General features: G+C 30.6%; 3 protein-coding genes across 4 annotated transcripts; 1 reads left to right on the top strand and 2 right to left on the bottom strand.

Annotated features, from left to right (window-relative positions):
• Positions 1-5,124: 5,124 nt before the first annotated feature.
• Positions 5,125-5,738, bottom strand: LOC135957197 (HIG1 domain family member 2A, mitochondrial). Its single transcript, XM_065507891.1, has 2 exons — positions 5,551-5,738; positions 5,125-5,460 (listed from the first exon to the last, which is right to left on the bottom strand). The coding sequence occupies exons 1-2, from the start codon at positions 5,687-5,689 to the stop codon at positions 5,297-5,299; spliced, it is 303 nt and encodes a 100-aa protein (XP_065363963.1). The 5' UTR covers positions 5,690-5,738; the 3' UTR covers positions 5,125-5,296.
• A 245-nt stretch (positions 5,739-5,983) lies between these two features.
• LOC135956208 (serine-rich adhesin for platelets-like) lies at positions 5,984-33,338 on the top strand. Its single transcript, XM_065506612.1, has 5 exons — positions 5,984-6,682; positions 21,766-23,809; positions 23,916-25,308; positions 25,380-25,870; positions 31,570-33,338. Exons 2-5 carry the CDS (start codon positions 21,803-21,805, stop codon positions 31,735-31,737), a joined length of 4,059 nt encoding a protein of 1,352 aa, XP_065362684.1. The 5' UTR covers positions 5,984-6,682; positions 21,766-21,802; the 3' UTR covers positions 31,738-33,338.
• A 26,370-nt stretch (positions 33,339-59,708) lies between these two features.
• Positions 59,709-120,811, bottom strand: LOC135956788 (potassium channel subfamily K member 1-like). 2 transcript variants are annotated; one of them, XM_065507363.1, is made up of 6 exons: positions 120,671-120,811; positions 92,217-92,446; positions 72,300-72,440; positions 71,979-72,188; positions 71,609-71,812; positions 59,709-60,278 (listed from the first exon to the last, which is right to left on the bottom strand). In XM_065507363.1, exons 2-6 carry the CDS (start codon positions 92,443-92,445, stop codon positions 59,998-60,000), a joined length of 1,065 nt encoding a protein of 354 aa, XP_065363435.1. In that variant the 5' UTR covers position 92,446; positions 120,671-120,811; the 3' UTR covers positions 59,709-59,997. The 2 variants fall into 2 exon arrangements, with proteins under 2 accessions (XP_065363435.1, XP_065363434.1); XM_065507362.1 differs by lacking the exons at positions 92,217-92,446; positions 120,671-120,811 and adding an exon at positions 80,317-80,806.
• Between the last annotated feature and the right edge of the window lie 4,803 nt (positions 120,812-125,614).

The following is a 125,614-nucleotide window of genomic DNA, read 5'->3' as shown; positions in this document are numbered from 1 at the left end:
ATTTCTATAAGTTCTTAATTCCCATTTTTTTTAATTTTTTTTTACAATTTCTTGTCTATTTCCTTTAAGTGTAAATTATATTTAAACAGAAAACCAAAACTTGAAAAACAATTGTTCACACATTTAAATTTAAACATAAAAGTAGTTTAATAGTTCTATGATTTAATTTAAAATGTAAACACACAACAACATGTAAACAAATATTTCTACAAAATCATTTCTTATATAAAATTAAATCATAAAAAAACAATTTTCATTTAACATTTTTTTTTTTCAAATCAAAATCAAAACTTTTTTGTTTCAATTATGATGATTATTTTTGAAAACATATTATGTATTATAATTTTGTTTAGAACTAATAAATAATGATCAAGGATATGAAAATTTGTTTAAAAAATATCCTTGACATAAAAAAAAGAAACATATGTATGAGATAAATAAATAATTATAAAGCACTTAAAACAAAACAAAAAACTTTATATAAAACTAAATAAATGTAAAAAGGCTCTTAAAATAAACTAAATTCTTTACCCAAAGAAAATAGCAACAAACTGAAAAACCTAAAAAAATATATTTAAACTTGTTTAAATATAAAAAAACATTAAGAAGGAGTCTTTAATAATATAAAACTTATTATTTAAATAGAAAAAAAAACACAAAAAATAAAACAAAAAACTTAAAAAATTATAAAAATGTCAAAAAAAAAAATCCATAGTAAATAAGTAAAGCAAAAACATCAACTGGTCGACACAACTAAATAAAAACTCTAAAAAAAATTGAAAAAAAAAACAAATTCTAAAAATAAACTAAATTTTTCCAAAAATTAAAAACCAGTTTTTTGAAACCAACAAATTGTAATTAAAGCTTTTGCTAAACAAAAAAACAAAGTAGAGGTATTTGTGCCTTTTTCGGAAGAAGAGAACAAAATATTTAATTTGATTTGTTAAAATTTAAAAACTCTCTGGTAATGAATGGAAAAATTTAAAACAAAAAAAAATAAATGCAATAAAAGCAAAGTTAACTAGGGTTTATTGTGTAACCACATTTAATACTAGTTAACCTGCTAAATAATAAAAAAAAACTTAATAACTTGCTAAAAACAAAAACAACAACCATCTTCATTAAAAGCAAGTTTTAATGTTTTCTAAACTAATTTCCTTTCTTATATTCTTTGTTTGTTTATAAAATATCCAATCCACACAAAATAATCCCCTTAAATGAACTCTGTATGTAATTATTTATTATAATTTCTTGATAATTCTTTATTTAAGTACATTATTTTTAATATAATTTGTATTATTTTTGGTTAAATATGTACTATTTCATAAAAAAAACGAAACAAAAAATTGTAAATTGACGTAATGTCAATCTATTAATAACTTTAAATCAATTGTAATACAAATACAAAACAATCCCCTACATTAAACAAACTACAACAAAAAAAAGAAACCTTGATAAAAAACCACCAAATATCAAACATTGAAAGAATTGGAAATAAAGTTTAAAAATCACATTCTTAAATGCAAAAGTTTAAAAAAAATAAAATAATAATAAAAAATTCAACTGCATTTTAAGAATGTTGAGAAAAAAGCAAAACAAAACAAATAAATGTCTTTTATTTCTAAAATAAAGTTTTATTGCAGCATATTCACAGATCTAGCTCCTTTTCTTGATTAAACGCTTATTGGCCAAGTTATTAGCGAATTTAGATATTGTGAGTTTTTATATAAAAAACTCGATTTTTGGTCAGAAATATGAGTGATCACAGATCGAGCTCCTTTTCTTGATTAAACGCTTATTGGCCAAGTTATTAGCGAATTTAGATATTTTGAGTTTTTATATAAAAAAAATTGATTTTTGCTCAGAAATATGATGATCACAGATCGAGCTCCTTTTCTTGATTAAACGCTTATTGGCTAAGTTATTAGCGAATTTAGAGTTTGAGCTTTTACATAAAAAAAATCGATTGTTGCTCAGAAATATGAGTGATCACAGATTGAGCTCGTTTTCTTGGTTAAACGCATATTGGCCAAGTTATTAGCGAATTTAGATATTTTGAGTTTTTATATAAAAAAATCGTTTTTTGGTCAGAAATTTAAGTGATCACAGATCGAGCTGCTTTTCTTGGTTATACGCATATTGGCCAAGTTATTAGCGAATTTAGATATTTTGAGTTTTTATATAAAAAAATCGAATTTTGTTCAGAAATATGGGTGATCACAGGCCGAGCTCCTTTTCTTGATTAAACGCTTATTGGCCAAGTTATTAGCGAATTTAGATATTTTGACTTTTTATATAAAAATTGATTTTTTTCAGAAATATGAGTGATCACTGATCGATCTGCTTTTCTTGATTAAACGCTTATTAGCCAAGTTCTTAGCGAATTTAGATATTTTGGTTTTTATATAAAAAAATCGATTTTTGTTAAGAAATATGAGTGATCACAGATCGAGCTCCTTTTCTTGATTAAACGCTTAGTGGCCAAGTTATTAGCGAATTTAGATATTTTGAGTTTTTATATTTAAAAAATGTTTTTTTTTCAGAAATATGAGTGATCACAGATTGAACTCGTTTTCTTGGTTAAACGCTTATTGGCCAAGTTATTAGCGAATTTAGATATTGTGAGTTTTTATATAAAAAATCGATTTTTGGTCAGAAATTTAAGTGATCATAGATCGTGCTGCTTTTCTTGATTAAACGCTTAGTGGCCAAGTTATTAGCGAATTTAGATATTTTGAGTTTTTATATAAAAAAAATTTTTTTTTTTCAGAAATATGAGTGATCACTGATCGATCTGCTTTTCTTGATTAAACGCTTATTGGCCAAGTTATTAGCGAATTTAGATATTTTGAGTTTTTATATAAATAATCGAATTTTTGTCTGAAATATGACTGATCACACATCGATGTGGACGTGGACAATTTTTATTTCTGTAAAAGCTTAAATTGGATTACTATGAACATTTAAACAAAAAATTTTCCAAATCGGTGTAGTCGTTTTCCGGTTTTGGATAAATCGAAAAAAGTGGGCGTGGTAAAAAAATTAGTTGGACTATTACCAACATTTTAAAAAAAATTTGTCTAAATCGGTCCGGCCATTTTCAACTGATGCAATTACCAACGAACGACATATGATTTTCATTTATATAGATTTTCACAGAAATTGTACATAAAATCGTATACAAACATGAGTACAAGTCCTTGTTATTGGAATAAAGTTTTATCAAACCAATAGGATATCAATATTAAAAAACCATTCAGAAATATTATTCCCACAAAAAGCCAGTCTTATAAAAATACTTCGAAACTTAATGTACTACCATTTTTTTTTAAATAATTTGGACTGCACGTTTCCCTTACTCTATGTAGATTTACTATCTTCTGAACTAATACAAACAATATTTAAAATGCATTTTTATCTACATAAAATAATATCAGACTGGTATATTTGGTACTTTTAAATAAAAAAAGTACCCACAAGAGGTAAAAACGGGAAAACACATTTTATTCGAAATTATCAAGCAAATTTTTAGATAAATCGTAAATAAAAATATGAAAACAGATTTGAATCGTTTGAGACAATCAGGTCTGCCACATTTTGTTCGGAATGGTTTCAATTACGTAGTTTTTATTCCGATCGATTTCGTTTTAGGTTCTTCAGATTCCGTGTAACTTATTAATTCAAAAAAATATTTAATAATTCTGTATTTCTGATTTTAATTTGACAACGTTTTTAAATACAAAGCAATATCAATTCTACTTTGAAAACTGAAAGTGGTTTCATTCCGAAAGAACTTTTCGTTTTACTTTTTCTGAAGAAGCAAAATGAGTAATTAATTCTATTTTCGATCTTTGGACATGCCTTGGAAACAACGGACGTATTATAAATATTTAGCTGTTTACTTCTTGGATATTACAATGGGATTAGTTTTGAATTTGGACCCAAGGAACCTAACCTATGACATGCACGCGTTAAAATAACTAATAACGTAACTAGTTGTTACCATAAATGATAAGTAAAATCACTAATTCGGGACAGTCTCTTAGAACAGCTGGGTACATAAAAAATTATCTATGCATGTATGTACTAATGGAATTTTTTAACAATTAAATAGTATCATCGATTATCTAGTTAGTACATTTTGATATTTCACAACTGGTTTTATGTGCCAAACCCCAAACTAATACGAACAGCATATCGTCATCTAAAATGCAAAATAACGTAACATCACTTTTCATAATTTTGTAGGTGAAACAAAATATGGTATAAAATGAAAACTACTTGAGATAATGAAACAAATTTTTCAAATCTAAATTATATTGAAACTAGAATTATAATTTATACAAAAAAAATAGTTTTATTCAAAGTACACTTTATGCCATAGAGAATTATACATAGAGGCGAGACATCCGTTTTGTCAAACTAAAATAACACAAATCATATGTCTGACACAACAACAAAATACATTGACTACCACGTATTTTGTTGGATATTTTTTTGACAATTGCGTCTCGTCTCTATGTTACCCTATGCATTATGCTATGTGGCAAACGTTTTTTTTTAATTGTTGTTTTCTGAAACAAAAAAACGTACCTATCAAATAAATTTTTATGAAAAAATAAAAACTTAAATAAAAATATTTTTTTTTTATTTAAAATAAAAGCTGTTTATATATACATATGAACATTAAATTTTTTATAATTAACCGATCATTACCATAGATTTCGGCCTTATTCCAAAATGATGTCCTGCAGTTTAATCACCCTGCTGTATTTTTGTAAATCTAATACAATTTTTGCTAATATTGGCGTCGGTAAATACCTTTAATTACTTGACGTCAAATATTAGATGATATTAAAAAACGGGATTTATGATTGTGACCGTCCCGCGACGGATCCGGAATTCAATGATAAACGCTAGTTTAACTGCAGAAGAGATTCTTGTACTTCACCTATGGTTAACATATTTAGAAAAGTTATTATTTCAAACATGCTTGTTACCCTTTAGTTTTAGAATGTATGTATTCAAATAGCGTACATGACATAATTGTTGAATATGATCTCATCATTAAAAACATTGGCAAATCTTAAAATTTTTTGGAATATATACTATAATTCAGCGTAATTGTATCACAAAACATTTATTTCGTTTATTATAGCAATACCTTTTTTGCAAATCTTAAATATACTAAAAATAAAACAATAAATTGCGTTCAAAAATCGTATTAACCTTTGTAAAGCTAGTAAAAGTTAATAATTTGAGAGGATCCAGCCTTTGGGAATGTCTCAACTCAACATTATTCTTTCTTGCCGTACGTCATCATAACACCGGCAACTAAAGCGGCCACTGTGAAACCTTGCGCTAATATACGCGCTCTCATCATCATCTGTGACATTTGGCGATTGCCCGAACGGAAGTTGTAGAGACCAAAACCCAGTGCACTGGCGGTGGCAAGACAACCTGTACATTAAAGAAATATAAACACGCAATAGCAATTAATTGTTGCAATTACTTTGTATTTATCTTATATAATTGTGAAATACGACTTACCAATGGGTACTAAGGGATTTTCCTTAATTTTGCGCATCATCTTTTCTTTGGTCGTCTCGGGAAACACTGGGCCCGATTCCTGGCGCATTTGAATCCAATCAAGATCTTCATCTGGTAATTTTACCTGTTGTGGTGCCATTATGAACTTTTATATACTATTGGGGTGGTGTTATTATTGTTGCAACAAACTAGTTTGCTTTATTAAAACAATACGACCGCTTTTTCTATTTATTTACGATATATTTTCTATTTACGTTATTACAATCAGCTGGTTATACAAATTACCAAATCACAGGGTGGTTCATAAAAATATATATTTTAATGTTAAACCATGTGGTAGCTTTAACAAACAATCGCGTTACCAATTTTTAGCATCACACCTATAACGACTCTGTGTTTGTGGGGTAGCCAAAATACAACCGTGTGTTACCTAATGCACACAATTGGCAATTCGAAACAATAGTGTTCGTGTGCTTTCGGATTTTTCTGAAAAAATTTCGTTTTCACGTCTCGCTTAAGAAAAACTACAATTTATTACATTTAACTTAATGTAAAATTACTAAGATCTATTGTAAAATGTAAATGCGACCAGAAACTATCAAAATACCTAAAAATCTAATGAAGTGAAAGTGTTTTAATGCCGAAAATTTCAAGTGAACAATTCAAGGAAAACATTTTTTCCCAAACGATGCCGCAGTAGTTATGTAGAGATTTGTTAGTGTGTGTGAGAGCTTGTGTATATGTGTGTTAAGAAACAGGAGAAATGAGAAACAACCAAATAATGAAGAACGTAATAATCAAGCATTATTAACCAGAAGAAGAACAACAAACACAAGCAAATAATAAAAAAAATTAAAAAAATACGAAGAAAAAAGTGTAAAGTGTGCTTGGAATACAATACAACAAAAGGAATATTTTTTATTTCTATTTGACAATATAGAATTAAATAAAATAATATTTAATAAATAACTTAACTGTTTAAAAAAAAAACTACTGGAAAAACATTTACTTAAAAACAAACAACAAATTTTGTATGTAAAACCGGTCATTTACGAAAACAACAAGATAACCATTAATTGAAAACAACAAAATTAAGAAGAAATTTGAGTGGTGGTCAACCGTATTAAAAAATGTAAGTTTTTCTAATTTAAAACATGATTTTCATAAAAAAAACAGAAAAAACACGTAGTCGTAAGAAAAAATGCGCGCGACCACTTTAGCCACATTGACGCAGGCTAAAATGGAGCGCGTTGCTTTGGTTTTCATGTTCAACCTCCTCTTGTTTTTTTATACAAGTTTTTTTTTTGTTTTTTATTATTTTCTCTGTTTTTAAGTGATCCACATTGACGCTTACTTTTTTTTTCTTAGTTTCTGATGTTATTTTATATATTTTTGGGGTTTTTCAGCCGCTGCTGCTTCCGCGTATAAGTGTGTTTATTTTTGTGTGTGCTTCTCGTGATATTTTCTAAATGTGTTTTTTGTGTTCTGTATATGGAGGCATGTGTCAGTGTATGTTTGTTTTTTTGCGAATATGTGTTTAGCTGCTCCATCTCCTGCAAATGCCGCGCGCGCCACATCATAGACATTCATTCGTTTGTTCGTTGTTTTGTGGTGCTCATTTCTACCTAAAACTCACTTTGGAACCAAATGATTTATTATTGGCAGTTTGTGTTTGCTCGCTTTTTGTGTGTTTTATTGTTAAACTCTTCCCGTTTTATTTGTTTGGATTTAGATAGTCTTCTTCGTGAAAAAAATATATTCCGGATTAATAAATAACATTTTTTTTTTTTGCAATTTCCCCCTTTTTTTACTTTACTTTTACAAGTAATTCATAATTGCCTTTTTTAGCTCATCCAGCACTTACGCTTGTGGTGTTGACTTGTGCCAATTTAAACCACATATTGGTCTTGTGGTGATTTCCATTTATTTGTGTCTGTAACTAGTGGTGTTGACCTTTTTTTTGGAGGTGTTTGAATGTTGCCAGATAGGAAAGTGATTGTATAGTATCTAGATTGCCGCATTTTTTATTGAGAGTTTTGGATATTTATGGAATATTTGCTGAAAGTTTGTTGTTTTATTTTTGTATTCGAGGTTTCGTATTTGAGGAATTGAAATAATTGATTTTTGTGAATAAATTCTGTGTAAAAACGTGGTAATCATTGTATTTATTTAGGATTCAAATGGTTTCGTACTTGAGAAATTGAAATAATTGATGTTTGAAAATTTTGTTCATATCTATGGACAGATTATTATTTTTATACAATTTTTTGATATTGTGATGCGAACTTTTTACGAACAAATCAAACCTGCTATTAAGAAAAATATTTTATGCGAAGCCTGTCTTTGTATGCCGATATCTCAACTACAACTTTTTGTATATTAATACTTACCATTGTTACGGTAATTTATGAAATAAAATACATTAAAAAAATCGTCAAAAATTTAAAATCCGGTATTGGGTCTAACCAAATGTTTTGATAATTTGGGATCCCATTCAAAGCTATTCCAAAAGCTTTCAAGCTAACAAATACATATCAAAGATATGATAAAATTCTTATTTCAGCTTCAGAGGCCCATAACTCCATAAAATATGGACCGGCGAAATTTTTTTATCAAAAACATCTTCCTACCTCCCATTTAAAGTTTTTTTTGGCACCCAAAATTGTTGATAAAATGTAGACGTTACTTTCCATCGCAGGACAATAACATAAATGAAGAGACAGTAATTTCATTCTACTTTTCATTCCTATAAGCACTGCGTATTGGGATGGTATTGCTATCAGTATATTGCATGGAGCTATCTTCTCATTTTGAAATCGTAGAAAATATCAATCTCACCGTCTTGCAGAAGATCTTACCCTGTTGAAAGTACCTCTGCAGAACTGCCGACAGTATCCTCATGTACACACAAATATTAACGACTCACCATCTTATTCTAAGTAGCCCGGCATTCATAAGCAAGTGGTACAAAAACGAAAATATCAAGGCAAGATTCATTGTTTTTTATAGTAGAAATCTCGTCAGCGTTATTGAAAACATTTTCATTTTAAAATTCCTTAATACTATCCCAATAATCCTTTTTGCTACAATTCAATTCGACTGGATGACTCCATACATCCGCAAGACCTAGTGAAGTAGGATTGCCTGAACAGTTGAATATGTGGAGCTAGTCATGAGGACCCTGAACGCATGTTGGGCATAAGTTGAGGACGGCACGGTCTATTTGGGACCAAAATGCATTAAGCCTGTTGCTCCGTCCTGATCTTAGATGTGTCAGAACGACTCTTGTTTTACGCGGCAAAATCTTCTAGGCTTCTGCTATTACTACTGGGAGACCTCCGCGGAATTGATGGCGTCTCTAGATGGTATAATTTAATTATTTTTTTTTTTTCAAAATATAATTGAAAATTTTTTGTATAAAAAAAAATATTTTCATTTTAAAAACTGAAAAAATACCTTTTTGTTGTTTTCCTTGTAACTACATTTTTTATTACAACATAATTAATTTAAGCTTTGAGTTTTGATTTTGAAAAAGCACATATTTGTGTTCATATTTTGAAGTTTTTTTTGAGATTTTTTGCTAGAAAAATTACAAACTGTTGTTTAAAAAAACAAATCTATGTTGAAATTACGACACCTTAATCCCTGTGGTATTTTCCATAATATGTGTGTATTGTTGTGATTGTTCAAAAGTTTCCAAAGTTCGCAAGGTTTAACAATGGTTGTGTGATTACCTTTCTTTATTAATCCTTAATTATTAAATTCGTTGTTTCAGATCGTGATCGATTGTATGATAATAATACTAAAAAATGTAATATAAATTTGCTAATATAATGTTATAAATACATTCCTCAAACAACTTAAAACTCTGACTAACAATAAGTTACCTAGTGATGTTAGAGCAGATAAGAAAAACAAATAAGATCAAGAACAATACCAATACCAATAGTTAGTAATCAAAAGCTTTATAAAACTATTTAAAAAAATAAACAAAAACAATGGCAACAAACGACATGGTATCAGGCACAGCAAGCAGTGTTTAACAATAATTTATGGCGCGAAAAAAAATGATAAAGTTTGTACATAAATACGCATACAATACATATGTATGGTATTTTTTAATGCTATTATTAAATAATTTTCTAAAGAAGGTGTAAAACTATTAGAATTGATGATTTTTTTAATTTTAAAAATTTGTTTTAAACCGGATGTTTTTGAACCATTTTGACTTTGATGAAGAAACGAATTCTTTTAACAAAAAATGTTAGTGTAATAAAAATAAAAGAAAGAAAGCTTTAACTAATTTAAACACGTATTGCTGCTTAAAATGTAAAATAAAATGAAATCTTATTCAAATAAATGAAAAATCTTATTTATACCCTTCACCTTTATAAAACAGTTCATTGTATTAATTTAATATAAGCAAATAATGGGTCACATCCTTACACATTTTTTTTTGCAGTTTTGAAGGATTTTATCTATAGGTTTTAAAAAAAGTGTGAACTTTTTTGAAATTTTAATTTAGAATAAGGAGTGAGATCGAAAAAATCTTAACATACATAAATGTTAATAAAAAAAAGAAACCACTAAACTTACAGTTTTGATTTTTTTATTTGATTGAAATTATTATTACAACTTATTAAAAAATATTATTTTTATAGTTCTAATCAATACTGATGAATTTATGAACCTTTTCCCGAAACCCTTCCATTAAGGTTTTTATAGTACTACGACACTTTTGGACACCTTTTTGTGCTCTTCAATTCTCTTTTAACGAGAGCCCAATATCTCTCCACTGGCCATAGCTAAAGGCAGTTTAGAGGATTTGCCTCTCTTGATACAAATACCACATTATTGTTCTTGTACCACTCAAGACCTTGCTTACCATAGTGACAGGATGCCAAATCAAGACAAAAATAAGTGGCCACATTAAGAAGTCTTATGAATTCCTTTTGTAACAAATGTTATGAGCCCTTTGTAACAAATGTTTGGCTTCTTTTGCCGCAACTGCATATTGCTTGCTAGAACTTTTTGGTAACATTTTCTGCTTTTGCGTCCTAAACTTTTCTACAACATCAGCTGATTTTGGGTTTTGTTGAAAATATTTAATAATTTTAGTACGCACTTTTTTCTCATCACTGGTTTCATTCAGATTAACAACAAATGAACATAATTGACATTAAACATAATAACTGAAATACTTTTCAAAGGTAACTTGATCAAAAAAAATCAAATAATACTTGGGTTAAAAGTTTTAAGGAAAAACATCTTTTAAGGCTTTTTCGATCTCTCTCCTTATATCAGGATTACTAAGTCATTAGCATATGGGCAATTCCATTTTTGACATTGACATTTGTACGCCTATAGAGTGGAAAAGATTTTGCAAAAATAAGAGTATCTGAAAAATAATTTGGTCTTTATGTTCCATTCAGAGGGTACTATATTTGAAAATAATAAAAAGTTCTTTCGAAATATTGTTGTCCAAAATATTGAATAAATAAGTGAATAGAAAATATACATTCGGTTTCAATAAACAATTTGACAATATCAAAAAAACAATCAGAGTCAAATTCATTTCATACTAAAAGCCTAGTTTTCGCCGCAATTTTAGCCTAAAACATTAAAAAATTAAATATTATCAGTTTAAACTATTATTTTTGTCTTTAAAATGTTGTAATATGATCTAAATACTTTCACATAGTAACATCATCTTGAAAAAAAGTTTCTAGGGTTTTTGTGTTTTCAGTCGTGATAGCGATTCTCGTGGAATTGCCCATATACAATATGGATATCTAATGATATATTTCGAAGACCTCTGCAAAGATGTATATAAACAGGGCAACCAAAAATATGCTCTAAAAAAAGTGTTTTATGCGCATAAAATATGCACTTATAAACGAAAAATATGCTCTTAAAATATAAAAAAATATGCACTTAAAAATAGTTGGTTACTGTTTGACTACAACGTTTTATTAAAAAAATATATAAGAAGTAAATAAAATATTGAGCTGATTAATTAAAATTGTTTATTATAGGATTAAATTTCGATTGTACTGTCTTTTGCACTACATGAAACTAGTTTGCTTCAATTATTTTTATTATATTTAGCAATAAATTACTGTCTGTTTTCTTAAGTTTTAAATGTTCAAACTAAATCTTTGTTTTAGATTTCCGTAGAGTTGATTTGTCTTATCTTTTAAACTGCATTATACTTCAAACTTTGTTTTTGTAAGTAGTGGCATAATATTTTACTTGCTCAATCCATGTGCCCCATGTTCCGGATAAATTTCTCGAAATATTTCTATTCTACATAAAGCTTTAAAAATCACTTTTATATCATTTGAATATGCTTCAAAAACTCTATGAAGAACGTGTGTAAGTTGATGGTAAAAATTGCAATCGATTTTTTTTTTTTAATTCGGCTTCCAAAATTTTAATTAATTATAAAAAAGCCTTACAATAGTGGAATGATTTTAATAATTGTGTGAGACTAAGCTCATTTACATAAGTCAACGAAAATTTATTTAAGATAAGTCGATTATGGATACTCTCATTTTTTCTTTAAGTAGCTCTCATTTTTTGTTATCATTGTACATTAACAAAATAGTAAAATAAAGAAATAAAAAATTAAAATACAAACAATAAAATTGTATTAAGAAAACAAACAAATGAAAAAAAAGAAAATATGCAACAAAAATATGCAGTTATGAGGCTAATATGCAAAAATATGCTATAAAACGCAAAATATGCTAAAATATGCAGTAAAGAGCAAAATATGCAAAAATATGCACTAACAAATCGATGCCAAAATTCTTAAAATTGTCTGAAACGGATAAATAACTAACTCATATGTTTATACGACGCACAGCACAAAAAATATGATATTGAATATTTTTGGTTGCCCTGTATATAAATAACAACGTACTATTTTTCAATCCGAATTTTTTTTTCACCAATAATTAGGTTGAATAATTGTAGTTGAAGGCGATTTCGCCAATTTTTTTCACCATCAATTTTTTTCAATCTTTATCTTTGGTGAAGGGTATATAAGATTACTCACTGCCAAATATAGCTCCCATACTTGCTGTTATTAACATATTGTTTCCTCGTCAGAGAAATACTTAAATTAGTTATAACAGAGTTGGTAATCTCTATTAATACTCTGATTGTTCTGGAGGAGTTTGATCTAATTATGATGGCTTAAATAAACCTATTTTTAATATTTTTAGGGTACTACCAATTTAAGAGTACTTTCGCTAGGAAGTCATATGATAAAAAGATTCAATAAATTTACAGAATTGAACTATTCTGTGATTTGATTCCAAAGTAGTCAAATTATAAATGAGTGATTCATTTGTTATTCAAATAAGTTTAAAATTTAACATGATATCTGCCATAGCTAACAATATTGACTAATTTATAATTTTAGTCACACAATTTAATTCCTCACTAAATAATTTATCATTCCTACTAGAAATTGAATCCTGTCTGCACTTTAACTTTTTTTAAATACGTGGGAAATTAAAAATTGTTAAATTGTGATTAAATGTATTTTCATTAAATTTTTTTTAAGATGCTATAAACAATTTCTTTAAAATTCTTGACATATTTCATACATATGTATGTATATAAGTACATAAAAAAATATATGTATGTACATTTGTATATATTGGCGAAATGTGTATGTACTTAAAACCACATTAAAAGAAACCCAAATAGTCGTCCATATTATAGCATGTGTGTAACAGAAGAGAACTTAAAACAAATAAACAAAAATACAGTTTAAAACAACATTGATTTTTTGTAGTTGTAGTTTTCTGTGTCACTAAGGATGCCGGCATTTTTTGCATTCTGTTTCTTTCCTTTTTTTTTTTTGTTGTCCTGCACATTCCTTTTTTACAATGTTGTTCTTGTAGAGGCTTTATTTTAATTGTGTGAATGCTTATACATACATACATAAAATAAAATGTGTTGGGAATGGACGTCGTTCTATATACAAACAACAACGACAAAATAAAATTGAAAAAAAAACCACCACCACGAACCACACGAATCATAGTAACACCATTACCATCATCACCAACCAATACCCGCCACAAGACACAATACACCATCAACAATAACTGAGAGTTACACATATCAGTTTATGGATTTCATAGCTTCCAAGCAAATAAGAGTATTGTGTATGTGTTTGTCTGTGGTGCATGAGAGGAGCATTGTACAGACATCCATCCATATATCCATCCATCCATTCATTCGTTCACATGATGATGAGGAGCAAAGAGATGTCTGAGAAAAGGGTTAAACGTTTTATTATTTTATCTCATTGTAATCTTGTGTGTTATACAATTTAATTTAAACTTGATTGGCAAAGTTTTAAAGAGAAATTCATTAGGTTAAACAAATGATGGATGGATGGAGGCTTGGATTGGATGTGTGTCTGGATTTCAAAGAGTGCGTGTATGTTTGAAATATTTATATAGAATCATAATTTCTTTAAATTCTGTCTATTTTAACAGGAATTTGATTTAAAGAAAATTTAGTTTAAAACTTTAGTATAATTTCCTTTAAAAAAGTCTTTTTAAAATAATATTGTTTTTTTTTCTTCTGTAATTGTCAGAATTTCTTAATCGTTTCCCACTTTGACAAAAACTATTATTGTAATTATTTTAATATAGAGAGCTTTGAATATATGCTCGTCACAAATTATACAGATATGAATCAGCTGGTTTCAATAGAAAAATAACAAAAGAAAATGTCAAAATGGCTGTGTTTTGAAAATAGGGACAAATATATTTCTCACTAGTTGCCTATTGAAAATTGTATTTTTTCTCTCGCTCTGCAAATCACAATCATTGGAAACTTTTTTGTCAACTGTCATTTGTTTCATATCTGTAATAATCTATGCTTTTCGCTATACATGGAACTTCAATTGGGTTATAAAATTGTAAACATCTGAATACCATCTCGCAAAGATTGGGATTTTAGCAATAAAAAAATATTTGTTTTTTATTTAAAATTAAAGATTTATCAAAAGTTAGTCTTAAAATATTGGGTTTGCAGTAAAAATCATTTAAATATAAATTTTCTCCATTATTTGGAGATGGGTTACCAGTGCACCACTCACTTCTGGAGAGGTAATATAGTTAAAAGATTAATACAAGATCGTATGCAATAGGCCTATATTTCCCGCACGGCCATATGTTCTCGATATTAAGCATCCAGATGCATTAAAATTTATTATTTGTAGTAATTCTAATGATGAATTATAAGTCACTTCCCAGTCTTATAGAATCGAAATTTCGTTTAAAATTTTGGTTATTGTTCTCATGAAATATTTATTATAAGTTTCATTAAAAATCTGTTCAAAAATACAAAATATTTTGAAGTTAATGAAAATTTAAAAAGATTCACTAAATTTCCTTGTTATATTGCTGGCAAATGATATCTGATTTTACACAGGTTTTTAGCTTCTTTACAAAGCCTCTACAAGCGAATGGTCGTAATAAAAATATACCAAATTCTCCCGCAAATCTTTCGTATTAAGCAAAATGCTGTCAAACTACAAATAAAATACAGAAAAACCTTGATAATCCGGACGAACATCAGCTTTCATTACATTGTGTACTCTATAATCCGAATTGATTGCATCTTTATAACTTTATAATCCGGATTACATATGTACAAAATTATTTATCCGTCCTGATCATCTTCCAAAATTTAAATAATACATAAATATAATATATCATCAGAATTGAGATCTTTTGCATGAAAAAACCATAATTTTTCGTAAATAAGAACAGAGTGCTAGGCTTTATAGAACAAATTGGCTCAAATACAAGAACTACATCGGTACAAATCCAAATATACAGAGTGGAGGAGAGATAAACAAATGTGTAATGACTTCAAGTCATTAATTACTTCGGTACTGGATCATTCAAAGCTCCGAATCTCTTTAGAACCAAAAGCGCATAGCTTTATTTATATACTGACAGCCGTATTTATAACCAAAATTTAGCATGGATTTAACATACAAGTTATTTATAATGTATTTCTTATCCACTCGCTAAACGCATGTTAACGAACGATCAAAGACTTGCTAAGTCTTTAATCAACAGCTGTTTTGTGTCAAAGTAAATTTGTAAATAATCATATTATAAAAGTTTTGTGTGGGAAAAAATTAAATTAAATTATTTAAAAATGATGCAAACTCTTGACCAATTAGACAATTTAGAGTTCTTAAGAGGTGAAACCCAACGTCCTGGCCCCAATTTGCGGATCTTTTTACAATTTTTGTTTCTTATTTTTCCATATTTTGTACTTCTTGAAACATTTCAAAATTTGAGGGAAACAAGTTAAATATAAATGTCAAGAAATACATCAGAGTTGATTTTTTTCATTTTTTTTAAATAGTTGGCAATACATCACACTTTTCAGAGTTGATTTTCATATAAATTATTGACAGACAAAAGTGCATTATAAATAAAGTCTTTGCTAACTTTCTGCTAAGCTTAATCGGTCTGCTAGTTAACAGATCGTTGTGAGCGATGTATACACAGTGGCTAATTTTTCGTTATAGATACGGCCGTCACGGCCTCAAAAATATAAACTTCGAAATAGAGGCTCTAGAAAACAAAAAAGAGTCCATTGTTTGGAGGACGATAAGATATCATTTCTGAGACAATATTGTGAAATTTGTTATATTTATTTGATAAAAATTTCAATCTGATAATTTCTTTCTCTAAAAAAATGTGTAAAAACCTAATTACCGACCTATTTCAGTATAATTACGATTCCGAATACAAATATTTAATACAACTAAAAACTGAATTTCACAACAAATGAGTTACACAGTTAATTTTACAGTAAATAGAATGAGTTAAGGCTTGTTGCTTCCAAAGGTCCGAAAGAATTAATTCTTAATTAAATTATCAAAATCAATATATTAATCATTAAAGCATAAAGCACGAATTAATTCGTTATCTTAATTCATTTGTAAACCAAACGTATTGACTTTATATCCTTAAGTATTCATTCTTTTTAAAATTAATTCGTTAGTAAGTCATTCAAGTTCTCTTTTATTCAAAAGAATTATAAAATAGCATAATTCAAAACTAATTACAAATAGGCTTAAGTTAATATTTTTTAATTCTTTTTGTAAATGATTAAGAACAAAATAAAAACAGATTGATTAAAGAAAAAATATTTTAATTCAATTTGTATTAGATTTGTTTAATGAATTCTGGTATGAATTAATACAACAATGAATGAATAATATTTAAATAAAAACCTTTTACTGCAGCTAAAGAACTAGATGTTGGGAATGGATTTATGAAATAAATGGCTGGCATTTTTTATTTCCGTATTAAGATTTTTGTGATTTAAAAGCTCAAATTGAATATAAAAAAATCGAAGCTCTGGTTGCTTAAAAGTTTACTAGATTAGCACATTGGGAAACTCTGTTATTCAAAATAGACTTTTGTTATATTTGGCAGTGTTTTTTCTTACATTTTTTTTTAAGAAAACATTATGACGTTGGAGGAAGTGTCTAATATAATAGTGCGCCTCTTATTACAATAGAAATAAAACAAATCACAGAATATAAGAAAAGTAAAGAGAAAAAAGTTTAAATAAAAACAACAGCAAAATCATAAACAAAAGTTCGTTGAACGTGCACTACACTACTCAAAAAATGTATAAAGCAGAGGAGGCATGGCATGACAAGGCGGCAGCAGTACGTACACATTAGAGTATCCAAAACCGAAAACCGTTCAAACGGTTATTTCATTAAATTCCACCGGTTTCGGGTTTCTTTAACTTTTTGGTTTTTTAACAAACCGTTTTTTAAAGATGGTTTTTACTTACGTTTATTTGAACATAAATTTTAAAAACTTTGAACTCTTTTTTTTTTAAATATAGACTTATTTTATAGAAAATTGTAGCATTTTACAATATTTGTTAAAATATATAAAATAATTGCCGATGTTAGACTCTTAAATATCCAAAAATATTAAATTTACGTTGATATAGTGTACAATTCTTGAAATAGGATGGCGAAACGATTAAATTTTAAAATTAGTATTTAAAGGTAAATTGCCTTTTAAGCAAAAATGTCCTAAAATAATACTACTCTGTATGGTATGTTTATTGTGTTATCGTAACCAAGAGTCGGTTAAGCCGAGCCGCTGAGTCGTGAAATATTATGACAATATGATATTATGAATTGACCAATTATGAAGATTGGATTTGATTACAAGGGGTGTGTACTGTTAAATACACTTCCACTCGGAGATCCATTGTGATACCTTTCAGGAAAAGATCTAGTTAGATGAAAAGAAAGAAGATGAAAATTAAATGAAATCCAAGACTGAAGGATAGAAAATAAATATAGTCGGTTTTCTTTAAATACACTTTTTCGTTTAAACCGGAAACCGGTTTTTTTAATTTGCCGGGTTTTTTTGAACACTCTAGTACACAGCAAACAAACTGACAAGCAGGCAGGCAGGCATTTAGTACAGAAGATACATTGTATCCAAAAAGTATTTTTGCCAGTGCGAGTGTAAGTAAGTGAGTGAAGAGTAGTGAAGTGTTGGAAATATATTTTTGAACACAATACACAATTCTATATGAAGTTTGGCAATAAAGCTAAACAGGCAGGCAGTTTTCAAAAGTCCAACACAAACACATGTACCGTATCTAACACACTCTAACAATTTATTTATTTCAAAGAGTTCTTGCTAATAATAATGCTGTTGTTGTTATTGTTGTCATCATTAACAACACTGGCGTTGATTTAGTTATTGTAGTTGTTATTGTTGATTTTATTGGCACTAATCGTTGTTAAAATAAATCGTTTTTAATTTACATGTTTTTATGTACGTCATCATTTGAGGAATTACTTCACACCCAGTGAATGAACTAACACAAATTTGTGTGTTTTCCTAGTAGCAGATAGAGATACTAAATGAGAGTTTATAATATAAGAGAGAGATTAGAGAGTAAAATTGCAAATAGAAACATAAAACAAATAATTTATAACACTATTTAGCAATGGAGGTATGTTTATGGCTGTCTGTCTGGTATATACCCATCTAAATACAGGTAAATATTTTGTTGTTGTTGTGGTTATTTGAACTATTTTTCACATTTCTTCGTGATTTTTTTTCTTCAACTTTTTCTCTCTAATGGCCATGTGTGTGTACAGTAAATAGATAGATAGATGCCTACTTTTGACAAATATTACCAGATGGTTTTGGAAAGTGTATTTTTACTGTGAAATACCTGTGATTTATTTCTACCTAATTCTTAAAATTTACCTGTTTTAGAAGAAGCTAATTTCATTTTAATAATTGACTAACTTTAAGGCGAACACAAATTACAAATTACTTAGATTTACAATTAAATATTTCCTGGAACAATAAAATATTTCTGAATTCTAGAAATTTGTTTTAAAATGGAAAGTCAACATTTGCCAACAATTGGCAACCTTTTAACTCAAAGCCTAATTCATATATTTGCCAAATGAAAGTAAATTAAACATTTTATGCCAATGGTTTATAATCTACGGCTGGAGCGATTTGGCTGATTTTTTTTTTTATTTTTTTTTCAGGAGATGTTTTGTAAAGAAAAAAAATTAAAAAATTCCGGTTAAAACTCGGAATTTTTTTTTGAGTCCAGTCAACTTTAATAAAAATCTCCCTAAAGTATGCAGTACAAATTTAGATATTTTATTTGCAAATAAATAATAACAGGCAGGTGTATGTGGGTTGGAGAAACTTGAAGAACTAACATTAGTAAATGGGTCAACTAGTTTTATATAATTTTCAGTATAAATTTTAAATTATCTGGAAAATTTCTCCAAATATTCAATTAATAAGTCACAATCCAAAAAAGTCGTTGTTTTATTTACTTATATTAACAGGAAAATAAGAACATCATTAAATTCTAAAAATAAAAGAAAATTTTTTTTATCCAAACATTTTTTGGAACCGAAAAAATAGTTTTTCACTCATACTTTTTTTACAAACAATTTATTTCACCAAAAAAATGTTAAGTTCGATACTTTTTGAATGAAGATTGTTGATGACGCCCTTGGCAGGGTAGAAAATGCATTCCAATTTGCCAATTGTCTAAAATTTTTAGTATTCAGTGATATTCTTTGAATTATTACAAATAAATTATAATAAATATGAACTTAAGCCTAATTAAAATTTATTTTCAAATTATACACAGCTTTTTAGATAAAAAATCATTTTATTTTTCAACATAGCCACCTTTGTGCTCTATACACTTTGTCCATTGTTTCTCCAATTGATTTATACCTTCCAAAAAATATGATTTGTGTGGGTCATGTAAATAGGTATTTGTTTGTGAGATAATTTCATTGTTAGAGTCAAATCTAATTCCGCCAAGCCATTTCTTCTGGTTTGGAAACAAGAAATAATCACTCGGGCTTAAATCCGGAGAATAGGGCGGATGAGAGAGCAATTCGTAGCCTAATTCATGGATTTTTGCAATGGAAATGTACCCTTGCATTGTCCTGGTGAAAAAGAACTTTTTTCTTTGCCAGATGCGGTCGTTTTTTTCAAATCCTTATTAAATCCACCCAATAAGTTGTTTTATGGTTTTGAAGGCTGACAAACCCGCCTTTGCCTTCTTTGGCGCCGATTCACCCCGAGAAACCTAATGTTTTGTCTCTAGTGTGTTGTGGTGAATCCACGTTTTGTTCACGAAACGGCGCAAAAACTCGTCCATATTGCGGTTGAACAGCGACAAACACTCATGCGAAGTTGTCACACAAAAACTTTTGTAGTCGATTGTGAGCAAATGCGGCTTTCTCATACCCAAGTGATCATTTAAAATTGAAACCACTGAGCCATGTGCTTCCACAATCTCTCGCACTTTCAATCTCCGATCGGCATCGTGAATTTTTCAGTTGTTTCGGGTGTAAAGATCTCAACTGGGCGTGCAGAACTTTTGGCAACTTCCGTGCTTTTACGGCCACATGTTAATGCCTTTCAGACTGGATAGTTAATCAACATTTTTATACATTTTAAATTCTGATTTTTGAAGATGATTTCCAAATTAAACATGAATTACCACAAATTGTAAAAACGAGCAAACTATTAGTCAATTCACGAGGTCTTTTATCATGTCATATTGTCATAATGTCCTAATATTTCACAATGGTTTTTATTGCTTTTCAAAAAAATGTCCTAAAATAATACTACTCTGTATGCTATGATTATTATGTTATCGTAACCAACCAGCAGAGACCTCCGTCAAATGCCTAATATTCGTTTAATACGAGCCGCCGAGTCGTGATATATTAGGACATTATAACAATATGACTGATAAGAGACCTTGTGAATTGACCATATGCATGTATGTACTTCATTTGCTACAAATCATGTACATGCATAAATAATTGTCTATGCAACACTGTTTTGAGTGTTCTCTTATTGTGTTTTAGCTAATGACTTATAAAATAAAATGACGTTTGTAGGGATCTATCACTAGCTCAGCTGATTTGTTGTATACCAAAAATAACAGGTAGAATTTGTTAGATAAACATCTCTTTCCGAACCAATGTTGCTTTCGGCAATTACCATATTCATTTCAAAAATTAGAATAACAAAACATTTAGAACTTAGCACAACAACGGCAGAATTTGTTGATATTTTGGTAAATAATTTTTATAAAAATATAAACAATTGTGAAAAATAATCTCCTGATACCTCTTAAAACTTTGTGGAAATACTTGGGTATGTTTTGCTAGTATATTTTAAACGTAGTACTAAACTGTTTGCAAGTATTTCAATTTACTAACAATTTGAAAATATGGCAACTACATGTTGCCAACCAACATTATCATTTATTTAATATCAGGCACAGAAAGAAAACATATCAAATTGAACTAGTTTTTCACCAACAAAAAAATAAATAAAAATTCTATGTATGAGAGTGATTTTCATTGTGTTGTTGGGCTTATACATACGTACGTATACGTAAACATTGTTTTTATTATTATTTTGTTTTTGTTTACTGTAAACCTTGGCCTATAACTTGCAACCTGGTTTATGCCATCACATACAAACACTAACAGAATGAATCACACTTAAAGTACGTAACAAAATATGATGTTAACTTAACGATGGGTTTAATAGCACAAAAAAACAAATCTTAATACCTTGTTTTTCTTGATTTTTTTTCCAGTTTTTCATAACGAGCACAAATTAAATTGAATGACAAAATGAGTTACAATCAAAAACCACCTGGTTCGAGTGGCAGTGGCATGGGCGCAGGAGGCCCACCCAATGGTCCCAACAATATTCCACAGGTAGCAAAAACATTTGCTGGCATACAGCAGCAAATGCAGAATTTAGTACATGGTCAAAATGCCATACCACAGACAGCACAGGCCGATATAAATGCGTTTCTACAGCAACAAAGGATACAGAACATGTTGAAGCAACAACAGCAATTCTTGCAGTTTCAACATCAAATGCAACAACAGCAGCAGCAACAGCAGCACCAACAGCAACAACATCAACATCATAATATTGCGGGCGGCGGAGGTGTAGGCCCTGCTCCAGTGGCTGGTGTACCCGGTGTGACAGGTGTTGCTGGTCCGGGCGGTAGTGGTGCTGGTGGTAGTGGAGAACCATTGGCCTTAACTCGTACAGCGGGAGCAGCAGATCTATTGAATAAAACGTACCAACAGCAGGCCAATGGTAATCCGGCAGCAAATCCCACATTCAATCAACTGCAACAAACTTTGCAGGCGTTACCCACAAACTTTGTACAGCAATTGCAAGTATTCCAATACCAGATGCAGGCCAAACAAATGCAGCAGCAACAGCATGCTGGCGGTCAGGGTCAACATGGGCAACAGCAGCCGGTACAGGGTGTACCGCCTCCGCCCCCTACCACAACTGCAATGACCCACCAGCAGCAGCAACAACAACAGCAACAGCAAAAGCAACAGAATCAACATCAACAACAGCAACAGCAGAATGCCCTATCACGTTACCTTACAGCAGCTGTGGCTCAAGCGGCAGTGGTGAGTGGCAACAAAATGAGTTCTGCTACTCCCCCACCACCGCCGCCTTTGACAAATCAAATGAAGCCCCCAAATCTGCCACCGAATACCCAAATAACTCCCGTGACAGCGGCAAATGTTGGCGGCGGTGGCAATTTATCAGCCGGTCCACATCCCAAAATGTCTACCGGCAATGCAAATACAGGCTCGGGCTCTAAGCATCCCGGCCCCCCACCATCCATATCATTAACGCCCTCGAAACCGGCGACATCAGGGCCAAGTGTTGCACACCAGCAAAACAAATTCACACCACCCACAAACAGTGGTGGCGCCAAAGGGGCTCACATGGCTCATTCGACTGGTCATTCGCAAAATTTACCAAAATCAACACACGGTGCTACACATACAGCTACTAGCAATACCACGACTAGTCCCGCTAAGGCTGGTGGTACGAATACTGATGCAACGGTGGCAGCATTGAAATCACCTCAATCTACACCAGTACAATTGACAAAACAAATGCCTCCAACGGCCACTACAGCTGCAATGGGCAATAAAACTTTGGCTAGTGCAACAACTGCAACAACAGGAGCTACTTCAACAATGGTTTCACCACTTAAATCCACAACAACAGCAACCACAATACCAACAACTGCTCTAACACCTAGTGCTTTAAATACATTTACCACAATTCCGGCAGTTGGGCCCATCACCACCTCCACCATCACCACACAAGCAGCCAATGCTGCTGTCACAAAACCAACTGGTGCTGTTAAACCAGCTATAGATGAAATGAGCGCCACAAAATTACCCCCAAAAAGTTTCAATGCTGAAAAAGAGCCTGTCAAAACACCTTTAAATGACATCAATAAGCCATCTATAGATTCTAGAGCAGCTTCTGCAACTGACAGCACTAAACATGAAGCAGAAAAACCGAATGAAAAGAAGTTAGATGCTGCGGCCACAACTGCAGCAGTAATTAACAAACCGGCTGTACCAGCATTGGAGATAAAAGATGCCGTAGAGAAGGCCAGTAATGATTTAAAATCAAATTCAGCCAACACTACTACTTCTACCACTGTAGCGGCGGTTGCACCCAAACCCGTAGAATTAAAAGTAACAGAAGAAAAACTAGAAACTTCTACCAAATCAAATAAAACGGATGTCAATGAAAACGAAAAGAAATTAGCAGCAGATATTAAGAAAGCTGCAGAAAAGGTAACACATTATTTCTTATTAAGATACATGTCTTTTATTAAATATAATTTATAAAAAGACAATTTTATTCATCACAATTTTTTCTAACTAAAAACCTATTTTTCAGGCTAAATCCCTTACTGTCGAAGAAAAGGCCAGTACGCCTGCTATACCAACTGGAGTCCAAGAAAATCCTAAAACAACGGAAGCACCTAAAACCGATGACAAAAAGGTAACAGATGATTTAAAACAAATAAAAAATTCGCAGGATGTCAAGAAAGTCGAGAATAAAGAAAAACTACCAGAAAAGGAGAAAGATAAGACAATTAAAATAACCAAATCATCAACTAAGCTTGAAGAAGTGGAAAGTGTTCCCTCAAAAGATGTACAAAAAGCTGATACAGAAACGGACAAGTCAAACACTGCCGTAGAAACAAAAATACCCAAAACAGCCACAACACAAATTATTGCTGTCAAACCAACGGAAAAGGACGATGCTAATGTAAAGAATTCCCTGGAAGTAAACAGTAAAAATGAAATAGCGGAAAATGTGCCACCCAAAATTCAAGAGAAGCAACCAATTGCAGCTGTTTCAGTGGAAAAACAATCTACAAAAGCGCTTACAGATAGCAAACCAGCAGAAAATATTAAAGATACAGCTCCCAAGGAGAAAGAAGAACCCATAAAATCGATTAAATCGATAGAAAAGGCTGAAAACACAACTACTGTAAAATCCACAGCCACACCACCACCACCAGCAGCAGAACCAAACAAAACAACTGCAAAGGAATGTTTTACGGATTCATTAGAAAGTATACAGGAAGAAACTACAACAGCAGCGGCGACACCTGCCAAAAAAGTGGGTCGCCTAGCCAAAGCAGTTAAAAGTAAAACCGCTGTTACGGCCCCAACTGTGGAGAGTAAAATCCCAGAATCACAGGAAGATAAACCAGCAGCGACAAGTGCACGTGTCAAACGGAAACTCAAGAGTGAGAATTCTGTTGCTTCTGATTCAGCTCCATCAACACCCAAGGATGATGATTTGGACCGGAAATCAAAACGCCACCGTCTTAAGACAATACTCTACCAAAGTCCTCTGCCCGAATTGGCATACATAACCAAACTGTCGGCCAGTGAGGCTTCCAACTCTCCCAAGCCCATGTCGAATGAGGATCGTTTGATTGTGTTTTATAAAAACGAATATATGGCGGTACGCAATGCTGAGGGTACTTTCTATCTGTGCCAAACAATGCAAAATGTTTATCGCACCTCACCGCGCATAAGCATTCGTTGGCTGTCGGAAGATGCTAAAGACAGCAGCGTGTTTATACCCGATTTCTATGATCACACAGATATCGAGTGTGTGCTTACAACCGTTGAGCTAAAACGTATCGATAAGGGTCACTTGCGATTGCCAAAAGCCGAGAGAAGTCGCATTGAAAGCATACTCAAGAAGGCTATTGATGTGGAAAAGGGTTTGGTACCAAGACCAGAGCTAACCGAGGAAAATCCCGATGGTCGTAAGTTTCATTAGAATTTTCACTATCATTACTCTGTATTAATCATTATTTCGTTCTTCCTTCTATCACAGTTGATATATCCCTGTTCAAAGATGAATCTCAAATTGAAAAGAAATCCTCCTTAGGGGAGGGCAGCGAAAGTCAAACACCTTCAACGGCAGCTGGTAGAAAATCTAGAAGAGGTAACACCGCTGCTGCCTCAGCCCGAAAATCAAATGCAGCTGCTGCTACGCCTTCGACGTCAGCTGGCAACAAACGTAAACGTGCGGCCAGTTCAGCTGCCTCACCATCGTCAAGTTCTCGCAAATCCCTGGCCAAAAAACGAAAAACATTGATTAAGCGCAAAAAGAAGGCGGACGACAGCGACGATGATGACGATGAGGAAACTTCAGATGATTCGGAATCAGATGCTGAATACAAACCCACACAAAAACGAGCATCGCTTAATACGAGTAGCGCATCAAAATCAGCGCCTCGTGCCCAAAGATCACCTTTAGCTAAAGCTAGGGCTGCATCGCCGATAACACCAACCACATCTAGATCTAAAAATGTACCTCAAAAAGTAAGTGTGCATAAGTAATGTTGTTGTTTGTTGTTGATTTCGTAATTGTTTGCTATTATTGATTGCAACTTGAAAGAGTTGGATTTGAGTTAATTGCAATTGTTTGTGGAGTTTTCCTGATTGCAATAAATAATGTATTTGAAGAAAAGTTTCCATGGAAACTATTCCAAATATTTAATTAATAGGCCAAAATCCCAACAAATTCTTATGCAATTTTTATTTTTTAGTATTTCTTTACTTTTATTTACTTATATTTACTTATGTTAAGAAACAAAAAAAGAACATAATTAATTAAATTCTGAAAATAGAAAACAAACTAAAATATATATTATTATGGCATTGTTTCATTTTTACAAACATTTGCTGGCCCTTTTAGTGACTCCCTTGTTATAACCTCAATGAGTGTTAAGGGTATGAAGTCAAGGTTTAACAAGTGAACCTTTCCGCTTGAACTTAACCATACGGTGCACTTCGTCTGACTTGAAAGAGTTGCAAGGATCAAACAACTCTTCATACATTGAAGATATATTCACGAGCATCTTGCTTAAGAGCTCTAAACCCCGCTAGTCAATCAGCAAAGCTTAGGACAAATATCAAAAGAACAACGTCAGATATCAAATGATCTCTGACTTCAAAAACCTCCAGCCGATATAGTTTTTGTTGTTGTAGCAGCAGTGGTTGCTGAGTTGACAGCCCATGGCCGAGTGAACTCGGGTTAGTCCGGTGCGTAGAACCGGCTGTCGCGGGAATGTAGCCGATATAGTCAAGTTTGTGGTTTTACGCCCTCGACCAAGAGACAAGTCCAACAAGCAATATGTCTCGAACACCACCACTCCAATATATTTCTTAAGCATTTCGTTGTCCGATGTTTGCCACTAGCCCGAACATTAGCGATTTAACCAACGATCTTCTACCCACAGCCACTGCGTGCTCCCCTAAGGGACCTCACCAACTGTATTTAATTTGTTTAAATAAATTATTGAGATACATATGGTCAATTCATGTCATATTGTCATAATGTCCTAATATTTCACAATGGTTTGAAATGCCTTTCAAGCTGAAAATGTCGTAACCAACCAGCAGAGACCTGCGCCGAACGCCTAAGAGTCGGTTAACTCTTTGTGGTTGGGTGGTCAGTTTACTAACCACATTTTTATCATAGTTATTTTCAATGCCAACCGCGGTGGTTAGTAATCTAACCACTTCACTCCACAAAAAACCTTGGAATGGGGTGGTTTTTTCATAAACTAACATTGATTGAAGTAAAAATGCAATTGTATTGATTTTAAACTTATACACAAAAAAACGTGTCTGAAAGAGTTAAGCCGAGCCGCCGATTCGTGAAATATTAGGGCATTATGACAATATGATTGATAGGAGACCTTGCGAATTGACCAATAGTAAAATAACTCTATTAACAGGTAGTATTTCAGAGGATTCAGTATTTGAAGAAACAAATTGTTCACTAACGGATTAAGAAAATCATTATGACTTACAGGCTTTTCACACATTTTGTTCGGAATAGTTTCAAATCAGTAGTTTTTATTCTAATCGATTAAGTTTTAGGTTCTTTAGATTCCGTGAAATTTGTTAATTCCAAAAACATTTAATAAATTTATATATTATTTTAATTTAACAATTTTTTGGACAAAATTAGTAATACAGATATATTTCTTAAATTATCCGGGTCATTGGAATAATGTTTTTGTCTAATAGGAACCACTCGTGCTAATGATTTTCCAATTAATAATAAACAATATACGAGGGCGGGACAATAAGTCTGAGACTTTTTGAATGTAACACGGGTTTTACGATAAAAAAACATTGTAGTTTTTGAACTTAGTCTCCTTTGAGCTCTATACACTTTGTCCAACGTTTCTTAAATTTCTTGTATCCCTCTAAAAAAAATAGGTTTTGTCGAGGTCATCAAAATAGGTATTTTTTTGTGAGATAATTTCATTGATGTAGTAAAATCTCATTCCGCCGAGCCATTTCTTCAGGTTTGGAAACGAGAAATAGTCACTCGGAGCTAAATTCGGAGAATAGGGCGGATGAGGGAGCAATTCGTAGCCTAATTCATGGATTTTTGCCATGGAAACTGCACAAGTGTGCGCTCTTGCATTTGTGGTCGATTGTGAAAGCTTTCTCATACCCAAGTGATCATTCAAAATTGAAACCACTGGGCCATGTCAGATGCCTATGGCGACCACAAATGTACATATGGTTATTTTTTCAATTGTTTCGGGTGTAGAGATCTCAACTGGGCGTCCAGAGCGTTCGACATCTTCCGTACTTGTACGGCCACAACGAAATTGATGGTGCAGTATTTATCAAGCTCATAGTTAGGGGTAGTGCACTAAATGTTGATTGAAATCAGCATTGCACTATCACTCACTAAAATTGCAAACAATTTAGTTTGCACTATTTTTTATCAGCTTTAGTGATAGTGCTTATTTCTTAACTAGCACTAAAAAAAATAGTGATAGTGATAATTTTTTAAGTATCACTAAACGAAGATTTAGTGCAAAAATCTGCACTACAATTAATTAGTGCAAAATTTTAACCTGCAATCAAAAAAAGGCTGCATTAAACATACTATCACTAAATTTTCAAAAATGAGTATTCATGAAAATTTTAAATATTTTTTGTTATTTTTAATGAAATATTAGTCTTAAGTTTTAAATTAGTGTACAGGAATAAACTTAAAACCATTTTGAACTTAAAAATTTAGTGCACAATTTGAAGTTGCACTCAAATTAGTGCATTCAAAAAAGTTACAATAAACTGATGATTGCATTTTTTTAAATCAACTAATTTAATTTTGAGTGCAAAATTGTTTAACTCACTATCACTAATGTATAGTGAGGCAGGCTGCTAATTTTCAACTCTGCACTAAATATGAACAAAATGATTGCACTAATTTTGCACTATCACTAAGTATTAGTGCAAACTGCAAAATTAGTGCACTACCCCCATCTATGATCAAGCTTAACCTTGGTTTAAGTGATGTCATTTTTTTCCATTTTCTGCTAAGGTCACGTGGTAGTCTGCTATCAATGGCAGTCAAACACAAACTAAATGACGCAGTTTGCTCAAATTTTAACAGCAGTCAACTGACAGGAGCAGTTTTGGCCTTTCAGTTAAGAGGCGGAAAATTCAAAAAGCTACGGACTTATTGTCCCGCCCTAGTAGATTTAATTTATAATATATTTTACTCAAACAACTTTAGTTGTCCGACTTTTTTTTATACCCTTCACCTTCGTGAGAAATTCCGTTTGTAATTTCCACAATATAATTTTGCGATCCTATAAAGTATATATATTCTGGATACTTATAGATAGCGGAGTCGAAGCACCCAAATAACTTACAGACACTATTCATACATCAATATCTTCGGAATTCTTCCAGCTCGGTTGCTATTTTAAATCGAGAAAATCGGTATACAAATGGCAGAGATATGAGGAAAAAACAAGGACAACCTCGATTTTTGACCTATTTTTGACCTATATCTGGATTACTAAGTCATTAATATAGACAATATGGATATCTAATGATAGATATTTCAAAGACCTTTGCAACGACGCACGGTGGCTCATATCTCAATTTCATCGGATAAAAGTCCAACTTTTTGTTAACTCCGATTTCAAAAATTTTAATGCCTTTCAATAGTATATATAATAGTGCGTGGCATGCTGTTAAAGTCAAATATTTTATGTCATTTTATAAAAATGTGATTTTTGTAAATTTGATCAGAAGTAAATTATCATTACTCGCAAACTATTATAGATAATTGGATGATTTTTCTTTTGTTATGTTGGTAGGATAATAGTCTTTAAGAGCTGATATGATTTGTCATTGTACCGTTTATACCTGATGTGTTATTAATTTTTTTTCTCAGGTACTATATTTTAGCCAAATTTGAATCTCAGTGGAGTAAAAGTGCTTACGGTCAAAAGGGGTTAAACAAATTTTACAACCAGGAGAAAGTCCAAAGTGTCCTCTTTAAGCCTATATATACTTGTTGACCTGTCTTGACCTGTTTGTTGAACACTTTTTTCATTTGAATGAAATTACTCCCAAAATTTTTTTTCTATTTTTAATTTATTTGTTCATATGACTGGCGCAAAGTACAAGTCGCAATTTTGAAGATATTGCGATAAAATTTGGTACGTAAATTTTTTTCGGCCCGAGGACGAAGTCTATTGAAAATTACTGAAATCGGTCCACTATTTCACCTAGCACCCATACAAATGTTCTCCCGAAGTTATACTTTATCGGTCGTAAATGGTTAATTTATATATGTATCTACACAAATTTTGCTCCAAATAAGTTTTATATACATATACTGAATTAATGTCACCTAATTTTATGATGATCGGTCCATTATTAGTCATAGCTCCCATATAAGATCCGCTTCCGAAAATCACTTTAACGAGCATAAATCTCTTAAAAATGTTGGTATAAACACAAAATTCAATAGAAATAACTTCCATATAGACATAAATCACACGACCTAATTTCATGGCGATAGGTCCATAATTAGTCATAGCTCCCATATAAGACCCGCTTCCGAAAATCATTCACGAAAATAAATTATAGTGTAGGATATTATATAGTTGAGCTTGGCCGAACATACTTCCTTACTTGTTTTTATCTGCTGATAACTTTTTTAATAAGTATAGCTGATTCAAAAAACAAAAAATTTGCATTTTCATACTAAATGCTATAAAAAATTAAAAGTTCAACTTTAAACTTAAATTGCGCAACAACTGCTGAACCGATTTTAATGAAATTAAAACTGGAGAAAGAAGTTATCTGTCCAACAAAAAAAATCTAAAATATCTATATCGGTTCAAAAGTTACAGAGTTTTGGCCGATGAAAAACGAAAATGAGCCACTGTGCGACGTATGTATATAAGTTGAACCTACAATGAGTCAAACTCGAAAAAATATTTTTTAACCCGAATTTTTTTTTCACCAAAGTTTTTTCGCTAAATATAAGATTCGGCACAGCCGAATATAGCTCTCTTACTTGTTTTTATTAATTTATCATTCAATTTAAATTCTTACATATTGATTTCATTATTAATTGTTAATTTTCCCTAAAGAAGCTACGCAAAGCAGTAGCGAAATATTAGTAACAAAAAACCAATATTATTTTATATTTTTATTTTATAAAATTTATTATATACAAATTTGTGGATCGTGAGAATGTACATAAAGCACAAGTGGTCTTCCAAATTTGATTATATTATCAAATAAAATCATATTTCGATACATTTATATATTATTAATTTTGTATTTTTTATTCATTCCGTGACTACCTCGATTTAACCAATATTTCACTAAATTTTTCATTCGCCAAAATTTTGTTTCACTAAAAATTGTTTTTTTCCAAATTATTTTTTTCACCAATAAATATTTTTTCACGTTTTTTTAAATATTTTCCACCATTAATTTTTTACAAGAACAATTTGTTCAATTCTTTTTCAATATTTTTCTTAAAGTATACTTTGGTGAGGGTATATAATAGATTCGGCACAGCCGAACATAGCACTATTACTCGTTTTTAAACAGATTTTCTATATTAAAGATTTTACTAAAACGTTTTTTTTAATTTTTTTAAAAAAGCTAATAATACAAAAATCTCTGTATTTTTACATACTTTATTAATATGTTTCATTTATCCCCATTTCCAGACCACACCTACACCGTCTACATCAAAAGCTTCACGGGGCGAAAGAGCTGCCAAAAGGAAATCACTAACAGATGCAGGCTCATCCGAAGAAGCTTCAACACCGGTCAAAAAGCCAACGAAAACCTCAAATAACAAAAGTAAAGGTACTTTAAAAAAGCCCAAACATTAACAAAACGCGTTTAATTAAAACGTTTGTAGCATCTGGTAAAAAATACGAACGAGGCTACTCCTGTAAAAAAAGTCGTCCCTCATTGATAATAGTAGTAGTTGTAGTGTAGATGTAGTGGTGGTAGTTAAACTTCAGACATCACAACATCAACGTTAAAATAAAAAAAAAACGCCCACATCATTCTTAAAAATAAAACCCCGAAATAATTCTGTCTCTGCTACAAAAATTGTCTTTTCCAAACCGTCGGAATGGCGGTAAACTTGTAGTTTTGATGATGATGGTGCTCTACCGAAAAACGCTCATAACCGAAGTCGCAAATAAAATTATACGAAATGAGGTATTCATCATCAAAGTACATACGTGTAATGCTGACATTTAAAACAAAAAAGGTAAACTTTTTATTTTCTAGATATTAAGTTTCAGCATTATTTTGAATAATTTCGTTTCAATAGGTTTTCTTTTCTATATATTCTTTATACATATATAAAGCGAAATTTATATAATTTTCTATCTTTTTTTTTTTTTGTAAAACAACCCAAACAAACCATTTCAATTAAAGTGTTAAGTAATTATTTTTCAATAATATACAACAAACACTTACTCTTAAGAACTAACAATGCATAATAAGTAATATAAATTTGTCTTTATTTTCTATTATTTTTTGTTTAAATACTTTTATATATTTTTTTTTATAATAATAACTGAATTAAAAAATACTGTGTAATATTTCTCATAATATTTAAGTTAAGTTGAACAAAAGTTGTCGTCGCTCTTCTCCCCTAAAATTATTGATACGTTTCGGAGCGTATGTTTATTATATAAATATGTTTTTTTATTATTATGATTATTAATTGGCATAATTTTTTACCAATTTATTATACAAAATCAATACATATACATAAATACATATTAATGTATTATTAATAATTTTCTAGTTTTAAGTTGAACATTTTATTTTCTTTTTCATTTGTTGTGCATTTAATGTGCGATGATTTATTCGTTTTGTAAAACATCATTAATGTCTAATTGAGAATATAGATTTTTTTTATTTAGAATTTTTGTATTGTTTCATTGTCTGATAAATTTTTTTAGTAATGTATTAATACAAATGACCTTTACTGTTAATAATAAAAAAGAAGAAATTTGCAAATAATTTTGTTTTGAAGTTGTTTAGAGATAGATATAGATTTTATCCAGTTGCTTTAAGAAATGTTTGTAATATTTATAGAAATAGAGAGAGAGTGAGAGAAAAGGGGATTTTTGTTATCTTTATGAGTTAGTTATTTTTTGTTTGCTTTACAAAATTTTGTATTTAAAAAATATTTGTTTAAAAAAATTCATTCCATAACTTGTGTTGAAGTCTATTCTCAAGTAAATGTTTTTTGTTTTAGTATTTTGGTATCAGAAAAGTTTTATAAATTCTCTAACATTTGTAAAATAATACATAGTAGTGTCATATTTAGGGTATGTTTTTGGTTTTCTTTCACTTGTGCGGTCTCATCCCTGATCGAAGGAAAATAGATTTTTATTGAAGTTTTTTTTTTACAAAATAGTGTGAAAGCTTTTGGGGGAAACATATTTTTGAAAAAAAAAGTTCCTTAAAAAAGTTTTTTTTTCCAACAATCTTTTTAAATTCAATTTCGAATGATAAATAAAATTAAAAAAACTTTTTTTCACAAAAAGCTTTAAAAATTTTCTTTTAGTTTTATTTCCTTCAAAAAATACGTTTTTTACTTAACAGCTTTTTAAAAAAGTTTTTTTTTCCCAAAAAATCAGTTTAAAATGCTTTTCGTTTTAATTTAAGATAATTTTCCTAAAAAGCTTTATACAAGTTTTTTTAAAGAAAGTTTTCATACGAAAAAAAAACTAAAAGCTTTACAAAAAAAAAAAATCCCATAAAATCTGTTTAAAACGCTTTTTTTGTATGAAATAAATAAAATGAAAAAAATTTAAAAATAAATAAAATTAAAAAGCTTTAAATTTCACAAAAGCTTTAAAAATTTTTTTAACAAAAATATTTTTAAAGAAATTTAAAATTCGATTGCTATTTAAAAACGATAAAATCGGACCACAAATGGCTGATATAAGCGATTTTTTCACCAGAATTTGTTTTTCACAAACATTTTTTTTTCCCAAAAAATGGTTTCACCAAAAATGTTTTTCAATATTTATCATGAAGTGTACATTGGTGAAAGGTAAGCCGAATTTAGCATTCTTACTTGTTAAGAAATGCTTTGTTTGGGAAAAAAACTTTTCATTAAGCTTTATGTTGATTTTTATAAATTTCTTACTGATTTTGTGAAAAAAGCTTTTATTGGAATTTTTAGCTTAAAAGCTTAGGCGACATTTGTACCAAGAGCAATAATGAGCATTATTAACATCAAAAGCAATAATGAGCATTAAAACTGAAATTAGTCTGAGATTTTTATATAGTTTATCGTCTGTTTAAATTTCAGCTCAGTGGTCTTAGGAGATGTTGCTTGTATCTTGCAATATTAAAGCTGATATTTATCAAGATTCCTGGTAAAATGCTGTTAGCTTTAAAGCAGAACTTTGAGGCATCTTTAATGCTTTAAAATTTAGGACGTTGCTTGCTTCTTTTGTTCAAATCTCGAACAAATAGCTCCAAATAGTCAAATAAATATTTGGGATGTAATCCATCCCCTGAGTGTAAAAAACATAATCTGATGCAATCTGGGCAACATTTTGAAAATGTTACCCTGCAAAAGGGCAATATCTAAAGAGTCTTTACTTACAATTCCTTATTTTACTTACTTTACAAAACAATGAATCATTTAATTTGATAAAACTTTTCTTAATAAACAATATTTTGAGCTTTAGAGTTAATCATTTATTTATGTCTAAAAATATATTCCCTGATTTCCGCAACAATTGACACATTTCTTCTACAAGCAATTAAACAGATATTATTTCGTTACTTAAAAATATACTGGATAAAATTGTACAAAAATAAATAAAAGATTAACAAATTATAAAACAACAAAAAAAATATGTTCATATCATTTAAAAGTTCCCAGAAGTGCAGGTTTAATAATAAAAGTGTATTAAAACCAACAAAATATAAAAATAATAAAAATAAACAATTACCTTTAAATGTTTCATAATCAAGTAAAAAAACTTTAATTTGTTTAAGTGTTTTATGTTTATAATACTTTTTAAGTTTTAATAAGGTAATTTACAAAAATCAATTGAATGATTTAAACACAATTTTGTTGCAAACTGTTTAAAATACATAATAATAAATATAAAAAAGAAAACTAAACTAAAAATACCCCTGCTATAACACCTGCTCCTCTCAAACCCCCATAAAATCATGACAAACAATTTACAAAACCCATTAACAAAATAAAACCGTAAAATCTATATTAAGAACAGTTTAAAAAAAACACAAACCATATTATAAAAACAAAAAAACGATTTTACTTAAAAAATTATTGAATTAAATTATAGTTTATAAATTAATTATAAAAAAAGAAAACAAAATTATATATATATATACATATATATTTGAATATATATATAATATCTATGGCAATTATATAAAATAACTTAAATAATACAAAAAGATAAAAATCCAATTCTTTATGTAGATTTTAGTTTTTAATTGAGAGAAAAATAAAATATAATAATCTATACATAAAACAAAAAACAAAAGATGAAACATAAACTACTTTAATATTTTAAAAAATCAGCCGTGAAGTTAAAGAGGAGTCACAAGTAATAATTGTCGTCATCACTTTAACAATTGTAGAAAATAATAATTTAATACCCAACAAACAACTAACCATAACAATAGTTTCAATATGCATAAATTTAAAATAAAACAATATAATAATAATAAACACAAACAAAAATAAATAAACACAATAAATGAGCTAATTAATTTTTAATATTTAAAAAAACTATGCTTTTTGGAATACGTTTGAATTATTTTTTTATTTATTAAATCAAAAACAAAAAAAAAATAATAAAGTATATATTTTAACATTTTCAATTTGTTTTGTTATTTTATTTTTCAATATTTTTAGTTTTTTAATTGGTTTCGTTGTAAACTGAATTCAATTGAATTTTGGGGGATTTATTGTTGTGCTAGCTTTCATATTTTTTCAAACTAAAAATAACTCGTCCACAATATCCAAGTGTTAGAAATTACAACTTATCTTTAGTTATACAAAATAAATCATTTAACACAACTATACAGGCCTGCCACACATTATGTTCGGGATGCTTTCAATTTCAATCGATTTGGTTTTAGCTTCTTCAGTTTACGTTTGATTTTATTAAAGTGGTTTCATTCCGAATAATTTTAAAGTTTTCTGGAACTGTGTAACTAACCTCTGGTTGATACCGCGTTTGAAGCTGATCACTCACTCAGGTCCTATTTAACCCTCTAACCCTCTATGTTAAATGTATGTAATGCTGCTTTATTTGGTTATTTTTCCCGTTTTTAACGGTAAATATGTGTAAAGAGACAAACAATTTACTTATTGTGATAAACAAGAACGTGCACTTGTCTTTTGTTTGTTTTTATTCCAACGCATTTCTTTTTTTTTGAAACAATAACCTGGTATATTATTTTACCTCGAAATAAAATTGGCCGGTTAGAGGGTTAAGTAAAAGATAAAGTGCGTTATTTTATTTTGTTTTAATAATATTTATTACTTTATTTTTCGTTTCCTTGCAACTCGTTTTTTTTATTCCGTGGTCACAAGTTTATCTAAAACACATCCCCACCGCTAGCTCCTATCCACCAAAACGAATGTAATTCGCCTTTGACAAAATTGTGTTCAGATAGATGTTAATCCAAACCTACTAGTTTCCTGGAAATTCCTATCAATTTCCTTAGAAATCATCCTAAACCAGTTCAGTTGGATGTAATCCCACAGCTAGCTCCTACTCATAAAATCGAATGTAATTTTGTATTTTAGATCCCTCTCTCTCACTTGTTCGCTCTTGTCAATCTAGCGGCACATTTCCTGTAATGGATCAAATTCGCTCTGAAGAAGAATGTTATAAACTTGTAGAACCTTATTGGTGGATGTAATTCGCCACGTTTAATGGATTTTATCCATCGGGCTTGGCGAATGCAATTCGCCCCCATTCTTGAATGTTATCCACATAATCCCAATAAATTTTCTAAATACTTTTGTTTTCCTTTTATTTTTATATACAATCAGCAATAAAATGTGAAATTTTGTTCCCATGAAATATCCATTTCCCTTGAAGTGAAAATTGTTATCGTGATATTCCCATGAACTTTTTATTCACAATAGTTAATTTTGTTCGTAAAAGCTGTTTATTGTTTACAAAATTCCATCTAAAAATTTCGCAAGAAGGGGAATTTTTTCACGTGAACAAAGTTGATGAAACGAAAAAAGGAAAAGGGAAAATATTTCATGTGGAATATTGATTCGCGATAGGGGTGAATATATATATGTGGAATCAAATTTCCACATATATGTATGTATATTTCGTCGACTATTTATAGCATTCATAATTACAGTTGAACAGTTCATTCATTTGTTACAGTTCATTCCCACGAAAGCCGGTTCTACGCACCGGAATGACCCGATTTCACTCGGCCAAGAGCTGTCAACTCAGCAAACACAGCTGTTACAACAACAGCAGTTGAACAAAGATTATGATCATGGACTTATTCGACAAGAGCTCAATTTTATGTCTGGAATTTGAAGATCCCAATGGTCAAATGGGAATATCGCAAGTCTTTTATAACCTGTCGCGAAAATACACAGAAAACCAAAATATGTGAATTTAATTAAAAACGAAATCATTACTCGGATTCAATTTACAGATCAGGGGGGAAATTTCAATGTTCAGTAAATTGAATCCGAGTAACGATGTCGTTTTTAAACGAATTCACATATTTTGTTGTTCTGTAAATTGAATCCACTTGATTTACTCGTTTTACTTTCGATTAAATAAACCTGTTTCAATGCAGAACATGAATTGTTGGAATATTTATCTGACATTTAATTCGCATATTTCCCATGTAAGATTGCATTCCTTGTTATTGGAGTATCGTGCGTCTTCATGTACGATGTTGCCATTAGAACCAGACTGTTGTTATTTTTGTATCAGTTTCGTTAAACGGTTGTTGTTCGTGCTAAGTAGGTGATTGGTCTGCTGTAGCTGGTCTAGGATAATGGTGCTGCCATCTGTCGTTGCCTAGAAACAACGCCTTGCTAATTTAATTATTTGATTCCTACCTTTCTCCCAGGGGGAGAAAGAAAAAATCCAGAGATATAATATCACACGATCTAGGCGGCCATCTGACAAGTCCGGAACGGGAAAATAGTTGCTCGCCTAGATGATTTCTCAATAAAGCCATTGCTTTGCAGTATGTGTAGTGAAACCTTGTTTACATAAATAGTGGATAAAAATTCAAAGTGTAATATGTCCTGTTCAGCCATCTTCAAACGAAAATTGAATTCTTCACATGTAATTCTTTCTGGGATGAATGGAACGAGGCATGTTAAAAAATAACTTCACATGTACGGAAACTTCATTCATTGTTGTACTCATATACAAGTCACTTTTGATCACACATCGTACGCTTGATCACATATCGTACTCCGAGTTCGCTAACTGCTTATTGCTAACAAGTCGAACCAACACTGACATGAAAACAAAATTGATACCGACACAACTGAGACCTAAATGGGGCAGCAGACTTACTGCATACTCAATTCGAATAGTCTGTGTCGTCCACAACATGTGACCAACCTACATAAATTCGATATCGAAATTGTGTTTCGATTCAAGTTATTTTTTAATTTCTATCCGAAATTTTATTGTCCTCTTATAATCTTCTTCTGGAAGATCTCAACAAAAAGTACCACAATCCTTGAATATTAAAACGTTTCACTGATATAATTTTTCCACATTTTCCCCCACAGTTATGCGGAGACAAGCCCAAATAATAAAATAAGATTTTAAGACAGGGAGTTGTTAAAACCCAGGGTCCGAATTACCGCATTCGATATCGAGTAAATTCGATCGTAATTTTCTGATTTGAGATTACGGCATTCGATATCGAGCATGAAATTTAGTACATTTTGTTATAATTACGATATCGAAATCATTTTTCGATACGATAGTTCATTCGATCACGAGTGCGGTAATTCGGCCCCAGTTCTTGGTGTGATCATAACATATTTTCGATAAGTTCGGTAAAGTTGTCGCTCCCCTTATTTCCCAAGATGTTTTTTTGCAATTCAAAGTCCCTTACAAGCTCATTTAGTTCAGCGTTAACTTGTGGGACTGTGATGATGTACTAACTACTTAATATCAGATATTTGGTATGATGTTAACGTCTTTTCAGTAAGTAATAACTATACCATGTCACTCTTCTTATTTTCCAAGATATTTTTTTCCACAATACTTTGTTCTTGGGCAATTCTAAGTCCCTTACAATATCATTTAATTCAGCTTGTTTGACTGTGATTATGTATTAGAATCTAATAATTACATATTTCGTATTCTAACATTAAGAAAGTAGTTGTTGAATTATATGCGATTTGAACAAACATATTTTAGTTATCACGACTGTTGCGATATGTTAATTTTTTGTTATAATTTCTTATCAGTTCTTTTTTAAAATTTATATAAAAATTAATTGCTATATTGGACGTTATTTGACCATAATTAAATCGTTTATTTCAAAAACCAGTCAAGCAACAAAATGTCAAAAATTTTGTTATTGGGCGTTTACTGTTTTGTAAAGGTAAATTCATCATTTAATGGAAACAAAAATAAATATTTTCCCCTATTATAGTGAAGCAAAGCCGAGAAATCGTGTTTTGTGCAGAAAGAAGTCATGTGACAGTGCTTGACTAGCCCTACTAAGAACTAATCTTTTAAGTTTACTTTGATTTACTCACACACAATAATTTGTTGCTTGACTGGTTTTTGAAATAAACGATTGAAAACTCAACAAAATGATTTATAAAAATTTCCAAATTTAAGTGCATTAATTTTTTCAAAATTCAAGTGGCATTTTCAATTCAAAACGTATTACAAAAAGACAAGATTTTTTAATGTGTACCCCTGCAAGATACTAGATGCCCTGGGGTTTATTTGAATTTACAGGAATTTTTTTTTTTTAAAAACAGCATTTAAAAAAGTATTTTGCTTTCGGTAAGGATTTACGGAACAATCTGATTAAAATTTGCCTAGTGTGTGAAAACATACTAATCTGATTTGCTGATTATACAAAGAATGTTTTCTTTATTAGAAGAAATTCTAAGGCCGAATTGCCGCATTCGATATCCATTAAAATTAATCGTAATTTTCTTATTTGTGATTATTTTATTATAATTTCGATACGATAGCTCATTCGGCCCCTGATTCTCTGCAAATCTTACTAACACAGGATCATAGCAATAACTTTAAAGTGTTTGCAAATTTTATGCAAAATAAAATTATAACAATTTAATCAATCATGGATCCAATATGAATGCATTTCTTTTAAAGGGTAATATTTAATGTATAGATAGATGGCAGCTCTTATAAAAAAAATCAAACCAATAAACCAGCAAAATCACATTATATAATCATATATCATTTAACAAAAAAAAAGGAAAAAAATAAATATATAAACATTAAATAATAATAATACTACATACTCGTATAAAAAGAAAACATTAAAATTATATTCCACAAAACGAGTTCATTGGCCCCCTCTCACTTGTTATCTTCAATAATATTGAGTTTCCCTTTTGGCTTTAAACAAAATTTTGTCTATATTTCATTTAAAAACAAAGTAAATTAAATATAAAAAAATCAAAAACCCCAAAAAAAAAATCACAAAAGTTGTTTTATTAAAAAAAAAATAAATGAAATAAAAACATTCACCTATAACGCCACTTTTTAATAGAATTTATATAAATATTAATATAAAGAACATAAACAAATTTATATAAATATTAATATTAATTATATACATAAAAACAAACAAAAAATTAATTCCCCTTGCCCCCTTTAACTTAGGTAACCTTATCAAACACATTAACCCCACGTAAACTTAAATTAATACAAAAGAAAAATAAACCAACAAACAAAAATTATTTAAAAAAAAATAAAACAAATCCAATTACAACCAACATTATTAATTATAAAACGAAACAAATAACAAAAAAAAAAGGATATTATTATAAAAAGAAAAAAATATGTATGTAAGAAATTAAGTTAACTTGATAAGTAAATAAAACAAAAAGAAAATATTAAAACAAAATGAATAAAAAAAAAGAAACAAAAGAATAAAATTCACATTTTGAAATTCAAAATAACTATAATTTGAAGTTTTATTGCAATAGCTAACAACTGATTTGGTTGGCTAGGTTTAATTTCCTGAAGATCACCAGGAAGATCCAAACCATAAAATGATTTGTTGGTTCACCGATTGTAGCTATGAGATCATCAGGATATGAAAGTAGACAAATAATATGCTAAAACCCCAAAAATATTAGAATTTAATTTTTATTCCAATCACCAAAAAAATCTGGGTTTGAAATATTGATCGTATACATTGCGAGGCTTTATAAAATTCTAACACGATCAAGCTATGTCCGTACGTCTGTCTATCTGTCTTTTGAAGACACAATAGAGCCTAGAGGGAAGATTGAAATTTTCCACCAATATTCTCTGTTGATATATTGAACAAAATGTTCATCAGTCTGACGAACAGTGAGGTAGCGGTTTTCATTAAAACTTATTACAGGCAAATCCCGGTATAACGAATCTCACTTTAACGAAAATCCGATTTAACGCACGGTCAAATTCGTAACATTGACTACCTTATATAACGAACGTTTCAAAAATAGTATGCTCGATATAACGAATGGTGAGAAAAAACAAACAAAATCAAACAAACAACCAAATTTTTAACATTGATAATAGCGAACATTTCGAAAGTATAAAGAATGTAAAAATAAGAAAATAAGTCGTTACAGTACCGTTTTCAATGGTTACTCTCTTTAAAAATAAGTGCTGTAATTGTTTCTATAGTGGTTTTAATTTTAAAAGATTTCGTTCGCATTCTAAGCGAAAGAAACCTGATTTGTTCACATAAACATGAAGGCAGGGAATCCAAAATCAGCTTTCTTTAGCTTAGAATGCGAACGAAATCTTTCATTTAATATTGTGAAACAGGCAATAATTGTGCAGGTATTCAATATGGGGAACCTTAGAAGAATTTCATTGAAAGAAAAAGTAAAAAATTTAAATGAATGAATGAAATATGAAAAAACAAAGTTATCAACATTTGAAGAAAATAAAACAAACATTTTATCGTGACTAAATGTTTCCTGTAAATTATCTTCACACAAATTAAGTCGAATCTTCAAAAATATTTTTTTTTAAATGAGGGATAAACAGTTTAATTTTCTAGAAGTTGAATCATTTTCAGAATCGAAATCCCTTACAATGGATAATGCACCAAGCCATTATCCACGATTAATAGGATATTCATTCCTTGATTTGGACGATATTCATTCCTCCTAATGTCACACAGCTCATCCAACCTAGGGATCAAAATGCCATACGTTTAGTTAAATTCCAATACAGAAAAAGTTGTCCAAAATTAAAAAAAAAACATCTCGATATTACGAATTTTTCGATTTAACGAATGGGCCTGACAACATATCGTTCGTTATACCGGGATTTGCCTGTATTTGATTTTTTTTTTGATCAAGTTACCTTTGTAAATCATGTCAGTTATAATGTTTAATTTTTTGGAAAATTTATTTTTTCTAGAAGATTTCAACTCAAATATTATAAAAATACTAAAAAATCAATTTGTAAAAAAAATTCGAAAAAGTACCTTTTGTTCTGCGGCTCCTCAATTATATTCATTTGTTGTTAATCTGATTAAAATGAGTGACTAGAAAAAAGTGCGTACTAAAATGATTAAATATTTTCTTGGTCCTATAAAAAGTTGGCCAAACAATCAAACTGTTTCCAATGGTATTAAACAGTATCGGAAGAACTTGTCCGTTGATAGAAAACCTGGTTGGTAATTACAGCAGTCGAACGCGATCGAATACTTATTCGAATGTGCGAGGTTTTTTTTATTTTTGGGATTCTCTTATTCGATTTCGAATAAAATGTGTAGAAAACTATAATGATTGTGCTCGATAACGAACGAGTTTTTACTCGAACGCTAATAAGCTTTCGAAATTTATTTCGATTACGAGTGCGAGAATTTGCCCCCTGGGTGCGAATTACCGCACTCGTGATCGAATGAACTATCGTATCGAAAAATAATTTCGATATCGTAATTATAACATAAATTTCCTGCTCGATATCGAATGCCGTAATCTCAAATAAGAAAATTACGATCGAATGCGGTAATTCGGCCCCAGGTTCAGGTAAAAGGAATGGTCCACATGATGTTTCTAAAGAAAATAAATAGAAAGCATTTTCAAAAGAGCTCCCAACACATCCGGAAGGAAAGCAGTCCGGTTAGCTGAGTATTCGGACTATTTGGTACGAAAAGTTAAAGCCAATGCTGTTTTAAAAACATACAAGGCTCAAAAAGTTCTGACAGGAACTCTGCTGAACTCTTAATTCAGAGCACGGGAATTAAAATTTTATACAAAAAATATACCTGCTGCATAATGGATGACGATGGAATGCTCGAGGGAATGTTGTAGAAAAGTTTAGGGTCCAAAAGCAGAAAATTTTCCCAAAAAGTTCTTGGTATGCAAGCAAAGATTTGTTACAACGCGGGCTCTATAAATACTGAAATTTACATCAAGGAATGTTCCATTCATAAGACTTCTTAATGTGTCCACTTATTTTTGGCCTGATTTGGCATACTGCCGCTATGGTAAGCAAGGTCTTGAGTGGTACAAGAATAATAATGTGGTATTTGTACCAAGAGAGGCAAATCCTCCAAAGTAACTGCCTGGAGCTAAGGCCAGTGGGGAGATATTGGGCTCTTGTTAAAAGAGAATTGGAGAATTTCAATCAAATACACAAGTAAGAGAGCTTTATTTATTTTTTTCCAGTTGTTTTTTTTATTGTTTTTTTAATTTAAAATTTTTTTTTTGTTTTTTATTTTTTTTTAAACATTTAGCAAAAAAAAACTTTTGGTGAAAAAAAAAATTCGGAAAAAATATTTTTTCCGATTATATATGGTCGTTGCAAAGGTCTTTGAAATATCTATTACTAGCTGAACCCTTTCCGCGTTGAAGGCCTTTAGAAAACATATGTTTTATATTGCATATCGATCTCGATTTTAATATACAGTGTCGGAAAATGTCGGTAATCCAACCTTCAATGTTAATAAATGTGGTGGCATTTCGGCTGGTCCCAATGAATTCAAAAATTCAGTAGGATAATTGACGACTTGTTCTTCGTTCATTACTGAGTCAATCGATTTTTGTTTTATTGTTTCGCCAGGTACTTTCAATTGTATTTGGTCATCGAGCTTGTTAACATCATAATTTTTTGATTAAAAGTAGATTTCATATGGAAATTTCTTATTTATGCACCTAATATGCAAGAGTAAACAAAATTGTTTATCACAGACCGAAAATCAAAAACCTGTTTTTCCCAAAAGGCTTTTCTGAAGATTTCGTGAAAGTATCATCAAAATCGGTCCAGCCATTTTTGAGTCCATACGGAACATACATACACACATCCATTTTTATGAAATATATGGCATTAGCGGGATAATGTAAAAATTGGATTTTTACACGCTTCTCCGCCCACAGACCGAATATTAAAAATCTGACTATAGTGTTATCCGCTGGGCTATTCTGAAGATTAACTGAAAATTTCATCAAAATCGGTCCAGCGGGTTTTTATATTAGCGGTATAATGTAAAAATTTGATTTCACCACACCCCTCCGCCCACTGACCGAAAATCAAAAATCTGACTTTAGAGTGTTACCCGCTAGGCTATACTGAAGATTCACTGAAAATTTCATTAAAATCGGTCGAGCCGTTTTTGAGTTCATTCGGAACATACATCCATTTGTATATACATATATAGATGAAAAATGTTTGTATGAGAAAATTCGAAAATCTTCTTTACGAAAGCACCGAATGGACCTAATGCAGTATTTTAGGTGTCTAAAACCATACTCAGAAAATTTCCTTTCCAATGATACCAGTTTGGAGCTAATCGGTTGGATGGTCTCAGAGTCTATAGCGGATATAGGTATTTTATATATATAGATTAGATATCCATGTTGTCTATATTAATGATAGATTAGATATCCATGTTGTCTATATTAATGACTTAGTCGGGGTTGTCATATAATCCAATCATTGTCGGGATCGGTTTTGAAAACGACATAAAAAGTACATTAGTCTCGTGAAATCGAAAGTTATCGGTTTTATATTCGATCTAGAATTAAATTCTTTATCGAATTAAGAAAAAATTACATTGGATTTCATAAGACAAATGTACCTTTTTTGTCGATTTCAAAACCGATCCAGATATATTTTAAAAATAGGTCAAAAATCGAGGTTGTCCTGGTTTTTTCCTTATATCTCAGCCATTTGTGGAACGATTTTCTCGCCGGAAGAATTCCGGAGATATTGATGTATGAATCGTGTATGTAAGTTATTTGGGGGCTTCGGAATGTTGATTTCAACAAAAGGTGAAGGGTATACAAATAAAAACTAAGTTTTGTGGTTTTTTTATTAACATTTATGGTCTCAAAATCTAAATCAATGTGCAGGATTCAGGAAATGCATCCGCTTCTCTTATATATTACGGCATAGGCAGAATGGACAATTGTGGATCAGTGAAACTTTGCTGTTATCGTTAATTAGCTATTTTATTATAATTTTAACTACATTAGGACAACTAAACATACAATTGAGATAAGTATAACGAACATAACCCCGAAGGTTAACTGGGAGATCAATAATCGAAATCAGAAAGGTATTGAGTGGGACAGAAAGTGATTTTTTTAGTGAAAAGTTAGGTGTTAGACTTAGTTCCAGGACGAAATGTTCGCAGTAGGTGAGGCGCCCATATTCCGATCGATATCATAATCATATCGTCAAACTACCATAAAATCACTATATAACATGTATATTACATATAAAGAGGTTAGTCGTTGTCCCAGAGAGCTAAAGGATCTGATATTTATTGGGATAATGAGAATATAACGAACATAACACCTAGAGACAATCGATTTAAGGTGGTCAGTCGTTGTACCAGAGTGCTACATGCATTGAATCAGTGTAATGAAATGTCGTAAGAATTAACACTCTCGGGGGCAGATGTGGATTTGAACACCGCCTTTGTGGATGTTTATTCTGGACTTGACTTTGTATATTCCTATAAGGATAAATTCAAAATTGAATCAGATACACTTAAATGAAAGCAGTATGGAAATAATCCAAAAATAACACCACATTAAGGAAACTTCTGTAGATGAAAAATATGAACTAAGACTATGAAAGTACAGGTCATAATGATCTATATCCTCCATAAAACACGTTTAATAAATGATATCACTCGCAGATGATGCAACGAGGAGGATATGATTGCATCTTTCAAAATCTTGAAGAATTAAGGGATATAAATATACTTTATAAGAAAGAAGAACTAAGTGATGTCTAAAAGATGAGATAATGATGTCAAACTATTATTCCATCATACAGTTGTCGTTTGACAACATTATCTCACCTTGGAAACAAAATTTATTCTCGAAGTGACGGCATATGTCCAACGATTACAATGATCAATGAGTTTTTATATTATTGTACAGTTATTCTAAAGGTGGACATTGCAACTACTCAGACAGTCACCTGGATGTCTCGTATTGTCGATTTGCAGTGGTCGTAAAAATATTCCGATATGTTCGCTCTAGACTGCTTTCATTGGGGTTTGTTGAAGTTGAGGGTCTATGCGACAATGGATATTTTGAAGGATGCGTTTCCGGGTTGCTTAGTGTTTGAGTTTTTTTTGTTATTGTACGGTTATTCTAACAGTGGACGGTGCAACTACATACACTGCTCTCGCCTTGAAGGTCGCCGGAGCGGTCGGAAATATCTCCTGATTTTTTCGCTCCAGACTTCTCTTTTTGGGGTCTAAGCGACAATTGATATTTTGAAGGATGACCTAATATTTGAGTTTTTATATTATTGGATATTTTGAAGCATACTTTTGAGGTTGGAAATTCATTGGGGTTTGTTGAAGTTGCGATATTTTGGAGGATGCGTTTCCGGGTTGCCTAGTGTTTGAGTTTTATGTTATTGTACGGTTATTCTAACAGTGGACGGTGCAACAACATACACTGCTCTCGCCTTGAAGGTTGTCAGATCAGCCGGAAATATCTCCTGATTTTTTCGTTCCAGAATTCTCTTTTTGGGGTCTATGCGACAATTGATATTTTGAAGGATGACCTAATATTTGAGTTTTTATATTATTGGATATTTTGAAGCATACTTTTGAGGTTGGAAAGTCGCCTGAATGTCTAGTATTCTCGATTTCCAGTGCCAGATTTATTTCCAAAAAATTTCGATTCTGCCCCACTGTGAATTGTAAATCCCGCATTTTTAAGTCATTCACCCCATATTTCAATAACATAATCATTCGATCTAGAAATTGAAAACGTTTGAATAGAAATATTTACCTCAATAGAATGTGATTGAGATGAAATATTTTAAGTGAGCTAGCTGTCTACAATCAATCAATTATGAAAGTGTTTGTTGAGTGTAAAATGAATCTATAAATTAGAAAGATCATTTGAATTGATAACATGAAATTATATATCGTCACCTAAAATGCAAAATAAAAACGATATAAAATGAAAACTACTTGAGATATTGCAACAAAATTTTCAAATTTGAATTACAATGATTCTAGAAATATATTTTTTGAAAAAAAATCATTTTTCAAAGCACACTTTAAGATATGTGTCTTACGTTTTTTTGAATTGTTATTTTCTGAAACAAAAAAACATATCATCAATATAAATTTTTATGAAAAAATAAAAACTTAAATAAAAATATTTTTTTTATTTTAAATAAAAGCAATTTATATATACCTTTTTAATTTTATTATGTTTTTTTTTTATTTTAATTACTAACAACTACTTTTTTAAACTAAAAAAGTTTCTTTTCATTAAGACTGCAAAAAATATTCAATTGCAACAAAATTATTAAAAAAAATTAGGATGCTACCTAAAATAAAAAAAAACTATTTATTAATTAATTACTCAAAGCGTATACGTTATTTTGTTCAAGAAAATCATATACTTGATGATACTTTAGTTTCAATTTTGGTTATAACTTGGTTATTTTTGATAGTAAAAGTTTAAAATTTTCGAATTCAATTCAATTCATCAATTTCGAATTTTTTGATGATACGTTGATTTGCATTTTAGGTGACGATATGTATGTCCGGTTCAATAAAAAATAAAACAGATGTACTAAACTATTTCGCATATTTGGTCAATTCACAAAGTCTCTTATCATGTCATATTGTCGTAATGTCCTAACATCTCATAATGGTTTTTACTGCTTTTCAAGGAAAAAATTCCTAAAATAATACTACTCTGTTTGCTATGTTTATTGTGTTATCGTAACCAACCAGCAGAGACCTGCGCCGAATGCCTAAGAGTCGGGTAAACCGAATCGCCGAGTAGTGATATATTGGGACATTATGGCAATATGACTGATAAGAGACCTTGTGAATTGACCAATTGTTTACTATAGAAATAGTGCATTTATGGGATTACTTACCGCTCTGAATACCCATGGCTACGAAAAGAAACAAACAATTTAGCTACGTTCTACATTTCGATATTTCTTTATTTTACATAAATACATTTACATTTATAATTATTTATTTCTTTATTGATTTATTTTCAATATTGTTATTAGTTACATACACAAATATTTCTGTTTGTTAATTTATATTTTTTTTTGTTTGTTTTGTGAATAAAATTGTTTATAAAATCGTTTTGTTTGTTTAAAAAATAAAATACATATTTTAATAGTTATACTTACAACATATATTTTTCATTTGTATAATACAGTGTTTTCTCTTTGATTTTCTTTAATAAAATTTTAAGGCATAAAGTAAATTATAAAACATATTTAAATATAATAATAAAATTATGATTTCTATATGATTTTAATAAAAAAACAAAATATATCTTTATTTAAGAAACCTAAATGAAACCACATTTATACATATTAAATAACTTAACTGATGGTGTTGGCAAAAAAAAAACAATTAAATTTAAAACTATTCTTCTAGATTACAACAAGTGCAAAAAAAGCTTAAGATGTGGTGTTTTTTTTATTTCAATTATTTTCACTATTTTCGAGTATATCTTTTGAGGTCTAATCATATTATTCAATATCGTTTTAAGACGGTTTTAACTCTTGTAGTGAGTGACTCTTATTTGATAAAGTGTTTATATTTTATATTGATTTATTGTTTTATTTTAGGTTTTTTTTTTTAGACTACATAAAATTTTATCATAAGTATTTTGCAAATTTTAACAACATTTTTAATTTACTTGAATTCATTTTTATGAAGTCATTTTATTCTATTCATTGTAAAATTTTAAAAAGTCTAGACAATCACGATGGTATCACTGAAATTACTTGTAGAACTCTAGATGTTTGTAACGCCCAAAAATATTAGTCTAACACCCACCTTAAAATATACCGATAGACTTTCCGAGCTGGTTGTCCATGTAAACCTTGTACGCAAAGTACAGGTATAAATTTTTAAGATATTTCGTCGAAATTTGGTACATGTGCGAATCCTATTGAAATTGGTTAAAATCGCTCCATTATCTCACCTAGCCCCCATATAAATGTTCTCCCAAAATGCGGCTTTATCGGTCCATTTAATGTTTAATTTATATAGGTATCTCGCAAATTCCAACACCAACAAATTTCACGCCAAATAAGTTTCACCTATACAAAAGTCATGTCACGGAATTTTATGACGATGGGAACATAATTAGTCATAACTCCCATATACGTCCCTTTAACGAGCATAAATGTCATAAATGTCTTACAATTGTTGGTATCTAATTAAAATTGAACACAAATAAGTTCCATCTATACATAAATTTTGTCAGCTAATTTAATGAAGATCGGTCCATAATTAGTCATAGTTCCCATATAGGGGAAATCACTTCAACAAGCACAAATATTTTACAAATATTAATATCGAGATAAAATCTAACTCGTTATTATACCCTTCACCTTCGTGAGAAGGGTATATATAAGTTTGTCATACCGTTTGTAATTTCTACATTTTTCATTTCCGACCCTATAAAATATATATATTCTGGATCCTTATAGATAGCGGAGTCGATTAAGCCATGTCCGTCTGTCTGTCCGTCTGTTGAAATAAATTTTCTGACTACCCCAGATATCTTCGGGATCCAAATCTTCAATAATTCTGTCAGACATGCTTTCGAGAAGTTTGCTATTTAAAATCAGCAAAATCGGTCCATAAATAACGGAGATATGAGCAAAAAACTGGGACAACCTCGATTTTTGACCTATTTTTGATCTATATCTGGATTACTAAGTCATTAATATAGACAATATGGATATGTAATGATAGATATTTCAACGTCCATTGCAACGATGTAGATAAGGCTATTGTAGGTTGGACCTACAATGGGTCAAAATCGGGAAAAATATTTTTTAACCCAAATTTTTTTAAAAAAATTTGGAAAAATACTTTTTTTAAAAATAAAATAAAAAACAATTTAAAAAAAAAAGAGTTTTGAAAACCAATTAAAAAAAAATTAAATTTTGTTTACCTAAAAATATTTAAAAAAATTTATTTTAAAATATAATTTGGTGAAGGGTATATAAGATTCGGCACAGCCGAATATAGCTCTCTTACTTGTCGTGATACTAAATTTGTTTGTGATCGGTCCATAAATTGTTCATATACTAGAGTATTATATGGTCGAGCTTGACCGACTATACTCTCTTACTTGTTTTTAAATTATACCAATGGTTTTCGAGAGTATTGTGTTGTATGTCAGGCCCACTTTGGCCATCCTGTCTGTAATGGAAGGGGTTATATGTACTACGCTGCAATTGGTTAGTGTTTAGAAACTGGAGAACCGTGGCACTCTGCAGGAAGGAGTACTATTCCCTCTTCTGTGGATATTGACTATGAATACCCTTCTGGTTGAGATGGAAAGCAGGAATTTTCTGAGTGAGTGAAGTGTTTCGTGAGGACTGTGTGTGAAAGCCCTAAAGACATAACTGGAACTATTCGCAAGTAGGTTCAAGATTTATAACTTTAACCCCCCGAAACTGAATGATATCAGACTGAATCGACTAAAACGGCACAATATATTATTCTGGAAACTTAATATCCAGAATAGGAAATATTCTTACAAAAGGGAAATTTGGGCATTGGGCCGAAGGGTATCAATTGGATCTTTATTGATGAAACTGGTACTTTTCACAAGGATGTACAAGATTGATAACGTTAAAACTCCAAAACTGAATGGTTTCAGACTGAAGATTACGGACAGTGCTAAGTATCTTGGTATTATACATTATCCCGGAACATTAATATCCAGAATAGAATCAATAAGGCCTATGTAAAAGTGCTTGTCATTATACTGCACAGAAGATTATCCTGGAACCTTAATATACAGAATGGGATCAATTAGGTTTCTACAAAAGGGAAATTGGTACAAATTGGGACATTGGCCCGAATGATATCAATTGGATTTTTAATTGAGTGATGGTATGGTGGCATGTCCGTTGAACATTTACTAAGGCATATAGCCATTCTGATAACAGTAGTTGTAAGATCTACGCCATCGAAAGTGCTATTTATCATGTTAAACTGGTTGTCGGTTGACCTGATGGTAATACATCTTGCTCTCAATTAGCTGTGAGGCTACACGTTGGTTGCTAAAGTGTCTGGTAAGGACTGAAAATATTCCAAGATCTTGAATTGATATGTGCCTCTACATAGGAATGTTGATTATTGCATACCGAAATCACTTTTCGATATGCAATTCTCCATATGTATTCCAAACAGGAATATGTGGCTAGGCTGACTCTAACTCACCGATAGTGTTACGAGGGTTGTTGACGGATTCTACATTAAAGATTATGAAATAAAATCCCGTTTCAGGCTATAAGACGCACAGCTGACTGCCTTAGGTATTATCGAATATCAGATAACAAGGAATAGCGGGTGATTACTCGGCATCTAGGTTAAGCGTAGAATACTGAATGTGTTTCAATGAGATTTGAAGCGAAAAATTCTAGGATAGCACTTATATGGGTCACTGGGCATTATAATATCCAGGATAACTTTATAGTTGAAAAGCTCAGACGGAGTACGATGATGATGACTGCGGTAGCTGGGTTTACGGTTTACGACTACCGTAAAAGCTGTCATAATGTGGAAGAGTTTCACTTATTCGGTCAATATCTACTACGAAGGAGCGTTCATTTGTCTTCCTCATTCTTGCGTGCTTGGAGGAACTTTCGGGGATGAATCTCAAACACATCGAACCTAACCAATGAGGGCTAGGATCAATTGTGATCCGATTTTCACCAAATTTTATAGTATACGTTTTGAGTACATACAAAATACTTGTGCTGAATTTAATCAGCTTTGAATTTATGTGCGCTTTCAATACGACATTTGTATCAAGAACCCATTTTGAACATTTTAAATAGGTTTCGTTCCTGGATAGCAAAATGAATCATGCACCAAAGTTCATGGAAACACACACAATTTATATATTTTAGCCATATGACACATATGCACCCTTTGAGATAGGCACGAAATGGAGCATAAAAACAAAGAGACCCTGGGTCCCAAGCCATCATGGCATAACGTATGGATACCGCCAATCTGGAAAATACCAAAGCCTTTCCAAGGTTTAAAGATGAACTAAAGAAATGTGCGATATAGAAACACATCAGAGGCTGGCAGTACTCTAAGGGAGGAGGGCCACCAATATGCTTTGGTGAACTCCAAACCTAAGGAGAAAAAAAGTGGTTCTGAACCTAAATAGACCAACACTAGTTAATGTGTTAAGATACACAGAGTTGAAGGTTGATCTGGCTCGTATCGGTCTATCTGACAACATGATTTGCAAAGCGTGTGAGGAAGAGGACGAAACATTGGAACATTACATGTGAAATTGACCTGCCTTTAGTCTATAGATACTATGTCAAACCAGGAACATCTTAGGTATTAAGATTGGAAAGCTCTAAGAAGTTGGGTTTATGGGATTCCAAAAAACGGGAAGGAACTTTTCCTCAAGAGCGCACAACATGCCTATGTGTATACCAGAAAAGGTTATGGGCCATAAAACTCAACCTTACATAGTGCAAAGAGAAGTCAATGCATATTACTTTACTCGTCCTATGTAATCTAGCGTAGTGTCAATTGTCACTTTTGTGACCGTTAGTAAACTTTTTTTTACTTTACTAAGTTTTATTTTGTAATCCGGAGTTTATTCTTTGTAATTTATGTAGGGTGAATTCGTCCTAGGGTAACCAATATCCAGAATTGCTTGGATTCATTCTACATTCCATAAATATCGATAAAAAATATAACATCTTTTTACTATTTTCAATACTAAATTTTCTATGGATACCAGATTTATGAGTCATGAAGCCATATATCGGGAATAAATTTTGTATGGATGCTATGAGAAATCATGGACTGATTTTTACCATTTTTAAAGGTTGTCTCACATTTCGGTCCATAACTTTGGTTCCACTTAACCGATTTTGTCCATTTTTAATACCAAACATTTCTGATAAACAAAGAATTCCATCCCTCTAAGTCTTTCCCTGTAGGCCCTATCGTGCCTTCAACGGACAGATGGACGGACATAGCTAGATCGTATTAGAATTTGATATATACTTTAGTGGGTCTACGATGAATATTTCGATTAGTTACTAACGGAATGATAAAATCAATATACCCCCATCTTTTTGGTATTGGGTATAAAAATTGATTATGAATATGCAGATTAAAATTAAAATTAAGTTCAAGTAAATAGAAAATTTTGCTGCGATCATGTTTATTTTTATTTGAAAATAATCTATTGTTTGAGTTATTGTAAAAATATGTTATTGTATTTGTTGTTGTTGTTATTATTATTTTAAATAATTTATATAATTAATATTCTTAATATTTACTAAGTTTTTTTTATTCATTTAAATGTGTTTATTGTAGATTTTCCTTAAATATGTCTCAATAACGTTGTATAAGTATTTTCATTTTATTATTTTCTGTTTATTAATTTGTAAAGATGATTTGATGTTTGTTGAAAAAAAGCAAAAAAATAAAATTAAATCACAAACGATTTATTTTAATACCCGGCACTAAATCTGTGTGTTGTTGAGCAAACAACCTACATATTCCATAAATTTCATGCCAATTCGTTAAAAAAACCAATAATTAATTATAAATGTTTTGTAGCGAATAGTTAGTAAAGAGGACTGACTAACTTGTGTTACATCTTTGGTGTAGATGATTCGTTAAATTTCCTTTTTTTTTAGTTTGATATTGTAAATATATATATTATTCCCTAACGGCTGTTTTATTTTAATCATAATTTCCCGCCAAAAAAAAACCAGAAAAGTAAATTGTTTGTTTGTTTGGTCTTAAACATAAATTTGGTTCATGCAAACATTTAGCACAATACTTATTCTAATACAATATAGGATTGTATGTACGTTTTATTTATTTATTCATTCACTTATTTATTTATTCTTTGTTTTCACTTCTCAAACATATTCCCTTGATGGTAATAATTTTATTTTTTCTCATATTTTATTTATTTATATGTGTCTTGTAGGGATTCAACTGGGATCATATTCTACTCATTTCTATTGTTTTTTCCCTTTCAGTTTGTGTTGCAACATTTTACGAGGTTCTATAGAATAGTTTTGAGTTGAAGATTTTAAGTATAGGACTGTGGTTTCAAACTAGTTGTCATCTATTTAAATGATTTTGAATTTTCCTCAAATAGAATGTGCCTACTTGCCAAATATTATAGATTGTTAATGGAAAATGGTCGGCACTAACTATTTTAGAGATCTTTATATGATTTCCGAAACCTAAAATTTCTTTCGGAATGAAACCACTTTCAGTTTTCAAAGTTTTCTTTGTATTTATTTGTTTTTCTAAAAATTTTAATCAAAATTTTGTTTTAATATTAAAAACGTAGTCAAATTAAAATCAGAAATACAGATTTATTAAATATTTTTTGAATTAAAGAGTTACACGGAATCTGAAGAACCTAAAACGAAATCGATCGTAATCAAAACTACGGAATTGAAACCATTCCGAAAAAAATGTGTGACAGGCCTGTTTATAGTAAATATAGGTGGCGGCATGGTGTAGTGGTTAAAGTGCTTGCCTACAAAACCAAGCTACCCAGGTTCGATCCCAGGCAGAGGACGAAAAATGTTCATCATGGTTTTCGAGTTTTTAAAATTAACTCCCCTCTAAACAATCCATCCAAGAAGACCCCTGACCTCCGCTCCCTCTGAAAAAGAGGATAACATCATGATAAAGGTCAGACATCTCGCCACCACCCCCTGGGAAAAAGGGTAGGAATCAAAGAATTAAATTATCAAGGTTCCCCACCACTACACCAAATAAACAGCGATCGTTGTTTCTAGGCAACGACAGATGGCAGCACCATTATCCTAGACCAGCTACAGCAGACCAATCTTCTACTCAAGTTGGAACAACAACCGATTAACGAAACTGACACAAGGCAAAAATAAAAATAGGCTGGATCTTATGGCAACATCCTACATGTTTCCTTGGACCCGCTACAGCAGACCAATCACCTACTTAGCAGGAACAACAACCGTTTAACGAAACTGATACAAAAATAACAACAGTCTGGTTATGGCAACATCGTACATGAAGACGCACGATACTCCAATAACAAGGAGTGCAATCTTACATACATGGGAAATATGCGAAAAACAACTGCAAACAAATCGTATAAGATGCTTTGTGGAAGCCAAATGCTCCCAAGAGGGGTAATGGAGAAAAAATTCCCCAAAAAGGATGACCTGACAAACTGTAAGAACTGTTGGGGCATTACCATCCATAGTGCAGTGAATAAGATCATATCGCAAATCATTAACCGGAGAATGTCCAACACTATACTGTACTAAGGGATCTAAGGCCCGAACTAGCTGGCTTCCGGCCCCAAAAATCCTGTGTAGACCACAGAACTTCGCTCTTCGCTTTACCTGCTGTTGAAAAAGCATTTGATACGCTGAATCAAAACTCAATATAGAGCGCTCTTGTTTGCAAAGGGGTCCCATCCAAAATCATAAGCCTTACTCAAACTATATATCGTGTTGTCCACAATAACGCTCTGATAAGTAGTTTTGATGTTGTAGCTGGTGTCTCCCTTGCTTTTTTAACATCGTGCTAGATATTATAGTTCGTAATGCTACTCAAGCTAATTGAGGCTAATCAACTGGGGTCTTATCCAACAACTTGAGAGCCCCGAGAATGCAGATGATATCTGCCTCCTTTCACACATCTATAATGATATGGCATCTAAACTTAAATGCATCGAAACAGACCACATCAGATGCCAAAAAAGCTGGTCTAAAAATAACACCAACAAGTTTCGCATAGAGAACATTTAACTAGAAGATGTCGGGTCATTTTGCATCTTAACAAAAGCAGGTGGATCCAGCAAAGCCAACCTAGCATTCGGTACCCTTCGGTCAGTATATAAATCTTCCTCTATGCATGCGAGACGTGGAGTGCGACAGAACACGACGTAAACTCCCTACAATTGTTTGTTAATCGAAGAATATTAAAATTTGTCTGGCCTAACAAGATATTGAAACAAACAAATCAGTCATCTATATTGATATCATCAACCGTAAATGGCACTGGATTAGTCACACACTGCGCAGGAGTGTGCCATTTGACTGCCATTGACTGGAACCCACAGGGGGGGACACGAAGAGTAGGCAAACCATTGGTTGGTTGTGCTGAACTGGTTGATCTGCTGTCTAAACAATTGGCTTTAAATTGGAGGATTATAATGATTGTTTCACTTCATATCTATAAGAGATTTTAAATATCTTTCTCGGCAATTATGAAATTTGTATAATTTCACGTTAGACTCGAAATGTTGTATGTGGTATATACTTCGAGGAGTTCTAGATAAGGTCCTTCATTCTCAGGAGGCCCGGTGTTATTTTTCAGACTAAAATATAGGCGACTATGAGATGGAGAGATATTGAATATTATCAGACCGGCACATTTGTTCCCTATTTCATCGCTCATTCCCCGGCAAAATATTTAACACTGAAGCGGTATTTGCTTTATATAAGATAATTTTAATGAATATAACTGCTTACGATAACTAATGGAAAGGTCATTGGAAACAGAGTTACAGTCGGCATTTTCGAGGAGACGCTTGAGAAAACGTAGTACTGGCTATAGAAGCTGCTTTCTGCAATGTGAATATATGCCCAATAGTCAAAGGACTACAAAAAGTATGCCGGCCAATCCTGGGTCATCGGATGGATTATTATAGTACCCATATCCAACTTTTATGGGATCTTCAACATTAGAAAACCCCTGACTCTGAAGCGACGCGATCTCAGTCTACACTGACTGGTTCAATGATGGAAACAGACACGGGCTCGAGATCATAGATGGTGAACTTGGCCTTTGTCTCAGACTACCCGATATCAGCAACGTCTTCGTCGGATGGATTATAATAGAGCTTACATCCAACTTTGATGGGATCTTTAACATTATAAAACCTTAGTCTGAAAAACGACTCATTCACAGTCTACACTGACTGGTTCAATGATGGAAACAAACATGGGCTCGAGATCGTAGATGGTGAACTTGGTCTTTCTCTCAGACTACCCGATATCAGCAAAGTCTTCCAAGCGAATATCTATGCCATCAATAAAGACGATTCCGCGAATTATATTTTGAAACATCGACCCTTTATATCTACGTAAACAGCCTTACATCAATCAAGGCTTTCAACTCTTAAACTGCCCGGTACATGCTTCGTCTTCAATCGATACAGTCGCGAGAAGAATCCGTGAATTAAATTTCGAATCATCGACCATTGAAACTTTCGTTGGCTGCGTTGCAACGCTCTCTCACCTTCAACATAATAAGCTCGAAATTAGGGATTGCATTTAATCGTAATTGTTCTAATCATGATTACGATTAAAAAAGGACTGTTAATCGCGATTATATATTAATTGGTAACCTGGACGATTTCGTTTCTAAAACGAGTTTACATTTCTGGGTGTTAAGTAAATCGAATCCACAAGATTTACTCGTTTTACTTTCGTGTAAGCAAACCTATTCAATGTAAAAATCGTGCGATTTGGAGAACATCAATTGTTCAATTATTCGTTTTCGAAAATCGCTCGTTTTTGAAATCACTCGATTTAAAGAACAGGAGGAATTTTTTCGTACAAAAGTTGTTCACTTTTGAAAATGTCATCTCGAATTCTGATGAATTCCATCTAAGTTCTTTATGAATTCGAATTTATGAAAATTCGTAAGAAGGTATTGGGCATTGTAATATTGGACATATGTCGGAACATATGGGTTACTCACGAAGAAGAGGACGAATGGTAGACTATGATATCTTTGATGCGTCATTGACGAATCGGATTAAATTTGCCAGAAGTGTCAGAGGAGATAGGAGATTTGTATTTTTCACGTATTATCCTAAAAATTATTTCACGTATAATGAAATAATTTTTAGGATATCACAGTGGGTCATAGAGGCATCCCATAATAGCTTATCTACAACTCACTGAAATCTATCGATTTTCATCACTTTCCTAGATTTTTCCTATTTTTAACATTTGATCTATAGTCAATTACTGCTTTTATTCTGAAATTTAGGTGGTAGGCACATTCTTACTTATACTGCCTTTTACATTTTCAATAAATTTTGCTACAAAATAAATCTTACTGATGAATTTATTTAGTTTTGAATACTAATTTACCATTTATTAAAATTCAAAAAGATGATTATATGTTTTTTTAGGACGGTTTAATATTACAACTTTATTCTTCCTTTCTTCTCAAAACCATTCTACCACACCCTCGTAAGATATTAGCAAATGGCTTTAATGGCCTTGCAAACACAACAATTATAGACATAAAGTAACAAATCAGCTTTAGGGCTTTTCTTATTCACTTTTTACCAATATTTCATTTGAATTTAGATTGCTGTTGGAGATTTAAACAAAAGAAGCCTAAATTGAACAACAATAAACCAAAAAGTAGCTAATATTTGTTTAGGTCTGGAGGGGGCTGAAAGGGTGTAAATGGATAATTTTAGGTTAGTATACGATTTCAACACCTAAAATTACATTTGTCTATGTATCGTTCAAATTCTATCTTGAAGTTGAGATTCAGTTTGGTATTTCGTTAAATATTTTACGTATGTTTGTTTGAGTGTGTATATTTGTGTAAATAGTTTATATGTATGTTTATTAGGGTCACCCATATGATGCTCCCAAGGTCTAAAATTCTCCTTCATCTAAAAAAAAATTGCTGAAAAATTTAATCAAATCGGATAAAGTTTAGAGGTTGTACATTTTATTTGAAGTTTTTTCCACATTTTAACGGTTGTGCATATTAAAGTTTAGCATGGGGACCGATTTGAAATTGGCGGATTTCGAGGAAATTTTGGTTGCGTTGAGTTTTTGAACAGCCTTCCACCAATTATTTTAAGTTCTTGAAATTTCGTTTAAAAAAAAATTTTGAAAATATAAAATTCGGGATTTGATTTTTAGACCCAGGAAGCATCGAAAATTGCTAAAGTGTAAAATACGGTTCAACCTAATGTGTAGAGTTATTTATCTATGTATTTGTATTGTACATAAAATATTTCTTGTGTTATTTTTAGGGATATGGTTTAAGTTATCAATATTTTGATATATTTTCTTTGTTTCAATCTTCTCTTTTTATTCGAATTGTTTTTTTTTATATTTAATATGTAGTAGAATTAATGTCTTTATTACTTATATGGGTGTGTGTGAAACGATTATGTAGGTGTGTTAGTATGCTTGTATGTATGTGGATAAGACTAGTAATTTTTTTTCCATACTGATTTCCTGTTAACATTATTTTTATGTATTTATGCTTTTTATATGTATTTTTTTTTTGTATGCAGTAGTACGAGCAGTTATTATTTATCATGACATGACTGGCATTTAACAATTGTTTATTTATGGCATTCGTAAATCTCTACTTTGCGATGAGGATGAGGGTGCCTCATCTGGACTGGGTGAGTCATCGCCATGTGGTCGTATACGCACAATGGCACGTCGTGTATCTTCATTACGTTGCGGCATATAGAGACCAGTTGGTCCCGAATAACATGTTGTATTGTTGCCGGACAAGCGTAGTTTTTCCGTTTCACCATTGGTACTTTCGGTAAAGAGTTGTCCCAAATTCAATTGTGGTATATCGTAGAATATGGTCAACACGAGCATCATAGCAATGAGTCCTGAAATTGGAAAAATGGAGGAATTCAAAGTTATTAGTAGATTGATTTAAATTGTATTTTTTTTATAAAATAATAGCTTTTTAACTACTGTTGAAGTTACAAACATTTACATTGTGTGTAATTTTTTAAGTCATGGAAATATAACCATATACGTACACCAGTACGTGTCTCCCAGTTTTTCCCAAAGTCATGCCCATTTTTTGTATGGACCCCCATATACATATTTCGGGCCTCGGTGTAATTTTTGCAAAAAAGTGATAATTTTCTCAGGCTCATATCTTGCAAACAGTTCGGAATTTTGATTTACTCTCTGAAGAAAAGTTGTAGCCCTTGTCATAAAGAACAAACATTTTGAACATATTGTTACGTTTTAACCTTTTTAAAACGCTCGTTTATTTCCTTTAAATAAACCGGATACTTTTGATTGCAAATAAAAGCCGTTTAGTAGTTTGAAAATTGTAACAACTCTTTATTTATTTAAATATGTACAACAACAGAATTAAATAGTCACTCAATGTTTTTTATACACGTTTATAAATTCTCAGAAATACATACACTTTATAATGGACACGAATTCACTTGAAAAATACAGCACACTTTAAGGCACTCAGTTGATGTTTATTCGAAAAGCGTCTCTGAGAAACTCACTCACGACTGCAACCTCTGTCACTATTTATAACACTGCATTACCATCTAGAAAGCTCTATTTCTACAATGTTCTTTAACTGAATATTCGAATTCAAATATACGGTCGCAGCAAACAGCGTTGCCATACTTACGATCAATGGTCAATTGAAGCTTTTATTCAATGTTAATAATGCCCACAGATATGTTAAAGTTTGGGCACTGCTATTTGAAATCATTATGCAACTTTAAATCAGCCGTTTTGAATTCAAGTACAATTTCGTAACAATATAAAATAAAAAAAAACTTAATTTTCATGATCAAAATCGCAAAAAACTTTAAAAAATTCAATTTTTTTACCTTTTTTCCCCTGTTTAAATTTGTCATTCTAAATAAGAAAGTGTAAAAAATCTTCTCATAAGGTCAACTGGAATCCCGCAATTCCTAAAAATTGGAGCGAAAATCCCAAAAATGGTATTTTTTACAATTTCGCCCATATGGTACACATTTCTTTTGGGGCTGGGAAAATATTTTGGGGATAATTATGGATAAACATGGTTCCCAAAGCAGCTTTCGGTTTTCTGATTCCTGCTTTAAGATTTTAGAACATGTGGCCCAAATTTGAAATTTTGTTAAAAAATAAGTCATTCCGAAGGACATATTCGAAAAATAGGGCATGTTTTTATAAAAAAAAACAAAAAATTGTTATATGTCTTTAACAATTTTTATACCCTTCACCTTCTTGAGATGTTTGTCATTCCGTTTGTAATTTCCACAATATAATTTCCCGATCCTATAAAGTATATGTATATATTCTGGATCCTTATATATAGCGGAGTCGATTAAGCCATGTCCGTCTGTCTGTCTGTTGAAATCAACTTTCCGAAGCCCCCAAATAACTTACATACACGATTCATACATCAATATCTCCGAATTCTTCCGGCTCGGTTGCTATTTAGAATCGAGAAAATCGGTCCACAAATGGCTGAGATATAAGAAAAAACCAGAACAACCTCGATTTTTTACCTATTTTTCACCTATATTTGGATTACTCAGTCATTAATATAGACAGTATGGATATGTAATGATAGATATTTCAAAGACCTTTGCAACGACATATATAAGACCATAGTAAGTTGGACCTACAATGGGTCAAAATCCGAAAAAATATTTTTTAACCCGAATTTTTTTTTCGCCAAATATTTAAAAAAAAAATAAAAATTTTTTATATTTTTTTTTTAAAAAAATTAAATTTAAAAAACTTTTTTAAATACAATTCGAAAATTTTTTTTTCCAAAAAATTAAAAAAATTAATTTTGTTTACCTAAAAATATTTAAAATTTTTATTTTGAAGTATAATTTTGTGCAGGGTATATAAGATTCGGCACAGCCGAATATAGCTCTCTTACTTGTTTAATAATAAAAAGTTAAGTTTTCGCCCCAAAAACAGCAAAAACCTACTATTTTTTAATTTTTTAATTGAAAACGTTTATTTTTTAGTCCACAATTGATATTGCTCAGAAATCTTTTATATATTATTGGTAATTTAGTTGTCTAACTAAAAAAATCTAGTCCATTCGGTCCAAAAGTGTACCCTATATTTTTAAAAAGGGGACCTAGGTATGGACATTATAAGAGATAAATAGCACACGAAGCAATGTTTTTTCTAGACCTAGCCGAGCGCTTTCCAAAAATGTAAAAATCTTGTAGGGTCCTAATTAACGTCCTTCTCAAAGAAGGACGAAAGCCAGCACAAAATCCACACCAAACATTGACTTTTTCGGGATGCATTGATTTGGGCAAACAAACTGAATACATGGCAGCCAATTCGACAGGTGTAGCTTCAACAATATATCCGATATCAACTGTCAAAAATAGAAAGTCCCTATTGGAAGACCCTTTATTTCAATATGTTTGTGTACCCGGCTTACTACACCAATCCCAGAACCATTTAGATAAAACTGACCCAGAGTTTACCACTATTGTATTGGAATTCAAGATATGCTCAAAGATCCACCACATATATGATTTCTGTATCGTCCAAATATCGGTACCAATACCATCTGCAACATTTTGTAAGTATGTACATCTAGACACAAAAATCACCATAGTTGGTGACTTCAAGGGCCATAATATCGTATTCTGTCCTCAGGGCTTCCCTGAACCCTTTGATTATTCTATCGTAATCGCAAATAATCTTGATTACTTTTAGATTATTTGTAATCATAATCAATTAATAATCAGAAATTGTTCTAAAGAGAATTCTATAATCAATTAAATTATTTTTAAATTGTAATCTAATTGATTACTAATCGTAATCCCAAATTAACAGCTATGAATCTGAGCTTTTTTTTAGCTAATTCCCAAAAAGAGGATTTTTAACACAAAAATTGTCAATATGTCAGCCCAATCATGAATAAAAAATTCGAAAACATTTTCGAATTATGTATTCAACGTTCTCGTTTTTTTTTATAAATATTTTAAATTTTTGATTATTTGCTTAGAAATTTCGAATTTCCAAAGTTCTTAGATGATATTAAAAAGTTTCCGTTTTTATAAATATTTTGAATTTATCCTCTTATTTTTATCAAAATTGTAGTAAAATAATAAGTAATGATGTTTATTTAATTTAAAACATGATATAAGATACAAATTTTATTAATTAGAGGCTTTTTAGCAAATTCCCAAAATGGGGATTTTTTACGTTTGAATTGAGAATTCTAGTTTTTTTGCTGTTAATGTTAAAATATTTTTTATAAAGATTTGGTTTAATTATTTTCTTAAAAATTTAAAATTTCCAAAGTCTTGTTTTTATACATATTTTGAATTTATCGTTTTATTTTGAACAAAATAGCAAATTCCCAAAATGGCTATTTTTGACACTAAAATTTGGAATTCTTGTTTTTTGGTGCTTATGCTAAAATATTATTTATAAATATTTTGTTTAATAATTTTCTTCAAAATTTCAAATTTCCAAAGTCCTTAGATGATAAAAAAATGTCCCGCTTTTATAAGTAATTTGAATTTTCAATTTTATTTTATACTAAATTGTATTAAAATAATAAGTAATGATGTTTATTTAATTTAAAACATGATATAAGATACAAATTTCATTAATTAGAGGCTTTTTAGCAAATTCCCAAAATGGGGATTTTTACGTTTGAATTGGGAATTCTTGTTTTTTGGTGTTTATGTTAAAATATTATTTATAAAGATTTGGTTTAATTATTTTCTTAAAATTTTCAAATTTCCAAAGTCCCGTTTTTATACATATTTTGAATTTATCGTTTTATTTTGATCAAAATAGCAAATTCCCAAAATGGCGATTTTTTACACAAAATTTGGGAATTCTTGTTTTTTGGTGTTAAAATATTATTTATAAAGATTTGGTTTAATTATTTTCTTAAAAATTTCAAATTTCCAAAGTGATAAAAAAGTTCCCGTTTTTATAAGTAACTTGAATTTTTAATTTTATTTTACACTAAATTGTAGTAAAATAATAATTAATTATGTTTATTTAATTGTAAACATGATATTAGATACAAATTTTATTAATTAGAGGCTTTTTGGCAAATTCCCAAAATGGCGATTTTTTACACTTAAATTGGGAATTGTAGTTTTTTGGTGTTTATGCTAAAATATTATTTATAAATATTTCGTTTAATTATTTTCATAAAAATTTAAAATTTTTAAGAAAGATACAAATTTCATTAATTAGAGGCTTTTTAGCGAATTCCCAAAATGGGGATTTTTTATACTTAAATTGGGAATTCTCGTTTTTTGGTGTTTATGTTAAAATATTATTTATAAAGATTTGGTTTAATTATTTTCTTAAAAATTTCAAATTTCCAAAATTTTATTAATTATAGGCTTTTTAGCAAATTTCCAAAATGGCGATTTTTTACAATTGAATTGGGAATTCTAGTTTTTTGGTGTTAATGTTAAAATATTTTTTATAAAGATTTTGTTTAATTTATTTATATAAAACTTTTTCTAGTTTTTCCAATTTTTTATTTCTTTTTCAATTTTTATATTAAAAAAATTTCGGATTCCTGATTCCAAGCGCGGATTCAAAAATCCCGCTTTTTTGAATATAACAATAATTCAATAAATAAAAAGTAAATAAGATATTTTACATAGATTTCATATATATTATTTGTTAGTTTGTATTTTAATATATGTTACATATATAGTAAGTATTTAATTATTTTCCATTTAATCGTTTTCTTGCTTTTTATCACGCTCCATTATTTGCAACAGCAACATACTCATTTCCAATGTTTGATTTTGCACTTGCTGCGGCAATTGACCGCTATAATTGCTTACCAGCAATAGTGAGGGTTTCATTTCAATAATTGTTTTTGTCATTTCCAAAAGATTTCTTTCAATTGCCAAATGCAAAATATTATCACCAGAACCCAGCTTTTCATAGTCCTCCACATGCAGGTGGAATTTTTCATAAAACTTTAAGACAACTTTAACGAATTGTATCATATTATACTTGACTGCTTTATGTAGCACAGTGTCGCCGTCATAATCGTAAATTTTAAATAGTTTTTTGAAATTTTTAACTAAATTTCCATCAGTATTTACACAATCACAATGTGATATTTGCTCCTCCAAAAAGTATTGATATATTTGTATAATTGATTGACTCTGGTAGATTATGGCCATGTGTAGAAGAGAACGGCCTTGGAAGTCCCGTTGACATATTCCCTGACGGTGAGTTATTGAAGATAATACTTTGTAAATTTCGTCTTGTTTCGAGTAATAATGTGTTGAAGTTTCTTCGCACGACATTTTGTTCTGGATTTATACAACAATTTTTATTGAAAATATTGGAATATCATTTAAGTGAAATTGTATTGTTATTCACTGAAAGTGTAGTATTGCAATAAGATTGTATAATTAGAAAAAATCTTTAAATACTATGAGGTTCGCAATAGGGAAGTTTCCTAAATTCTGTAGTCGAATGACAAAGAAAAATTTGAATTTATTGTAATGAATTACAATTACAATTATGACTAATTTAATTTTTGGAAATTTTATTTTGAAATATCTCCTTGATATTGGGTAATATACATTATTTTTGTTTATCTATAATTGCGACTCCATAAAGTATATATTTATTGTGGATCCTTATAGATTCATATAGCCTTATAGCTCTTTAAAGGGAGCTATATCAATAATTGACCGATCCTCACTAAATTTTGTATGGGGGCTATGTGAAATAATGTAGTATGTACTTTACAGACGGATGGACATTGTTAAATCAACGCAGAAACTGACGCATAGTACCCTTCCCATTATTGTGTTCTAGGTTATAAATACATATTTAATTTCTACAAACAAACAAAGAGAGGAAATGGAATGTTGATGAATACAGCATCAAAAATCGGGATTTTCCCTTCGTGTGAAGGGTACATATAAGTTTGTCATTCCGTTTGTAATTTCCACAATATGATTTTCCGATCTTATAAAGTATATATATTCTGGATCCTTATAGATAGCGGAGTCGATTAAGCCATGTTCATCTGTCTATCCGTCTGCCTGTTAAAATCAACTTTCCGAAACCCCCAAATAACTTACATACACGATTCATACATCAATATTTCCGGCTCGAGAAAATTGGTCCACAAATGGCTTAGATATAAGGAAAAAAACCAGGACAACATCTATTTTTGACCTATATCTGGTCATTAATATAGACAATATGGATATCTAATGATAGATATTTCATAGATATACCATAGTAAGTTGGACCTACAATGGGTCAAAATCGGAAAATTTTTTTAACCCGATTTTTTTTTCACCAAAGTTTTTTTTTCGCTAAATATTAAAAAAAAAAAATTTTAAATTTAAAAAAAAAAATTTTAAATTTAATAAAAAAAATTTTAAATTTAATAAAAAAAATTTTAAAAAAATCTGAAAAAAAAATTTTCCAAAAAATTATAAAAACAACTTTGGAAAAAAAAATAAATTTTGTTTACCTAAAAATATTTAAAATTTTTATTTTGAAGTATAATTGGTGAAGGGTATATAAGATTCGGCACGGCCGAATATAGCTCTCTTACTTGTTTTTTTTTGCAGTCATTCCGTTTGTACATTCACATTTTTCATTTGCGACCCTATAAATTATCTACCCTAGGCCCCAAATAACTTACAAATATGATACATATATCGGTTGCAATTTAAAATCGGGAAAATTTAAAATTTTTTTTTACAAAATATATGTATATACGAATCGGTACTATTGATTAATATATTTATATTATTTCAAAATCTTTGGCAATACCTGCGACAGCAACACATTTATTATTCAGCTTGTTTAATTTAAAAAAAACACATACAACACGTACGAGTTTCGAATAGTCATTGATAAGAAAATATTGTTAACCTCCAATATCACAATGTATAGTTAGGTTTTAACCTAAAGTTAAACTGACAGTTAACACATAACCAGACTTTTGGGGGTAAATCGAATTATTTCATATTACAGGACAATAAAATCTAAACAATTTTAGAGGCTTTTTAAACCACTACACAATTTTGATTTATTAAGGTTGCAGTAGTACAAATATGGTCCAAATTTCAAATTCCAAATTTTAAATTAAAAAAAAAATTGTAAAATTCTGAATTTTTTTAGACGTTTCTCCACATAATTAATGATAACTCAAAAACGGTTAGTCCGATATTATTAAAATAAACTTAGAAATATTGAATTTACATAACCTGTTTATATATTGCGTTTTAATCGGCTCAGTAGTTTCAGAGTTATAACAACAAATTCAGGCAAAAAATATATTTTTTTTACATGAAAATAGCAATACTTTTTATTTAAAAAAATCATCAAAAATCGAAAACGACAGAAATTGTTCAGATTTATTGCTATATCGCAAAGCCACATATATAGTAGCAATAAAATGAGATATCGATCATAAAAATCGATGGATTCTTTTCGAATTTATTCACAATTAAGTGAATTCGCTCATTTTCACAAAATTTTATGTCTTTTAATCGTGTTCTATGAGTTGAAATTTTACATGTCTGTTTATTACAATTAGGGTTTTTATCCCGGGAATTTTTCACTACCCGATTCCCGGGATTTTTAGTCGGGAATCCCGAGAATTAAAAACAAGTTAGAACCCTATTTTTTCAAAAAACTGTAATAGTTTTTCACAGTTTTTTGCTTATATCTCGGCAATAATAGACCGCTTATTATTATTATTTATTTGGGGTTTTCGTATGAAAATTTAAAAAAGTGAATTCATTATTTATAGAATTTATTTCTTATTGAATCATTCTAATTTCTTCTTCAAATCCATAACAAAATAGCTTCAAAAATTCATTAAATGATTAAATTTTTCTTCAATTCAAATCTAGTACAAAAAGGCTTAAGACAATTTTTTCAATTAATTTTGTAAATGATTTGATTTAACAAAAAATTAATCATTCAAAGTTTGAATAAATTCTGTTATTAATTAACTTTAAAATTAATTCAGTTTAAACAAAGGCTTTGGAATGAATCTAAAAAATTAAATATTAGGAATGGCTGACATTCTTCAATTACGGATTATGATTTTAGTGAATTAAGCTAAAATTTTATTAATTAATTCGAAGCTCTGATATTTAATAATTATAACACTAAGTTTTTATTTACAGTATCATTATATATTTCGGGAATAGCCGGGTACCCGGGAATGTAGAAAAAAAATTCCCGATTCCTGGGAATCAAAAAAGGTCGGGAAATTAAAAACCCTAATTACAATATGTGTATGTAATGTATAAAAATAATAAACATGCAGAAATGTTCTTATGATTTGCTCTCTGAATTTATTAAAATTTCTAATATTTTTATAGATTTTTTTTTATTCACACCACCTACAACATAAATTTTTCGATGATAATTTAGATCAGCTTCTTATTTAAATCGCCAGTGCATAAAAAAAACAATGGGCAGACAAAATAATTTTATTTCATATCTATATATAAATGTGCCAGAAGCTAAAAGGTTTAACTCCACTTTTTGAAAATTTCTCAGTTTTGTTATATTACACTGTGTCCATTAAGTCATGGAAATATAATCATATACCAGATCGTGATAAAAGATCAAAAAAAAAAGACCCGTCTCCCAGTTTTGCCCAAAGTCATGCATTTTTTGTGTTTATGGGCCCCCAAAGATTTGGGGCCTCGGTGTCATTTTTGCAAAAAAAAGTGATAATTTTCTCAGGCTCATATCTTGCAAACAGTTGGGAATTTTGAATTACTCTCTGAGGGAAAGTTGTAGCCCTTGTCATAAAGAACAAAAATTGTGAACATATAAAATCAAAAAAACTTCATCTTCAAGATCAAAATTGCAAAAAACTTAAAACAAAATTCAAAATAAGTTTAGAAATAAATTTTTTAAAGCTGCCTAAAACTTTAGTTTATAATAATTTAATAGATTATGGCCCAAAACACTTAATTCCTTTAGTTTCTTCTTACTATTGACCTACCTAAACGTTGTTAAGAATCATTCCTAGGAAGTTCATATGTTCTAGAAAGTTTTTTACTGAGATCTTAGGTACTTTTTTGTAGTTAATTGTTTCCTTGAATTTTGAACGGTTTGCTACCTATGGACCTAAACAGGGGATTTTGATCTTGAAGATGAAGTTTTTTTGATATTTGGGGGAACATAAAAAAGTGTATGATTTTGGACAAAAATGGGAGACACTTATTTGAATTTTTTCAGAAGCTATTCCAATTTACTCTTCTTTAATTAAACGCATTGGTTTAGTTAGGCCTTTCAGCTTCTGACACATCCACATATATGAAAATGAATGTATGTCTGTTTATTTGTTTGTATGTGACTTATAGAAGCCTAAACCGCTGCACGGTGGTAAATTCCGGCCAAAAATGTTTTTTTTTGTTTTTTAATTTTTATAAAATTTTGATGGTAACTTTTTCTTAACACTTCAGAATATACAGTACCATAATTATTTTGGCTGTAATGTAACTATATGGTTATTTATAGAGCTGTAAAGTCAAAGGTTTTTTCTTGTCATTTTAATATAAGAAAAATGTGATTTTTTTACTTTTGAATTGAAGTAGCCTGTGCTTTTTTCTTTAAAGTTTATTTTGCAAATTAGCACATGCTTTTATAAAACAGTTAGCAGTTAACCATTCTACGTAGTTATTAAGGAGTTTTTGCGTGTTATTTTTGTATAAAAGTGAAATGATTTGAAACTAGTTTAATATCTATAGAAACTAAATTAAAAAAAGTTTGAAAGGCCAGAACAAATTAAAAGGGGCTATTAGAGGTTAAGTGTAAATTACATCTAATACTGTAAAGTATCAAGAGTAAGTACTATAAATTTCAGCTGCAATTATCAGCCATTCTAATAACCAGAACGATTTCAGTGCCTACATATTTTACACATTTTTTTTGTATTTTTTGGTCAATTTCAAAAATTATGTAAGTTTGAGAGTTATTTACGTCTATGCTGAATTGGACAAACCATGTATTGTCGAAATTTTTTCAATCGATCGTTTGATTCGATTTTTAATTATAAACCTAATTTAAGTCATTTACAAAAATTACATTAATTTTTCGATACTTTTATAAAGTCAATGTTTATTTGGCCAACTCCTATATGCAATTTATAATATTTTTTGCGATGGATCAAGTGTGTTTTTCTTAAATGTACACCAAATTTCAAATTTTACATGAATAACCTAACTTTTTCGATAATTTCAAAACGTCCACGTTTGTTTGGCCAAACCCTGTATATGTATTCTGAAATTCGTACGAAATTTTTTTGCATTCACTTATGCTATTCTTAATTTTTGGACTAAATTTCAGGCATTTACGTGAATAACCTAATTTTTCCGATGCTTTTAAAACGTCCATGATTGTTTGGACAAACCCTGTATATGTAATCCGAAATTTGAATGACCTATTTTTTATCGATCACATATTTTCTTTATTTTTGGAATAAATTTCAGCCGCTTACATGCAATTTTTTGATACTTTTAGTACGTCCATGCTTTTTTGACCAAACCCTGTACTTGAACATCGAAATATTTATCGATCGGTTGGTTATGTTATTCATAATACAAATACCAAATTTAAAAAATTTTTATGAAGATATAAAGAAGTTTAGGATTTTTGGCCGGAATTGACCACCGTGCGCTGGACCGATCCTCTTATCTTCTTTTTACTGTGTGTTTCTCTATACCTGGAAGCAACAATAGGATACTTTATGTTTCGAAATTTCAAGTGGGCGTGGTAGCTCCCATACAAAGTTAGTTTTAAAAATCAAATATCTAGGTAACTTTGTATAAAGATTTGAGGTAAAAATGGGAGTAGTAGCCAAAGAGGGTGTGGCACCTCCCATATGATTTTAATTAAAAAATTCGAATACATAGGATAATATAAAAGATAGAGTCCATAAATCAAAAACTTTTTTGACTTTTTTTCATTTCTTTTTTCTCTCAATAGAAAGCTTAGATCTCTTTCTTGAAGTCCATTTTGGTTGCTTAGTGGGATGCGGGTTGGATATCTATCAAAATAAATGTTTTGTAACTCAAGACATAAAATGTTTGACATTTTTGTTTTAATTTTTTTTGATATAACTATCTCTATTAAAGCAGCTACTTTAATTTCTACAAACTCAAAATAAAAAATATAAAAAAAAACATAATTACACCAATTCAATTAAACTTACCAAATACTAAATAAGCTGTAATAAGCATTTTATAAATAGAACGATTATCAATCGATACACCATCGCCCGGTATATAATCGCCCAAACCAATGGTAGTCAATGAGATGAAACAATAATAGAAGGCATCCAAAACGCCCCATGATGGTTCCAAATAGGCGAAAACAGCAGTGGGTATTGCATAAAATAATACGGCCACAATTATAACTGTAATGAGCAAATGAAATTAAAACCATTATAAATAAAAGTATCTACAATATTACATCTAAAGCAACGAAATTAAAACAATTACAATGTTCTACATACAAACATAAGTACTTAAGTACTCGTATATATTTTTTATACTTTTAGAAAAGTTGCAATTCCAACTTACCAACAATAGTCAAGTGCATGACTCGTATATTAAAGGGTTGATACAAATGGCCCAGTTTCGAATTGAGTAAGCCCAACAACCAATTGGCTGGTATTAATAATTTCTCCACCATTGCACTTAGCAGTACCAATGTCAGTGGTATACCTATGGCGGCATAAATCATGCAAAATATTTTGCCAGTTTGACTTAATGGTGTCACATGTCCATAGCCTAAAAATAGTGTTATTGTGAAAAAATAAAAGAAATTTATAGTTAAGTTAAATCGAAATAACTTAAATTTGTTGAGGATTTTTAAGGTAATAAAAAACAACACGAACTTACCAATTGTTGTTACCACTGTACTGGAAAAGAACAATGCCTGGCCAAAGCTCCAATTCATTTCATTAGTAGCATTACGCAGTGGTGATATGCCACGATCATTGGCTGTTATAACAGCCTTAAGGAACTCTTCCAAGTCATCATCTGAAAATTAGAGAAAAATATTTAAAAAATAGGAGAGAGTTTCTATATAGAGGAGAACGTACAAATAATTTGATTATTTTTTAAGAAATCCTTATTAATTGAAACTCCACGCTTTGGCAAGCGATATTAACTAAATAGAGATATTCGCTTTCAAAATCACAGGAATTATTGGAAAATAGATGAAAAGCTTAGACTTGAGTTAATGAAACAGAAAAGTCTGAAGAATCAGATATCTACAAGTTATACCTATCGTCGCTGCGTATACAAAAATACCTACACATAGAAAACAGATTCGTGGTAGAAACCGAATTTGTTGCCAATCGAATGATTCTATGTTAGTGACCGAATTTTACAGTTGCGGCTACAAAATTTTGGAAGAGATAACAAAAGTTTGATTGCTTCATCCGAAATTCTTCTTTATCAACTGACTTTCTGTTGATAGAACCGAAAAATTCTATGTGTGCAACCGAATCATTCGATTGGCAACAAATTCGGATGCTATAACGAATCTGTTTTCTCTTTGTATGTGAGTTTTAAAAACCTCTCTGGAGACCAAAAATAGTGCTTATTTCCTCTAGTTATATCATTCAGACGTTTGTTTAATTCATTATTATCTTACTTCACTTCTATCGATTTACATTGTATGACTTAAAAATTCGTGATTTTGTTGGCTTTTATTTTGAAACATTTGTACAATATATCAAAGTACTGGCCATTCTTAGCTATTACATTTTCCCATTTTTCTTTCAATATATGAATTCCGCGCCAAAAGAACTGCCAATATCGGAAACTCTGTTCCAAAGTGAAGCGTATACCAGTGAGAGCACTCTGCACGATCTGGACTATAAAGGAGTGAGACAAAACTTATATTCACTTCATCCTAAATACTTTTTAACAGCTATGTTGCCGATCGTTGTCATGATGGAATATTACGGTTTCATCATGGCCAAAAAATGCCCAGAATATGCAGTCATTCTGGGCATTTTTTGCAGAGTGAGAGCACTCTGCACGATCTGGACTATAAAGGAGTGAGACAAAACTTATATTCACTTCATCCTAAATACTTTTTAACAGCTATGTTGCCGATCGTTGTCATGATGGAATATTACGGTTTCATCATGGCCAAAAAATGCCCAGAATATGCAGTCATTCTGGGCATTTTTTGGCCAATGCTCGCTTCATATGAATCAGTTGCATCCGGTAAAGTTTCCATTGATGGCCTGGTCATATTTCAGCAGCCCAACAAATACAGAGAATTACCATCGCGCCATGGATATTTTGCTTTTCGACTGGTTGGCCTGGCTTCACATACGATCTCTTACGCTTCGCTTTATCGTAATGTATCCATTTTTCGTTGCAAGTAATGATTCGGAGAAACAATTATTTTCTTTTATAGCGTTCAAGCAGCATTTCAAACGTGCTAAATCGCCTTTCAATGTTTCTCGGCTTCAATTCGTATGGTACCCAATTTCTCTGCTGTTGGATGAATCCTGCTGCTTGCAAACGTTTTGAAATTAATGCTTGAGTAGCTCCCAATGATTTTGCAAACTCTTGTTGAGTTTTACAACAATATTCATGGGGTAATGCCTTCAATTCTTGGTCTTAAAACTTTTTTGGCGGCACTTTTTTCAAATTAAAGAAGTAAAGCTAAACTTCCCGCATATGACGATTCGTTGGTACAAAATTCGACAATTTCGAATTTGTTGTTTACACTATAATATTCAAAACCTAAGTGAGAATAAATGACAGATATGTACCCTTCAAAATGATATATAAGTTAAAAATAAAAAACTAGTTCAAAAGATACGCCATCTATTATCCCGCAGTTTTATACCAGAATAAATACTGGATAAACCTCATGTTTATGTTAAGAAAGATCTTAGGGTATTTGAATTATGCTCAATTTTATATATTCCAAATGGAGACATATTATCTTATATTCTTCATGTAGGAAGGCTATTGGAAGAACCTGCGGAATACTCTAAGTCCCTTTTGATCTTATGGTCAAAAGTATTGCTCTTAATACGTCCATTAGTCTCGATGTTGCTGGCGTATGGAACCGAAGAAACTTCGGCCATCCGGACAGCATCGATTACTGCACTGTTAGACCCTTCTTCGAAGGTGACTTTAATCCGTCAGTTACGGATTCAAATACTCATAGGATACAATCCATTCAAGAGAACTCATTTGTGATCCATCTCTGAACGAAATGGGGAGACATCAAAATACCCCTGGAAATTGTATTGTGGATTCAGATAAGAGTCTCAATCTTTGATCGATTGGTTGACCATATGGTCCAATTATGACTGTTTGTCACAACACTGACAAACATTCCGCATGATCGACTACGGAATGAGGTAGCAACGATAACATATCAATGCCTGATCGATGTGTGTGATTGTGATTGAATCACGCATATAATAGCTTATGTAGAATTTGCCATTATGGAGGACAGGATGTGACTGTGAAGCATCTCCTCTGACTTGAAGATTGGAAAATCTGGTGAAATTTTTCCTGCATGATCTGACGGATCTGTCGATGTTGGACATCAGAAGGCTGTATACATGCCTCTATATGTGGAACAGGATGGTTTGGTTATAAACTCAATTTGGTCATTTATTATTTTTCTTCTATCCCTCTCAACTGATTCGAAACAATTAAAAGGCAACTGTAGTAATGATTATGTTGGTAACTGTACTTAAGTGGTGAAGGTATTTTGGCTTATTTCGGTAACAATATTTTAATGATAACGTTAATTTGGCAAGAAGTTAACAGAAATTAAAAATAATATACAGAATAGCGGTATGCAACCAAACTTGTAATATTTCGTTATAATTTTGATGAGAAATTCTAAATTTTAAGAAATTTCTTCTTTAACCCTGGAGGGCTGGAGGAAATTGTTATAACTTTCCAACGGCATTTATAGTTTTCACATCGGTTTTTACAAAATCCGGAAAAGAAGTAGTTTTTACATTTTAAAGACATAATTTCAGGAATAATTCAAGGAAGGGCTTAGATTTATGCAATCCTCATGTGTTTTGGGGGAAGATTGAGGAGTTGCAGGATCATTGTGATGTCGAATAGCTATTTGGGGTCATATCCACTTCTGATAAGGTCTCTCTAAAGGAACTCGTTGACATTATGATGGCTAATTGTAGAAAGAATATAGAAAACATCATCCAACACCTTTGGTAGAAAATCAGTTCGTTTAAAGAGTGAGTCAGAAAAACCTTATATCATATTTTATATTTTAATCAGTTAGCTTTTAAAAATATGTCAGATATTATCATTTCTAAATTAATAATTTTCAAAGAAATGTAAGTGAAAAAATAAATAAAAGTTTTCAAAAAATAGCAAAAGATCTGAAGGTTCATGGTTATACTGTTTCAAAAGCCATTAAACATTGAAAGAAAACCTGGATCAGGAAGAAAAAAAGGCTAACAGACATTGTTAACGCAAAAGAAGTCAAACAAATTTTTCGAAGATCACCGAACACTTTTATCAGTAAAGCAGTTCGTAAAGTTAAATGCTCTAATTCTTTTGAGCGCAGAGCCAAAGCTAATGCTGGTTTGAAGTCATATGAGGTTCAAAAAAAACGAGCGAAAAAAATTTAATAAAGTAAAATTTTAATCAAAACTTCCGGGTCAAGATTTGTATGTGGCTGATGAACGAGGTAATGTTAAAGAAAAAAACCGAAAAAAATTCCCCAAGAAGTTTCTTGTGTAGCAAGTAGAGTTCCTAATTTCCCGGACTTTTTTCATTCCCGGGAGGAAATTGAAAAATCGTTTCATTCCCGGCAATTTTTTAACACTAAATTAAACCAAAAACCAGAAAATTTTTTTCGAATAAATTGACTTATACATAATTGTACCAGGGTTTTAAAAGAAGTATAAAATAACTACACTGGTGCATATTCCTATAAACGCACTTAATTTTTTTCTGTATTTTTATTATATCTTTATTGTTCTCATCCAAAAGCAAAATTTAACATTTTTAATGAGAGACAACTTAACGGTACTTTTTGAAAGTACACAAGTTTTTTTCATATTCTTGTTGTTTGCCTTAATTATGCGATCAAATGTTCTTGGTGATATTTTAAGTGGAAGATTCGTATAAACGCAGACGTGAAATTTATTTTTAAAAAAGTTACCAAAAATAAAATATTATCAATTTTAGTTTTTTTTCAACCAAAGGTACGTTTCTAATAGTAACATCTCAATTTACTGCAACTTTTTCAAATTGAATTCCACACAAATAAATAATAAATTGAATATTCCAGTGACTTCCAAACACTTTGCACACATTTTACGAAACTATGAAAACATAAAATGGATAAAACCGAAATGTAAACCAATGCTAAAAAAGCACCATAAAGAAAATCGTCTAAAATTCGCAAGAAAATATATGAAATGGACAGATGAGTGGAAAAAAGTATTTTTCTCTGACGAAAACAAATTTAACCCTTTACGGCGCTATGTTGCATTTCTGCAACATACCCCTAAAATAAGTGTAAAAATATTATACATGCTGATATAACAATTTATTTCCTTATTATAGATTGGCAATAAAGTATTCTAACGGTTTAGAAGCTAATAAGCTTTCTATATGAAAAAAATTGGGTATTTATTTCATTTAAATGACGTAGTTGTACAAATCTGTCTTGCAATCTTCGAATTCAAAAAATTTTAAATTTAAAAAAAAAAAATTTTAAAAAACAATCGAAAACATTTTTTTTCCAAAAAATGAAAAAAAAACATCTGGAAAAAAAATTAAATTTAGTTTACCTTAAAATATTTAAAATTTTGAAGTATAATTTGGTGAAGGGTATATAAGAATATAGCACTTTTACTTGTTATCAATGTGAATGATTCTTCATCAGTATTAAAATAAGTCGTAAATTTCATAATTTAACTGATACGGAACTGGAAAATATGCTAGCAGAATGGAAAGATATTGAAGATGTCCTGGACTTTTCTGTTGACGATGATGCTGTTGATCCAACGTAGAGGGGAATGATGATGAAAACTCTGATGAGGAATAAGATGCATTACCTGACTTCAAAAATGAACTTGAGCCCACTATGCAAATGTATCCACGATAACTCAGAGCAAAGGATTTAGGTTCTGTTACCGCCCCTCCCAGTAATACCACTGCAGCATCTCCAATGTTGTCTATCCATTTGATTAGGATTTAGACAACATGGAAAACTAAAAGCCTAAGTTTGAATGATGGCCAACCACGTTTCCATGGAGACGATGTAGTCGAAAGGATTTAATTCACTTACCCCCATTAACACAAAGTCTGGTTATGCCTTAACTAATAGTTATACTGTCGGTTAAAATTATTTTTGTATGAAAACTGTCAGAATAACTATTAGTTAAAACATAACCAGACTTGGTGTTACTGGGGGTTAAGCAGTTACTTTACTTCACGATGATTATGAACGATTGTATAAAATTCGGCCATTGATAGAGGAATTAAACAAAAAAGTTCCATTTGAAGTGCAGTTATCTGTAGATCAACAAATGTGTTCAACAAAAGCTTGCAGTGTGTTGAAACAGTTTTTACCGGATAAGCCTCATAAATGGGGATTAAAACTAAAAATATGTGTACTGGCTAGTTTGGGACGATAAACGGACTGCTTTATTTTTATATATTTTCATATACTTTAAGTTCAACTTTAATTATTTAGAACTATTGATGCAATGTTGCATTTCTGCAACATATAATTTTTTTAAAAAAATTTTAACTTAATTTTTGTCAAAATTTGTTTGATTAATTTGTCTATTAAAAATAGCCTATTTATCACCTAATAACTACAAAACTAACAAAATTTGAGTTCTTGCGCCGTAAAGGGTTAATTTAGACGGTCCTGACTCATACTCATGCTATTGGCACGATTTGAGATGAAACGATGTTCGGATGTCAAAACGTAATTTCGGTGGTGGCAGTGTTATGGTTTGGGCAGAGTATTCTGCAGTTGGCAAGTCGAAAATATGTTTTGTTCCGACATTTATGGATGAAAAAATGGATGAAGATTGCATATTCCAACAAGATAATGCTGCAGTCCATGTTTCTAAGCAATCGAAATAATGGTTTAATGAACATAGCATTCCTCTGTTGTACTGACAGGCTTGTAGTCCGGACTAAAACCTAATGGAGAACTTGTGGGGATACATGGCCCGTAAAGTTTATGAAAATAATGCCCAGAATGAAAGCATAATGACTGTGACAGAGCTGAAACTAAAAATTAAACAAGTCTGGGATAAAATTGATTCCGATCTGCTTAAAAAATTAGTGAAATCAATGCCAGACCGTATTTTTTAAACAATCCATAACAAAGGATCATCCACACATTATTAATAATTCTACAGTGGCCCATAAATTAAAGTGCGTTTATAGCAAAATATCCTTAAAAATGGCGGTTAATCTCGAAAATTAAGTAAAAATAAATAAAGTACAAATTAATTTTTTTTGTAAACAATATTTTAAGTGAAGTCTTAACTAATTTAATAAACAAATTTGTAGCCCTCTAAATATGTTCTTGATTAATTTTTACAATTTCTTAAAAAAAAAGTAGTTTGCGTTTATAGGAATATGCACCAGTGTATATTTGGTTGTACAATGTTGGTCCTGCCTTTATAAGGGTTTCTAATTTAATAGTGGCATTTTATCGGTATTATCACAGTAGTAGTTTTTCAGTATAACATCAATAAATTCTTTGTTTAATTAAACAACTTAAGAATTTCAACTATGTAAAATCTATAAAACATGCGTTCATATCTGGTTGTAGATAAATAAATTTTAACCACTATTATTGTTATTATTTTCTCTAAATATGAATAATATTCATTGAATATCCCTAAAAGTTGTAATGTTAGGCGTCGTAATAATTCCTTTAAGAGCATAAACTTTAAATTAGATTCATTCTTAATAACCAAATTTTTCTGATGTGGCTTGTGTTGAATGAAAAAAAATCGGTTATTTCAACAGTAATACTTCTTTGCCAACTGACTATCTATTGCTAGAACCAAAATATCTATGGACATAATAGTATGATTCAATTAGCAACAAATTTGGGCTTCGAAACGAATCTGAAAATTGTAACTTTTAGAAGAAAACTTATGAAGAAATTCCCGAAAATTCCCGACAAACATTTCCCGAAAATTAACAAAAATATATAGTGCCTTCATATTTCTGGACCGATTTGGCATTACGACACATTTGCCTCCTCTTCTACGGGAGGCAAACACACTCAACTGTCCAGAACTTCGACCTGTGGAAAGGAAAATAATTAAAGAACACAGTAAATGTTTTCCAGTACATGTCCAATTATAAGCGTAAGTTTACCACCTCAACAGCAACTATAAAATCTTCAATGGGAGGATTTCCGGAAAAAGTGGATAAATTTTAAAATACCGAGTAATACATATGCCAGTATTTTAATGTTTAATGAATTTGTACAATATTTTAATAAATTTTCATATTTTTGAGAATTTCTATATTGAACGGTTTAGGTTTTATTTAACTTAATACAAGTATACATTTTTTCTGGCTCACTCTTTAGTCCAGTGCTTTGAATTAAAGTCGAAACAAATGAATTTGATATTTCGCAGTTCATGGGTCAAAGTATTTTTGTTGCCAAAAAAAAAGAAAAGAAGAATCTGGTGATTTTTTGCAGCTTCCACCATACATTTTTTATGTTGCAGATGCCAAACGGAAACTTTCGAATCAAAAAACGGACAAAAATTGCTACAAAGGAATGTTTTTAAAGAATTAAAAACTAAATTCTCTAAACTTGAAAAAAATTAACATTCTCCTGAAACTTGACACTTTATACAAACATTTTGATTTGAAATTACCGTAAAATTCTTACCCTTAACTTGCGGATATTTCAACAAGAAATTATTACGCAAAATTGTAATTTCATTGCGTTCCTCCAGTTCAACAGGTGTTTCGATTATTTGAAAACTAACAGCACCAATCATTAGAAAACAAACATAAAGAAAAACAAATGTCAGCAGTAAAGTGCGTTCTTTGCGATAGTTCTTATATAATGGTAACGGTGAGGCAGACATCAGGTGGGCGTTATCATTGTTGTTGTAGTAACTGTTAGAGGGGCGTATCAGACATATGGAACCGAGACTAACGCGCGTATTTAAACTTAAACCGGAACGATGGGCGGTATTATTATAGATATTTGGATCGGACATGGATATTAAACGACGAAAGGGTGGATTATGGGAGTTGGTTAATGGTTGTTCATTTACATTCGATTCAATAGGATTATTTTCAATTGGTAATTGTGTATGACGATTGGCGATTTTATCTAAATCTTCATAGCCTTTTAAATTCATTGTAATTATTTTTAGATTGCTGCTATTTTTAAGTAAATCTTTTGATGTTTTTTATTTTTAATTTTAAATTTTTCTTAATTATTTGCACTATTTTTAGATTTACAATAATTGCTTTTATTTCACGTTTTTTTTTTTTGTATTAATTATATTCTTTGTTCGTGTTTTAATTTTGATTTAATCCGCTTTTTTATTTCGAATTACCGTTACTGTGTATTCTGTATTTACAATTGCACTAAATTTGTACTTTTTTTATTCGTATCTCGAATCTGCCTTTAAACTAAAGCTTGCATTCTTCTTCATTCAATTTGTTGCGACGGCAGTGGCTGGCTCTCTGTTTACGAATTCTCTGAATACTAAGAGTGATTATTGTTTTGATATGAAATTCTACTTTATCGCTTAAAAAATAATTAAGAACTGTTTATTTGTATGTGGTTTTTTTTTTTAAAAAAGTCTTGCAGTAAATATGAGACAAATCCAACAAACTATTGGGGCTAATCACAGTTTCGTAAATTATTTATATAATGGTTTCATGTTTCTGCTCCTTGGTTCTGTTTATTCTTTTTTTATTTTTATTTTCTACAGACATATTATCTTTTAAAAACTCGTATTCCCTCTAAGCAATAGTAGTATTATCAAACTGTGATTACCCCTTATGTATTATGTCTTCATTTGTATGAATAAATTTGTGTTGTCAGCATTTATTTTTTTAGATTTTTTTTTTAGTTTTTCTAGTTTTTGTTGTGTTTTTGTATAAAGATAAGACTCTAAACAAATTACTTGTTGAATTTGTACAAAGATCACAGTCATTTTTAAGATGAAGGCCTGAGTATCACGTGTAGACAGACAGCTCTTTTCATTCTTTGCACATTTTCTTATTTCTTTTTTTTTATCAAGAAACTAATATTTAATGTATTTAAAATGTTCAAAGGGTTTGTTTTGTATAAACTAATCAATCTGAAAAACATAAGAATTTGAATAATAATAATACTATGATGTTAGTGTTCTTGCGGTTTCTAAAACTCTGGAATGTTGAAAAATATTTGTTTCCGTCTATGTTGATATTTGTAGAAGCGTAAAATAGTGAAAAGTTGGTTAAAATAATTTAGCAGTTGTGTCAATTGATAACGATAAAAAACCGCAACATTTGATTAAGGCAACAATTTTTTTTTAAAAATGTTGTTAAACAAATTTCAGAATTTTCTAATCATCCCATTGGGATTTATTAAGAATATAATAGGGAATAAAAATGTGAAAAAATTATGAAAATATCTCTTATAGTTTTTCTGTACCTGCGATTTAAATTTTGAAATTTTCGAGAAAAACTATTTTTTATCCATATTTTGGTGAATGAGCCGAATTTCCTTACTGTTATTAATTTTATGTAAAAGTTGTTCAGAATATTATAGTTCAGGTAATTTTAAATATAGTCTGAAAGTTTTCCTAAAATCGGAAAACGCTAACCCTTAAATCGTGAAGGTCAAAGGTCAAATTTTTCAATATTTGGAATTTCTAATGGAAATATAGCGAAATGTTGTATATTTTTGTGCGGATTTTGATGAAACTTAAAAAAAATATAACATGAAGTCTATTATTTACAATAACAGCACAAAAATTTAAATTAACCTTTAAGAGCACTTGGGGTTAAAATGACACCAATCATTTAAAATCATAATTTTTTTATGGTTTTAGATGTTTGGCGTCATTTTAACCCCAAGTGCTATATAGGGTTAATTTTATTTTTTCTGCAGTTTTTGTAAATACCAGGCTTTGTGCTATATATTTGTTAAGTTTCATCAAAATCGGCTCAAAAATATACAACATTTCGCTACCTTTCAAAGAGAAATTCCAAATATTGAAAAATTTGACATTTGATCTTCACGATTTAAGTTTTAACGTTTTCCAATTTTAGTAAAACATTCAGAGTATATTTAGAATTATCTGGAATATAATATTCTGAATAGCTTTTACTTAAAATTCATAACGGTAAGGAAATAGAGCTCATTTTTTCTCGAAAATTTGAAAATTTAAATCTCAGGTACGGAAAAACTATAAGAGATATTTTCATAATTTTTTCACATTTTTATTCCCTATTATATTCTCAATAAATCCCAATGAGATGATCAAAAAATTCTGAAATTTGTTTAACAAAATTATTAAAAATTTTAAAATAGAGTTTTATTTTTTTGGTCATACCTGCGAATAGGTTAACGGTATCCTACGAAGATTAACTCATATACATACAAGTAAATATGAATATATTTTAAGTAAAAATGAGCTTTTATTTTAATATTTATCAAAATATGTTCATTTTGTTCCTACATTTCTTGTTCTAGTTGCCTGAGACACGTTAATGGCCTGGCGACAGTTTTTGACCAATTTCTGTCTCCTTAGAACGACAATTACGTACACATTTCAATTCTTTTATATTAAATTGCAAAAGTAATTTTTTAATGGCAAAATTTTTACAAAAACTGTAAAAATGTATGGGGGGTGAGAATGGCCAAAATCCAACTTTCGTTTATTAAGGGCCATCCTAATATACATATATAAAAAATAGGCTAAAAATCGAGATTGTCCCGGTTTTTTCCTTATATCTCAGTCATTTGTGAAACGATTTTCTCGATTTTAAATAGCAACCGAGCTGGAAGAATTCCGGAGATATTGATGTATGAATCATGTATGTAAGTTATTTGGGGGCTACAGAAAGTTGATTTCAACATACAGACGGACAGATGGACATGGCTATAACGATCCAGAATATACATATATACAGTGAGCCTCAAATGTGAGTAAACACCAAAAATTATTTGATTTTTTTAAGATACTGAAAATCATAAAATCTATCCATTGATTAAAATTTAAAAGTTTCGGTTTCATGGAGATTGAGTTTAATAATAGATTCGGTTCTGAAAAAAAAGATTTAAGTCGGAATATAATGATTTTTATGATCTTAAATCTAAAAATTCACTGGTGTATACTCACTTCTCAGGCTGTGTGTAGTTTGTGGGGTCGTAAATGAAAAATGTAGAAATTACAAAAGGAATGACTAATTTATATACATATTCCCTTGCCACTCATGGTGAAGATTATAAAAATCCAAGAGTCTATTTTTTGTCTGCTTTATTTTTAAAGAGATCAATGAATGTTGAAATACATTTTTGAACATTCTAGAGGCCAAAACCGCATCGAACACGATATGAGTTGTCAAACCGGTTTTCGAATTATTCGAAAAACGGGTTTTTTCCAATTTTCCGGTTTTTTTAAACCGGTTTTTACAAAAGGACGGTTTTCGAGTTATTCGACAAACAAGGGTTTTTTGTCACGAATTATTCGACAAAATCGAATATTTTTTTTATTTATTTTAAGATTTTGCGATTAACTTTAATAACTAGCGATTATTTAAAAACACTATTATGTTATGATTTCATGTTAAATGCCATTAACAAGTTAAATATCAAGACCAAGGCGCAGTCTCAAAGTAGGCCTGGGTTAATTAACAACTCGCGTGTACATTGTCAATAGACAATGACCGGTTTTTTGTATATGTCGAATATTTGATCACTCTACTACCGCTACTTGCTAAACTATCGTTACCCTTAAAATACCATTTCAGCTTGAGCGAGAGCTGAAGAATTTATCTCGTCTGATTGTACTCATTAGCTAGTCATAACCAATAAGTTGTAGTTAGCCGATGAGAGCTGAAGCATTTATTTCCTCGGATTGCATCCTGAGGATGTTGTTAGTCGAGCAAGTTCCGAAGCATTTATCTCGTCGGATTGTACTCGTTAACTTATATTAGCCAATAAGTCGTAGTTAGCCGATTAGAGCTGAAGAATTTATTTCCTCGGATTGCATCCAGATGCTGTATTTACCAATAATTAATATTTAGCCAACTGAGAGCCGAAGCATTCATCTCGTTGGATTGTACTCGTTAACTAGTATTAGTCAATAAGTCATAGTTAGCCGATGAGAGCAGAAGAATTGTATCCATTACTCATAAATAATCGTTAGCCGACCGAGATCCGAAGCATTTATCTCGTCGGATTATACTTAGAAGCTAGTCCTTACTTATAGAGGCAACGAATTCATTTGCATGAATTGCTTCCGTTGCATTTACTTTATAATAAGTCGTTAGCCGACCGTGAGTCGAAGCGATTATCTCGTCGAATCCTTTATTAGAAGCTTCGCCCATTAAGAAATATATTTCAAAGATACAAGACAGCTCTGTGATAAAGAAGAAGAACCTGGACAGACCAAGTATACCTGCTTACCAAAGCTTTTTGTGAATGTGTTCTATCGGTTTTAACGTGCGAGAGATGGTTTGTTCGGTTCAGAAGTGATTTTGACACGAAAGACAAATATCGCCCAGGCCATCCAAAAAAGTTAGAGGACCAAGAATTTGAGGAATAACTCCACGAAGATTGTTGTAAAACTCAAGCAACAATTTCAGAATGTTTTCGAGCAGCTCAATTTATCCAAAAGCAGGGAAATTGGGTACCATACGAATTGAAGCTGAGAGAACTTGAAAGACCATTTTTGCACCGAATCATTATTTGTGATGAAAAATTGATGCATTACGATAACCCGAAGCGTAGGAGATCGTATGTTAAGCTCGTCCAACCAGCCGAATCGAAGAAATATCAATGGCGCTAAGGAAATTCTCTGTATTTGGTGGGACCAAAAAGGTCCTATCTATTATGAGCTGCTGAAATCTGACCAGACCATGACAGAGAACCTGTACCGAACATGAAAACTTGCGATAAAAAATGGATCCATTACGATAACCCGAAGCGTAAATCTGACCAAACCATCACAGGGAACCTGTACCTCTAACACAACTGATTCGTTTGAAGAGAGCATTGGCCAAAAAACGGTAAGCTCGGCCACATGTTGCAATACCTGTTAAAAATTATTTAAAATGAAGTGGTTGGCTTGGTTTATAGTCCAGACAGTGTGCCGTCCGAATACCATTTATTCCGATCGATGCAGAACGATTCACTTTGGAACAGAGTATCCGATATGGGCTTGATTCGTTCATGGCGTCAAAAGATAAGCATTTCTTTTGAGGCGGAATTCATATGTTGCCAGAAAGATTGGAAAAGGTCATAGCTAACAATGACCAATAACTTGAATAAATTTATTTTGTACAAAAATTTTAAAAAATTCTGGATTTTTAAGTTATACACCATGAATACCGGGCATCCTTAAGCAGGATGGCGAGACATTCAACAGTTGTACTCAAGTGGGTACGGGGACACGGAGATACTACAGGCAACTGCATTGCTGATGATTTGGCGAAAAAAGGTGCCTTGCTACCTGACGGAGACATCGATTTCCTATGTGGGATTCTGTTATACAAATTCAAGCTACAAATTAGTGACTTCTACTATGAGCTCACTCAGACAAGATGGAGCTGTGAACCCACATACTCTATAACCAGAACGATATGACCTCGACTAAATCGTGAACGAACAACGTATCTTCTTGACTTGACACGCTCACAATTGAGTGGTGTAGTGGCGGTCATAACCGGACACTGCACTTTTGGCAAACACGTGAGGAGACTTGGCCTGCCCTACAACGACTTATGCAGAAGTTGTCAAAACGAGGAGGAGGATGAGACCATTTTTCATCTTCTTACAAAGGAATTAAACCTATGAATTTATTCATAATGAACTCATTAATGCAACGGTCAAGAGATAACATTTAATGTGATTTTGAAAATGGAATTAGGGATATTGACCAGGTAATTATCACAATGTTATTTCGTTGTGCTCATCCATTTGATTGACAGAAGCACACTCTCATGCTCCTGCACATTCTCACTGATAGGGGCGAAGTTTTCGGCAGTTCTTGCGTTTCGTCGTACGGGTGTTGATTCACTGTTTACTGAACCAGTGGACTCAAATTTATTCACCTTCGCAGTGTGGTCCTCTCGGTATGACGATCGGGAACCGTATTTATGTGCTAAAGGGCTAAAGATAACTTAGCGGTAGCCAACCTTGATAATTTTTATACCCTTCACCATGAATGTTAAGGGTAAATACATATAAGTTTGTCATAAGAGTCGTTTTTACTCTCATCCTCGTAATATATTCACAACAAGTCTTGAACATTTTTGTTTCTTGAAATTGCAAAATTACGAAATACTCTAAAAGTTAAAAGTAATTTTCGTAGCATTTTCTATGTAATTAAATAAAAAGGAAATGCATTAAAATGCATACATATACACACAAATATTAAAAAAAAAATACTTTCCTCCCACCATCATTAAACAAACAAAAGTGTTGTTGCAAAAGGACAATGTCAGTACTTAAATTCAAACATACACTACTTACTCATGCCATTTATGTTTTTGATGCTTGATTTATGATTTTGACAAATGACCTTTGCTCTTAATTTCATTTCTTAACCTAAGCAGCAGTAAATCTCATGTTACTCTGCCTCAAACTTAGCAAACATTAATGGGTTAAAATAATAACATTGGGCTTGAAATTTGATTTGGTCACGTTCATGGTTTAGTGCAAAAACAAATAAAACTTTTGCTTTCATTTTTTGGATTCGAAATGTGGGAAAACTCTCCAATACTTGTGTAATCATTGATTTTGTGCATTTCTTGTTATGAATGGGGCTGATTTACGATTACGTGCTCCAATTTAACACATCGATCACTCGAAATCATTACAATTTATTATCTTGCTTACGTGTTGGTTTTTGTTGTTTTGTTAATAGCATAGGATTTATGTAGGAATATTTATATAAAACCTGTAAATAGATACATATGTCTGTCTAAGGGATGGAATAGCTGTTAGAATTGTACTTTTTTTTTGGTACCAGTAAGTTATTTATATAAATCAAATAGCGGACCGCCCGGCTTTGCTCGAATGCTATTTACTAATACGAGAAGTGAAAAGAAGGCAGTTCTTTGGGTTTCCCTAAAATTGTATCATACTTTAAAAAAATGAGAAGTGAAAAGGAGACAGTGTTGTTAGTTCTTCAAGTTTCTCCAAAAAAAATCTCTTATTAAGAAAAATAAAAAGTGAAATGGAAGTGAATTTTTTTCTTTACAAATCATCTCCACAAAGGGAATGACTCACTATATAGATTTGATGCATCATGGTTACCTAAGTAAAAAAATGGTATAATTTTTTAATTCTATGGATAGATTTTTTTAAAAATTTTTTTTTTCTAAAATTGCGAAGTTTTGTAGATGTTTCTTCACAGAATTTATGTTAACTCAAAAAGTGTTAGTTCGATATAACTGAAGTAAACTTAAAAAAGTTAATCTGTTCATATATTGTGATTTAATCGGCTCAGTAGTTTCGGAATTGTAATAACAAATCGAAGCAAAAAATAAATTTTTTACGTGGAAATAGCAAATTTGTTTGTTTTAAAAAACTCATGAAAAATCGAAAACGGTAGAAATGGTTCAGGTTTATTGCTTTATCGCAAACCCAAATATAATAGCAACTAAATGAAATGTCGATCATAAAACTCGGTTAATTATTTTCGAATTTATTCACAATTAAGTGAATTTGTTAATTTTTACAAAATTTTACTTTTTTTGTTTGATATACATAAAATTGAGTAGTTAATGTTCTTCTTTCGATTGATTCAATTTTGAAAACATTTTCCCCATGCTATGTACAAATTTTCACATATATATTGCGTTTCAATCGGCTCAGTAGTTTCGAGTTATAATAACAAATTGAATCAAAAAATATATTTTTTACGTGAAAAATTCATTTTTTTTTGTTTTATAAAAATCATGAAAAATCGAAATTGGTAGAAATTGTTCAGATTTATTGCTTTATCGAAAAGCCACATGTTATAGGAACAAAATGAGATATTAATCATAAAAATCGGTTGATTTTTTTCGAATTTATTCACAATTAAGTGAATTCGATTATTTTCAGAAAATTGTATTGTAATTAGGGTTTTTAATTTCCCGACCTTTTTTGATTCCCGGGAATCGGGAAATTTTTTTCTACATTCCAGGGTACCCGACTATTCCCGAAATATATAATGATACTGTAAATTAGGAATATTATAGCCAAATTTCGTATAAAAACTTAGTGTTATATTATTAAATATCAGAGTATTGAATTAATTAATACAATTTGAGCTTAATTCACTAAAATCTTAATCCGAAATTAAAAAATGTCAGCCTTTCATTCCATAAATCCATTCCCAATATTTATATTTTTAGATTCATTCAACAGCCTTTGTTTAAACTAAATTAATTTTGAAGTTAATAACGGAATTTATTCAAACTTTGAATGATTATGTTTTTGTTAATTCAAATTGAGTTAAAATTTTTTTCTTGATTCAGTTTTGTTTTTATCATTTACAAAATTAATTGAAATTAATTAATTAATTAATTTTGTACTAGATTTGAATTGAAGAAAAATTTAATCATTTAATACAGTTTTGAAGCTATTTTGTTACGGATTTGAAAAAGAAATTAGAATGATCCAATAAGAAATAAATTCAATAAATAATCAATTCTCTTTTTAAATTTTCATACGAAAAACTAGAGTTGGGTTGTTCATGAACGAACAAGTTCAATTGAACAATACAGTCAAATGAACAATGAGAAGTTGTTCAATCATTTTGTTCTTTTTATTCACTTTATTCTTTTTGGTCGTCTGACATTACTGCAGATGTTTGAAGCTTATATTTAAAACGCGTTTCAATGGGATTTATGTTGTTTGAATTTTATATAATTCCTTCTTATTTTCTTTATTATTAAAATCATGTTATAATAGGCCAAATTCTTTTTTCAAAATTAACTGACCTGTTCGTTTTGTTCACTGCAAAAACATTAAGCGAGCAATTGTTCATTCACTTAGTTCAGTCAAACACCACAGAATAGAAGTGATGAACTTGTTTATTTATTTGTTCTTAACAAAAACTACCAATCAGTAAAAAGAACGATTATGCCCAACTCTTGACACCAAAAAATCCCATATAAATAATACATAATAATAAGCGGTCTATTGTTGCCGAGATATGAACAAAAAACTGTAAAAAAACATTTCAAGGTTATTTGGTGAAAAAATCAGTTTTAAATTCCCGGGATTCCCGACTAAAAATCCCGGGAATCGGATAATTGTAATATCTGACTAACCCTTTTTGAGTTATTATAAACTATGTGGAGAAAAAAAAAATTTCAAAAAAAATTCTCCATAGAATTTAAAATTTGGACCATATTTGTACTACTGGAACTACAATACATCAAAATTGTGTATTGGTTTAAAAAACCTCTAAAATTTTTTAAATTTTGTTGCCCTGTGAGCTCTTCGAGACAAAGGATTTGGACGGCTGCCTGAATACCATACCAACTCCTGAAAATTTCGATTCAAATGAAAAAAAATTGCTCCAGCCGTTCTCATGTGATGCGATTGCATCATGGACCATTTTATTTTTATATATATAGAAGATGTATTAAATTCAATTTAAAATAGTTTAGTACTTGAGGCAAGATTTTGTTATTTCAACTCATCGGCGAGATTTTTAACAATCACGCCTTCAGGAAAATCATGAAAGGGAATCATCGTCGAATCACGGCTTCCGGAAATGCCTCGCGTGCATCTTTATCGAAAGCTGCAGAGACACACCAACAGCATATCGAAAGGCTAGAAGCCAATCGCTCGCGAATTGCTTGATCAAGAGAAAATAATCGATTTATAGTTGATGGCATCACAAGAACATACTTTGCTTACATTGCAGAGTTTTGAAGTTCCCTATGGAATTCACGGGAAAGTGTTCTTCGCCTTCTGAGCCGCATCTAAGTAACATTTCCGGCGCCACTCCGATTTCCAAGCACTTCCTTTAAAACATCCGAAAGTACAACTTATGCTTTCAAATGACGTCCTTCGGAGCAACTAATATCGTAAACAACATCCGCTTCATGCTCACCTTTAAAGTTCAAGGCCAAAAGTACCACAGTATGGGATCATTGCTACCGCTTCCCAATGATAATGCGAAGTTCCCTAAAATTTATTTCACTGGAAATGAAGCTACAGAAGCCGAACGCTATCGACTAACATGCGTGTGCATTTGCTGCAATACCCTTCTGCCCAAACATTCTCAAAACAATTATTGGACATCGGAAATGGAATAATTCCAATTGATCCCGCCACAAATGGGATTGTCTGAGGGAATGTGCAAATTTGACACCAAAAAAATTATAATGTGAACAAGCTCAATGAGCAAATTCAATGGAAATTGCCTGGGGAAACTATTAAATAATGGTTGACTGACACAGTAATGAACGAAGAATAAGCCGTCAATTATCTTACTGAATTTTTGAATTCATTGGATCCAGCTGGAATGCCACCATATGTATTGCTGTTAAAGGTTGGATCACCGATAATGCTTCTCCGCATATTAAACGTGCCAAAATTCAATTGATCAATTGTATTTTACTCCAAATAAAAAACATGAAACAGTGTAATCCCCTGGCCTAAGATGAATTCATAAATATAATATCCCATTTGCCTTAAATACATTCGTTTCTTTTTTTAAGGGCATAGCATGGCCCCACCTCATCCTCCGTCTCACAGTGGGGCAGAATTTAAATTTTTTGGAAATAAATCCAATCAGTTTTGTTAATTGTTAAAATTTTAATAGGATTGCAAATATTAGGACCAATTTGAAAAAAATTGCAAGTCAATATCTCAATTACATTCAAAAATATGCCACTTTTAAAACTCAGTTTTTCAAAAATATTGCACAAATCATTGAAATCGGATGGGAAACAAAAAATGGCACGTATTTAAAAATTTTGCATGTCGAAGGTACCCTATAACGCCGCCCCTCGAGCATTTGTAGGGCCCATTTTAATAACTTAAACTCGAATTTTTATTTGCAAACAATTTCGATTCTGCCCCACTATGCGTCATCTGGCTACAGATAATATGTGTTTCGGGAGAGAAGTCAGCTCGGGGGAGAACGTTCTTAAGTTGTCCGACACTATATTAAAATCGAGATCGAGATGCAATATAAAACAGAAGTTTTCTAAGGGCCAGCAACGCGGACAGGGTTCAGCTCGTTTAAAATAAAATATTACATATTGTATACAATATTACTACTAATGGTATTTATTTCAATTTTCTATACGTGACCCGGCCTATGAAAAGGTTAAAGATAAACAATGCATTTCAGTTTCTTAGTAGTTTTTCTTTACCACGTGAAAGAGCGTCTCAAAAACTATGGAAACCCAAAAAAATGTGGAAACATTTTTTTTGAGTCATAAGCCACCTTTTCATAGACCGGGTCACATATAGAGACAAAGAAGTTGCGGCACTAAAGTTAGTTTAAAATAAAATATTCAATTTTGGTACAATTTTTTCGTACAATTTTTTCGATTTACCCATCCCATCTCTAGTTTGTATGTTTGTTTTGCTATACTTACCATTTAAGCATGTGTACTTGTCCAAAAACTGATTACGAAATGTTTCGACTCTCTTTGATATCACATCTATTTTGGGTGCTTCGATGGCCGAAAACATGGCAGCGCCAAGTACTAAAAATAAAATGTAACCGCCACATAGAAATAAAAAACGGCATTTGCCGTTTTTATTGTTTGCCGCTGCTATTGTTGTCGAGTTCTTCGTGCTGATGGGAAATGCTCCTAAAATCATGCTATAAATTAAAATCAGAAAACAAGAAATGAAATAAAATGAGAGGAGAAAAGAAAAGAAGAAGAGAGAGAGAGGTAAATAAAAGGAAATAACATATTTTAATCATTTATAATCATGTACGAGTATTTTTGTATGTGGCGTGTTGATGTGTTTGTGGACAAATGTTGGATAAAAAATAGAAGAGTTTAAATGTATGAATTTGGTTTAGAATTTTTAAAAAATATGTAATATTCCTGTGTGTTGTGTGTTCATACACATTTTGCATTGTTCTGTATTGTATTATTGTTGAGACATTTGTTAGTAACTTTTATTTGACTTTCGTTTTCTTTCATTCTTTAATTTTGTTGTTGTTGTTGTTTTCTTTCATACACACAATAACTTAATGACGTCAAATTGTTTTAAATTGTTATATGAATGTAGAATTGTGAAAGTATTACTGGTTTATAAGCATTAGGCAGGCCCTTATTTAGCACTATTGTGATTTTCGATGCCCTATGATCTAAAATTGTTCTACGTCATCTATACATTTTAGAGGTTTCACATTTTATTTAAAGTTTCGAGTCCTTGGAAGCATCGAAAATCGAAACAGTACATAATAAGCGCCACCCTAATAAGCATCCATCAAATTAGTCTAGTATGTTCACAATGTTCATGTAGGTTGTTAGTAACTAAAGCACAAACATTCACTCACTTACTACAGAATTTCTGCTTTGTTTTCTAACCCCAAGCTAAATGGGATTTAAAAATTTAAGTGGAGAAATTGTTTTCCCTTTAATGCACACTCAGCAAAAATAGTAGTAGTTCATATGTGGTCTAAGTAAACAATATTTAACTTATGGAAACATAAGCTTCTAGGATTATAAAAGGTAGAGTATTAGCTCATGTATCTTTCTTATAGATTTTGTTTGTATACTTAGAAATAACGCAGTTTTTAAATTGAATTTCTTTTCTTTACAATTTTTTCCTTTGCATCATGACCTTTAAATAAGTGATGAACATTAATAATGTTTGGTCCATTATTTAATACTCTTGGTTATTATGTTTGTCAAATATCTAAAGCAATCTTAGTAAGTACAGTGTGACAAACAGCAGTGAGAACAAAAACAAATATACTGAGAATTAAAAATGTTGAATGGGGCCTTTCATAAAAGCAAAAATTATTTTGTGTTAGAAGACATGGAATAGGGATCAAAATTTTTCCATCTCGTGAGTGAAAATTTTAGAGTTTGTAACTTTTAAAAATTTGGACAGATTTCAAAGATTTGAACTGATTTCAAAGATTTTTACTATGTAGAACTAAGAAAGAATAATACAGTGATCTCTGGGCCAGAATTTCCAGTTTTTTGGTCAAAAATACAATTCATGAAGATGGGAAAAACTAGTATTTATTCCAAATATAGATATTTATATTTTGGAATATAATTGATAGAACAAACTATCATATACATAAATATATTCTATCCCCAGAAAGCGTTTTACTTCGATCGACACAAATAGGAGTCGGACGGGTAAAATTTTCCAATCACTTCATTCGAAATAGTTTTCAACAGATATTGCAACATGTGGCCGAACGTTCTCATGATGGAATATTACAGTTTCATATCTGGCTGCTCGATTCAAACGAATCAGTTGCATTCGCTACAGGTTCCTTGTGATGGTCTGGTCAGATTTCAGCAGATAGGAACCTTTTGGTCCCACCAAATACTGAGAATTACCTTAGCGCCATGGATATTTGGCTTTGGTATCGATTTGTATGTTTGGCCGAACGGGCTTCACGTACGATCTCTTAATCTTCGGGTTATCGTAATGGATTTATTTTTCATCGCAAGTAATGATTCAGTGCAAAAATTATTTTCTTATTTCCCTGCTTTAGGATGAATCCTGCTGCTCGCAAACGTTTTGAAAATTTACTATTTATTTCTTTAATAAATTTTCCCAGTGTACCTACCAATTCCTATTTACTACATTTAGTTTCCTAGTAATATGTTTTTATCTTACTCTTATATACACATACATTTTGCTAACAAGTATTTCATCTTTAAAATTTTTTGTCCTTAAATCCCACTGGGAAATGAAGTTACAATTTTTCTTATTATTTTTTTAATAAAACAAAAACAGAAAAAAAACATACAAGTACCTAAGTATATAAATGTAATGCAATAACATATCCCCGCAAAGCTTCAATTCCTGGAATATGAAAACTAAGTTGTAAGATTTTGCTCATTGTTTCCTCAATTGAATGTGGCATTTATTTGTGGTTGAAGGTTTCTTTAAAGAATTTAATGTTTGAGGTTTAAAAAAAGTTGGCAGGCAGATCGGTGAGATTATCGTTAAGACTTCATTTACCTTAAAAACTAAAAAAATGGTGATTTTCCACGAATAAAAATATAAAATTTGATTTAATGTAAAATTTTAACGGTTAAAGATATCATAACAAAATTGGGAAATAATTTAGATCCAAATGTCCTTAAATTAATGACATTATAATTTTTGACATTTTTTATTTTCAAATACCGAAATTCCTAAAACGGGGAAAATGTGTTCCAAAAACTGAGTTTTTTTAGAAAAGTGCCTACTGTGACGCTATTTACCGTGTGATAGTAAAACAACTTTCTAAGTATTTAAACAACATATAGGGTTATACAAATACGGAACTTCTTCGAGGATCGGTGCTTTGCCTTTTTAAAATTTTTTACTGAAACCTAAATATTTTTTTTAAAATTGTCCAAGTTTGGATAGGTCTGGGGGATACTGTGTCCGCTTAAGTGAGCCCAATTTTACTTTACATGCTTTTGCGTTAAGTTTTCTTTCCGGAACATATAAAAATTGTATATAGTCCCAAAGAAAATTTGTTTCTACAAAAGAAAAAATATAGGGACTTTTTTAGGAAAAATCGTAAAAAATTAGGCCCATTTTACATGTTCCAACTTTGGATGCGTGTAACTTTTTACACGGATGAGATAACTGTTACCAAGTTTTTTTATTTTATTTAGAATTTTATTGCCAATATAGCTGATATTTTGAAAAAAAATTCGACCCTCCGTAGGGCCGCCATATCTAAAAAACAAAAAAAAAATTGAGCAAAATTAAAAAAAAAATAAACCTAAATATCTCTTCAACTGAAGGAGATAACCTACACATGTAAGCGTATTTTTTGTAGATCTTCTCAAGGACTATTTATATTTTAAATTTCAGCTCATTCGGATCATAAATGAATTTTTGGGGATTTTTTTAAAAATTTTGAGACCCAACTTTGAGGGGGCACAAACTGGCCCGTATTACCCCTAGGAAGCTGAACAAATGTAATTCAACTCAAAAACACCTCAGCTCTAACCATGAGAAATTTTGTAATAATATCTCCAATAGTTCCCGAGATACCGAATTATTTCCAAAAAAAAGTTTCTAAACCTCTGTGAAATGGCTGATATGAGGAAAAAACCAGGCAACCTCGATTTTTGACCTATATCTAGATTACTATATCTAATGATAGATATTTCAAAGACCTTTGCAATGACGTATATAAAACCATAGTAAGTTGGACCAACAATGGGTCAAAATCGGAAAAATATTTTTTAACCCGATTTTTTTTTTCACCAAAAGTTTTTTTTCGTAAATATTAAAAAAATTTAAAAAATCCAAAAAAAATTTAAAATTTTTAAAAATTTAAAAAAAAATTCGAAAATTTTTTTTTTACAAAAAATTAAAAAACTACAAAAAAAAAATAAATTTTGTTTACCTAAAAATATTTAAAATTTTTATTTTGAAGTATAATTTGGTGAAGGATATATAAGATTCGGCACAGCCGAATATAGCTCTCTTACTTGTTTTACCTATATCTGGATTACAAAGTCATTATTATAGACAATATGGATATCTAATGATGGATATTTCAAAGACCTTTGCAGCGACTTATATAAGAAAAAAATATTTTTTAACCCGAAACCAAAAGTTTTTTTTTGCTAAATATTAAAAAAAAAAATTTAAATTTAAAAAAAAAAAATTTAAATTTAACAAATTTTAAAAAAAAAACTATTCGAAAAATATTTTTCTTTTAAAATTTCAATAATTTATTTTCGGAATTATGTACCGATCGTCCTCAAATTAAGTCGTATGATTTATTTCTATATGAAACATATTTCTGTTGAATTTTATTTGGCTACCAAATTCGGAAGAGGACCTTATATAGGAGCTATGATCAATTATGGGCCAATCGCCATTAAATTTTGACGTGTTTGGTTTTTTCTGTTAAATTTTATTTGGATACCAACATTGTAATGAGTGTGGTCCTTATATGGGAGCTATGAGCAATTACGATCACGTGAAATTTGTTTTAAAAAAAAAAAATGCGAAGCGTTTTGCTTGTCTGCAGATACACCCAGAGTCTCTGACGGGAATCGAACCCGCAACCCTCAGATTAATAGTCCAGCACACTATTGACTGGTCAATTGGGGCACTCTATTCTTTATCAGACTTATTTGTGTTAAATTTTATCTAAATACCATAATTTTTAAGTATTTTCGGAAGTGGTCTTATATGGGAGCTAAGGTCAATTATGAAACGACCCGCACACAATTTTTAGTGGTAAATTTTATCGAAATATATTAAAAATTGCGAACTGTTCTTTGCTCACAAATTTTCACGGACATACAGACGGACGGACATCGTTAAATCAGTGTGTCGATCGGTAGACTTTATGGTGGGTGTTAGACTAATATAACACCCCCTATGGTGGTGTAGGGTATAATGAACTGAAATATAAACGTGGCTATAATATAGTAATTCATTTTTTGACGTTCTTTTAAAATGCCTGTTTCCAAAAATCCACGATGAATGAGTAAATATTTTATGTTGCCCAATCAATACTTCTGTTTAAATAACAAATTTTTACTGAAAACAGCTCACGTAGTTCATGGTCGAATTTCACAGCATAAAACAAGTAATAGAACTTTTCATTTTGATCTAAAAATAAAAACGCAAAATAGCCGGCAACAATATTTAACCTTTATTTGTGTTATTTCTGTTTATATAAATGTGTCTATGTGTATGTAGAAAGATGTTTGAGTGTATGCAAATGTTTTTGAAGATATCCAGCAGTTCTAGGAGACTATTCCGAACTAGTAATTTTATCATTTAGGGTGACAACTAGGCTTATCCTAATTGACCCTTTTGAGACTGTCCGATAGCTGTTCCAAAGTCGTCAACGTATTGGATTCCCATACCGATAACATAGAGTCTGTTACCTTACTAGCTACCTAATTGGTTACTTGAACTAGATCCTACAGAACTAGATAGTTATTTTAATATACACGGGTGCTAATTGACCTCGAACCGATTGACCAATAGCTAGTAAACAAACCTTTATCCGACAATTCTCCAATAGATAAAATAACTACTTCCTAATGTGTAGTACAAAATAAACATTTAAAGTGACTAAACTCTAGATTACTTAGACACACTTAAGTGACAATTGTCTTCACGCTAGATTACATGGGATGTATAAAGTAACCATTTGACTTCTCTCTGCCCTACAAAGAGCACATACGTATCAAATGACCCAAAATATATAAATTGGAGTCTCCCAAGTAAGCAAATATTTGAGACAATTGTGAACTGCTGGGTACGTAGTATGTATGCGTGGGTAACTTTGGTTAAAAAAAAAGGGTTGGATTGTTGTCAGTATTTTGTGTAACCTGTCAACCTCATTACCTACATACAACCAAACAATCAAATGAAAAAAAGGTTTTTATTTATTTTTATTTGCCATTTAAAGAAAATGGCTTGAACGCTTAAGAACAAAACGAAGTTTTTGGTCATATTTTTTATGGTTGGTTATACTCGAATAAAGGTTTTTATTTAAATTTAGTAATAGCGCTATAAAATATTAAAACGATGCTGCAATTTCAGTCAGACTGCTGGTCGGTAGAAGGAATAAGATTTATGTAGGAGTTTAAAAGCGATAAAGGTAGACAGAGTTTCAAGAATAATGTAGAGATTGACACCTGTTTTAATAAATATTTAATGAGGGTTATTATTATTATTTAGGGCTATAATCTGTCAACCTTGAATAACCTTGTTTGACAGTCTTACAATGATACTTGACTCCTTATTTTTGACATACATATGCATGTATGTATATGTGGATTTTATTTTAAGGAAAATTTTAAATTTGAAAATAAATGGCTCAATTTCTGTTATGTTTCTTAAAAAAGTGTTTATAAGATGTTCTCCGTCACGATTTAGTACAGTTGAAATGATTGCCTCGAAAGGTTCTTTGATAGTCATAAAGATTATTGCTACTAAATGTTATATATTAACTCTTTGCGGTTAGGTGGTTAGTTTACTAACCACATTTTCTATAGTCTTTAAAACATAATTTATTGACATATATTGCCATTTTGCTAAAAATTATATTTTTTTAGTCATTGTTAATGATTTTTGGCAAAACTTTGCCGTCAGGGTGCTCTGGTTAGATAAATATATTAATTTGAAAATATTGTAAAAATCAGTTTCTTTAAGAGACTTTCACTCATTCAGTGTTAATCGAATTCATTCTTACTTTGATATTTCGGTTGTTTGGTCAGAAAATTTAGTCAAAAATATTCGATTTCAAAAAAATTTATACGAAACAAAAATTTTTATCATAGTTATTTTTAATGCCAACCGCCTCGGTGGTTAGTAAATTAACCACTCCACAAAAAACCTTAGAATGGAGTGGTTTTTTCATGTTTTGATTTGTTTTATTACTTTTTATAATAAACTAACCTTGATTAAAGTAAAAATGCAATTGTTTTGATTTTAAACTTATACAAAAAAGCGTGGGTTAAGATGTAGGCAGAAAATTTCACATTATTAAGTAGGTACAAATTTGTACCTACTTAATTTGGATTTTTTAAGATAGAAAATAAGAATATCTGATATATTGAGCAGTGGCTGATTCTATAAAAAGAAACATCGAGAAATATGATAAAAATTAAAAATCGTCTTATTGTCTTAGCTTCCAGTTATTACAATACACACAATTTTAGGGTTTTGAATCTCTTCTGAATTCGATGATTCAAAGTTCCCCAGAATCTTGATATTCGCCGTAGCCCCCAAATAGTTTACATACTTGATTCATACATCAACAATTGTCCCGGTTCGCTTGCTGTTTAAAATTGAGAAAATCGACACACAATTGGCTGTGTCGATTTTTTACCTATTTTTGATCTAGATCTGGATTACTAATATTGACATATCGAGCCCTTAAGTCCAAATTATCGTAAGCGACTTTTTCAAAAAAAATTTTTATTGCAGAATTTAAAATTTTATGGACCGACTGATGTTTTAGCGTTCACAGAATATCAAAATTGTTAATAACTTCAAAAATATAGGGGGTAAGATTTTATCGTAAGTCAATGTTTACATTTTACGGTAAACGAATTTGATCGTAAGCGACACATAGTTGTATAGAAAAAAGAGGGAAATAAATCTGTTACTTCTAAATAGTTAGATTGGTTTGAATGAAATTTCACATGCGCAAAGAAGAAGTGTTGTCTAGTTTAAGTTATGAACGTGCACCTCATGGGCCCACCAGGGGAGCGACCAAAGGTCCTCAAAGTAGGACTTCTTGGGTATGTTACATTTTTAAAACGATCCTATTTCTTCGTTTGAGTTCCGATTTCAAATATAGAATCTTCTCATCGAGCACTACAAAAAACCTCGTCAAAACAAAAATTACAAAATTATAAAAATCGGTATCTTTAGAATTTGGAAAAACGAAGTTTTTTCGGAAGCTGACAATCTGCTCTCCTCCAATACAAATGGGTTTTTCAATTGGACATTTCGATTTCTCGACAGAAGCGCCAGAAGTTCAAAAAATTTTGAATCACATTTTAGTTTTTTTTTTATATTTTACTGCTTTTCTAAATTACATATATCTCAATTGCTTTACAATATAGAAATTCATACTTCAAAACATACATAAACATTGATATAGGCTTTTATTAAGTGTATATCTTATATTTATGGACCTCTCCATTTTCCTGTATAATCCTTTAAACTTAGGTCTCAAATATACTGATATTTTTTTTCCAGGAATATTATATAGCTTGCCAAAAAAAAAGACCGTCGAAGCCCGTCCAATGACTATATACATTATTTGAAGAAACTTCTGGGGAATGTCTTTGTTAAAAAATTGTAGCCGCCAGCACCCGCCGAAATACTTTTTTTTAATTTTTACGGAATGGAATTTTTAGAAAAAATATTTTTTTTATTATTAATTTTTATATATCTAGACCCTACTGTAACTTGAAATATAGTAAATACAGATCTTTTTTAAAAATTTTGTTTCAGAAACACATGAAAACTTATTTTTTTTATTTTGTTTTTAATGATTTTTATATAACTAGACCCTACTGTAACTAGAAAAAAAGTTTATATTGATCTTTTAAATTTTTTTTTTTTTTTTTAAATCGGAGACACCAATTCTATATAAAAAGAGCGCCAAATAATTTTGTCCACCTAGATTTTGATTTGGAACCACAGTGCGTAGCTATCAATTATCTCTTACAGCTTAGGAGATATTTGCATTTGTAAATTAAATTTTCAACATTTTTACCCACCCTATTCCAGTTTTTTGATAACAGCGTATCCAAATATTTCTCCAGATTTTCTCCAGTTTTCCTTTATTGGACTAACAACTAGAGATGCCAAACGGGGAATCCCGTTCCCGAAAATCCCGGGGTTTTTTAAATTTAAATCCCGGGATTTTCGGGATCTTCCAAATCCCGTTTTTCATAAATAAATAGGGGAAATTGTCATTTTTGTGTGCCAATTTTATGCATTTTGACATTCTACATGCCCGAATATCGCAAAGTGATGTTCAGCAGTTGTTAAGCTCAACTCCTGCTATAACATAGTTAATAAAGGAAAGCGGTATTTCCTAGAGTGGGGCTCTGGAAAATCAATTCATCACATTTTTTTGTAAGTTATCTAACAAAACTCAATTTAAATCCTTTTCAAACGAAATTGATTTTATCTCAGATGATGAGCTCGAACAAAATGAAAATATTTAGATTGCTAAAAGGCTAAAAGGTATGTACATATTATTAATAAATGTAAAAACCCCAGATAACAATAACGAAACCAAGTTATAATGTAGATTTGCAACTTGCAAAAGAAATAGATGATTTTATTTCTGAAGGAAAAAGAGGAAAATACTTGCAGATTTGTTATAAGTATTTGCAAACGGTTTTGCCAATATGAAAGATGTTTTTCGGCAGCAGCATATGTCGAAAACAAAATTCGTTCCAGAATGGCAGACGAAACCATAGATGCAATAGTATGCTTTTTAGTGTCTAATAAAAATTAATTGCTAAATAAAAAATTTATTTTCAATTGTAAAGACATAATTATGTACGTTTCTTTCTTATAATTTTCGGGATTTTAGATTTCCCTACCAAATCCCGATCCCCGGGATTTTCAAAAATCAGTCATTAGCATCTCTACTAACAACACATGTATGTGTCAAATAGAAAAAGAATTGTTTAAAAGTAATGACCAAGTCCAAAGTTATATGCATTTGAATTTTTAAAATTTTAAAAAGGCGATTTTTCGCTAATTTTTTGGGATAAAATAACTTTTTTTCTTTTTAAGTTATCGCAAAAAATTTCTAAGAGAATGTATAAGGAATTTATACTTTCTGAAAGTTAAGTTTTCATAAAATATTTTAAATGAAAAAAAAATAAAAAATTGTTGTTAGCGAGGGGACCAGGTCCATTCAAAAAACACCTATTTTTTATGTAAAATTAAACTTTAGGGAAAAAATTCTCAAATCGCACATTCGATATCAAAATAAAGTAAACGGTTTTAGGTGGCCCTATATGTTTCTAATTATTTTGTAAAGGGTTCCCATAACCCCGACCCTGGTATGGATATTATAGCCAAAAATTATATCTCATTTTTGGAATTTTTCAATACTTTTTTGGGAATTGCGGGATTCCTGATTACAAATTTCAAAATTTGTTTTTATTTTTCCATTTTAAGTAGAAAAATCTATATAACTGAAAAATTTCATTATAAAATATTTATAAATAAAAATTTAATTTCAATTCGAAAAATTTGTATCTATGCAAAAATTCAATAAAAAACATTTTTTGTCATATTTTTCAATAAAGTATTCCGTGAATTTTTAATTGTCAAAAGTTATAAATATTTTTGAAAAATAGATAAATAGCTTGAACCATGATACAACAACATAAGGTAGACCCAGTAGAAAATAAATTCTCAATTATACAATTCTTGTAACATCAAACAAAAGAAAATATAAAAAAATATGAAAAAATCATAACATTTTTAATTCTATGTATGTATAAATTTCAAAATAATCAAAAAAACCTTCTGCTGTAAAATTTGTGTTTTGTCGCTTACGATAATTTGGCGCTAAGGGCTCGATATGGATATCTAATGGCGTATATAACGCCATAGTAATTCGGACCTAGAATGGATAAAAATCGGTAAAAGTTTCACTGATAATTTTTTTCTACTATTTTTAATCTTTATTTTAAAGAAACGTTGATGAAGTCTATATAAGATTCGGCACAGCCGAATATAGCTCTCTTACTTGTTTTTATTAAATACTAGTTGATCGCCCCGTCTTCGCCCGGTAGCATTTACTAATGTTAGTTCTTCAAGTTTCTCCAACCCACTCACACCAGCCTGTTCTTATTTATTTGCAAATAAAATATCTAAATTTGTACTGCATACTTTAGGGAGCTTTTTTATTACAGTTGACAGGACTCACAAAAAAAAGAATTTCCGAGTTTTACCCGGAATTTTTGAATTTTTTTTCTTTGCAAACCATCTCCTGAAAATTTCGAATCGAATAAAAAAAATCAGCCAAATCGCTCCAGACGTTCTCACGTGATGACATTGCATACATGGACCATTTAATGTTTATATATATAGATAGCATGTTCAATTAATATTTTATACATTAGTTTTCATTTTCATAGAGTTCAAATTCCGTTATATAAAATATGTTGTAAGTTTACAAGTATAGAAAAATATATACTACGACTAGATACAACATATTTTAATAACAAATTATTTCTTGTCACATATTTTTTAGTAAACGTGCTGTGCTGTCTTAAATTAATAAATACACATTGTATTTTTATCAAATTTTTGCAAATGTATTTATATATGCATGTAAATATTAACTTTTTTCTATATTTTATTATTTTCGTTTCTTTAAAGCTGTAGGAAGAAAACACTACTGCAAAATCAACATAATTTGCATAATATTATTTAGCGTAGCTGTTTCTTTTGAAAAATACACTATACTTTAAAAGGAGGAAAAAAAATATTATAATTTCATTGATGAAAAATAGCTGATATGAAAATGTAGTGAAGCGGCATACACTTAATAGGTTTTTTTCTTTTGCTTGTAACACGCAGTGTTTTTTTTTTTGCTTAAATGTGGAAACATCTAAATGGTGAGAAACAGCTACAGTTGCCCTGCAGATGGCAGAATTAGATCCGCAAATCATAGATTAAAAATCAGAGCAGCACTAATAACACTACTCGACACACAAAAAAGGTCTCCTAGTGCAAATAATAATTTTAGTACGCTGAACACAAGTATGGGAGACATTTAAAAATTGTACGGTCAGTTATCGAGATATTTCCATTTTCAATTTTATTTGAGGATCATAGAATTTAATTAAATCTGTTAAAAACTGTTTATGGTTTTAAAATCTACGGAAGTTAAGCTTCTAATTAAGGTATAATTTCTTATTTTAATATTTAAGAATGATTTCAGGATTATTCAATAACTGCAAAATTCCCATTTCTCAATTTAATGACAGTAGTTTTTATTACAGTTAATACATTTAGGTTTTTTTGAATACTACAGAAACTAGACAAAAACTGGTCAAAAATTAATTTAAAGAAATTGAAAAAAACTGAGTGCGCAGCTCGATAGTTAGCAAAATTCAATATGCTACTCTTGGTGAAGGATATAAAAATATGTTTTGTACGAGGTGCCCTTCTTATGGCAATATTTTTGAAAGACTTAGTTTTAAAAGTGACATATTTCTGAATCTAATTGAGATATTGACTTAAAATTGTGTAAGACCAAAAATTAACTTATCTAAACAAAAAAAAAAATAGTTCGGAATAAATGCGGATGAATTGTTCCTAATATTTGCATTCTTATTCAAATTTTGATACAAATTTTAGTTTTAGAAACTCAATAAATATGTAATATGTAATAAAATCTTTATTTATTAACAAACCTCAATGAAATTTTCAATGTTTTTTAAATTTGTTATTCTAAATAACAAAATGTAAAAAAACTTGTCAAAAGGTCAAAGGGAATCCCGCAATTTCTAAAAATTGGAGCAAAAATCCCAAAAATGTTTTCTTTTACAATTTAGCATTTACAATTTTACATTTCCATCAGGGCTGGGAAAATACTTTGGGGATAAATAGGAAACACAACAAGGTTTCCAAAGCTACTTTCAATTTTCTGATCCCGGATTTGGGATTTTAGAACATGCCCACTGTGGGAGAAATCAACAATTTAGTGGCGCAAAATAAAAAAAAAAAACTTTGGCATATTTGATTTATTGTTGTTGCTGTACTTAAAAATATTTAATATTTATTAATAACTTCAATGGTTTGGTATTGGCAACTATTTAAATGTAAAACATTTTTCAGAAATTTTTTTTATGAAGAATTGTTTTCAAAGTTGTTATTAAGCAGGATAGTACAAGGTTTTCTTTAAGTTGTATTTTTACTTTTTTTATGTAGATGGAATATGAGGCTTGGTAAATCAGAAAAATAAAAATATATTTTCCGCTGTTTGTGATAACCAATAGCCATATTCTAATAGAATTTTTTTTTACCAATATCAAGACTATATTATAGACTACATATGGTGAAAAATTCAGCTGCGAAAAAGTGCGAGGTGAATTTATATAATTTTTTTAAGAAATTATTATCGTTGGAACGATGTAGAATCTCGTACAAAATTTGTTCCTTATTTTTTAAGATTGTATATAAGAAGTGCTATTGGTAATTACATTATATAAAAATGAAATTTATGTAATTCTAACTACTTACAAGTTGCTAAAAACAAATGCCCATATACCAAATTTGACATACAATTATGAGTCCTTTTAAATATGGTGTGCTTTATTTAGATTAAAAATATAACATTTGCAAAGCGTTTTATGTCAATATTAATATATTTGTTTTAACGCTGTGTCCAGAACTTCATCTGCAAGCTATAAAAAAATTTTGAAAGATATATTCAAATAATTTCTTAGAATTGAAAATAGTATAGAATTTCTTCCGAGGTAGTGTAGTTTAGCAGCCTCTCCCGCTCATTCTACTGAAGTAGCAGTACACATTTTGCATTACTTTATTAGCTTACCCCCTTGCCTGCAATATTTCCATATAAATGAAATTAATTTGGCCAAGCGTTTAGAAGATACGAATTTAATTCCACTAAATTAGGGGTTTCTCCCACTGTGATGCGGCCCAAATTTGAAATTTTCAAAAAAAAAATATATCAAATTCCGAAGGCCTTAGGGGCGATATATTCAAAAAATAGGACACGTTTTTTATATCAAAATGTTCTCCGTAAAGATACCTTACAGAAAAACATAAATTTATTATATATTATTAAAGAAAGTTTTTTTTTTAATAAAAGAAGAGTTAAGTCACATTTTCGCTCAAAAAACAGCAAAAATCAAAATTTTTAAATTGAAAATCGTTTATTTTTGGATCCATAATAGATATTGCTCTGAAAATTTAGTTGTCTAACTATCAAAATAATATTTTTAAAAAAGCGGACCAAGGTATGGCAAAATTTTTAAATTTCAATTTCAAATGCCTACAACTCGGACATTTTAAGAGCACTTTCCAAAAATCTTTAAAATCGGATGGGAATCAAAAAAATGGCACGTGTTTAAAAATTTTAAATGTCGAAGGTATCCTATTTTGAGACCATAGCGACGCCCCTGGAGCATTTGTGGGGTCCATTTTAATAACTTAAGCTCGAATATTCCTTGTCTACGCCAATGTCAAATTTTAACCCGATCAGACCAGCCGTTTAGAAATGCCAGATTTATTTCCAAAAAAAAATTATTCTGCCCCACTGTGCGCCATCTCTGAATTATTCAAAGATCCAAATACCTTCAAAACCAAACATGCATATTTCAAATTCAGATATGGAATTATAACTTCTCGAAAAGAGAAAGCTTAGAAGAGAATGGCAACAAAATATATCATATCTTGCAAAGCAGAGGCTGTTCAGCGCTACAGGAGGATCGCAGAAACTGAAGCTACATCGTAAGTTCGACGTGTTAGTTTTCTCTTTGGAAACTAACACGGAACATTAAACCACCGGTAGAGAGAAAAGTTAGTTGAGAAAGGCTGAGAAGCATCAATTATTGCCGAAATATAACAAAATTATATGATTAAAATTCTACCGACTTTAGTTATAATCGTGCTATCTGTTATGCCTGTTCCACAGGGAAATACACTCAAAGATTTTACTTCCCTATGGAAAATTAACTATCAGAAGGGGCCACTGTCCACCTATTGCATGACCAATCTGTATTAAGCCTTGACTATAAAGTCAACCTGTATAAAATTAGAACCAATTTATGTGTATAATATTGGTCAAGAAAACCCTGAAGACAATTTACAAATTCTTTGTTGTCATTGAAGAGATCACCACTTTTTTTCCCATGACCACTTTTCAATATGATAATGTCCTCCCAATTATCATATTGTAAAGTAAATCGTATATTCATTAAAACCGTTGATCCGTCTCGACTGAAGTACTACTTTTATATTTCCCAGGACTTGCAAGAGAAATTTATAACGTCCCTATGAATTCAATTTCTTGCACATACCTCTATATATTCGCATTGTACATAAAGCATTGTTCACTTAAAATCCGGTCGCACTTAATCTTTAATCTATCTATATATATAAAATACAAAAAATGTTTCTACCTATGTCCGTTATAGACTCTGAGACCATCCAACCGATTAGCTCCAAACTGGTATCATTGGAAAGGGAATTTTCTGAATATGGTTTTGGACACCTAAAATACTACATTAGGTCCATTCGGTGCTTTCGTAAAGAAGATTTTCGAATTTTCTAATACAAACATTTTTCATCTATATGTATAAAAATGGATTTATGTTCCGAATGAACTAAAAAAACGGCTGGACCGATTTTAATGCAATTTTCAGGGAATCTTCAGAATAGCCTAGCGGGTAACACTCTAAAGTCAAATTTTTGATTTTCGGTCTGTGGGAGGAGGGGTGTGGCAAAATCAAATTTTGTGCGTGTAGAAATCCAATTTTTACATTATAACGCTAATGCCATATATTTCATAAAAATGGATGTGTGTATGTAAGTTCCGTATGGACTCAAAAATGGCTGGACCGATTTTGATAAAATTTTCACGGAATCTTCAGAAAAGCCTTTTGGGAAACAGTGTATAGCCAGATTTTTGATTTTCGGTCTGTGATAAAAAATTTTGTTTACTCTTGCATATTAGGTGCATGAATAAGAAATTTCCATAGGAAATCTACTTTTAATCAAAAAATTATGATGTTAACAAGCTCGATGACCAAATACAATTGAAAGTGTCTGCCGAAATAATAAAATACAAATCGATTGACACATACAAATCGAATACAAATCGATGAACGAGGAACAAGTCGTCAATTCTCCTACTGAATTTTTGAATTCATTAGAACCAGCCGAAATTCCACCACATGTATTAACATTGAAGGTTGGATTACCGACTTTTTCCGACACTGTATATTAAAATCGAGATCGAGATGCAATATAAAACAGATGTTTTCTAAAGGCCAGCAACGCGGACCGGGTTCAGCTAGTATCTACATAAAGAAAAATGCGATTTAATAATGTTCATAAATATAATGTTATTTATTAGCAATTATGAATATAGAAAAAAAAAATAGTTAAATATCTTTATGCCTAATAAAAATTCTAGTTTTTGACTTGATGGTACCCATTAACGTTTGCACACCGTCCACCTGTGCTGCATATTTATTCCAAGCAGATAACATTTTTTATTGTCGATAATAGCGCTTCCATTTTTCTTTGATTTAGCTTTGGGGAAAATTGGGTGGGTTCATATGTATTGGTATTAAATCGATTTTGTTGCATCGATACCAATCCATGGCACCTTTGGAATAGTAGCAGGAGGCCAAATCGGGCCAAAACTTTGTTGAAGAATGGTGTTATCTAATAAAGGGTAAGAGTGCAACTGCAAATAGCTTGCCACAACATTACCTTCATACCAAATTTATCCATTTTTGTATATTTATATTTTTGATTGACATTTTTGCGGCTCTCTGCAACATAAAATTTACGTTCTGGTAGCTGTTGAAGGTAATTTTCAAATACGTTTCATCATCCATGATAATTCAGTTATTATATTTTGTCAAAACTTGTTCGTAACGTAAACGAGACAGTTTTACAGCAGTAATATTTTGCTTTTCTGTACGATTTGATATTTAATGTCATGATATGCGTATTCTTCGTGCTGTACTACGACTGATTTATCATTTACGCGAACATTATCAGATAATCCAGGATTTTGTTTAATACAAAGCACTATTTTCGTTGTAAGGTCTTGGTCTCGCCTGCTAACTTTTTTGGTTTCATTTTTTCTTACGATCCGTAACGTTTTATATCATCATTCACAGTACTTTTTGGAAGCTTCAGTTTTTTTTTGCTATCATTACACCTGACCATGTTGGATTTTGTAGAAATTTGTTCTACACCATTTCCAATTGTATTTCAGAAATTTCTAATTATATTTCAGAAAATTCCAATTGAATTTCAGAAATTTCCAATTATATTTCAGAATTTTCCATTTATATTTCAGAATTTTCCAATTATATTTCAGAAATTTCCATTTATATTTCAGAATTTTCCAATTATATTTCAGAATATTCCAATTATATTTCAGAATTTTCCAATTATATTTCAGAAATTTCCATTTATATTTCAGAAATTTCTAATTGTATTTCAGAAATTTCTATTTGTATTTCAGAAATTTTCTTTTGTATTGCTATTAGAATTTTCTGAAATACAAATGGAAATTTCTGAAATACAATTGGAAAATTCTGAAATACAATTAGAAACTTTTTAAGTATAAAATAAAAATTCTGAAATACAAATGGAAATTTCTGAAATACAATTGGAAAATTCTGAAATACAATTGGAAATTTCTGAAATACAATTAGAAATTTCTGAAATATAAATGGAAATTTCTGAAATATAATTGGAAAATTCTGAAATATAAATGGAAAATTCTGAAATATAATTGGAAATTTCTGAAATATAATTGGAAAATTCTGAAATATAAATGGAAAATTCTTAAATATAATTGGAAATTTCTGAACTTCAATTGGAATTTTCTGAAATATAATTAGAAATTTCTGAAATACAATTAGAAATTTCTGAAATACAATTGGAAATGGTGTAGTTTAATTTTCCATTGCTCGCCACGTGTTCAAAAATTTATATACTATTTTGAAATCTTTACAGAATAACGTTTGGTTTGTATAAAAAGTCATGTCAAAAGAAAACTAAAATTTTGCCACTAGTTTTTTGTAAAAAGCTTCTACAGTGCGACCGGATATTATGTGAACAATGCTTTACTTATGTCCTTGAAGGAGACCCCATCGATGACAATTCCTCCTGGGAAATGCTTTGTCAATGTCCGGATTCCTCGTGTAAGGCAGCATTTTGGCAGGTTTAGATATTTCTACATTGGGTATCACTTAATGAAGGTGGGCACACTGAAGCAGCGTAATTTAAGTACAGAAAAACTAAAAGCTGGTACTTTTGATGGCCCACAAATATGGTTTTTACTGAAAAACAATGATTTCGTACATTCAATGAAGCAGCTGCTTGGAAATCTTTTGTGAAAAATTGTTAGGAAATCGAACGCTGAATATTACGAGGAATTAGTTATAGACCTTTTAATTAGATTTAAAAATCTTGAATGTAATCCAATCGATGAGCTTCAAACCGATTTCATTAGAATAGCAATTTTGTGAAGATGGTTTTAGACACCTAAAACAATGCATTAGGTGCGTTCGTGATCCCGATTTTCGAATTTTCCCATACACAAATTAGTCCCAATTTAAAACTTTTTAAAATTTGTGTCTTTAAATTTTGTACGTAAGCATCTCTCCCGATGTGTAGATACTCTAAAAAGGGATTTTCTCAAATTCGAATTTTAACCCTCTAACCGGTCAATTTTATTTTGGGGTAAAAGAATATATCAGGTTATTGTTTGAATAAAAAGAAAATACGTGAGAATAAAAAAAAACAAAAGACAAGTGCATGTTCATATTTATTACAATAAGTAAATTGTTTGTCTCTTTACACACATTTACCGTTATAACGGGAGCAATATGCAAATAAAGCAGCATTTAACATACCCCGCCTTGCCGGTTAGAGGGTTAAGGGGAAACAAATAAAGCAAAAAAGTGGACAGGCGTGTGGTACTTTTTGATTTCTGTACTGTTAAGCTGATAAAATGGGTGAAACCCGAGTTTTAGTACTTTTTTCTTTTATCTACTAAAAAAAATTCAAATGAATTTTGGCACTTATTTTTTTAAATTTGAACGTTAAGGGTAAAATGTATCCCTCTTTTTGGTACTTTTTTTTACAAAACTATTTTCTATGTACATTAATACTGCTTAGAACATTCACGTGTTAAAAGAAGTAATAACTTTAACTAGTTGCAAACTTAAGTGATATGTAAAATCACTAGTTGTCACCAAGAACTGTTGGGAAGTGACTGATTACCACTTTTAAAATTGCAGGGTATAATTAACTTTACAAAATTCACTGGAAATTTAAGTTGCATTGACTAAAATGTTGTTGTGTTTATATGTAAATACAAATGAGCAATTATTTAGAATATTTCAAGAACATGAATTTTCTTTAAAAACTTTGAACAAGTTACATTTGATTATTTTGTAAACCTGCGGGAAATTTACAACAACATTTTTGAATGTAATTGTCAGAATGCCTTATGACAGAAGGACATGTCGCTTAACTGGTCAAAATGTCTTAAAATATTGAAATGTTTCATTATTTTAAATTTAATTATAATCAAATTTTGTTACCACTATTATAATTTTACAAACTCCTCGCAGGAGTTGTATGTCCTTTTTAACAATTTGTATGAAAGGACACACAATACATGTTCTTTCATAGAATGTAGAAAGGTTCCATGTGACTACTTTTAGTTCTCTTCCCTCTAGGGAAAATCTTAACATTTGTCTATATATATAAAAATGAAATGGTCCATGTATGTAATCACTTGAGAACGGCTGGAGCGATTTGGCTGATTTTTTTTTATTTGATTCTAAATTTTCAGGAGATGGTTTGTAAAGAAAAAAAATTCAAAAATTCCGGGTAAAACTCGGAAATTATTTTTTTTGTGAGTCCAGTCAACTGTAATAAAAGAGCTCCCTAAAGTATGCAGTACAAAGTTAGATATTTTATTTGCAAATAAATAAGAACAGGCTGGTGTGCGTGGCTTGGAGAAAATTGAAGAACTAACATTAGTAAATGCTACCGGGCGAAGCCGGGACGGTCAACTAGTTTTAAATAAATTTTGAGGTAGCTATCAATAGTTACACCAAACCATCAATGTTAATAAATTGTTATAATTTTATAAACTAAATAAGGGGCATTCGAAGTTTTCTTATTTTTTTTTTTTCATAAAAGCTTTATGAGAAAATTAACATCTTTAGAAATTGCTGAGAAGTCATGTGATGCTATTAATTTATACCAATATGACACGATGTTTAATACAAAAGAAAAGTTTTTGTTACATGCCACGTTTTGTTATTCTTTAATATGAAATATTTAATTTCCTTATTTATTATATATAATTGCGTGCAAAATCCTTGGCAATACGTTTCTAAATAAATTACCTATAATGGCTGTTAAGGGTATATAAAGGTTAGTCTTTTAATTTGTAACTAAGCAAATTGCGATAGTATGATAAACTAATATGTATTAATACTGGCCATTAATTAATAAAACAAAAATGTATACTACTTAGTATCGTATTTAAACATTAAAGCATATGTTGATAAGATTTTTAAACGAGAACAAGTTTTAATGGCAAGACACAGCAGATAGAGCAATAACCTGTTTATCGCAGAATTATTACCATAACATCGAATTCGTTATTCAGTAATAGCAGTTTCCCGTTATCTCGCAACCCAAACGGAATGTTTTTTGCTGAAGTAATTATTTATAAATTACTGTATAAAATCTATATAAATAAAAATCAAATGTCGTTCGTTGGTAATTGCATCAGTAGAGATATAGACGAATTTTTTTTTAAAATGTTGGTCATAACCCAACTTAGGATTTTACGGAATGAAAAATTGACCACGCCCACCTTTTTCGATTTATCTAAAATCGGAGAACGGCTACATCGATTGGGCTAATTTTTTGTTTAAATGATCATAGTTATCCAATTTAAGTTTTTACTGAAAGGAAAATTTAAACAAAAAATTAATTTTTTGTTTAAATGATCATAGTTATCCAATTTAAGTTTTTACTGAAAGGAAAATTGACCACGCCAATTTTTTTTCGATATATCTAAAATCGCAGGACGCCTGGACCAATTTAACAAATTTTTTTTAATGTTCGCAATACATAATCCGCAAAAGTTTTTACATAAATAAAAATTGTCCACGTCCACTAATACTCCCACTTATTAAATACATCTGCAAAATACATCGGTCTGTGATCAATCATATTTCAGACCAAAATTCGATTACTTATATAAAAACTCACAATAGCTTAAATCGATAATAACTTGGCCAATAAGCGTTATATCAAGAAAAGGAGCACTCGTATTTCTGAGCAAAATTCGATTTTTTTTAATAAAAACTCAAAATATCTAAATTCGCTAATAAGAAAAAAGAGCTCGATCTGTGATCACTCGTATTTCTTAACAAAAATCGATTTTAAAACTCAAAATATCTAAATACGCTAATAACTTGGCCAATAAGCGTTTAATCAAGAAAAATAGCTTGATCTATGATACCAATATTTCTGACATTTTTTTAACTTGGACAGAACAACGTCTGTCGGGTCAGCTAGTATAACCATATCAATATCTGAAATGATACACGAGCTACCGAATCATTTTCAAAATAATGTTCAAATAGTACTTGTTAAACCAAAAAATAACATTTTGAATTTTAATGACATATTCTAGTAACGTGTTATAAATATAGTTGATAAGTAAGGACTGAGATCGAAAAATTCTTAACATACATAAATGTTAATAAAAGTGGATTGAAATTATTATTACAATTTAGAAGCAAAATCGTTTTTCTTTTAAAATTTCAATAATTTATGAATGAATTTCGGAAGAGTGCTATGATGGGAGCTATGACTAATTATAGACCGATCGACATGAAATTTGGTTTTGTTATTTATGTCTATATGAAAGTTATTTGTGTTGAATTTTATGTATATACCAAAATTTTTATGAGATTTATACTCGTTTAAGTTATTTTTGGAAGGGAGCTATGGGAGCTATGACCAATTATGGACCGATCACCATGAAATTAGGTCGTGTGATTTATGTCTATATTAAAGTTATTTATGTTGAATTTTATGTGTATACCAACATTTTTAGGAGATGTACGTTAAAGGGATTTTCGGAAGCGGGTCTTATATGGGAGCTATGACTAATTATGGACCGATCATAATAAAATTTGGTGACATGAATTTCGTATCTATAAAACTTATTTGGAGCAAAATTTGTGTAGATACCTATATAAATTAAATATTTATGATCGATCAAGTCCAATTTCGGGAGGACATTTGTATGGGGGCTAGGTGAAATAATCGACCGATTTCTGCCAGTTTCAATAGGCTCCGTCCTTAGGCCGAAAAAATTTATTTGTACCAAATTTTATCGAGATATCTTCAAAATTGCGACCTGTACTCTGCGCACAAGGTTTACATGGACAGCCAGCCGACCAGCCGACCAGCCAGACGGACGGACGGACATCGTTTAATCGACTTAGAAAGTGATTCTAAAGGTTTATAGCATACATTTGTTTGACGTGTTTACTCTTACAAGTGTTTTGTAAGATCAAACAGAATCAAATAAAATAAAACTAAATTTTTTGTTTTGAATCATCCTAAGTAAAAAAGTTTTTCAAATAAATAAAAGAATTCAAATGTATTTTATTTAGTGGTTACGTCTTTCAAATATTTGTCATGTGTGACCCTACCTTAAGTCGATCGGTATACTTAAAGATGGGTGTTAGACTAATATTTTTGGGCGTTACAAACATCTGCACAAACGCATAATACCCTCCCCACTATGGTGGTGTAGGGTCTAATTATTTTTATAATTCTAATCACTAGTGATGCATTTTCGAAACTTTTCCGGAAACACTTCCATTTAGGTTTTTATTAGGGTATTCGAATTATTCGATTTTTCTCTTGTTCAAATAAAACGAATAATTCGAATAAGAGATTTTAACTTGTTCGAATAATTCGATCACACGTTTAAAATTAATCAAATTATTCGAATAATTTAATTTTTTTTAAAAAAAAGTAAAGAATGAAGTTTTGATGTCGGATTTTTAATATTTTTTTGTTAAAGAAAACCAAAAAATAACATTCGAAAACAAAGTCCATCATTAAATTTTCAACAGAAATATTCTCATCAGATTAACTCCCGAACAATCTACAAAACAATTGACAATTTGGAGCTATGCTTTAAAAAATTTGAGCTAGTTGGACATAATTCTGAATTCAAATACAATTGTCCAATTCACAATTGCTGTCGTAGCATTGTATCGTTGTATGCAGTGTTGCCAATTCTTGGTGAACAAAAAGGGCTAAATACTTAGAAAAAAAGGCTAAAAAAGGGCTAAAATGTTTTCATAACATGGAAGAAAATAAGAATATTTATTCCTGTATGTTGATCCTTAACTTTAAAATAAGGTAATATGGGGCCGCACGTACACACAGCCTCAAAAGTGAGTACACACCCGACAATTTTTTGATATTTTTAGGATTATGAAAATCATTATAGTCCGACTTAAATCTTTTTTTTTTCACAACCGAATCTATTTTTCAACTCAATCTCAAACAAACCGAAACATTCAAATTTTAATCGATGATTGTAGAATTTTCATTATGTTTAAAAAAATCAAATATTTTTTGGTGTATACTCACTTTTGAGGCTCACTGTATATCATATGCCGATGTTTTTAAAGCCTCGTATTTATCACCTGGCCTGCAAAATGCTCCTAGGCAAATTTTTTTATATGAAAGACAAATTATATACATATAAAGTAATCCTTTGTGATAACTTCGATGGAGAATATTTTGATAAGTGAATATATGGCAAATATGCCTCTCATATAATGCAGAAAAAAATATTCTAAAAATTATACACGTCGCCGGACAGAATTGATTTTCATTGGCAAAAAATTATGATTAAATTTTCAACAGAAATATTCTGATCAGATTAACTCCCGAACAATTTACAAAACAATTGACTAGCAAACCCTATAGTTACCGTTTTGGAGCTATGCTTTAAAAAATTCGAGCTAGTTGGACATGATCCTGAATTCAAGTACAATATAAACGTATTAAGAACTTTTTTATGTTGTTCATTAATTCGGTTTTTAAAATGAGTAACTAATTCTTTATTAAATGAATTATTTACTTTTTCTAAATAATTTATAACAAATTGTATTATACCATCAAGCTCTATCAACGTTATCAAATCTTTGATTAATCAAGTAGTCTTAGGGAATAACAAAAATCTGTCCAGTTTGATATCATAGTCAGTGAACGTGGTTAATTTTAAGTCAGCCAGTGCACGATTGACGCATTTACAAATACGCAAAAAGTTTATTACCATGTTAGACAACGATGTTCAAAATCATGTATAAGACGAACTCCATGCTTTTCTTGCAACTAAACGTTAGTTTGCAATATTTGTGGTTATCATTCGATTTATTAAATATTTTGCAACACTTACTTACGCGGTTAATAACATCACTTATATACATATATTTTAACATCGTGGCCTTCATCTATTTCAATGTAATCATTACAAATGTCATCCTTAATATCACTTTCGACGACCGTTTCAAAATCACATTCCCCATCATATTTAACTCCACTTTAATCTAAGTTAATATTTTGATTATTAATTGCGATTCTTCTAATATTTCGCCAGCTAAATAACAAATATTTTATTCCGTACCTTTTATTTTCATTTGTTCAAGTCCTAATTTAAAAATTTTGAAAGATTTGTTTTTAGAATTGTAACTACTTGCAGTAATATTTATAGAAGGAGCTATCGGAACACTCATCTACAGTGATCGAAAGTCCCTTTGTATTTAGTTATTTGTCGAATTTCAGAAACAATACAATTTTTGTGAGTATTTATTACTTATTTAAATTTGGAATTGTGAAAAATTTTATGCAATTTAATAAATTTAAATATATATGAACATTTATTCGTTTTATTCGATTATTCTACATAAAATTGTTCGAATTATTCGTTATTCGAAAATGGCCATTTTAAAATTGTTCGAATAATTATTCGTAAGAAATTATTCGATTAATCGAACGATCATTAGTCGAATGAATACCCTAGTTTTTATAGAGCTGTCTGTCACTTTGTTCGAACAGGTAGTACATTTCCAATATCTCTCCTGGCCTCTCCTGGTACAAATACAACATTATTGTTCTTTTACCACTCAAGACCTTGCTTACCATAGTGACGGATGCCAAATTAGGCCAAAAAGAAGTGGACACATTAAGAAGTCCTATGAATGGAAGCATAATTTTTTTGCAAACATTACTTGATGTAAACTTCGGTATTTCTAGAGCCCTTTGTAACAAAGGTTTGGCTTCTTTTGTCGCAACTGCATATTGCTTGCCATACCAAGAACTTTTTGGGAACATTTTCTGCTTTTGGATACTAAAATTTTCTACAACATTCCCTCGAGCATCAGCAATATAAAAATATTGCCCGGAAGCTGCGAAAAAAATTTCTAGATCATATGTTTCGTAATCCATTATGCAGCAGGTATGTTTTTTAAAAAAAAAAAAACTTGACTTCAATTTCCATGCTCTGTTATTGGCCTCTAAATTTTAGCAGAGCTCCTGTCAGGAACCTTTTTGAGCCTTGTATGTTTTTAAAACTGTATTGGCTTTAATTTTTCGTAGCAAATAATCCGAGTACTGAGCTAACCGGACTGCTTTCGTACCGGATGTATTGGGAGCTCTTTTGATTGCTTTCTATTTATTGAGTTTAGAAACAACATGTGGACCATTCCTTCTACCTGAACCAGGTTTTCTGTCAACGGAAAAGTTCTCCCTGTACTGTAATAACATTGGAAACAGTTTGACGGCAGACCTTTGATTGTTTGGCTAACTTTTTGTAGGACCAAGTTGGGTTCTGTTGAAAATATTTAATAATTTTTGTACGTACTTTATTTTGGTCACTTCTTTTAATCAGATTAACAACAAATGAACATAATTGACATTAAACATTATAACTGACAGTCTTTACAAAGGTAACTTGATCAAAAAAAAAAAATCAAATAATACTTCTGTTAAAAGTTTTAATGAAAAACGTGTTTAAGAATTTTTCGATCTCAGCCCATAGAATGAAGTGATTGCGAAGTTTCACCTCACCTACCTTATAGTCCAGACCTTACCACGTCCGATCCATGCAGAATGCTATCTCTGGAACAGAGTATCAGAAATTGGCTTGATTCGTTCTTGGCCTAAAAATATGAGCAGTTCTTTTGGCTCTGAATCCATATGTTGTCAGAAAGATGGGAAAAGGTAAAAGCTAACAATGACTCACACAGTGGTACTCCAAAGATTTGGGGCCTCGGTGTCATTTTTGCAAAAAAGTGATCATTTTCTCAGGCTCTTATCTTGCAAACAGTTGGGAATTTTTATTTACTCTCTGAGGCAAAGTTGTAGCCCTTGTCATAAAGAATTGTGAACATATAAAATTAAAAAACTTCATCTTCAAAATCGCTAAAAACTTAAAAAAAAAATTTACCATTCAAAATTCAAGGAAACAATCAACTAAAAAAAAGGTACCTAAGATCTCAATAAACAACTTTCTAGAACATATTATGAACTTCCTAGAAATGATTCTTAACACTGTTTAGGTACTAGGTCAGTGACGGACATTACAATAGAATCACTACCAATATTTCATTTAAAACCAGGAGCAATCATAAGGATTGGTGTGGGCCAGAAAATATAAAAAAGTGGCAAAATGTGTTGTGGATGGACGAAAAGACCATTAATTTAATTGGTAGTGATGATAAGACATGGGTTAGACGTCCAAAAAATGGCAAAAACCAAAAACGTTTAAACATGGTTGGGGAAATATTATTATATGGGGATGCTTTTCTTGGTATTGCGTTGGTCCAATTTATTGGATTAAAGAAAATATGGATAAGCACACTTGTATGTAAATATTTTGGAGAATGTTATAAAGCCACATCCAGAATGGAATATGCCCTTAAAATGGCTCTTCCAGCAAGATAATGACCCAAAGCACACGTCAGGTCTTGCCAAAAAATGGTTTTTATATAACAAAATTCATGTTATGGAATGGCCGTCTCAATAATCCTATGGAAAATAGTAAAAGACAATCTCGGACCTGAAAAACTGAAAAACAAGTAAGAACTTTGGCAGAAAATTCAGGAAATATGGTATGCAATTTCCCGATCTACATGCGAAAGTTTGTTAAATTCAATCCCCAAAAGATTTGATGCTGTTATTAGAAATAATTGATATGCAACAAAATATTAAGAAAACAACGAATTCTTATGATGATTTTTTATTTTTAATCATTTTAAGACTGATTGATTCTATTTGAATGTCGCATATTTTATTTAGTCTTTTAGATTTGACATCGTTTTTAACATAAGAATGTGTTATTTTTTTCTATTTATTGTTTACGTTATGAGCATTAATATATAATGAACAAATTTTCAATTTTGAAATCAAATTTTGTAGTTTTACCGCTTTAATCGAATTCATATGTAGTGATTCTATTGTATTGTCCGTCACTGTAAGTTGGTAAGAAAAAAACTAAAGAAATTAAGTGTTTTGAACCATAAACTATTAAAATATTATAAACTAAAGCATACTTTAGTCAGCCTTAAAAACAATTTTTGTTCTCTAAGACAAGGGCTACAACTTTGCCACAGAGAGTAAATCAAAATTCCGAACTGTTTGCAAGATATGAGCCTGAGCAAATGATCACTTTTTTGAAAAAATGACACCGAAGCCCCAAATCTTTGGGGGCCCATAAAAAAGAGCATGACTGGTGTTCGTATATGGCTATATTTTCATGATTTTAAAAATTCTACATAGTATAATACTTTGAGTAAATTAATATTGTACAAATGTTTCGAAATAAAAGCTAAAAATTTGAAAAAAAAATCCCGCATATTTAAGTCATACACACAATATAAGTAGAAAATTAGCAAGGATTTGACACTCACTAATATTGGAAAATACTATGGCCCAAAATAATCTGTAAATATTATAAGAAACATGTCGACATGGATAATCTAAAACCACCTGTCGCACATCATCTTTAAAATCGCAGTAACTTTAAAATTTATGAGAAATTTTGCAATACGAATAGAACAACTGGACCAGATGGAACTCTCTAATATAAGGAGTTTTCTATCAAGCTGGAGAGTAGCGTATCATAATCAAAGAATTCCATACAATTTAGGTGTTCACTTTGGGTCTCTATAAATCTGTTTCAGGTTCCACTTTTGAAACATTCACTTGAAAACACTTTAGCTAATATCGTGTAAAATTTAAGTTAAGTTTAACCTCATTTCTATTCAAATATGTAATAAAAATATTCAACTCAAATTACAGCCTTGTGTTATTATATAGCGTGTAAACGTTAAAGAAAGAAAACTTCAACTTTCCTAAAAGTATGCAAAGTTTTTGTGCTTTCAGTTTCTTGTAATTGCCAGCTGTTCTCTAACACAACACGAATACAAAGAACAAATTTGCACGATATTCTGGTTGTGATGGGTTTGTGTGTATAAATTTTTTGTATTATGGAAATGATTAAATATTTACATCTACTTACTTGTTACTTTAAAATGTTTCAAATCTCTGGAGAATCCCTTAAAAATGTTAATAAATTTTATTCAACAACCAAGTCAGGTGTGTGAGTAAAACCGCTAAGTACTTTTTATTAACCGTATAACAGCGGTATTATTGTAATTATTTTTGAACTTTCAGTTTTTTTTTTTTTGCTTGTTTTAGCTAAATGTATTATTTACAATATTTTGCAGGTAAAATATTAATTTTTGGAATTTAAATATTCAAATAGTTAAATTTAATTAAATCATGAGTTTTAAATGTGTTTAATGCAGATTCGTTGTTATTATTTAGTAATAAATCTCATCACAGGATGTTCTAAATTGAAATAAATTTTACACAGATTTTTTAAAAAAAACAGGCAGACAGACTGATACTACGTATGGAATGGCAGGGGTGTGTAGGAAGTGCTGTAAGGAACACAAAGGTTTTGACGTGTCTACGTTGAGAAACTCAATTTTAATTATAAGCACTCGCGTTATAAGTTGGTCTAAATATCAAAGAGTATTTATGTGTAGGAAAAGTTGTATCTGTGTGTATGTGGGAGTGTGTATTAGTGTAGTAATTAAATGTTGGTGTATTTGTGTTGATTTTAATTTGTTTCTTTAATTTTAAGACTCTTTAATATTTTCTTGACGCATTTGCCTTTTTTTCGTTTTTAAGCACTTTTTTGTTATTCTTTTCTTTCTTTCCCCTTTCTTACTTTTCTCACTTGATTTTTAAATTAATATTTTAAATTTCGCTTTTTTCACTGCTTTTTTTATAGATTTCTTTAATAATTTATGTTATATTTTTATATTATTTTCCTTTTTTTCTGTTGTTGGTTTTTGTTTTTGTTTTTCTTTTATTTTTTGTGTTTTATGTGCAACTCAATTTTATTTGGCTTGTGTATGTTGTCGGTTGAAAATGCTTGAAAATACTGAAAGTATTTTATGGCGAAATCAAGTGCTAAAGCGTCAGTAGCAGACATTTGCTTGCTTCGTTTATTGTTTTTGTTGTTTTTCGTTCAACAACAAAAACAAAAACTAGAATGAACGAAAAAAAAAAACAACAACAAGCAGAAAACACAAACTTTATATATAGTATGCAGAATTGGTTGGAGTGGTAGAATTTTGACGTGAATATACGACGATGTGTTTGTGTGCATGCTCATAGACAAACACACGCTCACTCACTCAGCTGTACAGTATGTGGCCAATGACTAAAGAGCAAGTAATATTTGTTGCCTACTTTAGGGATCGTAATTGGAAATTACTAAGTTTTACGAAAATTAAACATTAAATCACTTGTAAAAAAACTAGGTTCAATAAAGCTTTTTTTATAAAAAAAATTTGAACTGATTAATATTTATTTTTCCCAAAATATGAGAAATATCGAAAAAGTTTACTGTGAGTATACTTGTTATTATTATTACATATTAATCATACGTATACATGGTCAATGCGAAAAATGCTATTGTTGGCTACCGATGCACAGTGGGGGTTTTGGGAAAAAAGTGGAAATAAATCTGTAACTTCTAAACGAATAGACCGATTATAATAAAACTTGCAAAGGCTATAGAGAAGGTGCTTATAAGTTTAAGTTTTCAATTTGGGGTTATAAAACTAAGGAGGTGCCGAGCCACAATGCCCCAAAATAGGACACCTCTGGTATGTCAAAAATTAAAAATGATGCCAAATTATTGTTTGTGATCCGATTAAAAAGATTTTTATATATATGGAATCTAGGGAGAGATCAAGATGAAATATACCAAAAATATTGCTTTAGTTATTCGCATTTGAAATTTTATGTTTTTTTACCAACCTCGGTCTGCTTATTTTTGCTAATAACTGATCCAATTCTTTTCCGATTTTCTTGAAGTATCTTTTTTTTGAGTTAACAACAAATTTATTAACTTACTGAGTCAAAATTTATGTGTATTCAAACTTAAAAAAATAAAAAAGTTGTTTATTCGACATTTTTTTTTTTTTTAAAGTACTTGCGTTAATTCTAAATTATACAGTAAATAAGAAAAAAATAAATAATGTGTTTATATTTTTCTGAAATATAACATTTCAGGAAATATTACAAAAGCTAAATAATATCAAAACTCGTATTACGGCGTTGTCCAGAGTCTTCCGAAGTAGACCTATTTTTTATGTAAAATTAAAATTTAGACAACATGTTATCTAATCGCATAGCAGCTTTCAAAAAATTAAGACCTGTTTTGTATGTCTTAATATGTTCTTCAATATTGTGCAAAGGGATTTCATAGCCCCGAACTTTGGTGCCTTCAATATAAACAAAAATCTACAAAATCCCAAATTTGGGATTTTTTAAAAGTTTTTTGGAAATTGTGGGATTGTCGTTATTAATTCACAAATATCTTTTTCACTTTTTGATTTTGCTCAAAAGTTTCTATATAAGTGTAAAATTTCATTAAAAACGATTCATAATATAAATTTTTATTGCATTTTAAAAATTAAAATTTTCCAAAAAAAATCAGCTACCATTTTTTATTCCCATATTTTTTAAAAAACTCCTTTATATTTTTTGAATTCTTAAAAATTTTGTACATTTTTTAAAAATGGACATATTCTCCTACACGGGGAACTGAGTTTTTTTTATAAAAGTGCCTTTTATGACGTTATTTATCGTGTGATAATAAAAAGACATTGCGTCTATTTCAGAAACATATATGTAGGTCTGGGAGCGCAAGTGAGCCAAATTTTACTCTACACTTTTTACATTAAGTGCTCCTTCCGGATCATATACAAATTGTGTATATAGTTAGAGATAACTGTTATTTAAGAAAAAAGATTCGACCTCCGTAGGCACGCCAAATATCGAAAAATAAACAAATAAATCTAAATATACCTTTTTCTAAAAGAGATAACCTACACATGTAATCGTATTTGTTGTAGATCATCCCAAGGATCATTTATATTTTAAATTTCAGCTCATTCAGGTCATAAATGGATTTTTAACGATTTTTTTAAAAATTTGAGACTACAGGTGTCCAATATTGAGGGTCCACGCAATTGTCCCCATTACCCATTGGAAGCTGAACAACTGTAAATCAATTCGAATATACACTGCTCTAACCATGTCCAATTTCTCAAATTGCTCGGCAACATGTTGCAATACCTGTTAAAAACTATATAGAAACTATATAAAGTTTTGCCTCACCCTCTTTATAGCCCAGACATTGTCCCGCTTCCGACTCCTATTTGTGTCGATCGAAGCAGAACGCCCTCTCTTTGATACGCTTCATTTTCGAACAGACTATCCGATATTGGCTTGATTCGTTCCTGGCTTCAAAAGATTAGCAGTTGTTTGGGATCGGGCCCTTAGCGCCAAATTATCGTAAGCGACAAAACACAAATTTTAGAGCAGAAAGTTTTTTTTCATTATTTTGAAATTTATACATAGAATTAAAAATGTTATGATGCGATATAATATAATTTCGTTCAAGCTATTTGTCTATTTTTCAAAAATATTTATAACTTTTGGCAATTAAAAATTCATGGAATACTTTATTGAAAAATATGACAAAAAATGTTTTTTATTGAGTTTTTGCAAAGATACAAAATTTTCAAATTGAAATAAAATTTTTATTTATGAATATTTTATAATGAAATTTTTCAGTTATATAGATTTTTCTTTTGAAGATGGAAAAATAAAAACCAATTTTTAAATTTGTTATCGTGAATCCCGCAATTCATAAAAAAGTTTGGAAAAATACCAAAAATTAGATTTTTTTAGTTTTTGTCTCTAATACCCATACCAGTGTTAGGGTTATCGGAACCCTTTACAAAATAATGAAGAACATGTTTGGGCATCTAAAATGGGTTACTGTATTTTGATATAGACTATGCCATTTTAGAATTTTTATCCTAAAGTTTAATTTTACGTAAAAAATAGGCGTTTTTTGGATGGATCTGGTCCACTCGGTTTCAAACATTTTAAAATTTTTGTATTTGTATTTATTAAGTGCCTTTCTAATACAACAAGATACAATATCTTATAAATTACAGCATTAGAATCCGATAAGTTATTAATAATTCGAGTAAAATTTTCACTTAATATAAATTAAACATAAATATAATAAATAGATAAAACAAATTGAACATTAATAATTATAATTTTAACATTGCTAGTTTAATAAATACATAAAGAAATAAACAAAAAAATATATACTTAATATGGAATATAAATATACAGAATTTTGAAACTCTTAAATAACAAAATTTTACTGGTAATATTTCATTAATTATTTTTTTAAATTTTATTGCGTTGCTAGTGAATTGTATGTTCGTGGGAAGATGGTTCCAGAGATAATAAGTAAAAATGAAAAATTGATGAGATGATGCTGTATGTCGATACCTAAAGGTCCTAATGGAATTATTTCTTGGTGATGAAGTAAATGTTATCTTTTCATATAAGTAGTTGGGTTCTTTAGTTGTAATAATTTTGTGCAGAAAAACAAGATTCTTTAGCTTCAAATATTCATCAAGAGAGATTCCAAATATACGTTTAGAGTACAGTGATACACTTTCAAATCTTGTTAAACCAAATATATTACGAGTTATGTTATTAAATGTTGTGTTAATTTTCCTCTTGTCATTACTACTGCAGCTAGCAAAAATTTCGGATGAATAAAGGAGCGTGGGAATTAAATATGTTTTAGCTAACAACATTCTTATCTTTAGTGGCGTAGAATGATGACTAGACCATAAACTTCTGAGCATACTATATGTTCTTCCACAAGCTTGACTAATATGATCAGTCCATGTGAGCGAGCTATTAAATATAATTCCTAGATTCATGACAGATTTAACCAATTCGATTTTAGAGTCTTCAATATATATATTTTTTTCCTCGCTGATCACAACAGTTTTTTTGCAAATTATTAAACATTTAGGCTTCTTAGGATTAAGTCGTAAACCAT

Source organism: Calliphora vicina, chromosome 4, assembly GCF_958450345.1.
Source record: "Calliphora vicina chromosome 4, idCalVici1.1, whole genome shotgun sequence".
Taxonomy (NCBI): Eukaryota; Metazoa; Arthropoda; class Insecta; order Diptera; family Calliphoridae; genus Calliphora; species Calliphora vicina.
Note: the sequence above shows the minus strand (reverse complement) of the source record. Positions and strands in the feature narration are given on the sequence as shown.

Bases quoted from the DNA above. Each gene is read 5' to 3' on its own strand.
- LOC135957197 (XM_065507891.1), bottom strand. From the start codon at position 5,689: ATGGCACCACAACAGGTAAAATTACCAGATGAAGATCTTGATTGGATT. The intron at 5,461-5,550 runs GTAAGTCGTATT...TTTAATGTACAG, and splicing joins AAATCCCTTAGTACCCATTG to GTTGTCTTGCCACCGCCAGT.
- LOC135956208 (XM_065506612.1), top strand. From the start codon at position 21,803: ATGAGTTACAATCAAAAACCACCTGGTTCGAGTGGCAGTGGCATGGGC. The intron at 25,309-25,379 runs GTAAGTTTCATT...CTTCTATCACAG, and splicing joins CGAGGAAAATCCCGATGGTC to TTGATATATCCCTGTTCAAA. The intron at 25,871-31,569 runs GTAAGTGTGCAT...CCCCATTTCCAG, and splicing joins CTAAAAATGTACCTCAAAAA to ACCACACCTACACCGTCTAC.
- LOC135956788 (XM_065507362.1), bottom strand. From the start codon at position 80,797: ATGAATTTAAAAGGCTATGAAGATTTAGATAAAATCGCCAATCGTCAT. The intron at 72,441-80,316 runs GTAAGAATTTTA...TCTAATTTTCAG, and splicing joins GAAATATCCGCAAGTTAAGG to ATGATGACTTGGAAGAGTTC. The intron at 71,813-71,978 runs GTAAGTTGGAAT...TGCTCATTACAG, and splicing joins CATGCACTTGACTATTGTTG to TTATAATTGTGGCCGTATTA.